Source organism: Mesoplodon densirostris, chromosome 17 (assembly GCF_025265405.1).
Source record: "Mesoplodon densirostris isolate mMesDen1 chromosome 17, mMesDen1 primary haplotype, whole genome shotgun sequence".
Lineage (NCBI taxonomy): Eukaryota > Metazoa > Chordata > Mammalia > Artiodactyla > Ziphiidae > Mesoplodon > Mesoplodon densirostris.
Window position 1 is genome coordinate 4,002,709 of NC_082677.1, and position 144,179 is coordinate 4,146,887.

A 144,179-nucleotide genomic window follows, 5' to 3' on the forward strand; every position below is an offset into this window, starting at 1 on the left:
GAGTTGTGCAGTCATCACCACAGTCTAATTTTGTAATATTTTCATCACCCCTAAAAGAAATCTCACACCCATTAGCAGTCATCCCATTCCTTCCCACCCCACTCCCAGCCCCTGGTAGTCACTAAGACACTTTCTGTCTCAGTGCATTTGCCTATAGGACATATCCTGTAGATGGAATCATGCAAGGGCAGCCTTTTACACCTGGCTTCTTTCACTTAGCACTGTTTTAAAGGGCCATCCACATTGCAGCCTGGGTCAGTGCTCCATTCCTAAAGAGAAACTTCTTAATAGCCTTTTTCTGCACATGAAAACCACTTTCAAGGACACCCCCTGTTATGGGTTGAATGTGCCCCTCCACTCATATTTTGAAACCCTAATCTCCCCCCGCCCCATCTCAGAATGTGACTTAATTTGGAGATAGGGCCTTAAAGTGTTAATTAAGTTAAAATGAGGCTATTAGGGTGAGTTCTAATCCTATCTGACCAGTGTCCTTCTATGAAGAGGAAATCTGGACACGTGAAAAGATACCAGGGATGTGTGTACACAGAGGAAAGGCCATGTACAGGCACAGCAAGGAGGCAGCCATCTGCAAGCTTAGGAGAGAGACCTCAGAAGAAACTAGACCTGCTGACAGCTTGATCTTGGACTTCCAACCTCCGGAACAGTGAGAAATAAATTTCTGTTGTTTAAGCCACTCAGTCTATGGTGTTTTGTTACGGCAGCCCTAGCAAACTAATGCAACCCCTACATCAATAGCTTAGAGTTTTACTCTATCAGAAATTCCTCCAGATAGAAGCATGTGCCCAGGGAAATGGAGCACTCAAGCTCCTAAACCTGTGTTCTAGAGATGTCCATCATTTCCTTTCAGAGAACCTGCCAGCTGCTTGGAAGGAGCCACTCTAGACCATGTGACCCCACCTCTCTGGCCATGGCTATTTGAGATAAGGTACATGTTCCAGATGTTCTGGGAATTTGGAATTGTCATGGAGATATTGTCGGTTAACTGTGAGTAAAAGAACTGAAAGGTCATAGAGATGAAAAGGCTAAGACCTCTCAGACGGCGGCCTTGAGCAAGTAAACAGGCATTAGAAAAGGAACCGAGAGCTTGCCAGTTCCCTAGGGGCTCCGTTACTTTGTCAGCAAATGGGTCTGTGTGATTCTCCTATGCCTTTACATCATTCTCTGTCTTTAATTAGGTTATTTTACTGGGGTTCTTGCAGCTAAAAATTCTTCCTCTGAATCAGCCAGGATTCAAGGCAGGATGCAAACACCACTTTACATTTTTAAAGCAGAAAGGTATTTAGTACAGGGAATTAGGCGCCTACAAAATCATTGCAATGGACAGGGGAGTGTGGGCCGTGGGTTGAGCCTCAGACCGACTCCCACATACGTTCAGGACCGACCTCAGAGGCGAGCTACCACTTCTGAGGTCGCCACTGGAGTCCCGGGTTCAGGAATGTCCGGCATCAGCTGCTGTAATCCAGCGATCTGGAAGCCAACAGCAGAAATCCTCTGTTCCCAGAGCCATGGGTTATCTCTTAACACCGTCAAAGCCGGGAACCACGCTGAATCACTACTGCAGAAAATCCTCACACTCCAGAGCCTTGCTTACCATCAGGAGAACAGCCCAAAGTGGGTAGAAATACAGCTTCTGCTTCAGCTCGGTTTTCCACATCTTGTTGAACACTTTTAGCTGGCAGCACCTGATTTGCATCCAGAACTGTGGGTGCAGGAAAGCCTGGGTCATGTCATTCCTCGTGTTCCAGGCTTTATACAAGATGGCACACCAGAAGAAGGGAAGAATGGAGGTTGAGCAAGGAGGTTGAAAGTACCCAGGGTCATTCTCACCCATCTCACCTATCCAGTGCGGCCAGAGGCTGTCTTGGGTCAGGTTCTCTAGAAACAGAGCCTGCAACAAGGATTCTTGTTCAAGTGATTTTATGAGGGGAGTGCTCTCTGGAAAAGGCGAGTGAAGGAAGCAGGACTGGCCAGGAAGACAAGGAAATAAGAATGAGCCTCAGCTGATCCCACACAATTCACCAGCAAGTCTTATCCAAGAAGGCCAGCTTTTTGTACCCCCATTACCCCTGGATGAGGTCTTCGATGCAGGAGGACAAGAGAAGGTGGCATCTGGAATGGTTATCCAGTGCTCACAGCAGCTGGGGTACAGATGCACTAGCTTATAAGTGGGTTTGGGCAGGGTGCTGTCTTCCACCTTTGCAATGTTCAGATTGCTTGCTTTTTGCATAAAGCTACTCCATCTAAGCACAGTTTCTCCAGAATTCTTACTAGCCACAATTTCTGGGAAATTTTATACGAGGAGGGTGATGGGCCAAACTACAGTCCCTGCTGCTGCAGCTGGTCTCAAGGCCATAACTGATACTATTAGACATGATGGTTTAGTTTCTAAGTTGTCCATAAAGCTTAAGTGGTAATTGATTGAAATTCATTTTTCATTTTATTTGATCCCTACTGTGCCTGACCTGTAGGTTTATCCTTTTCTTTTTTCAGTTCTTTGGTTATCTGTGTGACCTTTTGCGAATTACTTAATCTCTGCATGCCTCAATTTCCTGATCTGTAAAATGAGTATAACCATAGTACCTACCTAATTCTGAGGATTAAATGAGTTAATGCCTTGCATGTAGAAACTATTCTATAAATATTAGCTGCTATTACTATTATATTATCATCTGTCCTAATTTGGCTCCCTCCTACCCCCGAAAAAGCAGAACCTTAGGCAAGGATTCATGTGAAAATGATTTAGGAAGTGTTCCCAGGAAACACCAGTAAGGGAGTGAGGGAGTAGAATTGGGGAAAAAAGTAGCCTAAGTCAGGGTTTAATACCAGTTTGGACCTAAATTCAGCGGGACACAGGAGACAGTGCAGGTTACCCCAGTGTGGTCCCAATCAGGGGTCATGAGAGCTGGAGTATTCATACTTGCACTCACAGTCACTAAGGTGGGGGTGAGCTTAATTCCCAGAACTTCAGTTTTGTGTGTGAAAAGGCGTTCCAGTAGCCTAAGAGTGGTAGCTCCACAAAGAGAGAAAGAAATCTGAACAGATATGGTCAGAGCATTGACTTGGCATCTGCTACACCATCAATACTATCACCAACATCACCATCTCCATCTCCATCATCATCGTCACCACCACCATCATCATCATCATCACTGTCACCATCATCACCATCACCAACATCACCATCTCTATCATCAACATCACCACCACCATCATCACCACCATCATCATTATCATCATCACCATCACCATCTCCCATAAATCACACAATGGTACCTAGTTTGAAAGGCATTGTGATAGGTTCTGGGGACAAAAAGAGCTATAAAATGCAGGCCCTGTCCTTCTACACCTTAGAATCCCATTGAAGAGACAGGATAAACACACAAAAAGAAGTATACGCAAAGTGCCAAATAAGTGTAAACAGGGTATTGCTATGGGAATGTATTGGCACTGGGTGATAAGTTAAGATCCCAGAAGGACCTGAGTTGGATATCAAAGAGGGGGTAGGGTTTAGAGAAGTACAGAAGAAAGGGGGAATGTGGATAGGGAAGGAGGGGAATGACGAATGTTTCAGGGAGAATCGATAAACTCGTCCTAATGTAGCGGTTCTCAACCTTGAACGCTCATTAGGATCACCAAGGAGCTTTAAAAATCCCAACAGTAGGGGCTTCCCTGGTGGCGCAGTGGTTGAGAGTCCACCTGCCGATGCAGGGAATGCGGGTTCGTGCCCCGGTCTGGGAAGATCCCACATACCGCGGAGCGGCTGGGCCCGTGAGCCATGGCCGCTGAGCCTGTGCGTCCGGAGCCTGTGCTCTGCAACGGAAGAAGCCACAGCAGTGAGTAGGCCCGCGTACCTCTAAAACAAACAAACAAACAAAAAACCCAACACCCACCTGTAGCCCAGGTCAATTACACCAGAATTGCTAGGGTGATTCACCAGGTGTTTCCAGTGGACACCCAAGGTCGAGAACCACCGTTTTATTTGATGGGAAGCAGCACAGGGGAAACTGGCTAGAACCGCACTAGAGATAACAGAAGAGCTCAGATTGTGGGAAACTTAGCTATGTGGAGCTAATTAATCTAATTCTAACGTTGCTATTGCAAGCTGCCTTAAGATATTTTCATGTCAGGCTAAAGTAAATACAGAGGCTGGAATATTAGAGGAAGGAGTTTGAACTTTATGCTGTAGGTGATGAAAGGTCACACAGGGTCCTTGAAGATTTCTGAGCAGAGTAATGATGTAAATAAAACAGCATTTTAAAATTTAAACAGGATGTAGGGTTTCAGAGCAAGAAGGACAATATCTGATGGAACTTGACCTTGGCTGGTAAGGGGGAAGGGCTACTAAGGGTGAAAAAGTCCCAGAGGTTCTGGGCATGGAGTTGCACGGAAACAAATAAGCCCAGGTATCAAGTATCAGGTGGTTGCAGAGATGACCTAAGCGTGTTTATGTTGGGTAAAAAGAGAGCTCTGTGGCTCACAGGAGATCCAGTTTTGCGCAGAAACCAGCCAGAAAAGACTCAGCTTTTCTCGTGATTGGGTCTGAGTAATAGTCCAGCTACCTGGAAGGTGAAACATATTGGAATGAGAGGAGAACCCAGAGTAATGTTACACCTTGAAAAACTGAACACAAACCTAAACGGTGTTCTAGAGATTACTTGCTGCGCTGTTGTGTGGCAAAGTAGATTTTGAACTGAAAATTCAAGTCATATGCTTATTCAAGAAAAACAGGTGCCCAGCAGAGGAAAAAAGGACAAGATTAGAGTACTGAATATCAATTTAAAGAGGTAAACTTTCTTTAATACTTATAGAACATGAGAGCAGAATTCGTCGTCAGCAAATGGGAGAGGTTTTCGGTTTGGGATGGTCTTACCGGTCACTGGAATGGGAATCCCTTAGCTAAGAAAAGGAGAAATCATTTTTAACCTGTTATATTATTTTTTCAGCTGTCTGTTTTATTTAGTATGTATTTGATGGAAGGGTCTTGGCTCCATACACAGATATTAATGAAGCAAGGAATGAGGGTAGGTATTTATTTTAAAAATTAATTTGCAAAAAATTAAATGAAAAACTTCAAGCTCGTATTAGGCTATAAGAGGGGAAATCCCGTCTTCGTTTTCCTCCTTACCGAGCTTACTGTCATGGTCTGTTATTCTAACTACTCCACTGCTAATAATCCTCACTCCCCGCCCCTCATCTTCTTTTCATCATACCCAGCTGGCAGGGCCCTAACCCCGGATGAATCCAACATCTGTCTTTTCCCGGTCTCCACCTGGGCTGTTGAGTGCTGGTGATGAAAATCTCACAACAAGGCAGATGGATATGGATACAATGCATAGCTGCACCTGCAAACGGGCCCTTGACATTGGCTAGAAGTCCTACGATGATCTGCCAGCTATCTCTCTGATTCTGCCCAAAGATTGTTTTCAACCCACAGTCTTTTCAGATATGAAACCATTGCTTTCTCTCCTTCCACCCATCTGCTCATTCACAGCAGGTGAACTTTTCTTTTACCTTCGAGAGAAAACCAAAGCCATCTGAAAGGGAACTACTTACACCAGATCTACAGATTCATATGTACCTGTGCCTGGGTAGAGTGAAAGGCATGGATGATATCTTGCACTTCCTACTAACAAGAGGTGGAGTCCACTTGCCCACCCTTTGAATCTGGGCTGGTCTTGAGTCTTGCTTTCACCAGCAGAATGTGGTAGAAGTGATGCTGTGTGAGTTGTAGAGCTCAGGCTTCAAGAGACCTTACACGCTTTTACCTTTGCCCTTTGAGAGCCCTCCCAGGCAACGTAAGGAAGTGTGAGATTGACTGCTGAGAGGGGAAGTGGGTTAAAAGGCTCTACAACCTTGCGCCTGCCCACCTCTTTGTCCTTATCTCACACAACCTCCCCCCTCACTCATGACACTCCTATCGCACAAGCCTTCTTTCTGCTCCCTGGCCCCCAGCTCAAGGCCTTTGCGCCTGCTGTCCCTCTGATCCATCCACCTGGACCACTTTGCTCCCTCCCCTTAGCAGCTTTTGCTCCTCATCGCTCAGATCTCAGCTGAAGCCTCGTCTCAGAGCGTCTCTGGCCATCCGCCCAATTTAAGTAATCTCCTCCCGGACCCACTTTGCATCTCATTGCCCTGTTTTACTTCTTCGTGGTACTTCGAGCTTTCTCCCTCCTCCTGTGAGCTCCCCACCCCCTGCTTCCTCATCCCTCCAAGTGAAGGCGCTCTCATATTCTGATATGACCCTGCCTCTGTGGCCACACTTCACTGGGCCAGGATGCGCCCCTAACCTAGTTGATCCAGAGCCCTTCCTGGGATTTTCAGAACTGGAATTGAGAAGCAGAATCTATTATTCTCTAGTGACAGGCATCTTACATCAAATTCAGCAACTGTTGGTGGTCATGTGTCGAGTCATGTGGAGCGAATGACTCTGTGAGAACAAATGACACTCACATGATGAAGGGGAGAAAGGAAGTTATTTTTGAAAGTGTTTTTTTGGTTCTGACTGTTTCTAAGGTCTAAATTAAATGCTGGATGCTTATAGAGTTAGTTGAGAAACTTTTTGCATCAGTATTTTCTTTGAAAAATTATAGAAGACTAGAGCGTTGATTGATTTAGCTTGCTATTTCTTGTGTCTAACACTACACTCAAATATAGATGCTTAATATGTGCTTTTCAATAATAAAGGTGATGAGTATTCTATCTGCAGGATGGGAGAGTAGATATTTTCCGTTTAAATCACACTTTGATACTGAGTGAGAAAACGGAATGAAAAGTTGTAGAGACAGCAAGTGATCAACACTGAGAAGGCCCAGTAGGACTCTTACGTTCATATATCACGAAGCACCAAATCCTTCTGCATGCTGCAAAACAGTATGTGTTCAGAGGCAGGACTGAGGAAAAATGCCAAATGGTTTAAAATGACTGCCCCCCTTTTATTATTATTAAGGTCCATTTCAATCTTTATAGAAACCAAGCCAGTGACACACATTCTAATTCTAAATAATTCTGCAAACTATGTCCTGGGCACTGTGGGGAGACACAAGATAAGTTACAGACTCAGTCATTAAGGTGTTTATTAAAGGAAAGATATATTTTTTAAGTACATAAAATAAATGACTACAGTACAAGTTAGCTGTGATGTTTCTATGTGAGTTACAAATAAAGTGCAATGGTGCCAGGGCTGGGGTAGGAGTTCACGGTAGAGAAAGTTCATATTCAGTTGTAAGAACCAGAAAAGGCTGCATGACTAACTTAGGCATCTGAGCTGTATCTTGGAGGATGGGTAGGCATGCAAAGGTCAGAGATGGTATGAGGAAGCATCCAGCCTTTGAGGATTGGACAAAGGTATACTTGGCATGAGCATGAAGCACACTGAACAGCTAATGAAGGCCTGAGCTCGTAGGGTTGGCAGGAAAACAACAGAACGTCTGTCTACTGGCATCGCTGTGCTGGGGAATTGGGAGGTTCAGGACATGGTATGGTATGTCCAGTTTCAGAAATTTTATGTTTGCGATGACAGCACATTATCCCCTGAGGCTGAACAGGAGGCAGTGGAAATGTGGGGCTGGTGTCTGAGAGGCATGTTTAGACTGGAGATGTTAAATTTAGAATGAAAAGAACCGCATTTTAAGAAAAGAAGCATGAGCGTGATTTGCGCATTGTCTGGGACATGGACCAACGAGGGTCACAGACTCTACAGTGTCACTGGAGGTCATTGTGGAGCAAAGAGACATGATGTCAGGATGACCGGAGGCTGAAAATCAAACTGAAACTGCAGCTCTTAGTCCCTGATGTGTTCAATTCAGTCAAATAACAGTTAAGTCTGAACCTGATTCTTTGATCTATAGCAGGGTCCCCAACCTTTCTGGCACCAGAGACTGGTTTCATGGAAGACAAGTTTTCCACGGACGGGGGTGGGGATGGTTTCGGGATGATTCAAGTGCATTATGGTGAGTTGTGCACTTTATTTCTGTTATTATTACATTGTGATATATAATGAAATAATTATACAACTCACCATAATGCGGGATCAGTGGGAGCCCTGAGCTTGTTTTCCTGCAACTAGATGGTCCCATCTGGGGGTGACGGGAGACAGTGACACCTGAAGTGTGTTGCTTATGTTCAGTCTACTCCGTAAGATGCAGCTTAATTGTCACTTAATGGCCACTCACTGACATGAGTCTGCAAGCAATTGATTTATTATGGTCTCTGTGCAGTCAAACCTCTCTGCTAATGATAATCTGTAGTCGCAGCCGCTCCCCAGCACTAGCCTCACCGCCTCACCTCCACCTCAGGTCATCAGGCGTTGGATTCTCATAAGGAGCGCGCAACCTAGGTCCCTCGCATGCGCAGTTCACAGTAGGGTTCGTGCTCCTAAGAGAGTCTAAAGCCACTGCTGATCTGACAGGAGGCGGAGCTCAGGTGGGGAGCGGCTGTAAATACAGATGAAGCTTTGCTCACCTGCCCTGGTTCCTAACAGGCCACGGGGTTCCAGTCCATGGCCTGGGGGTTGGGGCCCCCTGATCTACAGGAACTCCTTTCCAAAACCAGGTTCCCTCCCTCCAGTGTTTGGAAGACAAGCATGTGCCCCAAGGGCTTCCCAGCCCATTGCTTTGGCTCTGCAGGCTGCTTCTTACCTCTCGTAACTGAGTCTCCAGCTGCTGCCCTTTCCTTTCCTCCAAGCCTGGACACAGGCTCCACAGGTAAGACCCAGCTGATATCTCGGGGATAACAGAAGGGAATTACCACACAGAAAAGAAAAACCTCAAGCTGGATATTAGATATGACTGCTCCTAACACATGAGCCAAGCTCCCCTTTAAGGGGCCCTCGTGGCTCTCTCTTCCTTTGCTCCCCATCGTGATGCTCCTTTAAGGGGCCAGCTTACCTCACACCACCGTGTGCCCCCGACCTGGAGTCCAGACCCCTAACTCACACCATAGCTGCAGAGAGCGAAGCAAGCCTTTCTCTTGCCTGGTCCGAGGCTGGCGTCCTTTGCTGCCCCGGGATTACTCATAGTAAGAACACTGTTAGTTAGCTTGACTATAGTAATCATTTCACTACGTATATGTGTATCAGAACGTCACGTCGTACTTCTTAAATCCATACAATTTTTATTTTTAAAAAACACTCCGTTTCTTCATGGGAAGGTCTTATCTTCATCCACAGGGTGGACAGAGTCAAAGCAGTAGTCAAAAGTACAGTTTAAGAAGGCAGAGACCTTCAGGGTTCAGGAATATCGTGTGCAGGGGCTGTGGGAGACAGGTGCAGGGGTGAGGTGGGGCAAGCCCAGTCTCATGCTTCTTCACAACCTTTTCTCTAGCGTGGTGGTTTGGTTTCTCAAGGTCTATGAGTAAATACTTGGACAAAAAGACACAGCACTGAAGAAATACAAAATATATATGTTTCAGGAAGAGTCTATTCTAAAACCATATTTAGGAGAAAAAATTGAATTCTGTAACTATGCAAAGGAGCAGTCCCGCTAGAGAATCACCCAACTGACATCACTGAGTGGAAACATATAACGCCCCATTCATGAAAGCTTAATTTTCTGGTGCACTTACTCTAAGCTGAGGTCTTTTATGTCTCCATTTTGCAAAGAAAGGAATTGAGGGTCCAGGGACACACTGCTAATAAATGGCACTTCAAGATTCAAACCCAGGCCCACCTAACCGGTCAGTGTGCTTAAACACCAAACAGTATTTGATGTACTAGGAAAAACAACTTCGTTTAAACCAGTGGTGAAGTCACTATTTCCTCCAGAGAAATCTGTATAAGAGCCCTTCTGAGGGTTTTTCATAAAATGGTATCATGGTCATCATTTGTACATAGATATTTTGGACAAAAACATCCTTACTCATTAATTCGACAAATGTTTACTGTGCACCAAAATCAAGCCGTGATACTAGGTGTTATGGAAGATGCAAATATTACTTCCTATAGGAATTTATAATCGAGCAAGGGAGAGGAAATAAAAGACAAAACAGAATTTGATGGGTACCACAGGAAAAGTGAAAAAAATGTGTGATGGAGGTTAAAAATGGGAGAGATTATATGTCCTTTGGGAGCTGGGGAGCTTTCGTGGAAACGATAGCAATTGGGAAAAGTAAAATAAATATAAATACAAAATTAATATAAAATCCAAAAATGAAAAACAGACGTCTAAATAAGGGGGATAAAACAACATGAGGGATTATTATCAAGATATCAGGACTCCTCCAGCTGACACCTTTCCTACCTTAAAATTATCCACGGTTTCCATGGATTTAGATCCATTGCTGTAATCATGGCTAAAAATTGCCGTTCGTATGGGCAGTGGTGCAGAGGTCATACTCAAAATAACGTCCCCTCTGAAAGGATGGGACGCACTGGGATGGTCGTCTGTCACAAGAGTGATACTTTTCAGGAGCAGCGTGGCCACACCTCGCTGAGTCACTTTTACTGATGTTTGTAATGTGTGTCAGCACATTGCTATCTTTGTGCAGCCCTTATCAGACTGTGAACGACAAGAATACACCAAGTAATAGTCTGTGACCTGTTGACCAATACTTCGACTTTTTTCGATAACGATAATGCCCTTTAAACTCTGGAGTTCGGAAGTGGCGCAAAATGTGATTCTAATGCAAACTAGCCTCCCTCACGCTTGAATTTCTTTGGTTAAGTTTCTAGCCCAAATCAGACTCTAAAGACATCGCTGTAAAAAAAAAAAAAAAAAAAAAAGACTCACCTCCCCTTGGACTACGAGTCCCATCACGCAACGCTGCCACAACCCCACCGCGGGGGGCGGAGCCGTAGGAGGGCCGGCCACGGCGGCGGCGCGTGCATTCTGGGCGTTGTAGTCTGGGGCCCCGGCCGCCGCCGGGACGCCCCACGTGGTGCGTGTGGCGGCCGCTCTGGGCAGCGGTCACTGCGCTCTGTCCGCGCAGCCCTCGGGGAGCGGGGCCCGGTGGGGGAGGCCGGCCGGCCGGCGCGGCGCGGGCCTCAGGGAGGGCCGAGCAGCCCGAGGCTTCGCGACGTTTTTGCGACAGCGCGGCCGTGTTCCGCGAGTCCCCTCCCTCCGCTCTCTGAGGAGGTACCGGCTGTTGTGCGGCGCTGCCTTTCTGTCTGAGTGGATGGGAGAGCAAGCGAGCGAGCGAGCGAGTGAGTGAGTGTGAACGTGTGTGAGCGCGGCGAGGCGCGAGCGCCCGAGGGGCAGTCCGCCGCGCCGTCCTGCCGCTGCCCGCCGCGGGGGCCGAGCGCGCGGCCGGAGCGCAGGGTCCGGCGCCCCGGAGCCCGCGGGGACAAGGGCAGCGACCGCGCTCCCCGCCCCCAGCCCTCGTCCCTCGCCCTCCTGCGCCCGGGGACCGCGCCGTCCCCACCGGCCGGCCCCCGCCCCGCCGCCCCCCTGGATGTCCCCGGCGCCCTCGCGGGGCCTCCTCCTGCCGCCGCGGCCGGGCCGGCGCTGCGGCCGCCGGGCGTAGAGCGGGCGGGTTCCCGGGGGCCGCGGCTGCCGGAGCCTCCCCGGTCCCCACCCCCGCCCCGCGGCGCCGCGACCCCGCTCCCCGGCCTCGCAGGCCGTGACAATGGACTATGACTTTAAAGTGAAGCTGAGCAGCGAGCGGGAGCGGGTCGAGGACCTGTTTGAATACGAGGGCTGCAAAGTTGGCCGAGGCACTTATGGTCACGTCTACAAAGCCAAGCGGAAGGATGGGTGAGTGTCGGCGTCGGGCGGGCGGCGGCGCCGGGCAGGTGGGCAGCCTCCCTCCGGCCTGGGTCCGGCCGGCCGGGCTCGTGGAGGAGCTGGTGCCGAGGGGGCCGGGCCCGCACGCGACCCCGCGAGCCGCTGCCTCAGTCTCTCCTGGCGCCGCTCGTCGGGCAAGGGAGCTGTGTACTTTTATTTCAGGGGGTTCGGTACAGATTTCTTTAAAATTTCATTATGAAACGTCAGTTTAAATGATCTTTAAGGGGGGTCGATTTATTATGGGAACCTTCTGGGGCTTTCCTCAACCGCCTCTGGACTGACATCCATCAGTCTGGAAGGAAAGCTGGGATCCTTTTCCCCCACCAGTTTGTGGTTGATTTACGATCAAATTCGGCTTTTATGTGGGGGAAAGAAATCAGCAAGTCAGTGTGGTTCTGAAGAGTTCCTGCTGGTGATCACCTGCCGCAGAAACGGAGTAGTTACTCTTTCGATATCATTAGCTGTGAGTTTTACCTAGAACAATGGGGGTTTGGTGCAGGGTGGGTGTTGAGGAAAAAGGCTGATGACAAATAGAGGAGTCTTGTTCAGGCCGTTCCCCCCAGATGTAGCAGCTGGCAATGAACTTTAAATAATCTCTTTGCTTCAGATATTCTTCCCTAGAAATATTAAGTCTGACTGGTAATGCTCCCGATTTAGTTGCCGAAACCGGCAGGTGAAGTGTTCACTTTTCCTTTGTCACTAGGTGAATAGCTTGTGATATTGACAAAAGAGAAGGCATTTCTTAGTTGAGAAAATATAATTTATTAACTCCTTGTTTTCCTCTTCTAAAAACGTATGTTGTCTTTATCGCCTTTGACACTGTAGGAAACTGCTGGAAAGAGAACGTCAAAGCTTGTTATATAATCTTTAGATTTTACTATAAACAAAGTAGGTTTACTTGAACATCACCGTTAGTTTGGTTAGCTGCTGTTTAACGTTTAAGATAATTGCTTTTTTCCCCCCAAATCACACAGGAGGGTATGTTCAGAACTATATTAGCACTACAAAAATGGAACCATCATAAAGCTGAAGTTACCTGGGCTGGGGGGGAAGCCACATTTATAAATACTTTAGTATTCTAAATATTGGCGAAAGAAGGGTCTACCTATTCAACATTTTTCTTGGATTTACTGAGATACCTTTCTAAAATAACTTCAAATGGACTCTAAGAGGAAGAAGATAGTAATTCTCCTTAATTTGGAATGTGCATTTCTGTGCTTATATGCAGCAGTAAAGCAGTACTGGTATATGCAAAAGGTAGGGATTTGAAAACTTGATACTGTGGGTGCTGCATGTCTTTAAAAGTACTCTTTAGCAGAATGGATAGTCTGGTGACACTTGAGAAATCAGCTTCTGGAGGTGTTGTTGACTCTGTTGTTTAATTGTATTTCTCATTGAAGTATTACTCTGTAATAACGTACATATTTAAAAAGTTATCCTTGTTAACTTCCCATACAATATTTTTTAAAGGCCTTACACCATCTCCCTGTCCCGCAATATTATGTAATTTGGGGCATATTTATAAAATCCCTGATCCCATGAGATTAGACATTGTAGTGCATTTGACCAGTCTGTCATCTTTTTAATAAAATTCTGGTGATCTTAAATTCTTTCTAATCTCTCTGTGAAAAACCAGTTCTATTTTCATAAATTACCAATTTAAGCTAATAAAACATAGAAATTTTATTAAATTTGATTTTACATTTTATGAAAAACTGTAATATTGTTTCCTAGCAAGAGGTACTTTTGACCACATTTTATATCATGGTCAAGTTTTAATTTAGGCTAAGAATAATTTTAGAAGAATTATACAATTTAAAATTAGCTGAATGTATAATATATGAACATTTCTTTGTCATTCATGATAACCAAAAAGTAGGTAGCATTGCATTTTGGAAAAATTAACTCTTTGTTTATAATTCTTTGGGCTTGTTTTCCAGTGGCCTCTAATGATTTTGTTTATAGGAAGAACTGTTTTTTTAAAAATGGATGAAATGTCTAGAGAGTTTTAAAATTACTTAAAACAGTTTTTGTGCTCTAGAGGGAATGTTTTTCGGCTTCTTATAACCTCACTCTGGTAAAATGAAGCATTGTATTTATGAAGCTCTTTTGATCTTAGGTCAGTGAAATGTAATTTAATGCATTTTAGTCCTGGTAAAATAAAATTTGTGGCTGTTTAATCTTTTATAAAAAGATGATGATCAAATAATTTGTTTCTAGTATTGATTTACTTTCAAATGAAATGATATATTTTGCAACTGAAATTTCAGAGAACTCTAGGAACCCAGACAATAACACCTTCAAAGAGAAGACTGAGATTTACAATAAAATGAAATAAATTTCATTTAGATGTATTTGGCTATTAAAATGAAGGTATCTAAATGTATCCTTTCAGTTGTCCAGTGAGCATCATAGACATGAATAATTAGTAATGGAATTTAGACCAGAGGAGTTAGCTGCTTAAATTATTGTTTTAGGAAATAAGACAGCTTGAAAGGTCATTTCTTTGATTTTAAGTATTGATAGTACTCTGCTGCTAGTAGACTACACTTTTGGTAAACTCAGAATTTTAAGGAATGTGGGGAAGGTGGAATACTTTATTTGAGGCATGATTATATACATGGAAAGGGGGCCTTTTATAGTTGTGTTATTTTCAGATTCTAATAGAGTTAAAACATAAATGCATAGTAAATCTTGGGAATAATTCACTCTCACTGTCACATAAATGAGATAGAGAGTGTCCTTTGTGTCTGAACACCAAAAGGGTCCTCAGTGGGAAGCAGGGGGATTCATTTTCTTTCTGAGTCAATTGCATTTCCTCTTTGCAGAATTTAGGCAACCAAACTTATCTTGTTTAAAGGAATGGAAAAGTGTGAGAACCAGAAAACAATCTGTGTTTTTAAATTCTAAATTCTCATTATTGGCACTGAACATTGTAGAATTTAAAAATTAAGTTGGGGTAAGAGTTTGATTTCCAAAAAAGAAAAGCAAAAAGACTTTTCTTGAATAGGGTTCTTAGGCTGCTGTACTCTATGTTCAAAAGAACAGATACTATATAATTGGGATTGTGTGTGTGTGAATGTGAGAGAGAGAGGGAGAGAGGGAAATATACAGAAAACTTTTGTTGGGGCACTTCTGTAGACAGCACAGAGATTAGTAGGCAGTGGTAATGATAATAATAGCTAAATTACTGAGTAAATCTTAGGACCTGGGCAGAGCCCTTTATAGCCATCATCTGTTGAATCCTCACAAGTACCATACAAGTCAGTTGTGTTTTTTCAGTTTTATAGTTGGGGAAACTGAAGTTTAAAAAGGTTAAGCAAATTTGTCCATGGTTACATGACTAATTAAATGTCAGAGCTGGAATTGGGGGATTACAGGCAGGTCTCTTACTCCACAGCCCAGGCTCTTAACCATTATGCTTCATATTAAGATAAATATAAACATAGACATGGGGATTTGGTGTTTTAGTGAGTCATTCAGAAAACATGAATGCCTTATCACAGGACTAGTCTTTTCGATTAACTGATACTTTTTTTTTTTTTTTTGCGGTACGCGGGCTTCTCACCGCTGTGGCCTCTCCCGTCGCGGAGCACAGGCTCCGGACGCGCAGGCCCAGCGGCCATGGCCCACGGGCCCAGCCGCTCCGCGGCACGTGGGATCCTCCCAGACTGGGGCACGAACCCGCGTCCCCTGCATTGGCAGGCGGACCCCCAACCACTGCGCCACCAGGGAAGCCCTGATACTTTTTTAGTATGTTCCTGAACAGCCCTAGTTTTTCTAGTGCTGCAAAAGTAAGTGTGTAGCTATGTGGTGTATACACACACACACATACGTGTATGTCTGTGTGTGTGTGTGTGTAGGACCAGACTCTAATAGGGCATGTTGGGATGTGAAAATTCTTCATCCAGTGCAAAGAGCTCTAAGCTGGGGAGACTGGAGAACTGAGTTCAGACTGCCTCTGATCACCAGTATGACCTTGGGCAAATCATTTGCCCTTGTAGACCTTTGTTTCCTTATTTCTAAAATTACGGGGTTTGAGTTGATCATTTTTAGGGCCTTCCTAGTATTATAGTTTGAGGAAGTAAAAATATAAAATACTTTTGCAAGATCAGGTAAGCAACCACTAAGACAAAAGTTTTACTTTAGACAGTAGTAGACATCCATGTTTCTTAGTCTCATGCTTTAATGTGGGTTCTCATCAACTGCCAACAAGAAAATAAGTAGGTTCCGAAGACTTGTCAGCTCCCTTACCTAACATGCCTTGTACCTGTGGCATTCCCTCCTGTTTACATCTTAAGGTGTAGGATTTATGTGGCTGCTCCCCTCCTGTGAACCATTCATTTGGTGGCTAGCACGAGGAGCGCTTCTGATTTGATCTGCACTAGAGCTTTTAAGTCAGCTCTAATTCCTTAGCTGTGATCGGAACTTGGTTGGAACCCTTTATTTCCCCTGAAGGATTCGAATAGTTTTTCTTCTGACTATTGCTGAACCGTGTATCTAGGTTCAGTTTAAGTATTTCTTTAGATGTCAGAAATGCCAAATACAACATGTAATAATCCCCATCGCTGGGGATTTTGCATGCCTAATAAGGAATATTCCTTATAACATTAAAAAAATGTGATGGAAAGGGACAAGCAGAATATTCACTATGGATTTCTTATCTACTTGCAGTTGAACTTATCTGCCTTAGATACTCAGTGCATTCAGATCCACCGGGTAGGCCACTTTGAGGTTTCATGCTTAGATCCCATTTTATTTTTTTTTTCCTTTTTAAAATAATTAATCAGGGCTTCCCTGGTGGCGCAGTGGTTGAGAGTCCGCCTGCCGATGCAGGGGACGCGGGTTCGTGCCCCGATCCCGGAAGATCCCACATGCCGCGGAGCGGCTGGGCCCGCGAGCCATGGCCGCGGAGCCTGTGTGTCCGGAGCCTGTGCTCCGCAACGGGAGAGGCCACAGCAGTGAGAGGCCCGCGTACAGCAAAAAAAAATAAAATAAAATAAATAAATAAAAAAATAAAATAATTAATCAATTAATTTTTGGCTGTGTTGGGTCTTCGTTGCTGTGCGTGGTCTTTCTCTAGTTGCGGCAGGCGGGGGCTACTCTTCATTGCGGTGCATAGGCTTCTCATTGCGGTGGCTTCTCTTGTTGCGGAGCATGGGCTCTAGGCATATGGGCTTCAGTAGTTGTGGCTCGCGGGCTCTAGAGCACAAGCTCAGTAGTTGTGACGCACGGGCTTAGTTGCTCCACGGCATGTGGGATCTTCCCAGACCAGGGATCGAACCCGTGTTCCCTGCATTGGCAGGTGGATTCTTAACCACTGCAACACCAAGGAGGTCCCAGAGCCCATTTTCTTAGTAGCAAGACTGGCAAATTAATCCATTTTGGATTTGCTTATTTGATTATTTTACTGTTTCTTCTAACATTGCAAGAAATCTATTCCCTTATTCACTCAGCAAATATTTACTGGACCCTTCTATCTGCCAAGCTCTGTATAAGGTATTGAGAATGCCAAGATGAATAAAATATTCCATTTTTGAGAAGACACCTACTGAGGAAACAAACTTAATTAACCAAAGCAATTTAATAAGCATTATGATAATTAATACAAGGTGCTGTTGGAACACAGACCTGGAAGCCCCCACCTGCTTAGGGCTTTCGGGATAAATCTCTCAGAGATGGCAGCACTTCGTTGACTCTTGAAGGACAAGGAAGATCTCATCAGAAAGTGCATTTCTTTTTTTTAACTTAGTTTCTTTCTTGTTTCCTTTTTTTAATTTTCATTTTCATTTTTTGGCCGTGCCGCAGGGCCTGTGAGATCTTAGTTCCCCAGCCAGAGATTGAACCCGTGTCCCCTGCATTGGAAGGGTGGAGTCTTAACCACTGAACTGCCAAGGAAGTCCCAGAAAGGGCATTTCAAAAGGAACAGGACAAAGGGGTTTTTTTTATTGGGCTCTTACAGACCCCAGCGAATTTTGTGGGTCTGAATTATGTCTTCCCACGCCTTTCCTTGCTTCACCTTTTCTGTTGCCGGCATCATTGAGCTCCTGCTGTTTGTGTAGTGCCACATGCATGTGCTACAAGTGTTCCATTGTACCCATTGGACATGATGACGTCTCTGTGATTCAATGTGAGGATACATTTATCAGCATGTTCTGAGCACCTTAATTGTCTCTGTGGCAGCTTCCCATCACAAGAACATTGGTGAATATCCAACTGTCTGATTTAGGAATATCTCTCATCTGTAAAACTGCCATGGCAGAACAATGGCCCTGGATAGCAGGTGACTCTCCTTTGGCCTCACCTCCCTGAGGAGTAGGGATCCAGAATTTTCTGTGCTGCTGAGATGGTGGTGGCCAACAGGTTGGAGGGGAATTCCTCTTGTTGGGACTCTCAGTTGTGTGAGAAGATGGTATGGAGGTGGCTTCTGGCAACCGAATTTCAGCTAGGAAAATAGAAATAATGACAAATTATTAGAAGTTACTGTAGGTCATTTGTAAGCTTATCTACTTTTTCAAAAATGAGTTCTCTTGGCAGTTGTGTTCAGAATTATGATTTACAAACATTTGAAATATGATCCATGTGTAAGTTGGGACTGTATATGCCAAATCAGTGTTGAGAAATAGATATTCTTCCCTGTGGCTGATGTCATCTTTTTTTTTTTTTTTTTTTTTGCGGTACCCGGGCCTCCCACTGATGTGGCCTCTCCCGTTGCGGAGCACAGGCTCCGGACGCGCAGGCTCAGCGGCCATGGCTCACGGGCCCAGCCGCTTCGTGGCATGTGGGATCCTCCCGGACCGGGGCACGAACCCGTGTCCCCTGCACCGGCAGGCGGACTCTCAACCACTGTGCCACCAGGGAAGCCCTGATGTCATCTTTTTGTAGTGCCTTGTATTGTTGCATCCAACCCTCATTGTCTCTTTATGTTTTTATTCTTTTTCTGTTCTTAGCTGCTGCTAGAGAATGAAAATCCTACTGTCCTTACCTCTTTCAGAACAATTTGTAAATCCTTTCCTTCACAGCAGCTTAACTAGGCCTTGGCCATCTCTTTGTTACTTAGAAACTACTGTGATTTTTTTTGTCTTTAAATATTTCTTTTGTCACCTCAAGGCAGTTCTTGAAGTTGTCACTAAAAAGTGACTTTCACCCGTTAGTTTGATCTTAATACTTGAAGACCCTTAAGTTATCATTCTCTCAAGATTCTGTAGTATAGTGATTGTCAAAGTCACAAAACCAGTCTCTGCTGTAGTAGGCTGCTTCTACTGATAGAGTTATGTCTTGTCCTTCAGGTGTGTTGTCACAGAAAAAATGCTGAGAATCCCCTTTTTAAAATTGAGATATATCACATACCATAAAATTCACCCTTTTAAAGTGTGCAGTCTACTGACTTTTAGTGTATCCACAAGGCTACGCAATCATCACCACTAATTCCAGAACATTTTTATCATGTCAGAAGAAACCCCGTATCAATTAGTAGTCACTCCACATTCCCTCTCTTCCCAGCCCCTGGCAACCACTAATCTATTTTCTTTCTCTGTGGATTTGCCTATTCTGAACATTTCATGTAAATAGAAATATATAGTATGTGGCCATTTGTCTTTTACTTAGCATAGTGTTTTCAGTGTTCATTCATGTTGTGCATGTGTCAGTGTTTCATTCCTTTTTATGGTTGAAAAATATTGCTTTGTATGGATAGACCACATTTTGTTTATCCATTTATCAGTTGGTGGACATCTAGGTTGTTTCTACTTGGCTATTATGAATAGTGCTGCTATGAACCTTCATGCGCAAATTGTTGTGTAGATATATGTTTTTGGTTCTCTTAGGCAAATAGCCAGAGTCATATGGCAACTCTATGTTTAGCTTTTTGAGAAACTGCCAAATTTTTGAAAGCAGCTGAGAACCACTTTTGAGTGGCTTTACCTTGACTTTGGTTTAGAACCAAGATTTGTCCTTTGTCCACAAGACCTGGACACCTTAATTCCCAGGACACCTTATTAATCAGTAGCCCACCTTATTCCCAGGAAGGTGTTCACACACTAGTCTTTTGTGGTGATTCTGAAATACAGACTAACACAGCTGCTCCTCCTCCATCAAATCAGACCGCCCTTCTGAACTTGTTCTCAGGCAGCACCTTGTGCTGGGAACAGTTTTCCCTCAGCTGAAATCGGTTCTAACATTTAGCTTCAGAAATCTTAACTGCTTTATCTTAACATACAACTCCAGTAATTCTCTCTTCACTCACCACCCCGCAAAACATAGTTAGTTCTTCATAGATATATTATGTAACTACATTAGTGTATATGTGGTTAATGTTTATATGTCCTTTGGGTCTTTCTGGTGAAGGTTTATGGGTTAGATATTATAGATTTCCTCTAGGGCAGTAATTGTGTGCCCCTTACTTCCTGGCATATTGCCAAATGTCAACAGGTATTTAATACTTTTTAATTTTTGGTGTACCTAAAATTCATATTTGAAATTTTTCCTTTTAAACTTGCTAAACTTAAAAACTTGAGCATATTTTGGAATAGAAAAGCAGCGCCTTGTGAAAATACCCTGAGGAGCAAAGTTTGATGGGCTGGCTAAATTGATACCAGGAACAGAATTGAACGAAACCAAAGGCCAAAGGCAGATGCAAGCTTTGTTAATTGACTGAACCAAATAGAAGTCCCAGGTATTTGAAAAATTGAGCCACTACAAAGAATAAAGTATTTTCTAAAGTATACCTTGTAAATGAATCAGTTTACAGGGGGATCAGACCTATATTTCTAACCTTAAGGAAAATATAATTAGTCTCTGAACCAGAGTTGACATTTAGTTTTGTTTAAACTCTGTGGTTGTTTCATATTTGAAGTTTCCTTTTGTTATGTGAATAAAAAATTATATAGTTTAACAACTACTCAAGGTAACTCAGTTACTCCTCTCTCTAGACAAGCTCTTTAAAATCCATAACTTTATTATAGCCCATGAATTCTAACAAATAATCATCCTAAGGAGAGGAATTCTTCACATCATGATGCCTACTCTGGGTGTTTCTGTACACCTGAATTTTATACCTTGTCTAGAGAACTAAGGGATTGAAAAAAAAAAACAAGCCCAAACTTGTCAAACAGTGGTATTATGGTTTATATTAAGCAAGTCATTATTTTAGGGGAAAGAGGAGGTAGGTATTGAAAAATTATTTTTATGAGGCTTCTGTTTTAAGGAAAGCCAATAAACCGTGCAAAATTTAAGCTCGTGTAGAATAAATACATTTGTTTGGAGTTTTTTCACTTTATGAAAGAAGCCCTTTAAGTAAGGGAGCTCTCCTAGCATACTTATCCTGTGACTCAGTTTGCCAAAAATTCAGTTTATACACATTTTCCAAGAAAATGTTAAGCACAGAGTAAGGAGTACTTACCTGTATTTGTTTTCTAGTGCTGATTTAACATTGAAGGTTCTTTTAAATGTAAACTTAAGTCATTTAAATATTTGATGTTCCATTATAGTTTCTCTTTAGCTGTAGTTTTAGGGGGGGACAAATATGTGTATTTACAATTTATTTGGTCGCTGTTCATTGAATGTCTAATGTGCCAGGTTCTGTGCCAGGTATAGGTGATTCAGCAGTGAACAGACCATAGTTGTAAGTCATTAGGGAACTTAAAGACTTTGAGGGGCACAGGCAAGTAAACAGGTAATTACAATACAGTGGGATACAGCTGTGATGGAGAAGATGATTAATGAAATCTACTGTGACCTTATTTTTTTTCATTCAAGAATATTATGCGGAACTTCCCTGGCAGTCCAGTGGTTAAGACTCGCGCTTCCAATGCAGGGGGCGTGGCTTCGATCCCTGGTTGGGAAACCAAGATCCCACATGCTGCGCAGCCAATAAATAAACAAACAAACAAACGGATGGAGAATGTTCTTTTTTTTTTTTTTTGCGTTACGCGGGCCTCTCACTGCTGTGGCCTCTCCCATTGCGAAGCACAGGCTCCGGACGCGCAGGCTCAGCGGCCATGGCTCACGGGCCCAGCCGCTCCGCGGCATGTGGGATCTTCCCGGACCGGGGCACGAACCCGTGTCCCCTGCATTGGCAGGCGGACTTTCCACCACTGCTCCACCAGGGAAGCCCGAGAATGTTGATATTAAAAAAAAAAAAAAAGCATATTATGCATCTTTCCATGTCAGTAAATATAGCTCTAAATCATCAGTTTTAATTATTGCTGGCATCACATTATACACACCCACACTCACACCCACACCGACACACACACACACACACACACACACACACACAGTAGATATGTATCCAGTTAACCAGTTCTCTAGTGATAGATGAAATTTAAGTAGTCTCTAAATTTTAGCCATTGCAGTTAGGGAAGTACCTCCTAGAATATGACTACAGTTCTTCAACATAGTATCAAGCTCTTGCAGTGGAATTTTAGGGTCAAAGATTGTATACTTTCGGGCCTCCCTGGTGGCGCAGTGGTTAAGAGTCCGCCTGCCGATGCAGGGGATACGGGTTCGTGCCCCGGTCTGGGAGGATCCCATATGCCGCGGAGCGGCTGGGCCCGTGAGCCATGGCTGCTGGGCCTGCGCATCCGGAGCCTGTGCTCCGCAACGGGAGAGGCCACAACAGTGAGAGGCCCGCATACAGCAAAAAGAAAAAAAAAAAAAAAAAAAGATTGTATACTTTCAACAGCTGTATTTCTGTTATAAAATAAGATTGGATTATACAATTAATAAACTCTCAGGATAAAAATTCAAACAGTGTGTAAGAGTAGGCAGGAAGATCATTGTCAGCCCCTCTTTGTATATATGCGTATGGGAGCAGATACATGTCTGGGTCGACTTTAAAATTTAATATTTCATTCATTTTGAGCAAATAATACATGCGTATGCAAAAAATGTGAATAAACTGAGGAAGTGAAAACTTAAGTCTTCTCACCTCTGTCTCCTCCAGGCACTCATTTCTCCTTTCACAGCCGTCCACTGATACGTTTCTTGTGTATGCTTTCCAGTTTGTGGACACAAACATCTTTGGACTTTATGGTATTATTTTTCATGCGTTAACTCTTTTATTTTTATAAAGTCACATTTATCAGTGGCTGCTGGGTTATGTGTAAGAATTAGTTAGAAAGGTCTGTATGTCATCATCTTTAAACACAAAATGTATGATGGCGTATACATATATTTTGTTCCTTGCTTTTCTCAGTTCATATGTTTTAGAGACTGGTAACAGCACATGTAACGTAATTCATTTCATCAGCTCGTCATTCTTTTTTATGAACATAATATACATATCCAGTTGAAGGACATTTAGGTTGCTTTCATTTTTTTTTATGCCCTTAAGCAGTACTGCAATAAATGTCCTTTATATCAGTCTTTCCACACAACATTCTCTCAGATGGAGACAGAACTTCGCAGGTATCCAGAAAGCTCCCCACAGGGATATTTGCTGTGGATGATACCACTGGCAAGGAGCAAAGTCTTCATGAAGCAAGAGAAGCTCCCTTGCTATATCCACAGGGAGTTTTATCCCTCCTGGCTTCTCTCCAAAGTTTTAGAGACTGATCATCATGCCCAAGCACAAGTTACTGGTAACGACCTAGTACATAACTGCTAGACTGCTGCAGTGCAGGTCAGTTTCCCAGGAATGTCTCTTTAACAGGCCTAGGCTTCAGGCTCTTTGGAGGTCCAATCTTATGCACCATTTATACTCCCATCAAAACTCCCAAAACAAAAACTTAATCTGGAAGGAAGAAATGGAAATAAATATAATAATGACATGCTTGAGTCCTGGGGGTAAATGCATTGTAAAGTTGGAATTGTTTATTCTTTTGGAAATTTTGCTTTAGGTTTTCTTTCCCCACATAGTCCTATATATTTTAGATTACTGGTTGGCATAAAAAAATTGAGTCTTGTGGATACTTAAGATTACAGTCATTATTAAGTTTACATGTTATTTTATGTTCACTTTCATCAGATGATCTTTCTCTCTGTTTCCTGTTGCTTGGCCTTGGTCATCCTTTCATTTCCTGACCAGCACTGACCTTCCTATACCCAGTCTTTTCCTTTTCGCCCCTTTTTGGCTGGCTTTTTCTGTTTGGTACTGATTTTGGCTTTGGCCTTGCTCCTTGTCACCATTGTCAGTAGCATTCCCCTCTGGGCTGGCCTCCCTTTTCTGCTGCCAATGGAATTTCTTGACTTTGTGTATTCAGCAGAGGGAATTATTTATGTAGGTAAGCAGGCAGCTGATTATCTACTAGACAGTTCTGATGTATTTTATTAATGTGGAAGAGACTTTTAAAAACAGTTTTAAGTACTACTAAACATAACTCTTTCTTCATAGACATAATTTCTCCTTAACAGAAGTTGGAAAGTACTTACTCCTTATAGATAGATAAGAAGCTGAAAAAGTACACAAACATTTAATCTTTTTATCTGAAAATCTATTTTAGTACACAAGAGTCCAGGGCTGCTTGAGAGTTTAAACCAGATACCCTGTAGCCAAAAGTTACTACTGTCCTGCTTTAGCCAAGACTAGCTGACCTGCAGAGCCCCTTTAGGCTTTTGACATGTGCTAGGCTTGGACATGCAGACGTGGAAAACATTAGGAAGTCTGTCAAAGTAGCACACACTTCACATATTTCATCTGTTTCTCTTCCGGATTTTTTTGTGTGGGGGTGGGATGGGACCGTTCAGTTTCGGAAGGTGATTCAGCCTGATCTTCTTTAAGTACTTGAAGTTTTCAATGCAAGCAAAAAACACTAACCAAGTATACCACTTTTTAACCTTTATTTGACTTGGATCATGTAGCATTTGCTCTATTTCTGTTGCACTTTGTAAGAACTGGACTCACTGAGTTTAAGTATGCTTGCTGGTTTTAAATCAGAATGCAGTACAATTACATTTTTCCTTAGTGAGATTCTGTACTATGATTACCCGTGAAATGTTTTGGAATATAAGATAACATTTGCCACTAGTCATTCAATATTTATTTTTAAGTGTTTAAAAAGTAGTTTTGATTTAGTTGCAGTGTACTAAGTAGGGAAATTAAATACCAGTTGTCTTCATGGAGAAAATATTAGTAAAACCTTTCAAGAAGTTATACATTTATACTTCATAAGGTTTTTTAATAGCTTTATTGAGATATAATTCACATACCATACAGTTTACCTGTTTTAAGTGTACAGTTCATCATCTTTTAGTGTATTCACAGAGTTGTGTGGCTGTCACCACAGTTTAATTTTAGAATACTTTTATCCCCCCTAAAAGAAAGCTGGTATCCATTAGCAGTCATTCCCCTTTCCCTCCAACCCTCCAGCCTTAAGCAACCACTAATCTGCTTTCTGCCTCTGGATTTGACTGTTCTGAACATTTCATTTAAATGAAATCATATGATATGTGGTCTTTAGTGATTGGCTTCTTTCACTTAATATAATGTTTTCAAGGCTTATCCATGATTTAACATGTATCACATTTCGTTTAGTCATTCATCAGTTGTTGGATATTTGGGTCATTTCCACTTTTTGGTTATTATGAATAATGCTGCTGTGAACATTGGTGTACAAGTATCTGAGTCCCTGCTTTCAGTTCCTTGGATATATACCTAGGAGTGGAATTGCTGGATCATATGGTAACTGAATGCTTAACTTTTGAGTAACCACCAAACTGTTTCCTCAGTGGCTGCACCATTTTACATTCCCACTAGCAATGCACAAGTGTTCCAATTTCTCCACATCTTTGCCAACACTGATTCCCCCCCCCCTTTTTTTAATATAGCTGTCCTTATGGCTATTAAGTGGTATTGATTTGCATTTCCCTAATGATGAATGGTACTTTTGTATCATTCAGTATCGGTAAATACTTCTCATGTACTTATTGATCACTTGATTATCTTCTTGGAAAAACATATTTATATCCTTTGCTCATTTAAAAGTTGAGTTATTTATGTTTTTTATTATTGAGTTATAGGAGTTCTTTCTATACTCTGGGTACTAGACCCTTATCGGATAGATGATTTGCAAATGGCCAATAAGCACATGAAAAGATGCATCATCAGGGAAATGCACATCAAAACTATGAGATATCACTTCATACCTGTTAGGATGGCTACTATTTAAAAAAAAAAAGTGTTGGCCACTTGTATATCTTCTTTGGAAAACTGTTCAGGTCCTTTACCCATTTTTTAATCTGGTTGTTTGGTTTTTTTGTTGAGTTTTAGTTCTCTGTGTATTCTGGATACTAATTCCTTATAAGATATACAATTTACGAATATTTTCTCCCATTCTGTAGGTTGCCTTTTACTCTGTGGATATTGTCTTTTGACACATCAATTTGAAAGATTTTCATGAAGTCTAATTTGTCTATTTTTTCTTTTATTTCCTGTGCCTTTGTTGTCATAATCCAAGGAATCATTGCTAAATCAAGGTTGTAAAGCCTGTAGTTTGTAGTTTTAGTTCTTTAGGCCATGGATCCATTTTGAGTTAGTTAGCCAGATTTTCTCCTAGAAAGTTTGAACTAATTCATACTCTCATTCATAATGAACAGGAGTAATGTTTGCCACTCCCTTGATCAGTGTTTTTATTATTTAATCTTTAAAATAATTTTCTTTTAATCTTTGTAAATTTGACAGGAAAGCTATGGAATCATGGTTTTATTTACATTTGTCTCATTAATATTTAAACTTACAGTTTCTTGTTTTTTCATTATTTAATTTCTTTGGTGAATTGCCTGATCATATTTTACCTATTTTCCTATAATATTTTTCTTAAATTTTTTTTTGTGAGGTACTTCGCTTATTGGAATATTAAATTCTTTTATTCATGTTGCAAGTATTTCCAATTTTTTATTTCTCTATGATATTTTAATATATAATCATCTGTCATTCTTTCTTTGCTTCTTTTTTTTCCCCATAATATTTTAATACTTTTCCACTTTTAAATACTGGTTTTAATTTTGTGATTGTAACATGGAAGATCCAACTTTATTATTTTTCTTTTAAATTTATTTATTTAATTAATTTATTTTTGGCTGTGTTGGGTCTTCATTGCTGCACCCGGGCTTTCTCTAGTTGCGGCGAGCGGGGGCTACTCTTCGTTGTGGTGCCGGCTTCTCGCTGCGGTGGCTTCTCCTTGCAGAGCACGGGCTCTAGGCATGCGAGCTTCAGTAGTTGTGGCACGTAGCCTCAATAGTTGTGGCTCACGGACTTTAGAGCGCGGGCTTCGTAGTTGTGGCGCACAAGCTCAGTTGCTCCGTGGCATGTGGGATCTTCCCGGACCAGGGCTCGAACCCGTTCCCCTGCATTGGCAGGCGGATTCTTAACCACTGCGTCACCAGGGAAGCCCCCCAACTTTATTATTTTTAAAAAATATCATCAGGATCATAAAGCTCTTTAGAATAGTTACCCTCTACACACTCCCAAGATACTTTAAAATGATTACGTTTTGAGTTTGTAGATGAACAATGACAATAATCCAAATACATTGTGTGTACAACTTGGATCAAATACTGGTGAAAGTGTTTAATTGGACAAACAACTGATAAGCTTAAAGATAACCAGCACAATTTCACAAGAGAACCAGCTCAGCCCAACTAAGATTTTCTTAATAGCAGTTGACACTGATGTTGTATAGGAGTACAAATTAGTTGATGAAACTGAGCAAATGGGGGCCCCATTCCTCCTTTCCCTTTTTTTGTATTCCTACATCCCTCCCAGTCATCCTCTTCCTTGGTCTGGCTACCCCTGTGGCGAACCCAAATCAAGAGTTGCTATGATCACCCTCCACCAGAAAATCAGGAGCCCTGAATTCCGAGTGAAACACTGTGCTCTCTTGAACTGTACAGTGGACACTCAGGGACAAAACCCCTCATCACCAATATTTTTGAAGTTTCTATCACAGTACAAAAGAGTAACTGAGTAGAAAAGAGAGGATGATGATTTATTTTTGCTTGGGGAAGAGAAGTGGGAAATAACTGTGGATGAGAAAACATCATGTATATTCAGTACGTAGGAATTAGCCATATGGAAATAATTCTAGAGGGCCTGAATGTTGTCTAAAGGGCTGGTACCTCTCCAAATTTTGATCTCTTTTAAACTCCTTTCATATTCCCCAACACATTTCTAAATCTGGTTGGGCAGGATTAACCCTAGTGAAGTACCAGTGCAATTATCTGAAGGTAAAATGTATCTTTTTTTTTCTTTTTTTAATACAAATATTTTTACTGTAATCATTTTATTTACAGAATAATTTGCAAAAGTATATCATTAACATATAGTGCAAATACAACTAATGTAGATTTAGACACTGCTTTGTAAACTTTCCATACCTTTGTAAAATAAAGCTATCCAATTTAGTCATGATAGTTACTCTGCGGCATGTGGGATCTTCCTGGACTGGGGCACGAACCCATGTCCCCTGCATCGGCAGGCGGACTCTCAACCACTGCGCCACCAGGGAAGCCCTAAACTTTTCTTTTTTGAACATCACAATATAAAATGTTAACTGGTGATGTAGTAAACTGATAATTTGTCTCATTTGCCTTAACTAGCGTTACCACCATATAGGCACTTTTCCTCATAGTCAAAGTATGAACAGCATTTTTCTGTAATAAGGCATATTCTGTGCACATCATTTAGAGAAAGGTAAATTAAAAAATAGAAAAGATTTATGGAGCATGAAATCTGTGTGCATGTAACGTAAGCATATATTTTATATGTATTCTCCTCTCTGTACAGAATAATAAATACCACTGTATCTGATGCAAGTAATTCACTTCCAGGATTGTGTATATTAAGTGATCAGACTAATCCCATCATTAAATTATCACCTTGCACTTACCATTAAGACTCCATTACCATGTAGGAAATATATACAGGACATGTTCCACGTGACATGACTTTCTGCTTTGCAAAATGGGTCTGGTTTCTGTGTTTCTGTAGAGGTGAACAAGTCAGCAAAGCGTCTACAAAATGCCTCTGATTTATGTAAGCACATTTGTGTATAAATACAATGAAGACTCTGAAGTGGGCAGTCATTTCTACCTCAGTGAGTACCGTTCCCTGCCCCTACTCCATGTTTCAAGGCTTTTCAAAGGGGCCTAAGACTAAAAAAGGTATTTTACATTTAACTTCTTACAGCAACTAAAGAAAGAATTTCAGTTTGAATCACATGGACTTCTTTACTGCCCTGCTGAAGTTTCTGATCCAAGAGTCAAACAGGAGCAGTGCCCACATTTTCTATGCATAATTTGCAACCTATCGTTTTTTAAAAATTATTTTATTTATTTATTTATTAGTTTTGGCTGTGTTGGGTCTTCGTTGCTGTGCGCGGGCTTTCTCTAGTTGCGGTGAGCGGGAGCTACTCTTCATCGTGGTGCACGGGCTTCTCATTGCAGTGGCTTCTCTTGTTGCGGAGCACGGCTCTAGGCGCGCGGGCTTCAGTAGCAGTGGCTCACAGACTTAGTTGTTCCACGGTACGTGGGATCTTCCTGGACCAGGGCTCGAACCCGTGTCCCCTGCATTGGCAGGTGGATTCTTAACCACTGTGCCACCAGGGAAGCCCGCAACATATCTTTTAAACTGACCCAAATTAGAAGAACTAACAAACACACGTGTTACTGAATACTAGAAATATTGAATCAGGTGTCAAACTCAAACAGCGAGATTTGCTGGAACAGGTAATACCGTATATCCTCTCACAAATTTCAGGAAGACGTGAGCTCATTTTATTCTGCTCATTTTACCAGAAAGTAGTTTATACCTATAAGGTTATACAGATGTTTCTCTTTGAAGGCAGGCAGAACCAATTTAGGAAATTACCAAATTGTGTCTGTAACAAACTGAAAAAAATCTGTAGCACACAGTACACAACTAAAAATACAATAGAACTATAAAGATATCTGGAGAAAAAAACTAAAGCTCTTCACTCTTTCTCCATCAGAACCGAAGTTCTCCATGGGAGTAAGACTAGAAAAGGTGACATCACAGGTTATTGACAGCCTTCAGTTATTAAGAGACATTTTGCATGACAACGTGAATTATGATAGAAATCAGTAGCAATGAATTCTATGATTATACAAAGCAAAAAAGTCAAATTCTGAACACAGACTTGACTGTATTTATGATATTTGACTCTATGTTATGTTAATATATAATCACCTGTCATTCTTTCATTGCTTCTGACTTTTCTTCACTGTAGACATTTTTTCTTACATTTCCTTCTAACATTTTTAAAGTTTAAAAAGTTTTGCAGTTAAATTATTTAATCTTAAATTTATTTAGTATAAGATGTTATTAGGGTTCTAACTGTAATTTTTCTAGTCTTGTTAATACTGTTGAATAATTCTTTTACGATTGATTTGAATTTGAAATGCCACCTTCACCATTACCCTAAGTTCTCTTAATTAATTAATTAATTTTTGGCTGCGTTGGGTCTTCGTAGCTGCGCGCGGGCTTTCTCTAGTTGCAGTGAGCGGGGGCTACTCTTCGTTGCGGTGCATGGGCTTCTCATTGCGGTGGCTTCTCTTGTTGCGGAGCACGGGCTCTAGGCTCACGGGCTTCAGTAGTTGTGGCACGTGTACTCAGTAGTTGTGGTGCACGGGCTTAGTTGCTCCGCGGCATGCGGGATCTTCCTGGACCAGGGCTGGAACCCGTGTCCCCTGAATTGGCAGGCGGATTCTTTTTTTTTTTTTTTTTTTGTGGTACGCGGGCCTCTCACTGTTGTGGCCTCTTCCTTTGGGGAGCACAGGCTCCGGACGTGCAGGCTCAGCGGCCATGGCTCACGGGCCTAGCCGCTCTGCGGCATGTGGGAGCTTCCCGGACCGGGGCACGAACCCGTGTCCTCTGCATCGGCAGGTGGACTCTCAACCACTGTGCCACCAGGGAAGCCCTGGCAGGCGGATTCTTAACCACTGTGCCGCCGGGGAAGTCCCGACTGTAACTTTTAAATAATGGTAGTGTTGCAGGTATTTTTGCCTTTTGATTTTAAATGGGAATGTTTCTAGTGTTTCTGTGTTAGGTAAGAACTCTTATTTTTCTTCTCATAACATTATTAGATATAAGATTGACGTATGCAGTATACCAGCTTGAACAATTCATTTAATCTCTTTGAACACTTTGGATTTCTTATCTGTAAAATAAATTCATCCCACAGAGATCCTTTGCATAGTATAATAAGATAAAACATGTAAAGAAAGTTTTCAAGCTCTCATAAGAGCTTGAAAAGTTACATGTAAGTTACATGTATTTTAATGTATTTATTAATCTCACTTGTTCAGTCATTTGTGATTCCCTATTTCTCCAGTACCCAATTATGTTAATTTATATTTTTCAAGAAGAATTTGTGATGTTTATTAGTAGTTAATTTTCCTAAATATGTCTTTTTGTAGATAGTAACTTATAGTGCTTCTGCCTACAATGTCATGGTTGTATTTCTGAGAAATCTCTTATGAAAAATCCCTTATAAAAACAGCTGTTTCACTGGGGTAAGGGGGCTAGAGGGTCTCTGTTGAACTTGCTGTGATATAAGTATTTTTATAGTTGTAATCTAAAAGGAATACATCTGTTGACTAAAAATGATAGAAATAAACTGAATGTTTCCTCCTTTACCATTTAGTCTACTCAGAAGGTTCTTAGATTCCCCTATCATCTTTGTCCTTGACTGTGCAGTCTTGCTTGTAGTACTGTTACCATTGCCAGTGGTAAAAGAATAAAAGAATGCTTGGGTAAACAAAACAGTTCCATTGCAGAAGAACACCCAGACAGTCAACAGTGCATCTGTATGTGGCTGTTCTTTGCATCCAGATATTATTTGTCCAGTTTACTCTGTGCTGATTCCAGTTTGCATCCTAATAATAATGCCTTTGTGTGGTGATTTTTTACCCCTAATTAATCAGTGATGTTATAACCATATTATGTTGTAAAAACTCACGCTATAAGAGACTTGCCTATATTTGCCAGTACAGGGTAAATAGTAAGTACTGTAAATATTTGTTGATTGCAAGTGACCAGATGACCCATTTTGTAGACTGAGATACTGTTAATGTTCTAGCTCAGTGCAGGTGTTGATGCTTGGCTCAGTCAACTGTGCTTATTGATAGGATCTAGTTGTACAAATACATTTGTTCTTGTTAAAGCACTTGAATGGGTGGAAAATTCCGGGGGGGGGTGTCTAGAAAAACATGTGTGGAGGTGGGAGTTGTGCAGATGAAGCAGTAGTCCCCGCTTATCCACATGGGATATGTTCCAGTACTCCTAGTGGATGTCTGAAACCACGGATAGTAATGTAACCCTATATTTACTATGTTTTTCCGTGTACTAACATACACAGTGTGGGTACACTGGACAAAGGGATCATTCTCATCCCTGGCAAGACTCAAGATTTCATCATGATACTCAGGATGGCACACAGTTTAAAACTTATGAATTGTTTATTTCTGGAATTTTCTGTTTAATCTTTTCGGACTGTGGTTGACCATGAGTAACTGAAACCACAGAAAGTAAAGCCATTGGTAAGGGGGGACTACTATATTCACTGTATCATTTAGATCATGTGTTGAAAACAAAGTAGAAAATGTAATCCTACCATTGTACAAAATCATAGTACCTTTTTACTTTTGACAAGTGTCGTCACGTTGTAGGAAGACGAGAACTAGAATAGGTTTGGAGAAAGGCAAATAAAATGATTGGAAGAAGGGTACCATTGCATATAATCTAAAAGGATTTGGTCTTTCAGCTTGGAAGTTACAGGGATGGATTTGAAGTATAGTTGGCCCTTGCTACAGGGGGGAGGGGGTCAGGGTCGTTTCTAGGACCCCTTGGATGTCGAAAATCGAGGATGCTCATCTCCTTTTTTTTGGGGGGGGGGGCGGTACGCAGGCCTCTCACTGTTGTGGCCTCTCCCGTTGCCGCTCCAGACGTGCAGGCTCAGCGGCCATGGCTCATGGGCCCAGCTGCTCCATGGCAAGTGGGGTCTTCCCGGACCGGGGCACGAACCCGTGTCCCCTGCATCGGCAGGCGGACTCTCAACCACTGCGCCACCAGGGAAGCCCTCATCTCCTTTTTGACTTCCCTGGTGGTCCAGTGGTTAAGACTTCGCCCTTTCACTGCAGGGGGTGTAGGTTCGATCCCTGGTCAGGGAACTAAGATCCCACATGCCACGCAGCATGTCCAAAAATTTTAAATAAACATAAATAAAGTGTAGTATTTGCACATAAACTATACATGTCCTCCCATATACTTTAAATTACCTGTAGATTACTTATAGTAATGAATACAATGTAAATCATATGTAAGTCATTGCCAGTGTGCAGCAAATTCAAGTTTTGCTTTTTGGAACTTTCTGGAATTTTTTTTCCTGAGTATTTTTCTATCCACTGTTGGTTGACTCCACAGATGCAGGGCCTGTGGATACTGAGGGCTGACTGTAGAGAAAACTGTGACTATGTAGATAGGCTGACTGTGGGCTTGTTTCTAGATCTCAGGCTTAGGACGTGTTGTTCCCTTCTGTCCCAGTCTTGAAGTATGACAGTGGGATAGACGCTCTGCAGTACTTCACTTTGCTGCTGAAAACATAATGAATATCTAGAAAAGTTTAGATGTATTCATGAATGATAGATCTATAATTAATTACTAAGTGGAATTTGGGGCTTTATCCCCAGTCTTCTGAGGTTTAAATCAAGGGGCATAAGCCTACTTTCAAACCATATGGGTGCTGTTTCAAATATGGGAAAGAGGAACACAACTTTGTGACCCAAGATGTAGAACTGTGACCAGTGACTGAAAACTAAAGAAGATACACTTTGTCACTGTGAACATGAGGAGCAGTTTTGTAACAAAGTTGTCCAAACATGGAATGAGAGGTAGGGAATTCTTTCTCTCTACACATGGCTTCAGTATATCCTGAATGACAGATTGATGGAGTTGTAGAGGAAACTCAAGTATAGTCCTGTCAGCTCTGAGTTTTTATAATAAAATATCAGGAACCGTGATCAGTTGGAGAACATTGGACCAAATGGGCTAAATCTACAAAAAGTACAGTAAGGTATGCTGAAACCTGCAGATGGTTGGGTTTTACCTTTAAAAGTTAATGAGCCACAAACTTGCTTTACATTTTTAAACAATACTTAAATTTAAAAAAAAAATAATGAAATGGTTATAGGAAAAGTATAAACAGTATATACGTAGTACACAGAAGGGCATGAAGTGGAAAGTAGTAGCTCTCCACTCCTCCAACCATCATGTTTCCTTCTCCAGCTAGTAGTAAGGGAAAGGGAGGGTGGAGAATCATTCCACGGTGTCCTGCCTGAACAACTGAGTCGATGATGGTGGTGCCATTAATGAAGAGATGAGGTAAAACTTGGAAGAACAAGAAGCTGTGTGGGGCAGTCTTATTAAATTGTCTTATATTGTTTGTCTGATTTAGTTCTTTATGTTTTGAATTCTGATTGGCCTCTGGTGACATCTTGTCTTCAAAGATGTCAAATTATTTCAAAAGGAATAGGAGCTGACTTGAAGAGGGTTTTTTTGGACAAATTTGGGTTGATTTGAGCATCAAAAAGAATAATAGATTATAATGTGTCATATAAAGAATCCATGAATCCCCCCCCATTGGTAGTAAAAAACGGAGGGAGAGGGAGTTCTTTACACAAGAATGCCAATTGATAAATGTAGAAGGAATGATAGAATCAGAAACTCCCAGTGTCATACTTGATTCAGGCAAGAATCATCTATGGATACTAAAGTCATTTGGTAAAAGTTCGTTGGGAAATAGAATACTCCTTTTGTCTCCAAATATCACCTCACGAATAATTTACTACTTGTAAAGGAGAAATGTACCTTTATTTACAGAGAGATCTGACAGTCACCAGCTTAACAAAATTATCAATCTCAGCATCACAGGTAGTGGGAGAGCCCATATCATGTATCTTCCGATGTGATGCAATAAGAAAAAAAATCACCTATGACGTATTCTCACCCAAATGTTTAACTTAAATCCATAGGTATTTATTATACGATTCCTTCAGTTCTTCATTAGGTTTAAAATTTTTCAAACAATAATTTTTTTGGAAGTGTTGACCTTAAAACAGCTGTTTTGCCAGCAAAAATCGGTTTATTTGGGAATAGTAGAGAAGTGCAGTTTGGGACAAGCAAGCCATAGCAAAAATCAGGCAAATCCGACAAAGGAGAGGAACGTTGTAGAGAAAAAGGAGGAAGTTGGGAGGGTTTGTTTTGAATGAAAGTCCATTGGAGAAAAGTGAGAGTTCAGGGTGATGACATTTCTTTATTGGCTGAAGTTGCTGGGGTAGTTGATTTGATGTAGGAGATGCAATGTACACTTTTCCTGTTGGAGCCTGTACTTGATTCTTCCCTGTTGATGAGTGTTCTTTTTTTTAACTTTTTGGTTGCACCGCATGGCATGTGGAACTTCCCGACCAGGGATCGAACCTGTGCTCCCTGCATTGGAAGCACAGAGGCTTAACCACTGGACCACCAGGGAAGTCCTGATGAGTATTCTTTTGGGGTCTGTAATTGACAGTTCTTCTCTATTTGAAGTCAAGTGGCACTGCTTAAAAGCTTCCCCTTCTGGCTTCTGACTCCATTTTAGTGAGGTTTCCCTTTATTAATTTTCACAAAAGCATGATTTTTAATGACTGCATCATAATTCTATATAGCTGTATATGACAGTTTGTTAAATGTAAATCTTTCAGTGAGATTATTTTTATAAATATTTTTATAAATTATTTTATAATAATTTTGTAGGGATGATTTTTATAAATGGTGGTTTTAAACTTGCAAATATTCCTTTGAAACCTATAATATAACAAAAGTAGCGCTAAAAGTAACTTTGAGGGCTTCCCTGGTGGCGCAGTGGTTGGGAGTCCGCCTGCCGATGCAGGGGACACGGGTTCGTGCCCCGGTCCGGGAAGATCCCACATGCTGCGGAGCGGCTGGGCCCGTGAGCCATGGCCACTGAGGCTGCGTGTCCGGAGTCTGTGCTCCGCAACGGGAGAGGCCACAACAGTGAGAGGCCCGCGTACCGCAAAAAAAAAAAAAAAAATAACCTTGAATGACTGTGTTACTTTATGAATATTTCACCTGTTTCTCCTTGGAGCTCCTGTTCTCATTAGCAGCTGAGCCCTGAGTGCCTCAGAAGACTGCACTGATAGAGCTTTGGTAACAGTAAGATGGGGGCGCTAGCAACTATACAGGTCCCATGGTTCTGTAAGAGTGAGTAGTTAAAAGTGGTTCCTGTAGGAACCTGGTGTTATCTGTCTGTAAGTTAAGCCATTACGCCACTGGTGGCATGTAGTGGTACCTCAGTGTGATTTTTTTTTTTTAACTGATAACTGGTGAATGTGAGCACCTTTTCATATGCTTAATGGCCACTTGAATATCTTCTTTTGTGAAATCTCATTCAGATCTTTTACTTGTTTTTCTACTGGTTTGTCTACCTTTTCCTTACTGACTTGTAGGAATTCCTGACCTTTGTTGAATATTTATGTATTGCAAAAAATTTTCACAGGTTCCATTTGAGGACCTCTGATGCCACAGACTGTCCTGAGAGCCTCAGAGGTTGACTTGGGTAATTTGCACCCAGGCTTCTCCCAGTACCCCTTCCTTTTCCAACTTTGGAGATAACCACTGGCATTCTGTACTAGCCTCTTTGAACCTCTTTAAAGATTTAGTCTTATCCTGTCATGAGGGCTAGGATCCTAGTGAGGGGTGCCTGTCTGCCATAATGATCAGCCGGGACATTTTCTTCTACCTTTGTGTTATCTCTCTTTGTTTAATGGGCTTCTATCTTTATAATAGTTATCGTTTTAGGAAGCATTAATGTCTAAATCAAGAATCCTCATTGTTTCCAAGGCATTACAAAATTATGGATTACCCAAAAGCATATCCACTCTCAATTTATATATATTAATCCTTTTATCTCTGGCTAACCAGCTAGCTAACTGGCAAATTCTGGTGAATGCATTGACTTCTGTCATCTGGACATATCTTGCCTGTAGCAAGGGGTCACATTCTAGGCAGTGAGATGAGATCTGTCCCAGCATATTCTGCCTCATATTTTCTTGTTTCATTCATAATATGTGACCCATCAACAATGAAGATTAAGTCTGAATTTTCTAGAAGAGTTTCTGTTAAGTCTATTTGGGGCACAGTTTGCCAACAGAGACTAATTTCCCCTTTTTTATGGAATGGAGGAGTAGCAAGGATCAACAAACTTTTTCTGCCAGACCGTAAATGTTTTAGGCTTTGTGGGCCACATAACAGTCTCTGTTGTGTATTCTTTATTTTTTTTAAAGAATCCTTTAACAATATAAAAAAACATTCTTAGCTCATGGGCAGTGTGAAAACAGGCTTTGGGGCTGAATTTGGCCCATGGACCATAGTTTGCTGACCCTTGAAGTATTACAACAATGAATGGAAATGTGTGAGGGATAAAGTAATAGGATTTTATATGAGCTTAGCCTCTTGCTGAGACGTACTCTGTCTTTCCAGTGAGCAGTAAAGATTGTGCAGCAGGAGGACCTTGGAGTTGAAAGGAGATCCTCAAACAAAGTGGACAGAAGACTTTGACTACTGTGGCTATTCTTAGACAGATTGGGTAGTCTTTTGCCACTGGGTCAAGAGAAATTTTAGTAACCTCTTGATCTCTTATGACCCCCATGAAGTTAAGTCAGTACACTGAGGGCTTGTTCAGATCTCTCATGGATGAATTGGTAGAAAAGTTTATGATGGTTAGGTAATCTCAGAGTAGAAAGTTGCTGAAGTGCTCATTTTAAATTGCAAAAGATCTGTTCATGTTTAGGTTTCCAGGGAAGAGCTGTAATCATTGAGGACTTGGTTAAATCATTTAATAATCATACAATTATAGGAAAATGGGAACCCATTGCCTGCAGTAGTCAGTGAGATCTAGGAGTCTTTGTAATTGTCTCTTAGTTACATGCCTTGGAAAGTTTTGAACAATTTGTAATTTGTCAATAGTAAGGGATCTACCTTTGTAGGCTATATCGTGTATTAGTTAGTATACTTTAATAACGTCATAACTTCTCTTTGGAAATCTTATGTCCTTTCTGAGCTAAAATAGAAAAATGTAATCAATCTTAGATCTTACCTCACCTTTTTTTTTTTTTTTAATATTTATTTCTTTAGGCTGCACCGGGTCTTAGTTGCGGCACACGGGATCTTTGTTGTGGCATGCGGGATCTTTAGTTGTGGCATGTGAACTCTTAGTTGCAGCACGCATGTGGGATCTAGTTCCCTGACCAGGGATCGAACCCAGGCCCCCTGCATTGCGAGTGCAGAGTCCACCAGGGAAGTCCCCTACCTCACTTTTTGAACACAACGAAAGATCAGTCACATATTAGACTAGAGTAGAAGCCCATGCAAATTTAAGAACCTTGAGGTACTGGTTGAGGACTTGCTGAAAAATTGGAGGATGCCTCTGTGAACTCTTGGGGTGTAACTATCCAGGTGTATTGTTGATTTTCCCAAGGCAAACAAATGTTGACTATTTTGATCTAAAGGAACACTATAGAAAGACACAGATCTACAAGTGTGAAATATACAGCTTCAGGAGGCAGTGAAGATAATATTTTGGTTTGGTTCTGTAGGAAAGTGAGAGGGGAGGGGAAATGAATTATCCTATTTGTGGCCCTGAGATCCTGAATAAATTTATATCCCTTTCCATTGTGTTTTTGTTTTTGTTCTAAATCACGAAGATGGGAGTAATACAAGGATTAGTGTGAGGTATTAGTTCTTTGTAAGGTTTTCAGTTGTTGATGTTAGTCCTTTTAGCTTCTGCTTTTAGAGAGTATTGTCTAAATTTGGGTAGATGTTTGGAAGGGGTAATCCAGGCCTTGATGGGTTTAGCCCTAATAAAGCTGCCAATATCAGTAGACTTTTTTTTTTCCCCCACAAAAAGTCAAACTCCTAACAGTGTTCAATTTGGGCTTGGTTTTAATAAGGAGACACCAGTAAGTTAGCTATGACCTGATTAGTGGTCAGGAAGACCTCGAGGATTTCAAGGAATGGGCCATTAGGAGAACATTTAATCAGGTAATGCCTTTCACCAGTAGATTTCTCCCTGTTAAATTCCCTGGAGTGGTATCATGTAGGAGAAAAAAAGTGTTCCTGTTAAAAGCCTGCCAGTGCGTTGAGGGCAGTACGTGGGAATGTCTGAAGGTTATTAGAGGAGCCACCACTGAAGTTGGTTGTCAGCTCCAAGGGGGAGGCTCCGTAACAGTGGTGGGGTTTAATTAAGATTGTTACAGCGCTAGCAGTAATACGGATTTTGCAAGGTAGCCCTTTAATATTTAGAGAAATTTCTCCTTGTGAGTTTAAGGGTAAAATGGGACATTATCCATCATACCCCTTCCTTGATCACCCACTTTTTTTTTAATCCTTCACTTTCTTAACAATGGCAGAACTATGGGTTTTCCATTGTCCTTTCTAATTATAGTATCTACAAGTGTCTTTATCAAGAGACTCATTTATTAATGTGGAAGTTCTAACCCCCTGCTATTCCTTGGATGGTTATTCTAGATATTAAAAGATGCATCTTTGACTTAACCATGTGTAATATTAATTGGTGCATTTACTCTTTTCCCAAATAGTACAAGAATATTAGAGCACTTCAACCCCATTTACTCCCTCCATCCCTGACTTAATATGACAGTGTTGTATCTTATAATTCTGTAAGTTTATACTCTACAAGATATTACCATTGTTGTATACAGTTAATATTCCTTTAGAATTACAACCATTTTTTCCATTTCTTATTCCTTCCTGCATTATTGTGCTTCCTTTTTGGATCATTTTCTTTCTACCTGAAGAATACTCCGTAGTATTTTGTTTACTGTGGTACTCTTAACAAATTCTCTCTTTTAGTTTGTCTGAAAATGCCACCATTTTACTGGGTGTAGAATTCTAGATTAGCAATTTTTTGCTTTCAGTATTTTAAGATATTGTTACTCTTCTGTTTTGTGTTGATTCTGTCAAGAAATCAGCTGTTAGTCTAATGAACTGTTCCTTTGCAGGTAATGTGTCTGCATTATCATGCTTCCTTTTGGATCATTTTCTCTACCTGAAGGTCACCCTTTTTACTTAGGCTGCTATGATTCGTAATGCTTCTTGAATCTGTAATTTGTTGTCATTAGTTTTGAAAAATTCTCAGCCATTGTCTTTTTAACTATTGATTGTGCCCTCTGTCTCTCTTTTGTTTCTTTCTCCTTTCTTGACGGGATCCAATTATATGCATGCTAGCCCTTCTCATCTGTATTACTTATGTCTCTTATTTTCTTCTTCATGGTTTTCATCATTTTGTCATTCTATTCTTTATTTTGAATATTTTCTTATGATATAGCTTCCAGTACGTTAATAATCCCTTCTGCTGTACTTCTTCTGTTTTTAAGTTCATCCATTGTCTTATTAAATGCAGTTATTTTTTCAGTTTTAGAATTTTTTTTTTCTCCTCAAAAATCTGTTGTGTCCTTTTCTTGGGTATTTGAAACTGTCAGAATTCTCAGTGTTTTATCATCTTGAATATTATATGCTTAGTTAGCCCTTACGAGTCTATTTCTATTGTTTGTTTACAGTTTCTGCTACTTGTTTTGTCTCCTCGTGTGCTTGGTTTTTTTTTTTTTTTTTTTTTTTTTTTTGCGGTATGCGGGCCTCTCACTGTTGTGGCCTCCCCCGCTGCGGAGCACAGGCTCCGGACGCGCAGGCTCAGCGGCCATGGCTCACGGGCCCAGCCGCTCCGCGGCACATGGGATCCTCCTAGACCGGGGCACGAACCCGTATCCCCTGCATCGGCAGGCGGACTCTCAACCACTTGCGCCACCAGGGAGGCCCTGCTTGGTTATTTTTAATTGTGTTTTAGACATTGTGTTTGAAACTTTTCTGTCGAAATAACTTTATGCCTAGGAGATAGTATCTTCTAACAATGAGCACCTTTATCTGGTGCCTGAAAGAGCTAGCAATCTGGGACTACATTAATCTGTTTTCAAGCTTTGATATTTGAAGCTGAGCTGCAGTCCTCATGAGAGTCAGTAAAGTTCTTGTTTCTTAGAGTACTGCTCTTTAGGGTGTCAATCAAAAGTGCATGGGCTTCCCTGGTGGCGCAGTGGTTGAGAGTCCGCCTGCCGATGCGGGAGACACGGGTTCGTGCCCCGGTCCGGGAAGATCCCATATGCTGCGGAGCGGCTGGGCCTGTGAGCCATGGCCTCTAAGCCTGCGCGTCCGGAGCCTGTGCTCTGCAACGGGAGAGGCCACAACAGTGAGAGGCCCGCGTACCGCAAAAAAAAAAAAAAAAAAAAAAAAAAAAAAAAGAGGATCTGTTCAGGTTGAAGCCGGGCCAAGGCCTTGATTCTTCTGTACTTCCTTCCCTTTTCCCCTTACTGCTCCTGAGATCTCATTAAGATTTTAAGGCTCTATGAAAGTTTGAAAAATTTGTCTTGAAAGAAAACCTCACATCAGAAGCCTTTAAACATATTTGAGGCATACAAAGAGACATAATAAAAAACATAATGAACACCTTTATTTTTCTACTTAAGGAATAAAACATTAGAAAATTAAAGCTCCTTGTGTGCCCTTTGTAGGAGGGAGAGTAATGCTTACCCCCACAGAAGATGTCCATGTCCTAAGCCCCAGAGCCTTTGAATATGTTCTGTTAACTGGCAGAGGGAAATTAAATTTGCAGATGGCATTAAGGTTTCTTATCAGTTGACCTTAAAATAGGAAGATTATTCTGGATTAACTGAGTGGGCCCAGTGTAATCACAAGGATACTTAAAAGTGGAAGAGGGAAATAGAAGTGTTAGAGAGAAGAGGTGTGACAGCAGAAGCCAGGTCAGAGTGGCGTGATATGAGAAGGACTTCACCCATTGTTTCTTGCTTTGAAGATGGAGGAAGAAGCCCGTGAGCAAAGGCATGTGGTGGTTGCCTCTATAAGTTGGAAAGGGCAGGAAACTGATTCTCACCCAGGGCCTCCAAAAAAGAGTGCAGCCTGCTGGCACTCTTCATCTTAGCTCACTGAGACCCATGTTGGACTTGCAACCTACCGCTCTGTAATATAATACATTTGTGTTATTTTAAGCCAAGTTTGCAGTAACTTGTTAGAGCAGCAATAAGAAGCTAATACACCCTCCCTGATCAAATTTACATCTCTCACCCTAGAAGTAACCAACATGCTGCTGTTAAAATTGCTATGGATGCCTTTATCCCTCCATACCACATGTATGTTAAGTAGTGCTGTGCATGTGTTTAAACTTCATGTAAAGGGTATTGAATGGTACTTACCCTGTATCTGTCCAAATAATTCTTTTCATCTTGCAAAAACTGAAACTCTGTCCCCATTAAGCACTAAGGCCCCATTCCCCCTCCCCCAGCCCCTGAAGACCACCGTTTCATGTTTTGTCTCTAGTACCTCATGTAAGTGGACTTACAGTATTTGTGAGCCATAGGTTTTTAACCTGTTCTGTCCATGATATTTCCCTCATTTTCAGTTTTCCCCACAGAACAGCTGGTGTGATCTTCTTAAAATGTCACTTTGATCATGTCTCTTCATTGGCTTCTCATTGCATTTTGTGATGACTCACAGTCTTCCACATGCCCTCCCTGTCCTGGGTGATTGGGCTTCACCTCCATTGTCACCTCTCATCATTCCCTTCCCTGTTCCTGACGAATTTCAGCCCCTCCTAAGCACCAAGTTCCTTCTTGCCTCAGGGAACCTGGTGCCTTGTGGACTGCTGATGTTAACATCTGGAATAGGATCTAGCAAATAATAGGTATGCATTAAAACAGTTGAATAATTGAAAACAAACTTTCTATCTATATTTTATTGGAAAAAAGGGGGCCACCCAGCAGAGATTTTCTCATCCTGCCTTCTTTTCACCTTAGACCTTGTTAAAGAGCTACCTCACATTTTTTTTGTTCTTTACTGTGGCTTTCTGTTCTTGTTCTCCTCTTTGCCCTTTCTTCTATTACAATTCATTTGGCTTCAAATAATAGAAAATTCTATCTCAAAATGATTTTTAAGTAAGGAAGTTTCGATATCTTACAAAGCCCTTAAATCAAGATTTAAGGCAGCCTCCAGCCACTCTTCTGCAGGCACAGCACCTCATTGTTGTCATTGAGATGCTAGGCTCCTTCCCTCTCTGTCCTGTCGTCTTCAGCATTAGCTTCATCCTGAGGCAGATCCTCTCATGCAGGTAAAATAGTTACCACAGGCACGTGGGGCTCTGCTTCCTAAGAGAGAGATTCTCTCTTCCAGAGGCTCTTTGATGATCAAGTCACGCCCCGGCCCCTCCCTCTCAGGGAAGCCACCCAGCAGTCTTCACATGACTCATTGGCCAGAATTGGTTTATAACCTGTCTCTGAACTAATCATAGGCAAGGGAAGTAAAATCACTTTTGGACCATTCTGGCCCACCTGGGGGCTAGGGAGGGCTCATCTTTTTTCTTTTTTCTTTTTTTTTTTAGTATAGTGCACCAATCCTGTCTTCCTCCTTTAAAAAAAAATGTTTTGTTTAGTTGTTTTTGGCTGCGTTGGGTCTTCGGTGCTGTGCACAGGCTTTCTTCTAGTTGCGCCGAGCAGGGGCTGCTCTTCTTGGCAGTGCGTGGGCTTCTCACTGTGGTGGCTTCTCTTGTTGCGGAGCATGGGATCTAGGCGCATGGGCTTCAGTAGCTGTGGCGCACGGGCTCTAGAGCGCAGGCTCAGTAGTTGTGGCGCACGGGCTTAGTTGCTCCACGGCATGTGGAATCTTCCCGGACCAGGGATCAAACCTGTGTTGCCTGCATTGGCAGGCGGATTCTTAACCACTGCGCTAGCAGGGAATCCCCAGGGCTCATCTTCTTTTGAGGCACATAGTTACATTAAGGAAAAGTAAATAAACCTGAACAAAACAGCATTCTGTAAGAAGGAATCAGGAGGAATGGATACTGGGTAAGTAACCAACAGTGTCAACTGCATATATGCTGTTCCAGGTCCTGTGACAGCAAGTATTTGTCACTTTTCCCTGAAGGTGTCCCTTCTCCTTTCTAACCTCTAACCCTCTTTGTATGCTCTGGTTCTTCTGTGTTCATCTTGTTTTGATCCTTCTTACCTTTTGTAGACATGGGCATATTACTTTCAATTTGTATGCAATTGAAGTTATCAGCATAAAGTAGACAGTTATATCTCTAAGATCTTTGTTATAATCCTCATGGTAACCACAAAGCAAAAACCTACAGCTGATACACAAAAGGTAAAGAGAAGGGAATCAACACATGCCACTGCAGAAAATCATTGATTCATTAAGGAAGTCAGCAAGAGAGGTTGAAAGGAATATGGGAATTACCAATAAGCCAGAAAACAGTTATTAAGGCGACATTAGTGAGTCCTTATCTATCAATAATTACTCTAAATGTGAGTGGGTTAAAATCTCCAATCAAAAGACACAGAGTAACTGAATAAATTAAAAAACAAGACCCAACTATATGTTGCCTATGAGAAACTCCCTTTAGTGTCAAGGGACACACATAGGCCCAAAGTGAAAGGACGAAGGGCTTCCCTGGTGGCGCAGTAGTTGAGAGTCCACCTGCCGATGCAGGGGACACGGGTTCGTGCCCTGGTTCGGGAAGATCCCACATGCCACGGAGCGGCTGGGCCTGTGAGCCATGGCCACTGAGCCTGCGCGTCCGGAGCCTGTGCTCCGCAACGGGAGAGGCCACAACAGTGAGAGGCCCACGTACTGCAAAAAAAAAAAAAGTGAAAGGATGGGAAAAGATACTCCGTGCAAGTGGAAACCAAAAGAGAGCAGGAGTAGCTATACTTATGTCAGATAAGACAGACTTTAACTCGAAACATGTAGCAAGAGGTTCTTTAAACGCCAATGATAAAGGGATTATTTCACCAAGAGAATAATATAACAATCATAAATATATACCCCCCAACGTTGGAGTACCCAAATATATTAAGTGTAAACTAACAGATACAAAGGGGGAAATATACAATATGGTAAGGGACTTCAGTAACCCACTTTCAACAATGACTAGATCATCCAGGCAGAAATCAGTAAGGAATGATTGGACCTGAACCATACTTTAGACCAAATGGACCTAACAGACATATATATATATATATAACATTCCATCAAACAGCAGCAGAATATACATTCTTCTCAAGCACACATGGGACATTCTCCAGGATAGATCATATGTTAAGCTACAAAACAGGTATTAGCAACTACCACAGGGCGTGACTCCCTCTCTGAACCTGCCTGTGTGTCTATCCACAGGTATTGTACTCTTTTTCCTCCCAATAAACACTTTACTTGCTTCACTACAAAAAAAAAAAAAAAGGTTTTAGCAAATTTAAGAAGATTGAAATCGTATCACCTGACTTTTCTGACCACAGTGGTATGAAACTAGAAATCAGTAACGGGAAGAAACGCGCAGAATTCACAGAATGTGGAAATTAACACACTCTTGAATAACCAATGGGTCAGAGAAGAAACTGAAAAGGAGATAAGAAAATACGTTGAAACAAACAAAACTGGAAATACAACATATCAAAACTTATGGGATGTATTAAAAACAGCTCTATGAAGGAAGTTTATAGTGATGCACACCTACAGTAAGAAACAAGAAAGATCTGAAATAAACAACTTCGCTTTACACCTCAAGGAACTAGGAAAAGAACAAACTAAGCCCAAAGTTAGCATAAAGAAGGAAATACCAAAGATCAATGCAGAAATAAATGAAATAGAGACTAGAAAGACGATAGAAAAGGTCAGTGAAACTAAGAGCTGTTTTTTGAAATGTAAACAAAAATGACAAACCTTTAGCTAGACTAAGGAAAAAAAGAGATGGGATTATTCAAATAATGTCAGGAATGAAAGAGGAGATATTACAAATGGTACCATGGAAATACAAAGGATCATACGAGACTACTATGAACAGTTACAAGCCAACAAATTGGATAACTTAGAAGAATGGACGAATTCTTAGAAACATACAACCTACCAAGACTGAATCATGAAGAAATAGAAAATCTGAAGAGGCCAAAACGAGTAAGGAGATTGAGTCGGTAATTGAAAACCTCCCAACAAAGAAAAGCCCAGGACCAGATGGTTTCCTTATGGAATTCTGCTAAACATGTGAAGAAGAATTAACACCAATTCTTCTCAGACTCTTTCAAAAAATTGAAGAGAAGAGGATCACTGCTAAATTTATTTTTTGAGGCCAACGTACCCTGGTACTAAAGCTAGATAAGGCCACTACAAGAAAGGAAAACTACAGTTCAATGTTTGATGAACATAGATGCAAAAATTTTCAACAAAATATTTGCAAACCCAAGTCAGCATTACATTAAAAGGTTTATGCATCATGATCAAATGGAATATATCCCTGGCATGCAAAGATGCTTCATCATACACAAATCAGTAAGTATGATACACCACGTTAATAGAATGAAAGATAAAAATCATATGATCATCTTAATAGATGCAGAAAAAGCATTAGACAAAATATAGCCTTTTTTTCATGATAAAAACTCTCAACAAAGTGGGTATAGAGGGAAAGTACCTCAAAATAATAAGAGTCATATATAACAAGCCCACAGCTAACATCATACTCAATGGTGAAAAGCTCCAAGCTGTTTTTTTCCCAAAGTGGGAAATTACCTTTACATTTTGGGATTAGTCTAGTTCTGATAATTATGGGTACTTCCCTCCTTTCCTGCAGTCTTATTGTGCCTTTTCTCTTGGCTTCAAACCACTCAGAATGTTAATTTGTTAAATCATAGGTTTTATACACAATTAAAATTTTTTCACCTCTTTGCTCTCTTTCAGTTTTATACAATTGAAAGATTATAGATATGTGAATGCTACAAATAAAACTTGAACGTTCAGGTGGCCTTTTGTTTTAAGGTATCAGACCTATTTTTTTGTTGTTCATAGAATATATGACAACAGCTTTAAATGAAAAGTTTTTGATAGCTTATATCTGCTCATTGCCAGATAAATTGTTAGGTAGACACTGACAGGAGCAGTTTGAGTGTGTGTGTGTGTTTTAATGACAAGCAAAATAGTCTGTTAGCTCATGTAGATAGAGGAGGTGTGTTCATTCACACGTGACCCATTTGCACTGTGGTGAAGCTGCCTGACAGTATTTTAAATGGAAGCAATTTGTAAACGAGTTGGTAGCCACACTTTCAGAACAAACTGATATAGCCTTGTGGGGAGATGTTTTCTGGAATGACTGCCTGTGTTTGAGGTCTAGGTTTGCTGCTCTCTAGCCTTGTGACTTTGGATTCTCTGTCCTCGTATGTAAGATAGGATAATGATTGTAAGTTGTTGTGAGTCATTATTAAACACAACTCTTGCTGTATAAGGGATAATCTGTCATAGCTGTGTAAACTATATAATAACCATGGTACATTTTTTCTTCATGAAACACCTGTATAATTATTCTCATGTCTATTTGAGTTAAAGTAGTACTATGGGGCTTCCCTGGTGGCGCAGTGGTTGAGAATCTGCCTGCTAATGCAGGGGACACGGGTTCGAGCCCTGGTCTGGGAAGATCCCACATGCCGCGGAATAGCTGGGTCTGTGAGCCACAGCTACTGAGCCTGCGCATCTGGAGCCTGTGCTCCAGCAACAAAAGAGGCCTCGATAGTGAGAGGCCCGCGCACCGCGATGAAGAGTGACCCCCCGCTTGCCACAACTAGAGAAAGCCCTCGCACAGAAGTGAAGAACCAACATAGCCAAAAATAAATAAATAAACAAAATGTGGGTTTAAAAAAAAAAAAAAAAAAAAAAGTAGTACTATGGCCAGTTAGTAACTTAACTATACTAAAAAAGTATTTTCTTCTTCCTCTTTGTATACATATACACACGTATATTTGGATGTATATCTGTATATATCTCTCTGTATATATGTGTAAGTATACATGTATATATGTATACACGTATATATGTAGACATGTGCACACATTTACACATGTATTTTAAATATATTTATGTACGTGCATAAATATTTATACAGAAAGCATGTATGCATCCTCTCTATACATAACTACATACGTGCAAAACACATTTTATGTAAATTGTTCCAGATCATGTGAGGCATGGACTTTAACATGCATTTATCTTAAGTGCTTAGTGTAGTACTTGGTATGTGGAAAGTGCTTGTTACACAGTCATCATCTCCTGGGAGTCCCACTCCTTGTCTCCCTGTCTGGAAGTCACATTTGTTGAATATCCACTTGTGGAGAAATAGACTTCCTGGTATTTGGGGAAGTTGGGGGCAGAGGTATGCTCCCCACTCCTGGGAAATGTCTCTGCTTCCTCCCCACAGGTGACCTTGCTCCCGGAATTAGGAGAACACAGGGCTTATAAATCTACTAGTAGAGCGATTTTTTTGCAGAATGGTATGAAAGTGCCAAATACAAAAGATTACTATTGATATTGCTGCAAGACTTAAGCTTCTCTAATCTGACCCGACCCTGGCTGGCGGCCAGTGCCCCCCAACCCTGCCCACTTGGAGATATACTGCATCTTTTCTTACTCTGTGCAGCCATCTCGTTTCTGGTGAGATGTTACATCCTTAGCTAATTACAGTGAGTCCCTGGCCAATTTTACCTTATGTGTGATTGAGGTCGGGCGGGGCTGGAAGGAAATGGGAGAAAGAGACAGGTTTCTTGCCTGTGAAGCCCAGCACCTGTATCTGGGATTGTTCTTAGGCAGCCGGCTTGAGTTTATCAGTCTTTAATTCCACTGCTGTTTACTTATGTATTGAAAATAGAAAAATTTATAGTTTGGGTACTTGTTATTTGACTTTTGGATTATTGACAATAGCTTCCTAATTAACATTCTTGCCTCCAACTTTTTTTTTTCTTTTTTTGGATTTTGAGATTAAGTCTGATTGAGGTTGACAATTCTTATTCATTATGGTATTCAACAAATATAAAGTATAACTGCATGGAGTTAATACACTTTATAAAAAATTGAAATATAGTTGATATACAATATTATGTTAGTTTCAGGCGTATAACAGTGATTCAACTTTTTTTTTCAACACCTTTATTGGAGTATAATTGCTTTACAATGGTGTGTTAGTTTCTGCTTTATAACAAAGTGAATCAGTTATACATATACATATGTTCCCATATCTCTTCCCTCTTGTGTCTCCATCCCTCCCACCCTCCCTATCCCACCCCTCTAGGTAGTCACAAACCACCTAGCTGATCTCCCTGTGCTATGTGCTTGCCTCCAATCTTGATCCTACTAGTGTGTGCTGATGTTGTGTGATTTTTAAGTGTAATCTAATCAGATCTTAATTTTATTGCGTTGAACATTGTCAAATATCTATGTAATTCTGTTGAAATTTTCATAAATTTTACATATCTTTGGCATTTGCCAAATTTAACTCTCCTCCCACCATAATTTTTTCCCTGTAATTTTAGGAAGTTTTATTTTTGTACTTGAGTAGTGATAGTTCCATTTAACTGATTGTTTTTGCTGTTTTTTGTACATAGAACTGAGTTGAAAATACTGCTCGATACATGGCATCCTGGCATTGTCAGTCTGTACAAGGCCCTACGTTTTTCTTTATTTTTCATCCTCTCATCTCTGTCCCATTCTCTTCTTCCATTATAATAGTCTCCCATTCTTACGAATTTAAAAGGCAGATTAAGGGAAAAACATTTATAGGGTATCTTAATAGCACAATAATCTTGAGTACTTATTCACAATAATACTTGGAGTACGTTAATATTTAAGAAATGTTCAGGTGTATTCACATGCCCGATGTAATGCTACTTTTAAGAAGAAAATGGGGCCAAGTAGAGATAAATTAGGCGGATATGCGAAATAGCAGGAAAGACCAGTTACTAGGGAGGAAAATATTACACATTAATTTCTGTTTTCAGTGTTGCTCATTTCTTCTAGCATGAATATTATGGAGAGAAAGAATGATTATATGACCAGTGTCAAAATATAGTTCTTGAAGTCAGGATGCCTGATTATATAACTTTACTCTTTGTAGAGTTATGTTCAGAAAAATGACACTGGGAAGGTGATCTAAGAAAGATAGGTTGGTAGTTGTCTTTGATGGAAACCCCCTACATTTAGTGATATCTGATCATGTTACTGTAATCTTGTAACTAAACAGACAGAAAGGACCAGGAGTTTCTTTCTAGTTTCCAAGGTTAGAAATACTTTTTAAGCTCTGCATAGCTTTTTTTTCCAAACAAGGTAAAGATGTGTTTGAAGTATGAGAGCTAACAAATGGAGCTTAAATCCCACAAGATAATGCAGAGGAGAGAGATTCATAGCTAGGTTTACAAGAAGCTTTGTAACTTCTTGGAGTTTGGCCTCTGGAGTTGCCAAGAGACGTGAAAGACCTCCTGTTGTGTCTGTCTTGCTCACTGGTGTATCTCAGGGGCTATAGCCCTGCCGACCACAGGAATGCCCCCAAATCAAGAATTAGTAGGTCTAATAATCTTTTAAATAAGCTTATGTGATTAACCAGCAAGTTAACTTGTGGATTTCATTTGTCAGAATGCTCAAAAGAGCAAAACATGTTAACTACCACAAGGAATTTTAAGCAAAGTATAGCATAGCTAGTTAGAATGTGTTCTCTGAGAGCTGACCCAATGTAAACTAAAGGGACTGTTGTTTCAATTTGCTTTAATGCATTGTGACTTCATGTAAGGTAATTGGGCATCATGAATGTTACAGGCCACCGGAATGCACCTGTAGGAAAGTTTACTTGCCTGCTGCAGCAAGGGCAAGTGCACACCTGGGAACCAGAGCAAGTGGGGCTTCGTCGGTAGGTTTGGGCTGAATGATTCTAAGGAGAGACTGGGAAGTAGACCAGCTCTGCACTGGATACTGTTGTGAGGTGGGGTCAGTTTGGTAATTGGGTACCTGAGTATTCTGTTCAGGGGTAGGCGGAATGCAGCAGAGCTGGGGACTCATTGGTAAGAGAGCAGTAATTACTCAAAAAAGGGCCATTTTAGTCATTTTGCCATTCTGGTGTGGCCTTGGGCAAAACTTTATTTCCTGTTTGCCTTTCCTACTGGCCTTGCCACTAATCTGTTAGGGATAGCACAATCTGATTTTCAGTGGGGTTTATTTTCGCTTTCTCAGTCCCTCTTTTTGGCCAGATCCAGCCATTGAGGACATTGTTCTGTGAAATCCAGATCTTCTCTGTGCTGGAATTCTGTTGATCAGGAGACTTCAGAGCGTCTCATCTACTGTTGGACTGAAGTCAGTTCTTTGTGACTACTTTTTGTTGTTGTGAGGTCAGTTGTTGAATCATGCAAAGCAAAAATGGCTGTGCACATACAGCACTCTGGAGATCCCATCTGAGCTCTCGAACACTGACAGATGCTGAGAGATTAGGGACAGTTTGTAGTCTGCTGCAAAGCCAAGAGCCAAGGCCCCAAGTATGGTTTTGGTGTAGACAGAAACTTTCCTAGGTTTGACATCAGAGGGGCTGTCTGTCTCGTTTACTATTTTAGTTTACCATTTTATGGACTTCCCTGGTGGTGCAGTGGTTAAGAATCCGCCTGGCAATGCAGGGGACGTGGGTTCGAGCCCTGGTCCAGGAAGATCCCACATGCTGCAGAACAGCTAAGCCCGTGTGCCACAACTACTGAGCCTGTGCTCTAGAGCCTTCAAGCCACACTGCCGAAGCCCGCGCACCACAACTACTGAAGCCCGCGCACCTAGAGCCCGTGCACTGAAGAGTAGCCCCTGCTCGCCACAACTAGAGAAAGTCTGCGCGCAGCAACTAAGACCCGATGCGGCCAAAAAGAAATAAAAAACAAAACAAAACAAAATAAAGAGTTGCTTAGTAGTTGAGTGTAATTGCCCAAGAACTAGAGTGAGCTGATTTGCATCCAAAAGAAAGTGGCTACAATCTCAACAGTTGGCTTGTTTGCATATTTTAGTGAAATCCTGAGCAAATTGCAGCCAGGTATGAGACTCCCCAGGAGTGACTGGGGATGCAAAGAACGGTGTTATAGGTATCATTGTTAGAGATAACAAGTATCTGTTAACAATTCAGAAATTTAAAGCAGCAGAGAGGAAGGGAAGAGCTGGCGGTGGGGGGAGGTGGGGAAAGCATGCAGATTAAAGCCTGACCGTCTTTGGTTCTGGCTATTTAGATTTTGTTCCATAAGCCCTGGGGGTGGAAGCTCTCTCTCTCATGCTGCTTGATCCAAAGGTCTTGGGTATAAGCTTTCTCATTCTAAGACCATCTTCTGGACGATTCTTAGCAATCCTCAGTTTGGGGTCTCTGCCTGGACAGTCTTCCAGTGACTTGAGGAAGTGTTGTGTTGTTGTAATTGAGAGGTATGGATCCAAGGAGTTTTACTGCAGAATATGGCAAGGTCATTTCCATGGGGGTTCAAGTACAGTCTTTCCCTAATGATGCTTCAAAAATAGCCAAACACCTAATCCGAGAGCATGTAGAGCTGATTAAGTATCTGGCAAGGGAAGATAGTTGTTTACATCAGTGATAAGGTTGAACAGTTCTGGAAAATTATTTTGTTAACCAGAATTATTATGTCACATAATTATCATTTCTTTTCTGTGATGGAAATAATTTATAGTCTCTTAGCAACTTTGAAGTTTGTAATACGGTATTATTGTATATAATCACTGTGCTGTGCGTAGATCTCCGGGATTAGAGCTCCAGGATTTTTTGTCTTCTGGTTGCAAGTTTTACCCTTAAACAACATCTCCCCAGTCCCCCAGCCCCCAGCCCCTGGTAACCACTATTCTACTTTCTGTATTTACGAGAGACTGCACATGTAAGTGATATGCATGCAGTATTTGTCCTTCTCTGTCTGACTCGTCTCACCTAGCATAATGCCTTCAAGGTCTACCCATGATCCATGTTACCACACATGGCAGGATTTCCTTCTTTCTCGTGGCTGAATGATATCCTTTTTAAGTGGCCCATTACCCATCTTCACTGGAAGGTTGTAAAATCTACTCCTTGTCTCCACTTTTCTGAAATGCCTAAATATTGTCTTGATGTGCATCTGTTTTAATTCATTTGTGATAGGAACTCACTGAACCCTTCCAGGTTTACAAATCCTGTCCTTCAGTTTGGGAGTTTCCTTGAATTACTTTGTAAGTTTTCTTCCTCTCTTTTCTCTGTTCTTTTTTTCTGAAACTCCTAATTATTTGTGTGTTGGATTTCAGGGACTGGTTCTCTCATTTCCCTAGTTTTATTTCACGTTTCTCTAGCTTTGTTTTATTGCTCTGTTTTCTAGGCTCTCTCTTCAGTTTATCTTCTAAACCCAGCCAGTTCTGCTTCCAGATGGATCTTGTCCTCTCGAGTCTCTACTTTGGAGGATCTGGCTCTGCAAACCTAATTGGTTCTCAGCTTTCTTCGCTATCAGCTTCTTATTTGGTTTTCTTGGATCCTTGTCATCAGCTACTGTTCTACTGTTTGTCCACTTACATTCTAGTTTCCAAATTTTTATGCTGTCTTCTCTCTCATTTTTCATCCTTATGGGTTTATGTCTTTAAAATTTTTTCTTTACCATAGTTTTAGTAGGGTGTTAGGAGGGGAGTGAAGTTTGATATGTGTTCAGTACTCTATTTTACCAAAACACTACTCATTTTTTTTTAACCACTCCTTTATAGCCACTTTTTTTTTTTACATCTTTATTGGAGTATAATTGCTTTGCAATGGTGTGTTAGTTTCTGCTTTATAACAAAGTGAATCAGCTATACATATACATATGTTCCCATATCTCTTCCCTCCCTTTATAGCCATTTTATATATTTGACTTCCCCTCCCATCTGTTAAAGGCAAGTGTTCGTCATGGCTGCACCCTCTTCTTTCTGGTCTTCTCACGTGACACACTTTCTCTCAACTTTGTTTATTTATTTTTAAATGTGATGTTTTCTTGTCATACTCATTTGTTTTGTACACTCCTTGAAGTGAAGTATACATACTCTGCACCCTTTGGAGACAGCTGGCATGGAAGTCCCCCTCCCACCCTACCTCTGTCTGTTTCTAAGGTAGGCAAACCTCAGGGCTGTCCATGTGTTTCCATGATTTTAAGCTGCTGCCTGTCTTTGCTATTCTCTGAGCATGCCAGATCCTGTCTGTGCTTCTGTATTTTTGTACATGCTTTCCCCCTTCCTGGGATGCCTCATATAACTACTGATTTCTTTTCCCAGCCCCTCCTTCCTTTCCTGACAGACTTCTTAAGTTTTAAGAATCTCTGCTTAAGTAGACTCTTTCTGAAGCTTTCTTTCATCTTCCTTCAACCCTTCACGGTATAGTTAGTTGATCACTCCCTCTGTCTACAGTACTATTCTACGGAGCACTGTACTGCAGTAATTACTGATCCAGTCTGACGACTTCCACTGGATCATGACTGAACGTAGGGGACGAACCTTTTTCCTCTCCAGGGTGCCCTTTTACAAAAAAGTGTTGTGTGGATGGCTAGATAAATAAGTGTGCTCTGTGAAGCACAAAGCACTATTATGTTATCATGGTAATTATTATTAGGTGATTTTTAAGAGGCAGTTGCCTTTTTGATAATCACACATCTTTTCAAAGTTTTTTATGTTCTCCCATTTTACCTTTCTTTCTGATAACTTACTTTTATAAAATATAAAACATTAACTACTTGGGATGGGGGAGAGAACTGATTGCAGATTAGAATTTTTTTTTAGCTCATTTTGAAGAAATTTTCACATGGCTGTCTTTAATGAAGAGAAAGTCCAGGGGCTGTTGTCAGGGAGGTGAGTTAGTCTCTGGTTTAATTTATTTCCTTCCCCACCGCTCTCTCTCTCTCTCTCTCTCTCTCTCTCTCTCCTTAGAAGGCTCAAGTCTAGGAAGTTGTCCTCAACAGTAGATATAACAGAACCTGTTACACTCCTGGGTTGACCATCTGGTTAAATCAGTACCATGCACATGAACTGTCTAATCTCTAATAGATTTATTCTGATCCCAATTTCATTTTATTTTTGTGTCACCCTCTTTAATGTCTCCTTTAAGTCTTTCAGAAATCATTCAGACCTGGTGAACATTAAGTACAGATATTCTTAGTGTATTTTTAATATAATGTGTGCCCATGGTGCTTTACTAGAAAGTACTTGTAAATCTGATTGTCGTAAAACAAATCTTTTTTCAGAAAAATAATGTAATTGTGATTTGTTTTTACAACTAAGGATATGGTGTAAATATGTTATAAAAGGAAAGATAAAGTTACATAAGCTTTATTGATAATTTAAAATGATAAAGTACTAAACTTATTGATCTTATAAGGAGTTACTCATCTGTTCAGTCAAACCTTAACTCCGGCTCTATCACGATGCCCTTACTTTTAGTATTTTTTTTTTTTTTTTTTTTTTTTTTTGCGGTACACGGCCCTCTCACTGTTGTGGCCTGTCCCGTTGCGGAGCACAGGCTCCGGACGCGCAGGCCCAGCGGCCATGGCTCACGGGCCCAGCCGCTCCGCGGCACGTGGGATCTTCCCGGACCAGGGCACGAACCCGTGTCCCCTGCATCGTCAGGTGGACTCTCAACCGCTGCGCCACCAGGGAAGCCCCCTTACTTTTAGTATTTGACCTCATTTCCAACATCAGAAAAATAATGGAAGCCATCAAAATGAGAACTACCCTGGCTTTTTGCCTCTGAACCAACTTCTTTGCACCTGTATCTATCCTTTCCTCCCTCCTTTGTCTTCCTGTTAACAATGGAAGACACGTTTCTCCTTCTCGCTCTGAATCTAATCTCTCCCCCAGCATTTCAGTCTTTGCTCTTCTCGTTTTTCCCTCTCATCTCCTTTTCTCTGGGTTCTTCCTTTCAGTACTTAACATAATCAAGTCTCTTACATCTTAAAAAAAATTCTTTAACCTTGTGTATTACTCCAGCTGCTGCCTTATTTTATCACCTTCAAATAATCACCTACTTTTATTGTCTCGGTTGACTTATGCCCCATTCATTCCCCAGCCTTCTGCAGTATAAACTGCCAGTACGTCACTGCGACTATTTTTGCCTAGTCCAGTATCCCCTGGTGACTTCATCATTGCTAAATTCAGTGGACACTGCTCACTCCTCACCTTACTAGACTTCTCGGCAGCTTTGGATACTGTTGACTATTCTGCCCTTTTTTGAAAACCTTTTTCTTACCAGTCCTGCTCTTTGGTCTCCCCTCATGTACTCTCCTGGCTTGGTTGACGGTATGTATACGCCGATATCTTCAGCTTTCTCTTGAGCTTTAGACGTGCTTATTCAGCTTGCCATCCCCACGTAGGTGTCTCACAGGTACCAGACTCAGCCTGCACACAGCGGAACCATCATCTTCCTGTTCCCTCGGACCTTTTCCTCCTGCTGTGTTCCCTGTTCCAGGGGATGATGTTGTGTTGGCCTGTTCCCTGGGGCAGGAGTCATTATGTCTGACCCCATCTCCTTCCTCATCCCCAGGGTTCTGTCCTTTGTGCTGCTGGTCTGCCTTCCGTCACTCCAGGCTGTCCCCTTGGCAGCAGCCAGCATCATCTCCCACCTGAGTAGTTTGGACACTGTGGACTTAGCTGGTCTCTCGGTTTCCTGTCTTTATTTACTGCCCCCCAACATTTAAAAGGCCGCCAAAGCAGAGGAGGATTGATATTCTCCTGTTTAAAAAGTGTTAACGGAGCGTCTCCTCTTGTTCTTGGAGTATAAAAAGACTTCTATGATCTGGTTCCTAACTGTATCCCCAGCCTCATCTCCCCGTTGTTTAATGTATGTTCTTCAAGTGCTTTTCCCTCACCTCATGTGCCTTCACACTTTGTTCCCCTCTTAACACACACACACACAAACACACACACACAGCACAGTTTTCAAAGTGTGATCTGGGAAGCTCTAGGTGTCCTCAAAATCCTTCGAGAGGGTCTGCAAGGTCAACACTGTTTTCATAACAGTGCTGTGTTATATGCCTTTCTTCACGCTGATTCTCGCGAGTGTACAGTGGGTTTTTCTCAAAGGTGACGTGACACGTGACGATGCCATTGCTCTGGTGGGTAATGGATATGTGCTTTCGTAGGTTGTGTTTTTTAAGAGTTCCCATTTTTCAACTCTAAGAGGGTTAATATTGATAGAACAAACAGAACTTCTTCAGGGTCCTCGGTGACATCTAAGAGAGTAAAAGGGTCCTGAGTCCAGAATGTCTGAGGACTGCCGTTCGGGCCTCAGTGAGATGGGATTTCCTCTGAGAAGGCTTTGCCTGGGTCTCCAGGCAAAAGAGTGACTTTTGGGTAGCTCTGCGGTTCGTACTTGGTCTGTCACAGCATTATCATACTGTCTTGTGGTGGGTTAGTTATCTCTCACCACCAGTAGCCACAGAAAGCTCCATAAAGGAAGGAATTCCCTTGTATCCCCAGGACTCAGCACAGTTCTGGAGACACAGTAAGTGCTCAGTAAACGTATGTCGAGTGAATCCCTTTGAAGCTATTTGGGGATATGAACTATATAACATGTTTTAAATCATAACCATTTTGTACTTTATGAATGATGCATTCATTTCTTAATTTTTTTGACACCCCGATATCCAAATGGGCTTTAAGAGACCAAGTTTTATATATGCACGCAGATGCACACACACACACACACACACACACAGGAAGTGTATACATATTAGAGCAGAAAGAACCTATTATTGGAAGTCAGGAGCTTCATTTCTGAATCTTTCTCTTCTGCAAATAACCATAGAGCCTTGGACAAGTCTTTTTATTCCTTGGAATCTAACTTCCCTCATCAAGTTTTGGGATTGGAATAGATTACCTAAAGTTTCTCCCATATGAAATTATGTGATTATATGTGAAAGGTATCAAAGTGTATGTGATTTATATTTATTTTTATTCTATTTTATTAAAAATGCACACACATTTAGATTTATCTGTATATTAAAATAACTTTGTTTTTACAGGAAAGATGATAAAGACTATGCTTTAAAACAAATAGAAGGAACCGGGATCTCTATGTCGGCATGTAGAGAAATAGCAGTAAGTGAAGCTCTTTTTATCATCATTATTGTCAGCTGATTTATGGGTGTCACCTATATAGGTCTCTGAATTGTATTTGTCACATATACACATTAATTGAAAGTTGAGAAATATTTTTCATATCTACTATCTATAGCAAAATATATTTGTTTTTTAAAGAGAAGTAAAGGTGGCATATAGTTCTAGTAAAAATTTCTATGTAAATTCACTTATTTGGGGTTAAGTAAATCTCAGTTGTTTATGTAACTATATATTTTTCCAAAAAATGTCACTCAATAGTTAAGGATCCAGTATTCTTATTATTTCATCGAGTGCAATAAAAGTGTTTATTATGTTATATGTTAATTCATATAAAATTAATATTTCTATTTTAATAAGATGAGATTAATGTCATTACTTATGAACTTAAAATGAGATTGTTATTTGATTTTCATTGTATCTGTCTGTTCATTTGAATAAGTAAAATTATATACCCCCCCCCTTTTTGGAGGCATCCCATTGCCGTATGGTAATTAGAATCTCATTTTGATTCTGAAGGAAAATGTTCTTCATGTTAATGCATTATTAAATAATTATTCTTACATTTAAAATGAGTATTCTCTGAGACTTTACTTCAGCTTTTACTATTGTGAAACTATGGGTCCAAACTTGTCTTTTCTGTCTTTAATCAGAATATTCTAGAAAATGTATTGTAATAATTTTATTTTTATTGCTTTCAGCCCTCTGTCTACACAGATATAGGCTGTTGTGACCTGGAGGTATTAATTTAAATAATATTACTCGTTTAACAGATTCTATACTACTGGGTTTTCAACTAAAAGTCATTTATTGTGTATCATGTTGACAGGAACTAGACCAAGAAGAAGTAAACATAGAACACATAGAGCAAGTCAGGATCCCTGGCCTTAAGTGTTTGCACACTGATGAGGAAAGGCTTATAATTCTTCTAATAATAGGAATGGTGTGCCGAGCACTATGGTAGGAGGGAATAGAGAATGGGAAAAGGGTGTATGTATCTAAACCAGAGAATCAAGGAAGGTTTCAGATTTTGGAGGACATGTAAGAATTACCTCCATGAGGGAAGAATAGGAGTGAGATGGAGGGCATTCTTAACCAAAGGTATGCTGTATTGGAAATTATGTTTCATTTCATTGATAAAATTCTTATACTCTTGTATCTTGAGGCAAGATATCTGTACATTAACTGTCAGTTCTGCAGCATCTACTATTCTCTATATTCTAGTCGGTTTTAAAGAATTAAAATCTGTTGAACTGTGGTCAGTGATGTTGGTCATCATGATAGGGATGACCTTCAGAGGGACAGGGAGGGACCAGAGGGGAGACAAGGGGGAGCTTTCAGGATGCTGTTCTGTTTCTTGGTTTTGCTCTGGGTCTGGTCATGTGGGTTTCCCATGTGAAAACTCACTGAGCTGTGCACTTAACGTTCATGTGCTTTCCTCTGTCTTTATTATTCTTCAACAGAAAGTTTTAAAATCAAACAAAACTCCATTCATTTCAGGAACAGACATTCTTAGCTTTATATCTATGTTGATAACTGTAAATGCAGTTAAGCACAATAGGAGTATGAAAGCTTATTTTTAACCTACTTGATTGTGGTTCTTCAGCCTAAGCTGAGCAGAAATTGTTAATTTTGATGAAGTCTCATTTGCTAGTTTTTTCCTTTTATGACTGTTGTTTTCTGTGTCTGGCTGAAGAAATCTTTATCTACTCACTAATTGTGAAGATGTTTCCCTTTGTTTTCTTCTAAAGCCTTACAATTTTAGCTTTACTTCTAAGTCTGTGATCTGTTCACTTCATTTGTGTTTTTAGTCTGATGTAATGTTTGAGCATCTCCTCCCCTCACCCCATGTGAATGTACAATTGTAGCATCATTGTTTGAAAAGATTCTTTCCCATTGAATTCCTTTGGCATCTTTGTAAAAAATTAAATGACTGTAAGTGTTGGACTATTTCTGGGCTCTATTCTGTTCCATTGATCGCTTTGTCTATCCTCAGCCAATACCAGATAACTCTACTTTACATACAGCAAGACTTGAAGTGAAGTGGTATAATGCCACCAGCTTTATTTTTTATTGCAGGATTGTTTGGGCTATTTTAGGTCCTTTGCATTAGCATGTACATTGTTGAATTGGCTAGTAATTTTTATTTCTAAAAAAATGCCTGCTAACATTATGGTTTGCATCAATTCAGGGAGAATTGAATCTTAATAATATTGAAACTTCTAAGCCATGAAAGTATGTCTTTCTTTCATGGCTTAGAAAGACATACTTTTCCATTTTTTAAGGTTTTTAAAAAATTTCTCCCAACAATGTTTATAGTTTTTTAGTGTGGAGGCTTTACACGCTTGTTAAATTCATTCCTAAGGATTTTATGTTTTCTGACATTATTATACATGGGATTATTTTTTAAATTTTGTTTTCCACTTGTTTGCTTCTGTATTTGCTTCTGTATTCAGAATTGATTTTAAAAAAATATTTTATATTATATAAATTATATTTCTAAATTCACTGGTAGGTTTGGTGATGTCTTTGGGATTTCCTACATAAGTAATTATGTCATCTATGAATAGGAATAGCTTTACTTCTTTCTCTCTTTATGCTTTTGATTTTTTTCTTTTGCGTTGGCTAGAGCCTCTCAGAAGATGTTGAATGGTGGTGAGAGCAGGCATCTTACTTGTTCCGAGTCTTGGGGGAAAGTGTTTTCAGTGTTTCACCATCAAGTTAAATGCTAGCTATAAGTTTTTTATAGATACCATCAGACAGGCTTAGGAAGTTCCCTTCTATTTTTTTGTAAATGGTAATGAATTTTATCAAATGCTTTTTTTCTACATGTCCTGAAATGACTATATAGTTCTTCTCTTATTCTGTTATATTGGTAGACTACATTGATTAATTTTCTAACATTTATCCAGTTTTGCAGCTTTGAAATAATCCCTGCTTTGTTATATATCAGTTGATTTGATTTACTAATGTGTTGCTGAGGAGCTGTAGGTCTTTTGAAGAATGTTAGCCTATGATTATTGTTCTTGTAATGTTTTTGTCTTTGGTATCGAAGTTGTGCTGTCCTCACAGAACAAGTTAGGCAGCCTTTCTTCATCCTTTGCATTCTGACAGAGTTTCTGTATGAATGGCAGTTATTCTTCCTTGAATGTTGGACAGAATTCACCGACCAATATTATTTCCTTAATAGATATAGAGCTCTTCACATTTAATATTTGGTCTTGTGTATGATAAGTCCTATTTTTTATGTAATATTTTCATTTTGTTTGTTACTGAATTTATTGGCACAAAGTTGATAATAATATTCTTATTATCTTTTCACAAATGTGGCTTCTATAGTGGCGTCCCTATTTCATTGTGGACTTGGTAATTTGTGTTCTCTGTCTGTATCATTGATTTTTGCTCTTATCTTTATTATTTCTTCTATTTACTTTTGGCCTGCATTTCTTTTTTATCTTCTTCTTCCTTTTTTAAATATTTATTTATTTATTTAGACTGCACCAGGTCTTAGTGGCGGCACGTGGGATCTTCGCTGTGGCATGTTTAGCTGCGTCATGCAGACTCTTAGTTGCGACATGTGGACTTCATAGTTGTGGCATGCGTACTTCTCAGATGCGGCATGCAGACTCTTAGTTGTGGCATGAATGTGGGATCTAGTTCCCTGACCAGGGATCGAACCCAGGCCCCCTGCATTGGGAGCGTGGATTCTTACCCACTGGACCACCAGGGAAGTCCCTCTTTTTTATCTTCTTAAGGTGGACCATTAGGTCATTGTTTTTTTTTTTAAACAGTTCTTTTCTAATATAAGCAATTAAAACTATAAATTTGCTTCCAAGTAGTGTTTTACTTGCATTCCACAAATTTTGTCACATTGTATTATTATTATCATTTAGTACAAAATAATTTCCATTTTCTTTGTGATTTTTTTTCTTTTATTCATGGATTAGTTAGAAATATATTGTTTAATTTTTAAATATGTGAGGCTTTCCAGATAATTTATTGTTGTCAACTACTAATTTTTTCCTGTTGCGGTCAGAGAAGAGAGACTATATTTTAGCAATATATACTGAAATATTTATAGGTGAAATCATATGTCTGAGATTTACTTCAAAATAATTCAGGGTGGGGTGGGAGGAGTGGATATGAATATCGATAAAATGAGATAGGCTGTGAGTGGATGATGATACATGGGGGTTGTTCTATTTTACTATTCTATTTACTTCTGAAAATTTTTCTGTAATAAAAATTCAGAAGGAGGGCTTCCCTGATGGCGCAATGATTGAGAGTCCGCCTGCCGATGCAGGGGACGTGGGTTCGTGCCCCGGTCCGGGAAGATCCCACATGCCGTGGAGCGGCTGGGCCCGTGAGCCATGGCCGCTGAGCCTGCGCGTCCAGAGCCTGTGCTCCGCAACGGGAGAGGCCACAACAGTGAGAGGCCCGCATACCGCCAAAAAAAAAAAAAAAAATCAAAAGGAAAAAGGATCCCATCTGTCTGACAAGTCTGCTCAGACCTTGCATTTATTATGGAAGTCCATTGTCTGAGAAGTCCAGTTTCTCCAACACTCACCTCCATTATTCTCTTACGATCTACACCCAGTTTGTTCCTTTCATAGCATTTATTATAAATTATAATTATAAGGAGTTTCTTTTTATTTTTTGTTAACTTATTTTCTGTTTGTGGTCCCTAACTCTGCCTGACTGGAATGCATTTCTTCACCAGTGTGTGCTAGTTCTCACACATAGTCTTTTGTTTAGTAAATAATTGTAAAAGGGAGGGAAGAAGGAAAGAACTCTGAGAATTTCTACTGAAGCGAAGAGCATTGCATGTCTTCATCCTCACGGTATTCTAAGTGGCTTGCTGTGTATTTCCAGAGCTTCCTGTGAGTCATGATCCCTTTAGCTTAGTGGTGTTCAGACTTCTTCAGTGGACTATCAATGGACCAAGGGGCCGCCTTGTAGTTCAGCTACTGTTAAAGCTTACATCTGCTTTAACCTAGGCTCCTCAGGTTTTTTAAATTTTTCTTTAATTAATTTGCAGGAATTCAATTGAAGAAAAGTTTCCACAGCTTAAAAAAAAACAAATAATTTTGGAATAATTTTACTGATGCTTTTATAGTAATTTCAACTCAACTGTCATACTTAGGGTGTACATTTAGAATTTATTATTTTTGCTATATTGTAAAATTTTAATATTAGAAATCAATGTTATTTTGAGAATATTAGAGGTTTTCTTACCTATTTCTCACTCACCATGTAAGTGGTATTTATTGACAAGATAGTTTTAAATGCTATTTGTTTTTTATTTATTTGTACTTTTAGAGTTCAGATTAAGTGTGATATTGTTTGGCATAGTTAGAATGAATTAAGTTTATGACGAATGATGTTTTAAAACATTTGTATTTTTAGCAGTGATCTTAGTACTCAGGAAATTATAAGATTTTATTCCCAGTAGAATTAGGAAAACTTAGGTGGTTTCTGTGATGAAACCATTGTATAAGTTTATTTAAACCTTTTTCCATTAAACATTTTTGGACATAAAATTTTCAAAAAGGCAAAAACATCTTATACAGTGCTAAGAATAGCATCTGCACGCCATGGGCTCTGTGTGGGGTGGTGAAGTCCATCAGGTGTGAAAACTGCTTACCACCCCCAGTGCCTGAGCACCTGCCTCACGGGGTTCCATGGAGCACTTAAGACCCACCCCAGGTTACCTGAGCTCTCATTCTGGCTTTACCACTTAACTGGCTTGTAGGACCCAAAGCAGGTGACGTAATTTCCCCGTGTTGTAGTTTCCTCTTTGTAAAATGAGAATAATAGTTGTCTCATAGGGTTTTAGTGCGTGAGGAGCGTAGGTCACTTCTGGGACACAGTAAACTCTGGGTGCACGTTAGTTCCTCAGTCAATTGCAGTTATCACTGCTGCAGCCACAGCACGCGAACTGCCTGCTCACTGGAACGTGTCTGCTGCCAGAGGACTTCAGCGGACGGTCTCGGCACATTTTATATCCCGGGACCTAGTGCAGCATCTGCCGCAGGGCCTGGCATGTGGCAGGCATTAGCTCTGCTAAATGTAGCCCAGCTTCCTGGTCTTTTGGAAGTGCTTCAGTGTAAATATTTACTTAGAGGCATTTCCCCACTGAGACTCTCAGCTCCATCTCCAGTCCCGCAGTGACCCATCTCCCAGCATAGCGTGTTGTACTTCTCAGTAGTAATAGCTATTTACTGTACTAGTTTGCCAAGGCTGCCATAACAAAATACTGCAGACTGGGTGGCTTAAACAACAGGAACTTATTTTCTTACTGGTGGAGGCTATTGATCCAAGATCAGGGCACCTGCAGACTTGTTTCCTGTGAGGCGTTTCTCCTTGGTTTGCAAGTGGCCACCCTCTTGTGGCCTCTTCATGTGGTCATCTCTCTGTGAGTCTAATCTCCTTTTCTTGTAAACTCACCATTCAGATTGGATTAGGGCTCATCCTACTGACCTGTTTTTAACTTAATTGCCTCTTTAAAGGCCTTATCTCCAAATAGAATCATTCTGAAGTTCTGGGGGTTAGGGCTTCAACACAAGAATTTTGGGAGGACAGTCCATAACACTTACCATTACTTACTACCATAGCAATAGTGCTTACTATTAAAATCATTGCTCTCAAAGACTTAATATTTGACTAATCAGATTTTTAAAAAATAAAAGTGGATTGATTTTTTGATGAAAGCATTGATCTTAGTCCACAGTTTAGAAGCCAAAGGGTGTGTTGTATGATGCCCTTTACTTGGTGTATTTTCTTTTTTTCTTTTTTTAAAATATTTATTTATTTATTTATTTTTGCTGTGTTGGGTCTTCGTTTCTGTGCGAGGGCTTTCTCTAGTTGTGGCAAGCGGGGGCCACTCTTCATCACGGTGCGCGGGCCTCTCACTGTCACGGCCTCTCTTGTTGCAGAGCACAGGCTCCAGATGCGCAGGCTCAGTAGTTGTGGCTCACGGGCCCAGTTGCTCCGGGGCATGTGGGATCTTCCCAGACCAGGGCTCGAACTCGTGTCCCCTGCATTGGCAGGCAGATTCTCAAAGTTGGTGTATTTTCTTTATTCGTGAACTCAGTTATTCATGTCTTTACCAGGTATTTAATGAGCACGTACCAGGCAGTGTGCTAGACACTAGCAGTGCAGTGCTGAGCTAGACACAGTGCCTACCATTGTCCAGTTCATAACCTAGTATATATTTAAAATATCTGTGTCTCTGGATGATAAGGAGAATTACTCCCCCTGGGTGTTAGGTCTTGGGATATGTTGTTGTTAGACTAAATTACTGGCTTTGTATTTTAGAAATTAATTAATTAATTTTAAAAGCATTTGAATCCTGATTCTAACCACTACCTAGGAATGTGACCTTGAGCAAATTAGTTAATCCCCTTACACCATCATTTCCTCTTTGTAAAGTAAGAGCAGTATAAATATTTCATAGGGTAATTCATGATTAAGTGAGATAGTGCATGTCATGTGCTTAGCCCCATACTTGGCACCTAGGAAGAGCTTAATAAAATGGTTGCTGCTGTTTCCTTTTTAATACAAGAGCTAAACCTCATCTTGGAGGTGAGATGGAGGTGACATCTAAGAATAGCTTTATATGTAGGTTTCTAATCATTGGAGAGAGCTTTTGCCACAGCTTTGGAGTTTGTTTGTTATAATTTCTACCCTGCTGATTTCCAGAAAGGATTTGAAATAGCTGCCCAGCTGAGAAGTGTGTTCCAGTTGTGAGGTAATGGAGAAAACCCTGACCCAGAACTGGCATGCACTTAGGGCTAGGTCCACTCTTCCAGCCAGCTGGCTGATCTTGGGCGACCCTGAAGTCCAGGCTTTCCCGTATCAGATTCTTTGCCTTGTCTATTAATTAGCAAATGGTCAGTTTCAGATACTGACCTTAAGTCTCTGAGAATTCATGTATATCTCTGGAGTTTCATAAGTTTTAAATTATCTTCTAAAAGCAGAAATATATGACTTGAATTTAATCTTGCTCCTGAATAAAATAATCATCCCTTTCCAGAGAATAATCATTAATATAAGTGACTTAATATGTAGTCCATTCATAGTCTTTCCTTTGCTGAATTCATTTCAGAGCCCCTAATATATTGTTAACATTACATTTACCTTGATACTTGTTTTGGTGAAAAGTGTTCTTAGAAAAGGTACTGAAGTCCTAAGTTCTAAAACCTTGACTTTCTCACATGTCTGTCATGTATTTGGAACACATTTGCAAGGCACTAAGTTATTTCTAACTGATAGAGACAGAATATCAGGCTTCATGAGAAGTTTTTTCTTGTCATTGTTGCTGTTGTATTTGTTTTTGCATGGTGGGATGGGAATGCTTTTTTTGGTTTTTTTTTTTTTTGGAATGCTTTTTAACTTACGGATCATTAGGGCCACTTGGGTTATTAAATGGAGATAAAATAAGGATATAAAAGATTTTAAATAGAAGAATGTCTTTCTAGGAGATGAGAAAGGTTAATAAACCCATGCAAATGTGTTCTACTTGCAAGTTTCTGTCTATATAAGCTCTTTATTATTTTGTGAAAAGTTAACAAAATTTTGTTCAGCTTTCCTTTGTAATTTACAGAAAAAATAGGTACTGTATCTCACAGAGTTACAGATCTTAGTTCTTATCTGATATTTGGTGGCGATGAATGTTGTATTTTCTATTGTTGCTGTTACAGTTGTCCCTTCGCATCCATGGATTCAACCAACCATGAATAGGAAATATTGGGGGGGGTGGATTTCCAGAACGTTCCAAAAAGCAAAATTTGAATTTACCATGCTCCAGCAACTATTTACATAGCATTTACATTGTAAGAGATATTATAAGTGTAAAAGGGAAAAAAACAAAAAAGAAAAAGAAAGAGATATTATAAGTAATCTGAAGATGATTTAAAGTTTAGGGGCTTCCCTGGTGGCGCAGTGGTTGAGAGTCCGCCTGCCGATGCAGGGGACACGGGTTCGTGCCCCGATCCCGGAAGATCCCACGTGCCGCGGAGCGGATGGGCCCGCGAGCCATGGCCGCGGAGCCTGTGTGTCCGGAGCCTGTGCTCCGCAACGGGAGAGGCCACGGCAGTGAGAGGCCCGCGTACAGCAAAAAAAAAAAAAAAAAAAAAAATAGGCGGAGAAGGCTTCCCTGGTGGCACAGTGGTTAAGAATCCACCTGCCAGTGCAAGGGACACGGTCTGAGCCCTGGTCTGGGAAGATCCCACACGCCATGTGCAACTAAGCCTGTGAGCCACAACTACTGAGCCTACACTCTAGAGCCCACATATTAGATATTAGGCAGAAGATTTGAATAGACATTTCTCGAAAGAAGATATACTTGTAAGCACATGAAAAGATGCTTACCATTAGTCATTAGGGAATTGCATATCAAAAGCACAGCAGGATACCACATCATACCTATTAGGATGTGACTATTACAAAAAGAAAATTTTTAAAGGTAAATAAAAGTTGGTGAGGGTGTGGAGAAATTGGAATTCTCATGCATTGCCGATGGGAATGTAAATGGTAGAACTGCTGTGAAAACCAGTTTGGTGGTTCCTCGAAAAGTTAAACATAGAATTATCATATGATATAGCAATTCCACTCCTAGGTATTTACCCAGAGAATTGAAAGCAGGGACTCGGGTACCTGTACACCAATGTTCATAGCAGCATTATTCACAGTAGCCAAAACGGGGAAACAACCAGTGCCCATTAGCTGATGAATGAATAAACAAAATGTGGTGTATAAATGGAATGGAATGTATTGGGTTGGCCTAAAAGTTTGTTCAGTTTTCCCGTAAGACAGCTCTAGTAACAGTGAGTTGTCTTTAACTTCATTAGAAACAATTTTGTCAGATTGTATTGTGATAGCTGTCGTATCAGTGTGCATTTTTTAAAAAACATCAAAATTGGTGAGTTTTTGTGTAGCCATTTTAATATTGAAGATGGAAGAAAAAAGCAACATTTTTGGCACATTATGCTTTATCATTTCAAGAAAGGTAAAAACGCAACTGAAACGAAGAAAAGATTTGTGCAGTGTATGGAGAAGGTTCTGTGACTGATCAAACATGTCAAATGTGGTTTGCGAAGTTTTGTGCTGGAGGTTTCTTACTGGACAGTGCTTCACGGTCGGGTAGACCAGTTAAAGTTGATAGCGGCCAAATCGAGACATTAGTTGAGAACAGTCAACATTACAGCATTTGGGAGATAGCTGACATACTCAAAATATCCAAATCAAGCGTTGAAAATCATTTGCACCAGCTTGGTTGTGTGAATCGCTTTGATGTTTGGGTCCTGCATAAGTTAAAGAGAATAAAACCTTCTTGAAGGTATTTCTGCATGCAATTCTCTACCCACATGTAACAAAAATGTTCCATTTTTCAAACAAATGGTGACGGGTGATTAAAAGTGGATACTGTACAATAATGTGGAATGGAAGAGATTGTGGGGCAAGCAAAATGAACCACCACCAACCACACCAAAGGCTGGTCTTCATCCAAAGAAGGTTGTGTATATGGTGGGATTGCAAAGGAGTCCTCTGTTATGAGTTCCTTCTGGAAAACCCAATGATTAATTCCAACAAGTACTGCTCCTAGTTAGACCAACTGAAAGCAGCACTTGACGAAAAGTGTCCAGAATTAGTCAACAGAAAATGCATGATCTTCCATCACGATAACGTGAGACCACGTGTTTCTTTGATGACCAGGCAAAAACTGTTACAGCTTAGCTGGGAAGTTCTGATTCATCCGCTGTATTCACCAGACATTACGCCTTCGGATTTCCATTTATTTTGGTCTTTACAAAATTCTCTTAATGGAAAAAATTTCCATTCCTTGGAAGACTGTAAAAGGCACCTGGAATAGTTCTTTGCTCAAAAAGATAAAAAGTTTTGGGAAGATGGAATTATGAAGTTGCCTGAAAAATGGCAGAAGTACTAGAGCAAAACGGTGAATACGTTGTTCAGTAAAGTTCTTGGTGAAAATGAAAAATGTGTCTTTAATTTTTACTTAAAAACCAAAGGAACTTTTTGGCCAACCCAATATTTGGCCATTAAAAAGCTATGAAATTTTGATGCATGCTACAACATGGATAAACCTTAAAGACGTTATGCTAAGTGAAATAAACCAGACACAAAAGGACAAATACTGTATGATTCGACTTATATAAGGTACCTAGAATAGGCAAATTCATAGAGACAGAAAGTAGAATAGAGGTTACCAGGGGCTGAAGGGGAGAGGAAAGTGGGGAGTTATTGTAATTTAATGGGTACCGAGTTTCTGTTTAGGATAATGAAACAGTTCTAAAATGGATAGTGGTGATGGTTGCACAACATAGTGAGTGTACTTATGCTTCTGAATTGAAAATGGTTAAAATGGTAATTTTTTTATTATGTATATATTTTACCATAATAAAAACATTAAAACAAAACAAAAAAAGAAACCAACTAAACAATAGCAACCATACAGACAGATTTACGCAGATATCTTTTCAGTATCTTTTCTCCACTGATTTTTACTCATTTGTATGGGTATCTCAAAATTGTATAGGTACTTATTAGAATTTTAGGATTGATTGCCATTAAGTTTGTATTGCCTTTGAATTACAAATGGTATGGGGTTTTTAATGCTATTTTTATGGCAGAGATTTTTAATGAATCTCCTTTGTTTTGCAGTTACTTCGAGAGCTTAAGCATCCAAATGTCATCTCTCTTCAGAAGGTGTTTCTGTCTCATGCTGATAGGAAAGTATGGCTGCTGTTTGACTACGCTGAGCATGACCTCTGGGTAAGGTGAATGGTTGGTGGACGTGGAGCCATGGTTTCAGTTGGGGATTAAGAGGGACTGACTGAAAACAATTTTGGGAGCTCATCTTCGTATGAGATTTACATTTTGTTTGTTTGTTTGTTTGTTTTTGCGGTACGCGGGCCTCTCACTGTCGTGGCCTCTCCCGCTGCGGAGCACAGGCTCTGGATGCGCAGGCCCAGCGGCCATGGCTCACGGGCCCAGCCGCTCTGCGGCACGTGGGATCTTCCCAGACCGGGGCACAAACCCGTGTCCCCCGCATCGGCAGGCGGACTCTCAACCACTGCGCCACCAGGGAAGCCCGAGATTTACATTTTTAAAATAAAAGTAACTTCCTAGAATGTGGTTGAGGAGTTACCAATGCTAGAGTATTGCTTTGTATTTTTACTTTTGGTCATATCAGTTTGACCTTTGTAACGTACTACAGAAAACAAACAACTCTTCAATATTGTTTCCTAGCTTTAGATTTTTGATAAAATAGAAAAATTAACAGTAATAACTATTTTCTTATAAAATTTAAAAGCAGCATCTTTCCTTTTATTCTGTAATGTAAAGAAATGTAAGATGAGAAGGTGATAGGGAAATGAATATGTTATGTTTGAAGGACTAGATTGAGATCTAATGGGCCTGTCTGTCATTTATCATGTGACTGTCATTTGTCATGTGACCTTAGACAAATCTCTTAATGGCTCTGAAGCTATAGTTTCCCCCATCTGTAAAATATAATACTTCTACTGCTCTTTTTTACAGGATTTTCTTGGAGAACAATTTTATATTCAAAAAGCCTTGTAAACTAAGTGTTCTATACAAGTACAGTAGAAAACTTGTTAATCATTTATTGGATATCATTCACAATTGATATTCAGTATTCTAATGTATTTCTTATTTCATTGGCAGAAATTCAATATTGTATACACTTGAATTTGGCATACTCTTATATAGGAAGAATTCTTCGTAGAAGAGAGGTCTAACTACAAAATGAGATTGTCATGGAAATAGAGTCTGTTGTGGCTTTTATTTTGTTGTGGCTTTTATTTTATGATAAGAATATTTTTAGGTCACCAGACCCAATTAAACAGTTGATTCTCAAAGTCAAGTAATTATATTTATTGGTTTAGCTAATATAATGAAAATATGATTCTGTATTGATAAACATTATTATAAGCTAAGAATTTAAATTTATCCTGTCTAAATAGGTAAAATACAAACAGCTGACTCAGTATCTTGCATTTACTTAGCAGATTATTTTTAAAATAGGATTTACAGAAGCCTTAAGTAACTATAAAATTTACTCCTTTATTAAATATAACAGCTACATTTTTTTTAAAAAAACCTGAAAGGCCATCTTGGGGATAAGATTAATGATATACATAGATGAAAATCTATAATAGGATAGCCCAAATAATTTTGAAACATACAAAACTTATATCCTGATCAGTCTTGGGTGAAGAACATGTTAACACAGATTTCCGTTTAGGAAACAAAACAAGTAAACAAAACCCAGTATTATGTCAAGTTAATTCATTAGCAACTACTTCAGTACTGTGAGATATATTTTTCTGATATTTACTAAGTAATAAGGTCTTTAAATATTTCACTGTGTTTTGCATCCTATCTATTTACTAAATTAGCATGGCTGTGCATTTATTGAGCTAAATAAAAGAGAAAACATATGCAAGGGATTATAGTATCCTGGCTCAATCTCAAAATCTTCAAAATAATTTATTCTTTCATTCAGCTGTAGTTCGTAAATGCAAATACAAAATTTTGAAATAAAACTAGCACAAATCCTAGTAAAACTGTTTAAAAGTAAATTCACCTTCTGGAAATAGTTTTAAACTCTTTTGCTAATTTCCAGAAGTATCCTCATTTACATAATTTTAACTTTAACAGACTTCAGAAACTGAAACTTATTTTGGTGTCATATGCTTTCAGATTTATAAAAAAATATTTTCATACTGTTTGTAGATTCCTGTTTTCCATGACTAAATTTGGTTTGATTCAAATTATTTTTGTAAGTTATCTGGAAAGAACTGTTTTCAAACAGAAAATAGACACATGAAATTTTCTCTCTGTTTTATGAAACTATTGTCCAAGGTTCATACTGGTTGTAAATATTTTTTTCTTTTTTTGTTGGCTTCTGTTCTTTTAAAAGAGATCTAATCTAATCAAATTAGGATTCTGTTAATAAAAATTCATTAAATCAGGGTGGCCAATATTGAATTGAACATTCATCATACTGAAATCCAACATAAAATCAAATTATATAATCCAAATTTATGAGAAAATTTCCAGGCTGGTTTATAAACGTGATTTGTAATAAAACATAGTTGAGCATAGGAGATAGCATTGTATTCACAGTGGTTTCTCACAAACTGGTATGTAATATTTAATTTTATATGTAGGTATAATTATGCTTTCACAAATTATACTGCATGTAATGTTGTGCATATAGTCACCATTGGCTTTATCATCATCTTATTAAATACTCATTTAAGCCAAATAAGTACTTTTAATGCTCATTTTAATAAAAACCAGATGGTGATTCAATTTTATTAAAACCTATTCTTTATCCATTTTATTTTCTTATTTTAATTTGAATATTGAAATGAATTAGATGGGGTAAGGCAGCAGAGGGTTAGAAAACAGTTGCAGTGGGGCTTCCCTGGTGGTGCAGTGGTTGAGAGTCCGCCTGCCGATGCAGGGGACGCGGGTTCGTGCCCTGGTCTGGGAGGATCCCGCGTGCCGCGGAGCGGCTGGGCCCGTGAGCCATGGCCGTTGAGCCTGCGCGTCCGGAGCCTGTGCTCCGCAACGGGAGAGGCCACGACAGTGAGAGGCCCACATACCGAAAAAAAAAAAAAAAAAAGAAAAAAAAAAAGAAAACAGTTGCAGTAAAAAGAGTCATTTAAAAAAATCACTTAGGGGCCTCCCTGGTGGCGCAGTGGTTAAGAGTCCGCCTGCCGATGCAGGGGATACGGGTTCGTGCCCCGGTCTGGGAGGATCCCATATGCCGCGGAGCGGCTGGGCCCGTGAGCCATGGCCGCTGGGCCTGCGCATCCGGAGCCTGTGCTCCGCAACGGGAGAGGCCACAACGGTGAGAGGCCCGCATACCGCAAAAAGAAAAAAAAAAAAAAAAAAAAATCACTTAGGTGTTGGTGAAATCTTATGGTATACATATTGCATATTTGTTATATTGCACTGGAATAAAAATGAAGGTAAAAAATTCTCCCACTATAGTTTTTTGTAGTTATAAAATATTGGTAAAAAATATGTAATACCCTAATGAAAATATAACTAAAGAAGCGGTATATGGCATCAGTTGATTATCTTACCTCCCTAAATATTTGTTCCTTTCATTCTTACTCTGGCAGGTTTTAATTTTTTTTAATGTATTTTAATCTTTTTTTTTTTAAGCTCTGAGAGCCACTGGTTCTTCTTAAGGTGAACAGACTTGATTGTCACATCATTTCTTAAGATAGGTGACAAACAGTCTAGATTATTAAGAGTTATTGTAGCTCTGTTTTGTTTGCCTTTTCTTAAATACTTTAAAAAAGTTACTGAGAAGAAAGTTAACAATGTAATGCTGCTACTAAAGTATAGATTAGTCATACTACATATGTACTGACTGATACCCCTTACCTTCTGAAATATACCTTTGCTTTTTATTTTTTCTTTGGAAGATAAAACTCCGTCACTCATTAGTCATTAGTTATTTCTTACCCATTTTCTACCTCTATATCATAAGAAAGTAGAAATGAAAAGATTAATGTATAATATTAAATATCTCACTCCTCTTTTAATTATTTTTATTAAGTTCAAGAATACGCCTGATATTCCCTCACAAATACTGGTCAGGAGTCTGCTCTTGTGCATATTAGATGCAGGCATGGGCACAGTGGTGCACACAGCAGAGTTGGCTGCAGCTGACTTGTAGATTTTCTTGCAGTTTAAGAGTGCTTTAATTAAAATGAAACCTGTCAAAAGTTTGAAACATTGGATCTTGTTTCTGTTGAGGTACATTTATTTGTAAAATGATTTTCTGTTTATAAAGTGGTATTGTGTTTACCAGATGTCCACTAACATTATATTGATACCTAGAAAGCTTTGATGGATGTTACAAGGCTGTTTTTTTTTCCTCGTCTGAAGAAGCTTTCATATTTCTAATTATGTCCAGTGTGAATTGGTCATTTACATGTTATTCCTTTGTGTTTGTGTGTACTTAATTGAAATATTTTCCCGTTTGCTTTCTTTATAACTCATGTATTGTAAATAGGTACCACATCTATGCTATGTCAACCAGCCAGAGCTCTCTCTGTTCTTTTTTTTTTTTTTTTCATTTAATCACTGCAGAATAAAAAATACTCTTTTCTTGAAAATTTTCACCAGATAAACAGGGGTCAAGTAACTCTGAAAGTAATTTTTAATTATACTTTAAAAATAAAATCACATTACTTCTCTGTTGTCATCATTTATTTTCTGAGACCGTATCATATGCTTAGGAAATGACATTTTAGCTCTAGTTATTTGGAAAATTTAAGGTTATTTATGTTATCCAGCAGAACGTGAAATTATATTTTCAAATCTTTGGAAATCCCTGAGTGTTTCTTTTTCTGTTAGGAAAATATTATATATCAAACTATCTTTCCTTTTTTAAGCTTCTGGTGATATTTTTCTTTCTTTCAGCATATAATCAAGTTTCACAGAGCTTCTAAAGCAAACAAGAAGCCAGTACAGTTACCTCGGGGAATGGTGAAGTCACTATTGTATCAGATCCTAGATGGGATTCACTACCTGCATGCTAACTGGGTGTTGCACAGGGATCTGGTAAGTTGAAATGTAGTTAGGTTTAAGCCAGAAAGATGCATTTGGAGTTGGATGATTTTCTATTTGTCTCTAGATATCAGTGCTATACAGGCCTGCAAACCTTATAGAGGAAGTGGGAATGCTAGTCTCAAAACTAGGCTAGCCTTGTGCTTTTGTGTAATGCATCCTGCTTCTTGACATACGTTAAGCTGTTGCTTAAGAGGTGAAAGAGGGCACATTTGTTTTGCTAAGCTTTCGGGGTTTTTTTTCAAGTCTGTAAATAACGTATCGGCCCACTTTAATTGAATATTATATGCCAGACAAACTCTAGAAGTTGATATATTTATGAGTAACTTGAAAATAACCCTTTGGAGCCTGCTGTATCCTAGGTTGTATATTAGAAGAGGAGCATTCATCTGCTTATTTTTAAACCCACTATGTTAGTAGCAGTCTCTCCGCCAACAGCCTTTAATAATCATGATTGAGTACATTATTGAGTGCCTTGCCATGTTAAGCTGCAATAAATTTTTACGAATTTAGAAACTTCAGAAACTGACTTTATTTTTATTTCACATGGCAGAATAGTTTATGCCCTTTTTTAAAAAAAAACCCATATAGCATTAAATTGGTGATTAAATTGTGCATTGTTCATTAAATCTTCATAGATTTAAATTATGTAACTCTCAAATTCCCCCTTTCCCCTTTCATATTGTGTAATGTAGTAACTCTAGTAAGGTGTGCCTTCATTTCAAACAATTATAACCACAATGCTGGAAGTGATGACTTGGTCTCTAGTCACATGTGTACGTTAGGAAAAACCCCGTCGCCAACTCGGAGGTGGAGCTGCTGTGCCCCTCACGCAGAGATTCTCTCCAGGCTGCTCTGTGTTTAATGCAGTCAGTCTCTGGCCTTCAGTCAGGTGTTTTAGTTTCTAGTTCTTTCATCTGTCTTCAGTAAATCTCCTTGAAATAAGTTTAGTGGTAGTTATTTATCTCCAGTTGTCAAATCTAGAAACCATTTAGAGTAGGATCAATAACACATCAGAAATTTGGTTGAAATAACTTTTTCCCTTATGCAAAAAATTTTCCTTTATTTTTAATAGAATTAGGTTATTTTATTTATAAACAATGAATTTATAGAATATAAATATGAAAAATCCTTTGTCGCTTTATGAAGCTGAAAATAAATTTCAGCTTTTAGGGGTAGAGTCCACTTAGGGAAAAACTATTACTGCTTTTGAGTTACTGACCTTTTTTAGGATTCTAAAAGAATAGAATCTGGTTTTTCCCCATAGAGTTAATTATGCTACAATAACGCTCCATTTTCTTTCTAATGTAAGTATTTTCTCATCACTAAAATATGTATGTTCATTCGATGAATACAAACTGATTTTTAAACCAGTATTTAATTTTTATGTTAATGTATAATATACCTGAACTACTCACATTAGTATTAACTACAGTGGTGAAAATAATTTCAAAGTCTGATTTCTTTTGTGTCTCTCTTGGGAGAGCTCTTTCTGTTGATACGGCCAGAACAAGTTGTCTTTGGCCCAGAGACAGTGTAGAGCAGGTCACCTCAGAGGTCTCTGTTGGTGGTGTACCAGGAGACAGATGCAGTGGGGCAGTGCACTTGGGTGCAGGTGACAGAGGGATGCACTGTCTGCAGCTGATTTAAAAATAATAATGAAACAGATGAAAAGTAGTTACTTTTTAAATTTTTATTTATTTATTATTCTTGGCTGTGTTGGTTCTTTGTTGCTGCCCACGGGCTTCCTCTAGTTGCCATGAGCGGGGGCTACTCTTCGTTGCTCTGCGCGGGCTTCTCATTGCAGTGGCTTCTCTTGTTGCAGAACATGGGCTCTAGGCGTGCGGGCTTCAGTAGTCGTGGCGCACCGGCTCAGTAGTTGCGGCTTGCGGACTCTAGAGCGCAGGCTCAGTAGTCGTGGCGCACGGGCTTAGTTGCTCCGCGGCATGTGGGATCTTCCCAGACCAGGGCTCGAACCCGTGTCCCCTGCATTGGCAGGCGGATTCTTAACCACTGCGCCACCAGGGAGGCCCATTACTTTTTATTGTTGCCGTATGCTGGCAATTGTGAACAGTACCAGTGATAAACTATTCCTGTTCACTGAGGCAAACCGCTCCTACTCGTGTGCCCCTCTTGGTACGGCACTGCTCTCTGTTTAAAAGTGTGCTCATGCAGACTAGTTTGTAAACTGTAAGCGGTGGTGTTTCCGCCGCTGCCCCCTTTGGCTTTCCCATCTGAAGTGCGGTTTCCTGTACTGTCTGTGCGTGACTTCTTAGTGATCTTTCCAAACGCCTGACCCTTCTGTGCATTACAGGCACACTGCACCATCGTCTCCTTAAAACGCTAACCTCTGTCCCAGGCTGGATCTTACTGTTTCAGGTACCTGCCTCTTGAATTATTCTTCAGTTCTTGAAGGAAAGATTCATTATCATAGTTTTTAAAAAAAATATGTGCCCACCTTCCTGCCAACTGAAAATTAAATTTTGGAGTTTGATATTATATAGTTTTTCAACAATAGCTACATAAGATATTCATATATGGAGTAATCAGGTATTTACTCTGAAGAACATTCTTTACAAGCTGTATGATATGCCTTTTCTTAACCCCTTCTCAAATAGTTGTTATGATTTGCGGATGAGATATTTACCCTATGAGAATGAATATACTTCCGAGTTAATTATATTCTTTGCTCCTTTCAGTCAGGTTTAGATGAAATGAGGCAATACCAACCTTAATAGATCTACGTAGATATTTATTTGTTTGTTTGTTTGTTTATTTATTGGCCATGCCACATGGCTTTCAGGATCTTAGTTACCCAAGCAGGGATCAGACCTGTGCCCCCTGCAGTGGAAATGTGGAGTCCTAACCACTGGGACCACCAGGGAATTCCCTACACAGATTTATAATGTTAATAATCGAAGCAATTGGTTAAGTTGCTGACTTGCCACAAGAAACTTCATATTAAGGTGGATAATTGGCATAGACAGCCTAAAAACACCATTTGAAAATAGCCCAGAATGTTACTGAAGCTTTTGCTTAATAACATTGGCTTTATTATTAATAGAAATACTGATTTGAGATGATAGAGTTATGAAGTTCTTTGATATATATAGTTGTTATTTAATAAATAAAGATTAATTTTGTCACTACTAATGATTATGTAGTAGCAGATCAGTAACTGGGATCTGTCATCCTTGGTAGGAAATAGAGATCTAATAGTTCTGGAACTCTTGTTGGGCTGAAGGTGGTAATGTGTACACATGTGTGGATGTTTTAAGAAAAATGGACTAGAAAGGAAAAACATTCAGTGTTTATTTTGTGAGATAATTTATGAATCCACAGTAAACTTTTTAGTTTTAGAGCATTAAAGTATGTATGTATAAGTTGGTTTGCTTATACGCTTAATCTGTTTGCTGTAAGTAGAGAGAAATAAAAACAGAGGTGTGTGTAAGTTAGCTATGTCGTTTCCTTTGACTACACCCTTCTCCTTTCTTCTTTATTCTCCTCTCCTTGGAAATTAAAATCGTTTGACTAATAGTCTGTAGTCCTGGTTCTGGCATTACCATCTTGTATTAATCAGCATTCTCCAGAGAGACAGAATGTGTATGTACAGAGAGAGTGAGATTTCTTTTAAGCAGTTCCCTCAGGCAGTTGTGGAGGCCTGGTTAGTCAGAATCTGCCGGGTAGGCTGGCAGGTTTGACAGACCCAAGGGAAGAGGTGTAGTTGAGTCCAAAGTCAGTCTGCTGGCAGAATTCCTTCTTGTTCAGGGAGGTCAGTTTGTTTTAGTAAGGCCTTCACCTGGTGGATGAGACCCACCCACATTATGGAGGGTAATCCCCTTGACTCAAAGTCCACCCATTTAAATGTTAATCTCATCCAAAACCACCTTGACAGAAACATCCAGAATACTGTTTGACCAGATATGCAGGCACTGTGGTCCAGCCAAGGTGACAGATAGAATAAGCAGTCTATACAAGTTGGTTAGCCAAGACGCCCGTTAAGGTGATGTGAGAAAAGGCATTGCTGGGTCACGAAGTCCATCCACCCCACCCCACCCCACCCCCGTTATCTGCTGTTTATATAAAATAGGAGTGTTCTGTTGGCTTAAGGAATATTAAGATTTTTTTGCCAGATACCATAAAGAGAAGCTAAGTGTGACATATTATGAAAGCTTCAAATAAAGATATGTTTAAGTGACTCAAAATAAGGAAAGGTTTAAAGTCTGTTAGCCTGAGTGTATTGAGTTTGGTGATTTTTTTCTGAGCCCAGTCTAGTAAAAAACTTGAAGCACCAAAATCATATTCGATACTTTTTGTGTAGAAGCTGAGTTTGATTTGGCAGTAGTGACTGAGCTCTTTCCTGTGAGAGGCAGTCCTCCTGGCTGAGTTAAAGCACACGGACAGAGTGTGAGAAGTTCTCACTAACAGTGACTCCACTGTGACCTGTGTGAGGACAGCCAGCCAGTTTACGCTATCTGGCCTCTTTCAGTAGCACTGATGGGTTTTTTTGTTTGTTTGTTTGTTTGTTTGGCGGTACACCGGCCTCTCGCTGCTGTGGCCTCTCCCGTTGCGGAGCACAGGCTCCAGACGAGCAGGCCCAGCGGCCATGGCTCACGGGCCCAGCCGCTCCGCGGCATGTGGGATCTTCCCGGACTGGGGCACGAACCCACGTCCCCTGCATCGGCAGGCGGACTCTCAACCACTGCGCCACCAGGGAAGCCCAGAACCGATTACTTTTTATAAAACTTTCTAAATTTAGGAATGGTTTTCTTGTGCAATCGTGAAATTTCAAACTCAGTTAATTTTTCTTTTCCTAGGAAAGTTCTGTGATAGATGAAGAATTTGACAAACACTTGTCAACGTATGCATGCTGGAGTTAGTGAACTGCAGACTAAAATCACCACTACAGTCTGGCTCCAGTCTCCTTTTCTTCTTTTCTCTCTTTCTTGATAGTTACTTTCCAGCCCACCCAGAGGTTGCCCTGCCTTCCTGAATCCCTGCTCCCTTCATCTCCAGCATCTGAAATTCTATTCATCCTTGTCAGTAAAGTGCGCCCCTCCTGCGCCTCCACTCCCCCACTCCCACCGCAGTCACACTCGCTGGGAGGGAGAATGTTTACTTCTACACCCTGTAGCAGTTACTTTGAACTACCCCTGGGGCACTTGCTAGTTTTGGTAATTGTATGTCCTCTGTTTGATGGTAAGTTCCTGAGGGCAAAGACTGTGACTTATTATATGTTTGTATCCTGCCCAGTGCTTAGCAAAATACACATCAATGTATACAGTATTGCTTATATTTGTTGAATGAATGAACTAGCCCATTTGTAACAGAAGCAAAGTGGCCTCCAAGGTTATTCTCCATAGCTTATCTCTGATATTACCTGATGCTGGTCCGTATCTACAGACACACAGAGACTCTGCTGCGTTTCTTCCTTTTACTCCCTCTTATCTCTGCTGTGATTCCGTGCAGTGGAACAGTGCAGAAAAAGTTCTTTTCTATTCATACTACATTTTAAGTCCTTTCAGTGGCCTTCCTCTTTCCACCTAAAAGAGCTCAGCTCTTAGCAGTCAGTTCAGAGACCATTCAGCTAATGATACTGATCTATTGACCTTTTCCATTGCACTCTTCCTCTACCCCATATTTTTGTTCCTCCCACTGAGACCTATTTCCTGGCCCTTTGTCTGTTCTGATGTTCTTCTCTTCATGTCATTTATTTTTTCCAATTTTTTTCCTTTAATCTTAAGGGTCGAACATTTCCATCATAGTTCGTTTACATCCCTCACTTACTTTCAAGAATGTCTTAAAGTACCTTCTGTGTGAATTATTCTTTAATTGTAGGTGAGGGGGCCATATGTCCCTTCTCCTATACATCCCAGCTGTTCTGAACTTGCAGCTCTCATGTTTCACTTTAATACTACATTTAACTGACCAGTTCATTACTAATCACAATGTAAATATTTTAATTTCTAGCTAATAGTTTTTCATTTAAAATTTTCTAGTGAACTCAGTGTTGGCTGAATTTTGTGCTTTTTGTTGAAAATATTCATTCAGTTTATCAGATATACCATAGAAATGATTTACACTCAAATCAGACTTGTATTTAAGTAAGTATTAAAGACTTGGGCTTTTGACATGTTTCCTAAGGAACTTAATAGAAAGTAGAGAAGTAGTTATGATGGCTGGCCTATTTACCATTAATTTTCGTTAAGTATGTATCAGTATATATATATATAAGTATATATCTCATATGGTCATTAATGTGTTCCACTTAAAAAAAAATCTAATGTCCAAAATTTCATCTGAATTATTACCTTAATGGTTTTATCATAGTGGTAATTAACTTGGAACTACCAGACACATAGGGTTGTATTTTTGTCCCGTGGCACTAAGTGGATAATATAACATAGCATATTATATTATATACTGTAATATAGTATTAAGTGAGATATACTGTAATATAACTTTTCACCGTGTTGTTTCCTTTTTTCATTTAAGCAGAATTACAAGGCTGTATACAAAATTCGGTGTGTTCTGGAGTATTACAACTATCTGCTAGTTAGTCACTCCTGCCCTAAACCAATTCAAAATAGTTTTTTGGGAGGGGCGGTAGTATAGCTCAGTGGCAGAGCATTTGACCACAAAATAGGCTCTTTGTTGTTTTGTGTGGTTTTTTGCCATAGTCAAATTTCCTAGAAAATACATCTTTGTAGAGATTTCCTTTGGAGTATCCCAGTGGGGATATGCTATCATGTGTAGTATGTAATGTGACATAGCCCAGTGGGCCATTGCATAAACGTATTTAAAAGATGCTGGAGCTATTTCAGAGCTTTTATCTGACTTATTAAAAAAAATCTGATAGTGCCACCGCCATGCAGTTTATTTTAATTATCCTGGGTAACTTGGAATCACTTGGTGAGGTTTTGGCTGTTTGGTGAAGGATGAGTTGGTTTCCTGTTCAGTACAGTCAGAATCTTGGAGTGAGCCATTGACTCAAATGCAGTTTCATAGGGCCTACTTTATGAAGGCACCTGATGATGTATGGATGGTAACATGATGAATTATTGGGGTGTTTTGGATCTGATTCTTCTTGAGTGAGTTGCCTGGTTTATTAGTTTTGCTTACTAATACTAAAGTTTGCCCACAATGATAGGGTTAGTTGGTTGGTTTGGGTTTTTTAGATGCATTTTCTTTCTTTCTTTCTTTTTTTCACATCTTTATTGGAGTATAATTGCTTTACAGTGTTGTGTTAGTTTCTGCTGTATAACAAAGTGAATCAGCTCTACGTGTATGTATGTATGTATGTATGTGTGTGTATATATATATATATATATATATATATATATATATATATATCCCCATATCCACTCCCTCTTGCGTCTTCCTCCCACCCTCCCTTATCCCACCCCTCTAGGTTGACACAAAGCACCGAGCTGATCTCCCTAAATGCATTTTCTTATTGACTGTTGAGCTCTGTACAATAAGTGGAAAATTCAGAAGGAAAGAGATTAAGTGACCTGATTCTGGTTACTTAAGAGAACTGTTTTCAAAGCTGGGTCACTGAATTTAGGGAATTTTCCCTCTAGATCAATGATTTTTAAATTGCAGGTTGTAAAAACCATAAGTGAGTTGGGAAATCACACAACACAACCAGCCTTTTTATTTTCTTAATGGAGTCGAATAGAATAGAGAAACTATCAGAGTGCGTCATATGTCTTGAGGGAAAGTACTGTTTCATGAAACTTTTGTTTCAGTTCTACATGGGTATATGTGACTATGGTCACACAATATTAAGTGATTTTCTTCCTGTGGGTTGTGTTCAAAAAGGTTTGAAAGCCGCTGCACTAGACTGTTTCCCAGAAGGTACTTGATATGGTTAGGAAAAGAGAACATCAAGGAGAAGAAAGTAGTAAAATCTTTAGAAAACACTTTGTCCCAAATTATAAGTACTTTAATGTTTTATGCAAATTTCTTGACATTGATAATAAAATAATTTTGAATAGCCGTAGCCCTGTAGGAAATATGTTTTTCTAAGTAGGGTTTATTTACGAGTAGGAGAATTTCAGGCAAATTTCACCTTCCTCCTTTAATACCTTTCTAAATTGTCTGAATAGTTTGCAGTTAACATATATTATTGTTATATAGAAGGAAACAGAGGAAGATTCTATTTAGTCTTTATTAAAAGTTCACACATAATATTCAGTGTGGTTTAGTGTATTTATTTTATGGTAGAGGATGATTGCTATTAAGAAAAAAAAAAGCCATGCATACACTTTTTTTTCTGCCTAAAAAAAAAGAGGACAATACCTTCTTCAGGGTAAAAAAAAGAAAAAAGGAAAAAAAAAAAAAGAAAGAAAAAGGCAGAAAGGACCCTGCCACTGTCCAAATGCTGAAAGAGGCAAAGCAACAAAATAATTGACCAGCTGGGAAGAAAGGAGCCTGCGTTTGTGGCCTCTGTTCTAACTGCCGTTGCCCCTTCTCTGTGCTTAGCTTCCTTGAAATGAGTGTTGGGAATATATTAAGCATGTTTCTTTACAACAGAGCTTTTTTGAAGAAAAATGCTTTGTGACTGTCAGGTTTAATCACTGCTTATTACTTGGGATTTGCTTCATTTACTGGGAGTAAATGAAAATAAATAAATCTCCAAGGATTTACTCTAATTTTCTTATTTGTCTAATTGTATAACTAGTAAAACATAGAAAATTGCGGTCATAAAATTTAGGCTTGAAGATAAAGCATAGGTTTTATTGATAAGAATGGGTTAAGACAAACTTAAATGAGGTTTGCATTAATTTTAGTTAACATAATGAATTGTGTTTATTCTATAGTATATTTACTTAAATGACCAATTGGGCAGTTTTCTTTCTTGGAAGTATTTGCTTGTAAACAGTCTGTTTGATTTCTTGATATGTGCCACGTTTGTGTAATTTTGATACTGATGTTGAGCATACACAGTGAACTGCGTTCTATTGTTTGTAAATAATGAAAAAGTGGCCTACTTAATTTTACTGTATAGCACAGCTGCAAATATCGTACCTGCCTATATGGGCAGATTACAAGTTGATTATGAAAATATTATGTTATTTAGTTTGCATATTGCTTCTAATCTACTTTCCTGAGAGTCTGAGTCTTTTCAGACACTTTATCAGCACAATGGTAGAATCTTTTAAGTCAGATTTCTCACCAATCAAGAACAGATATTCTAAATAATTTGATTGAGCCTTTAAAAAAATGGAGTGTAAGATAATATCTTTGAGTAATCCTGAAAATTGACTGGAAGTAGAGGATTATCTGAGTTTTAAGTCACATACATTGGTATCTTTTCTCTTTTTTTAACATAAGATGGAGCCAGACCCGTCTTTTCATCTCTTTGATAGAGAGTCATCTGAAGTATTAGGACTGTCTGGCACATAATAAATGTTCAGTAAGTGCATTTTACTTCAGTCCATCATCACGTTGCCTTAGAACTATGAATAAGTACCTTAGGGGCGGGAACTTTATCCATTTCATTTACTGCTGTATCATTATTACCCAGAGTAGCACATATTAGCTGCACAATAAATATTTATTGAGTGAAATACTGGATTCTTATCAATGCTACCTTCAAAACATATCTCAGATTGAACTACAGTAAGACCGTCCTATAACTGAAATTTGAATGTGGCGCAGTTGGCATTGGTCCCAGTCATCTGACCAGTGTCTTTTCTCAAATAAGAGTGACCTGTAGTGCTTGTTTTCAGGGAGAAACAGCTGTGGGAAGAGACAGCCATGAAGGGAAGAGCAAATTAGCAGGGGTTCTGGAGTCTTCCTAGCTCAGTGTCTTTGGGTCAGTCCAATGAACAGGTGCTGACTAACAGGGAGATTCCAAAACCCCTCACTGCCAGGATATGGATTTGGATTTTCCAGGTGGACTTCCAGGTGTGCTGATTCGTGACTTCCTGTTCATTAACCCTACAGTAACCTGACCTCCCAGTTCACACAGCGGAGTTTTTTGCAGTCCAGTTACTGCCTCTTGACTTTGCTTCTTATCATTTCTGTCACTACTGTTCTAATCCATGGTACCTGGATTACTGAAAAAATGTCCAAGTGAATCTTCCCTACTTGCAGTCTTATGTTCCTATGGTCCAGTATCTACATAGCAATCAGAATGATCGCTCTAAAAAGCAAAATCACACCATGTCATTCCCCTCCCTAAAGTTCCTCAGTAGCCTCCTACTTGTGAGACAGGTATACTCAAAATCTATCCTAAACATTTATTATGTCTTCTTGCTGCAAAGACTGGAGAGCTGAAAGCTGCAGCATTGTTTTATGTATCAGTAAGATAGAAAACATGCTGGCAACTTGACTGTCATACCATGGAAGTTATAAGACATAACCCAGTTACAGAAATATTAAAATTTTAAAAGGAAAGTAAAAAATGCATGAAGTGACTTTTTCCCTTGACATTTGGTAATGGTAAGTAGCTAGGACTTAATTACTAGTGCAGTGGCAAATGACTGAGGTAACTGTTTTTCTGTCCTTAATAAGAATTGTTAAGTTTCATCATTATGTGTGATGTTTGTTCTAGGGTTTTGGTAGATACCTTTTATCAGGTTAAAAATGTTCCCTTCTATATCCAATTAAGTTGTTTGTTTCTAAATCAAGAATTGATTTTATTAAATGCTTTTCTTGCATCTTTTGAGATGGTCATATGGCTATTTCCTTTAATCTGTTAGTATGGTAGCTTACATTTATAAGGTTTTATTTCATTTTTAATGTTGAACCATCCTTGTCTTAGTGGGATCAGCCCTACTTGGTTTTGATTTTTTTTTCTCCAGTTGCTGTTAGAGTCCCTTTGCCAATACTTTATTGTGTCTATATTCTCAAGTGAAGTTGGTCAGTGATCTTCTGTTTGTACACTATTTTTTGTTATCATGATTATACTAGCTTCAGAAAATGATTTTAGTCTCTGGAATAGCTTATATAATATAGGAATTACTTATTCTTGAAAGGTTGGTAAAAGTCATCTGTAAAACTGATTCTGGTGCATTGAAATTAGGATGGATGATTTTTGACTCCCATTTAAATTTCTTTAATAGTTGTTAAATTATTCTGGTGTTCTACAAAACCCTGGATAGAATAAACATTTTAAAATAAATAAAATTACCATAATTGATCCTGGAAAAGGTAGAAAAACTAGATAGACTAGCAACTAGGGAAGACTTAAAGACATTTGTCACAGGGCTACCTCTAAAAAAATGTAACAAATGCACATTTTTTCACAGTTGCTTCAACCATGAAGCAACAGTTAATCCTGCATTATATAAACTGTTCCAGAAAGAAAGTTTCCTTAATAACTTTGTGGGAAGAAAGCATAACACTGACACAAACCTAATAAAGATAGTAGATCAGTGTCATGTATAAATATTTATGCATATATCCTATATAAAATATTAGCAAATAGTATCCAGAGGAATGTTAAAAGAATACTACTATGCTCCAAGTAAATGAAGTTCATTTCAAGAACGTGAAGATGATTCAGTCTTTGGAAACCTATTAACAGAATTCATATTAATAATGCTAAGAGAATAACACTGTGGTTATCTCAATAGTTATAAATATAAAACTTTTGCAAAATTCAATGTTTGACAAAGTTAAATACTCAATTCTGATTGAAATTCTTTATAAAAATAAGGAAAGAAGGAAACTTCTAAGCACGAAAAGTGTACATACCAAATCAACAGCCATTATCTTTTCTGTTACCTTTTCTGTTGTCTTCTCTGTTCTAACCTTTCTGTTACCACTATTATTTAACAATGTCCTGGAACTTTTCTGGTCTAAAAGTAACCTAAGTAACTATGATAGGGGAGGCTAAATAAAATAGGATCAATACAATAGTACTATGCATTTATTTATTATTTGTTCACGGTTGAGTGAACAAATACAGGAATCAAAAGAGCCTTTCTGGGCTTCCCTGGTGGCGCAGTGGTTGAGAGTCTGCCTGCCGATGCAGGGGACACGGGTTCGTGCCCCGGTCCGGGAAGATCCCACATGCCGCGGAGCGGCTGGGCCCGTGAGCCATGGCCACTGAGCCTGCGCGTCCGGAGCCTGTGCTCCGCAACGGGAGAGGCCACAACAGTGAGAGGCCCACGTACCGCAAAAAAAAAAAAAAAAAAGAAAAGAAAAAAAAGAGCCTTTCTAAGATATTTATATAAATGTAAATAATATAGAGAAATCTGGAATTATGTCCACCAAAATACTTGTAATGACCTAACTCTGTGAGGTGAGGTTTCAGGTAAATTTTACTTTCTTTGTACTTTTCTGTATTTTAATTTTCTACAAGAATGTGTATTTTTATTACTTTAATTCTTAAAAAGCTGTTGCTAGTAATAAACAGTTTTTTAATCAATAAAAGGCATAAATAACTAGAAGCTAGAAAGGTGATCAAAAACAATTAGGGGCATCTCATAGGGTGATGTAGAGAAATCATCTTGGGGGTATTATCCAATCATGCGTGGTTACCTCGCCCCCCAGAAGTCTTCAGTTAAGAATCACTTCAGTTGTGAGTCACTATTAACAGATTATAGTGTTAGCTGTCATTATAATATATTTTGGACTTTTAACATAACAAGCATCGTATTAAGTCTTCTTAATATGTGCATTAGTAACATTTATCTTTGCAACACTAACTTGTCATTATTTTTATCCATATTTTATAAATGAGAAAATGGAGGTGAAGGTCACAGAACTAATAGCTGATAGCATCCTTGATTTTCTTTTAGCCAGTTCTTAACCATTTAACCATGCTTCCTCATCTTCTGAAGAAGTCTGTTATGTTCCTCAAATGTTTAGGGGAAGAAGAAAGTTGAGAACTATTGGTCTAAAGTCTGTGTCTATTCAAATATAGAAAAAATTATAGTATCAGATAAAGTATATTTTATTTCAAAAGACTGAAACATATTTTGTAACAGCAGAATGATTAAAATAATGGATGTACACCAAAGAACTTATGGTTTGTTCAATTTGGCAGTTGTACAAAAGGAAATAGAAATATATAATTATGTACTTTGACATTCTTTAAATCAGATTTTGACAAAATTTTTTAAATAAGGAATGAGCAGAAATTACAGAATGAAGCAATGTGATATAATAGAATTGCTTGGCATTTAGGGCTATATAAAAGAACATATTTTAAAATAAACATTCACTGGGAATTCCTTGGTGGTCCAGTGGCTAGGGCTCCAAGCATTGACTGCCAAGGGCCCAGGTTCAGTCTCTGGTTGGGGAACTAAGAATCCCACAAGTTGTGTGGCACAGCCAAAAAATAAAAAGAATAGAAAAAAAAAGAAAACCATTCGCTAAAAATGCATGTCTAGAAAAGTTCAGTGTGTACTAGAAGATGAAGATATTCATGGTAAGTATTCACAAAGACACAAATTCTACATTAATCTCTCAGAGCACAATAAAACAACAACAACAAGTAAAAGCAGAATTATATTTTCTTAGCTATTAGACATCAATTGAAAATGTGCCATTTGAGATGCAGATCAGTATGTGTTGTAGTACAAAATGATTAACAACCAAACTGAAACAAAGCCACTGAGTGTCCGGAAAGTGTGCCACCAGGTTGTGTTGTTTATAGTGTGGAAGTTTCGTTTCTTGTTGACTCAGAGTCTCCATTTTGCCTTGATAACGTTAAGTGAGTATGAAGACTCTGGTTTTACTCCTAGAACAGCACGTTGTTAACTTGACGGAGATGCCAGTGCTCTGTGCTTCCGTACCTGTGTGAGGCGCCTCCACTTGGCGATGGAAGCTTCCAGACCAGCCCAATTCCTGTCTGTCTCAAGATGCAGCTCCCTGCGGTCCTTAGTCTTCTACCAGAGGTGGCCCCTTAAATGAAACGACTTTGCCATCCCTGCTGTATGCCAGAACCATCAGTGTGCTGTTTCCCATCGTGACAGAGCCTGGAGAACAGAAAGCCTCTACAGGGATGGTTATCTCTGTAACACAGACATCTTGCTTTAGGAAATATCAGTGGGGTTTTTTCTTGGAGCACAACAACATAAAACAAGAAGAAAAGCCATGAGAGTGTAAAACAAGGGCATGTTCTTTTAATTACAAACAGTTTTTTTCTGGGAGAAATAAAGCAAGAGAAGGCTATCGTAGTTTCAAACAATCAAATAATTATACTTCAAACAAGTATCTCATTGATCTATTTCATTGTTCAGCAGGCAGTAAAGGGTGTTCTGTAATCATTTCTGTGCATAAGATAACTGTTCTCGAAGGTGTTATCATGATGTTATAATACCTTTAAGTCATGTTGGACCTCTGCTCTCTATAGCAACAAATAGTTTAACAGAGTATGTGCCTCATCAAAATGTCACCCGCAAAGTATGTTTTTTAAGGTGATTATGTCTGATGGCACATGAAAGATCACAGACTATTTACCAAAGTCATGGTTATTACTGATTGTTTCATGAATTATCACCAGTTATTTGGATGCTTTGGTTGTAGAGCTTAAAACTGCTACCAAATTCTCCCACTGAAAAAAGAAAGAAAAGAAATTAGCTTTTTGGAGAATATAATATTGTTTCAATGTGGCATTAAGTATGAAAACAAAAATTATCCATCAAGTCTTTTGAAGCCTTCCTTAAAACTGATTAAGCAACAAAACAAATGCTGACAAGAGTATTCATGATTTCTGTGGCTTTTCTGCCAATTTCTCTTGAGATTTCCATTAGATCACATTCACAAAAGAAATTTAGTGTGAGATTTGTCTACTAAATCAGAGTATCACGCCCTGAGGCATATGGATACCACCATGGGAGACACCATGAGGAGGCCCCTCATTGTTCATAAACAGTTTTATTAAAACAGCACTTAAAAGCATTCTCTTTTGTTTATGACTACATAGCGTGCCCAGACTGAACTGAAATCCACGAATTTAAGTGTGAGTGGTGACTCTCGGCCCCAAGATCGACTTCAGATCATGCAATAGGCAGTGAGTTGTCTTGCAAAGCAAGTTTTAATTATTAGCTGGAACTTTGGCCCCAAACCCTAATACTAGGCAAGACTTCGACAGAGAAACTCTTCCCCACCAATGCTCAAACCCAGGCTTGGGACTTGGCCAGTCCAGTGAGTCTATAATAAAGTGAAGACCAAGAGAGGGAGTTTTTCCCCCTTGCCTAGTAGCAGGCTGACCAGTACCACCCATCCCAGGGCTTCTCAGATCTAGGTCCGGCTGCTGAATGAGTAAGAAAGCAAAAGAGAGAGAGAGAGCTTTTCCACTCCATCTAAAATAGAAGGAGGAAAGTGATGCCCACGTGTGCTTGTGCTTTTGCCAGATATGGACGTAATCTTTTAGGAGCACTTAAGTGCTAGAAAAATCCATCACAGCAAGCCAGTTAATCAGCTTGTAACTCTGGAGGAGGGAGTGGAATTTGGGATGTGGTGGAGGAGTGATGGGTGGTAAAAGAGCCTTTAACTCTTAACTGTATGTGGCCTCGTAGTTTGAATTGTTTATAATCAGAGTGTATTCATGTATTACTTACATCATTAGAGGGTAGGTGTGGAGAATCAGGTTTTCCCAAGTAATGCAGAGGAAAGTTCTTATGGCAGAAATAACGGGCTAGCACTGACATAGTTGTGTAAGGTCTAGTCACAGAAGGCTGCAAACACACGTGTGGCAGGAGGGTGGTGGAAGGCGGGGCTGGAGAGGTCAGTGGGTAAGAGCTTGCAGGCGCCTGGCATTCCACCATAAAGACTTCTACCTCATTCACAGGCGGTGAGGGGCCACGTAAAGGTGAAATACTTTAGTTATAAAACACAACAACAGCATCAAAGAAATTGTGAAAAGGTCGTCCCTACCTCTGTCACTCTAACCTTTTTTGTTCTTCTAGTCCTTACTCAACACTTTTTATTTTTAACCCAGTTGTAATCATAGTCTATATATAATTTTCTGTTCCACTGTTTTCCTAATAATTTCCTCTGTTACTGTGGAAGATTTTAAACAAGGGAGTGATGATGTGATCAGCTTTGTCTGTTAGGAAGGTAACCCTGGCAATAGTACAGAAGACTGAATTGATGGGAGGAGAATCAAAATGGGGTTCAAGAGATGTCTAGGGAGTCCTGCCCTGATGAGCCCAAATATCCAGTCCCCTCCTGAGCCACACTGTGACTGAGAGCAGGCCTTTCCCTCAGCCAGACAGACGGGCTGCCTCTTCTCTTGGAGCCCCCCCCCCCCACACACACACCGACGCTGTCGGCATTTCACACAGGTCTCTGAGACCTGGTTTCCTCGGAAGCAGGCTGAGCTCTGCGGTGTCCCTGATGAGCAGCTCCACGTGGCGCACAGGGAATATTGTTAGCGCTGCGCTTCCTTTTGGTGCTTCCCCAGCTATCTCAGTGGGCAGGAGCGTGTGTGACGATAGAGATCCTGAAAACATTTTCTTGAACAAAACATTATAGTTATGGTAATACACGTCCACTTAAAGCTTGCTGCATGAATTACCTTCAGAAGGGTCTGTTAGGAAGGGGCGCTGCACTGCTCAGAGACGGGCACATCCTGCTGCTGCCCACCGCCCCCCCCCCGCCCCATCTCCGTGCTCGTACTTGGGGCAAGTCATGCACTCGCTCCGTTGTCTAGTTTCCTCATCTTAAAAATGGTAGGAATTTTCAGCCTTTGAGATGTATGTGCTGCCATGTCAGCAGTGTTTTTTCACTGAGGATGAAAAAATAATTTTGATCTTTGGTAGTTGGTAGAATAATGTACTGTAAGTTACATTTTATCAGTAATAGCATAGGGGCTGTCGTTAAATATGGTCAGGGAAGCCTGTGAATTGGGTACCACTGTAAACAGCCTTCATTAAAATCCTTAACCTGATTTCAAGATTGCTTTGATGGGTATTTGAAAGGCGTCGTGATCTGGTTTCACTTTTATTCAGCAGACAGGTAGACCAGCAGTCAGACCAGGCGGACCGCAGGGAGGCAGCCTGAGAGACGTCTGGGGACTGCCTCTTCCTCCTTTCCCCCTCTCCTCCTCCTTGAAGGACAGCCCTTCTATGTTAGTATAGTAGATACCACTGTGACAGATTTTAGATGGCAGTTAATCTTGTTATTTTTAGAGGCTTAAGAACTGTTTGAAATATTACTTTTGTAAAATCTCACTTTAAATGTTAGCTTCCTTTTTTATTTAAAAATGAAAACCTCAAAGATGTTCAGGTCATGGAAAATTCCTTTTACTCTGCCAACTAATTTAGAAAAGACTTTATTAAATTGATTTCTCTATAATTTATTTGAAACATAGGTACATATTATGTGGTTTCCAAAAAAGGGTATCAGGTGGTCCCTTCCCTATAATTAACTTGCTGCTTAGTGTTAAATTATATTTGAAGATACATTTTCCCTTGAAGTTGCAGGACATTTTATGTAACTGAAAGAGTTAGAAGGAAGCACAGCATTTTAACTTTCTGCCAGCTGTTCCGCAGTAGTGAAAGCAGACTGATAACAGGGCCAAGAAAAGCCTTAGCTGTGCCTGGAGAAAAGCACTGCCATATTTGGCCTTCATGAAGTTGCATATTGCTTTGCATATATACACATAAAGTTTCTTTGGTGACTTCCTGTGTTTGATTTTAATTTTTGAGTAAATGTGGTTTTTTTAAAGGTGGATTTATGTTATATTGGCATATTGTCTATTTAAAAGAAACCACTATTGTCTACTGAAAAAAAACACTATTTTGTTTCCACAGAAACCTGCTAATATTTTAGTTATGGGTGAAGGTCCTGAGCGAGGAAGAGTAAAAATTGGTATGTTATATCTTTGCTAAGTCACAGTGTAGCACTCTTTTAAAACTTGTGCAGGCAGCTTTATCACTTCTAATTTTTGCTGTAATAATATGCATTTATTCATATAGTTCCATGTGATCGAAGCCATTTCTAAAGAGTATACGTTAAAAGTGAAAAATGTTTCACACTCTTGAAAGGTGTCAGACAATCTTTAGAGACTGAAGTGTTCTAATTATAAAATAAGCCATGCAAGTTTCTTAGAAATTTTGCTTTCATTAAAAATAGCCTATAGAGGTGAGTGGCTTCTATCCATGTTAGAAGCCAGCCTCACCTTCAGTCACAAGGGCATACAGTGTACTAGTAATTATACCATCGGTTCTGTTTACCTGAGCCACATTAGATCAGAACATATGCCTCTGTTAGCCTCATCTAGAATAGGAATTACAAACTAAGGATACCACTGAGGCTGGGTAGGTTCTAATGAGCCTTTGCCTGAAGGGAAAAAATTAACAAGCGTTCTCTACCTCGGCATGTTTTCCAATAGCTCTGTTTTCTTTATATCAATGCAAATTTTTACCCATTCCTGGTCTGATAACCTATAAGGATAGAACTAGATTTATTTTTCCTAACTGGTTATTTTTTCATTGTCTTTTCCGAGTTGTGTTTGTCACATTTATTTAGTTTGTTTTGTGTGTGGATAGAAGAAATGTAGTAACTAAATTATATTAATTTAAAAGCAGCAAGCAGGCTTATGGGAGTATATAACAAAGTAAATAGGAATTTCTGATTGTAAGATTTAATATGAATTAGAATTATCAGCTGATTTGTACCAACAAAGAAAAACCCAGGTATTCTTAACCCTTCTTCCCTCCCCTCCCCTATAAATTCCCCAAATCTCATTTTCTACTTCTAATTAGACTCTCGAAATACTCTTGATATAAATTTTGCAAGTGTTTTAGTAGTGCGAACATTTGACACACCTCGAAATGCTCCTAGTCATTGACTTGCTTTGAGAACCAGGCCCTGTCAGTGCTTACGATAGTATTAAATGCCTGTTAAGTCCTTACATGTGCTTTTAAAGGATTTCATCCAATCCACCTTGGTGGCATCAAAGTCAAATGTAAGTTCAGAGATGCAAAATCTAAAAGACCCAGCCAAACAGTATTTACAGATGTGTTCTTTACTGTAAGACTTAGGGGAATTCTATATGTTAAAAATAATCTAGTTTGGAATTATACTTCTGTGTAACATGTATGATGTTGGCAGGTTTGGGGGACACTAACGGCTTAAAGTATTCACATTTAAGAAGAAATATTAGTTCTTCTGTAAACCAGTATTTAGTAATCTGACTCATGGTTTTAATTCTTTGCCAAATTTCTGTGGGTTTTTTTTTTAACCTCTGTAATTAAGTAGATTAGATTGGGGCCTACTTCATTAAAATGTATATTAGGAGAGCAAAATTAAACAAATGGTGGATGAATCTTGAAATTTTCGAATAGGTGGTATGAATAGTGATTGTTCATTCAGCGTGTGTTTGGCAAAAGCAATGTGTAATGACACTGTACTTGATGCTAAAAGGGGGAGAGAGATGAAAAAGACACAGTTTTTGCCTATAAGAAGGTGGCAGTTTATTAGGATAAATGTCCATGCCCGAATTACCACACTCTATATTAAACCGTGTGAAATGCCGTGAACTGTATCTCATTACAGCTCCAGCTCTGAGATACGAGTTTATGACATTTGTCAAATCACTTAATTTCTTCTAACCTCAGTTTCCTCATTTGAAAAAGGAGGTGATTGAATTATATGATCTTTAAAGTCTTTTCCAGCTTAAAAAACAAACATGATTCTTTAAAGAAAAAACTCCACCCAAATAAATGGGGGGAAATAGTGGTATTATTATACTGTACAGTCAGCTTCTGATTATACCAGTGAACGTGCTTATTGATGCAAATAATGGAAAGCCTCACCCTAACTGATCTAGTGTCTTGGTGCTTGTGACCAATAAAAAGAAAGGGAATGCAGCTTCACAGCCCTGTCCCAGTGGTGGTAAGACATATGGAAAGAAATCTGCCCGGAGGGGTAGGGTCACCCTTGACCTCTGGCAGCAGAGGGTGTCTGTAACCCAGTGGAAGAGTGAGTGACAAGAGTTGGCAATGAATGAAGATCTCAGACTTGTTTTATATTTAGACTTCTGAAAGGGGTGAGATGTTGTGTTGGTTTTGTTGGTTTTCTCCCCCCAGAATTCACATTTTTCGTATCTTACTAAATAATAATAGTAAAATTAGAGTAATCAATAAAATTTGTAAAAATCTGTGTCCTTAACATTGCTGTTATTTTTTTACAGCTGATATGGGCTTTGCCCGATTATTTAATTCACCTTTGAAGCCTTTAGCAGATTTGGATCCAGTAGTCGTAACATTCTGGTACCGAGCCCCAGAATTACTTCTTGGAGCAAGACATTATACCAAAGCTATTGGTGAGTAGAACTAATTAAAATTCCATGACTTTTAAAAAGTGGCTTTGTTGTTGTAAAGTATACATATTTCTGTATATTTTTAAATCAAGTAATATAGAAAATTATAAAAGTAAGAGCAAAAACTGACATAAAATTCTACTCTCTAGAAATACCATCATTAGCATTAGGGGTGTACCATTCCAGACATCCCTTTCTGATAGATAAATAGATGCTAAAATAGTTTTTAAATATATGGGACTATACTATGAATTCTAAGTAAAAAGTATTTTAATTTTACTTGAAAAGAGAAATAAATACAGTAAAATTTCTTAATTATTGAACTTCAGACAAATGTTTCTTTCACCAGAAGAAATACTAGCTTCTAAAAGATCCCCTTAAAGTTAAGGAAAAGAGATTATGAACATAAGTAGGCATTTAGAACATCTGAACTCACTTTTCCGTTTTTGATGGTATTGATTATCTCCCTGTTTTGAAGAATTAGGAAATCAGTGCTCTCCTACTTCTGTCCCCACCCACCTCTCAGTTCATAATACCATCGTCATCATTATTGGTATTACCACGTTGTTGATGCTTACAGCATTTATTTTCTGTTTGCAAACCATAATGCCCACTGTTGTTTATACCTAGGCTACATATTGTAATGGATTTGATGTTCAACTACCACAATCCTTTTATCACAACTTTTCCATTAATGACATCTTTATTCTGCTTCATTTCATTCGGTAGAATGTTATCATCATGTAGTTTTTTCTTATGTGTTTTGCCTTTCTTTTTTCCTTTTTTGTGTGCCTTTATTGCTTACTTAACTTGTTCTATGTTCTCCAGGATGGTGTTAAACCCATTTTAATTTTTTTTGGATAACTCCACCCACAAGTCTTCTATATTTCGCTCTATTCTGGATTGGTTTTCATCCCTATTTTTCCTTTTTTTATTCCTCTGGGTGGGATCTATTTCTTTCTGGATTTCATTTTTCATCCCTTACTTTGCTACAGCATATTCTTTTTTTTTTTTTTTTTTTTTTTTTTTTTTTTGCTGTACGCGGGCCTCTCACTGCTGTGGCCTCTCCCGTTGCGGAGCACAGGCTCCGGACACACAGGCTCCGCGGCCGTGGCTCGCGGGCCCAGCCGCTCCGCGGCATGTGGGATCTTCCGGGATCGGGGCACGAACCCGTGTCCCCTGCATCGGCAGGCGGACTCTCAACCACTGCGCCACCAGGGAAGCCCCAGCATATTCTTAAGTAACCTATCTTAGAGGTAAATTTTCTAGTTCTTGTATTTCTGAAAAAAAAATGCCTTCATGATACTTTCCAGTTTGGTAGGGATTAAAATTATAGGTACAAAATGATTTTGCCTCAGAATTTGGTGATGCTCATCCATTGTCTTCTAGCATCAGTGTTACTAATGGAAAGTCTCACATTGATCTTGTTCTCATTCAGTGGTGAATTACCTGGGGTTTTGTCCTTTCTGAAAACAAATAGGATTTCTCACCCTTGTATTTCACAGTGGTGTGCTGGCCACTTGGTAGGCACATTCAGTTCGAAGTTTATGTCCCATGTCTGTGGGAAATCCTCTTGAGCTAGTCTTGATTGCCTCCTCTGTGTTTTTATTTCTCTTTCCTAAACTGAGTATAGGCAGATGTTGGATTTCTTGGATTGATCCTTTATACCACTTTTCTTCTCATGCTTTTCTGCCTTTGTCTTTTTTATTTCTAAGAACCCCTTCTTATTCTCTGATTATTAATTTTTTAACATATTGTATTGCTTTATGGAAAAAAAAAAAGCTTCTTAAATACCTGTGAGGACAGTGATAAAGATGCTTTTTAATCGTTTGTAATTTCTGGAATAATCATCTGTGTTTTCTTTGTAGTCACTTTTTTTACTGATATGTCTTGGTCTTTCCCTTTCATGTGGCTGGTGTTCTTGAACTGTTTGTTGACCCTTGATGTCTCTTTGCATTTGAGAATCAGGTTACAAAAAGCTGCTTGGGAGCTTAGTGTACATGGATCAGAGGGCTCACAGATTGGCAGGCTTTACTTCAGGGTGATCCAGCAGAGAACTACCATTAACTGGGGAATCCTAAATGCCAGTATGCACAAGTCTTTGCACTGAGGACGTTCAGATTCTTTAAGGGAAGAATCTCCAACTTTTGGCCCAAGCTTTGTGTACCTGGTAGCCCCAGGGCAGTAGTGGGTGGGGAGGGATCAAGTGTTCAAAATACAGACTTTGTAGCTGATTCTCCAAGCACAGAATCTCCCCCAGAGCAGTGCCGGGCAAGTCTGCTTCCCACTCAGCAGTAATACTGTGGGCTGGGGCCTTCTCTGAACTGTTTGCAGAAATGTTTTTATTTGTATCTCTGCTAGATCAGGTCTGCATATGTCCAGTCTCTTTTCATCCATATCGTAGTCAAAATACTCCCCCTTCAGAGAGAACTTCCTTGGTCACACCATCAGCCTTACCCATCACACTTCTGTCTTCCTGTCTGAAATCCCCTAAATGGGTAAGTCTTGACCAGCTGTTCATCACTGGAGGCCATTGCCTGCATGGTGAGAACTGAGTACTCTGCTGAGTGAGTGACTGGGTCTTGTCCCTGATGGTCTCCTCCGGTTCTATTACTGTGGATTTGGATCTTTATTTCTTTGCTGTCATTTCAATATATACTCAAGAAGAGGAAAGGAAAAATACTTGTAATCATTCCCCCTTATTAATCTTGAATACAGCATGTCTTTTTTCACAAAATCTTTTATGTTCACTAATCTTTATACCTGCTTTGAGATCACATTTTATTGTATAGAAAAATAAAAGTAGATTAAGTTAGTCAGATATAAGACTTTTCTGTACTATACCGTTGCAACTTTTCTAAAAATCTAAAATTATTCCAAAATAAAATATTTATTTTTTTTAAAGTCAATTAGGAGGAAAAATAAAAGTTATTGAAGCTAGCCCTGTTTTTGAATGTATATTACTACCTAAGCACACACTTGGTTATCTTTTTTACAAAGGTATTCTAAATGGTTAAGCATGAAAACTAATATGATACATAGGTATTTTTTCCACCTAGAAAATGAATATTTAAAAGCATTGTTACTTTTGGTAAGACATATTAAGAGGCTATACAAATAAGGAAATAATTACCTAATCTCAGCTGCTGTTAACAGAAAACTCAACACTGAATTGATTTAAATTGAGTAAAAAATAAACTATAGCATAGGTTTGTGACTGGCTCATCATTTATTACTTTTTTCTTTTTTCTTAAGAAATCTATATTTTATTGTGAGCATTGAGAGTTGTATAAGCTGTTATTCACCAGGACAGTCTGCAGTCTAGCAGTTTCAGGTCAGGGCTGTTTGTCACAAAGCTAAACTACCAGCTGTTAGATAGATTCCTTTGTTCAAATGCCTTTATAATTTAGCAAAGAGAAGGCCTTCTTCCTTCTCATCAACATCAAAATTTATTGGATAACTGTTAGACTTTTTAAAACTTAAGAGAAACCAAAATGAACGCAAATTATGTCGTTTACCCTTAGGGGATCTCCATCCAGTTGAGAAAACAGTATGACTGTGTGCATAAACTGTGTTGTCCTCTTTGAACAACAGAAGTAACCAAGACTAGCGCTCTGACTTGTAGCCTTAGCTCTGCCACTCGGGGAGGGGGACGGTGTTTAGGCAAGGCGTTTAGTCCTGTATGGCCTCATTTTTTGAAGATGAGAATTTAGCCTAAATCATCTCTTAGATCCCCTTCAACTCTGAAAGTTCTGTGACGTTGGATAGAAACCACTGCCTTCTGAGGTAGCCAGAGCACAGAGGGAACTGACTTGAGGGCAGATGACTTGAGACCAAGGTCAGTCCCAGTCCCTGCGCATATGCCCGGCCCGGCCCAGAGCAATCCTGGAAAATGCTTTCTTCTGTCAAAATGTTTGCTCAAAAAAGTGATAATGTAGATATCTTACAAATTCCTTTTTTGTTTGAGAGAGAGACAGAAATCATATATAAGCCATTTTTAATATAAATTAAAAAAAAATAGAATCCAGGAGTAGAAAATGAAACTTCTTCCTTGCTTCCAGTCTCTCTCACATGGTTCGTTCCTCCCGCTCCACAGGTGGGTAACCTAAGGGTGCAGTAAAGCACTCAGCACATCCCCCACCACCACCCTGAAGGCACTTGCCTAGCGTTTTGACTTCCTTGTCAGGTAGTTGTAGTAGGCTCAGCAGATAGAAGAACCTTTGTGGTGAATTTACCTATTATTTGCTGGATATGTTCATACATGCATTTTAGTGGTCTCATTTAGAAGGGTTAAATCTGCCAGTGGAGTTTGCTGGGTTATGTTAGACTGAAGGTGCTAAGAAGAAGCAAGAGAGCATAGGGGAAATCTGAGCACGTCAGCCGGCATGTTCCCACCCTCATGGCGAATAGATCTTAGTGCTGTGCTCATTCACTCCATTGTATGGAACTGCAAGCTGAGTCATTAAACCCAAGAAAGAAAATGATAGCTTAGTCAACACTGTACTCCTGGGGACAAAGTTTAATTCAGTTTTGAGTGTTGGGGGTTTTGTTTGATTGACCTTGTGGAGAAGGCTGAAAGAGGGGTATCAATCTTTAACTAATAGTCAACTAGGGCAGTCTTAAAAGTTTTACTAAAGTCTGAACTTCAATAAAACCGAGAGGATGTGAGTTTACTCTTTCATTGAGATAGAGGCTAACTGTTAGTACACTTGTTGATTAAAACAAATTTAACACATTTTTCCTCCCCCCATTTGGTTCTGTGTAGCCCCCAGTTGTGGTCCACTTTGCCTGGTTAGCTCAGTAGCTACACATGAACATCACATACTTTGAGAAGTAGATGGGATTTGTATGTTTTTAATTTGGAAAGTCTTTCTAGAAGGAGTTTGACAGGTAGGTGAGCAGGAAGGGACTTTCCCTTGTCACAATCTGAAAAAATAGGCAAGATAGGAGACACTTGTTTACAAAGATTTAGAAATTTATCTGAAGTAATAGCCTGATCAGCTAACTCAAATTCGTGATTAATATCTGGATTTGAAGAAGGGAAGGATGGTGAAATTGATAGAAGGTGAAAGATAATAGAAAAGATAGGAAGAGAGAGGTTATTTAGGGTAAAGTTAAGCAAGGTTCAGTAAAGTAATTTTCCTACTTTCCTGACCTTTTTTTTTAAAGCAACATAGGATAGCTAAACTATTTACTTACCTCTCATCTTCCTTTACATGTTTTATTTTTTTGTTCGAGTTTTCATAACCACACTGAGTTGTTACAGCGTCTCTTGGGTGCTATGAGTAGCGTTTTACAGGTGCAGACTGACCCCCCGGCCCTCTTGGTGACCCCACTCAGCTTGCCTATCTTCCCTTGGATTGAGATGATGAAAGGTCAGCTTCCTATTGGATAACCATGCAAAAAGAATAATCACAAAATAATTTTCCCGCTTACTCTCTGACGGTAAAACGAAAATAGCTTGGCTTTTATTTCTTTTCTTTTTTTTTTTTTTTTTTGCGGTATGCGGGCCGCCTCTCACTGTTGTGGCCTCTCCCCTTGCGGAGCACAGGCTCCGGCCGCGCAGGCCCAGCGGCCATGGCTCACGGGCCCAGCCGCTCCGCGGCATGTGGGATCTTCCCGGACCGGGGCACGAACCCGTGTCCCCTGCATCGGCAGGTGGACTCTCAACCACTGCGCCACCAGGGAAGCCCCGGCTTTTATTTCTTGATGAGACTTTTCTGTATGGTGGTGTTGGCCAGACTTGGTTCTCTGATGGGCAGACAGTGTCATTTTTAAAATCACTTGCTTGTAGTCTCGTTTGTCATCTTAAAGTAAATAGATGTTTAACTTGTTACTTTGAAATGTAAGTGTGATCATTTTACATTAAATTAAATTTCTACTTTCCAGTTTTAGATTTTAGGAATTTTCAGTTATTTATAAATTGACATTTTTTCCCACTTTTATTTAAGTGACCATTATTAACATAACTGAATAATCGGCCTTAATGAAATAGTGATTTTACTTTGTCCTTCTATAGTTATTTATGTTTACCACAGGTATTGGTTAGGTCAGTGAGAAACCACTTATTGAGTGCCTTCTGTGTGCACAGCCTTGTGCTGAGTGTAGGGAAGTTACCATGGTCGGTTTAGGGATTTGTTGAGTAGAAATGGAGTGCTTTCAGCTTCAAATTCCAAGTTGGCATATATATCTTTCCAATGCTAATAGTTCTCTTAGTAAGAATTTAATATGAATGAAAGTTAGCCTGTATCTTAAAGTGAGTGAAGGAAATTTGTTGTATAAAGAGGAATCCATTTGCCTGGCTTTTAAATAATTCTTATGAATTTGTCACCTCTGTGCCTATTTAAAGGTAGTATTTTGCCCCATATTTTCTTGTCTTTATAAAACACTTAAACTTGCAAAGTCTGACTCTGCTATAGCATGGAGAAACACTTGAACAAAAAGCTCTTCCAATATAAATGCTGTTTCATTAGAATATTTGAGGCTAGGCATTGTCTTTTTCTTGTTGGAACAGTACCTTGCTAACTAGTGCTAACATGGCAGAATAATTGTTAAGCTTCACAAATTAATAAGCACATAAACTTAGATAGGAATAAAAAATATTTTTACCTCAAAAAATGGTGCTGATTTTTTTTTTGCAAGTATGCACAATTTCACAGGCTGTTTGGGTTTTCTGTTTGTTTATTTTTTTGTTTCGCTTTATTTGTTTATGGTTCCCATGTTCCATCTGCAGCTTTGTATGTATTTCACAGATAAGGTAATGTTTGAAGCACTTAAACTCACCAAAATTTTTAGGTAATAAATTTGATTAAACTTGAACTGAAACCACTGGGTGGGATGGAGGTTTAACAGGGAATGAAACACTGGAGTGGGTGGGGTGGGAATATGTATGTACATTCAATATTCCTTGATATTTATAATTGCTAGGAATTAATATGGCTTATTAGGGGAGAAAAAGAACTAAAAAACACTCCCTGCCAACATAAATATGCATTTTCTTTTGGAAAGAACCACTTTATTTTCCTCCTTTCTTTTTCTTTTTTCCTTTCCTTTTTTTTCTTTTCCTTTTTTTTTTCTTTCTTTTTGTTTTAAAGATATTTGGGCTATAGGGTGTATATTTGCAGAACTACTAACGTCAGAACCAATATTTCACTGTCGACAAGAGGACATCAAAACTAGTAATCCTTATCACCATGACCAGCTGGACAGAATATTCAATGTAATGGGATTTCCTGCAGGTACACATTATGTTTTTGTTTTTGTTTTTAAATCACTGTTGTTTGAACTTAGATATCTTCATTGGAAAGGTGTATATTTTTAGCTGATGAAAGCTACTCTTACTCAATTCTCTGTGTTGATGACTTGCCTTAAAGACCCATAGAAATAGCAAAATTTGTAGAGTTCACAAATTAGCATAAAATATTTAGGGGTTTCTTGAATTTGTGGGGTGTATTTTTGTTTCACTTTGGTTTTTGGTTTTGTTTTGTTTCATATTTAAAATGGTTGCAATATCTGTATTTAAAAGGTGCCTTTAGTTCTCACGATTGGAGATGAAATAAAATTCAGTAGTATGTATTTTTGTCTGGCAGTATATATAATAATGTCATTACTTGGTATTTGATTACAAATTTTGAACAGTATTTCTATTTAGGGCACTGTGCAGTACATTGTATTGAATAATAGCATTTTTTAGTGTATAGCTGTTGTCAGTAAGAACATTCTTTGAAGTTAGAACAGTCAGGATGTGAGTGAAGGGCTCGCATTGCACAGCGACCGTGCCTGCACTGATTGCAGCAGGGAGGGAGTTGTTGGGTGTCCCGTCACAGGCTTTAGATCTCTAGCTGCATCCCAGTCCCTTGTGCCACAAGACAGCCCTTCATCACCCACCAGAAACTCTGCCCAGAGGTCCAGAATAAAGAAAATTTGTTTAAAACCCCTACATAGTTCTGGCTAGTCAAGTACTTATTAGAAGTTGTTTCTTATTATGAATTTTTCTTAGGTCAGTAACTCAAAACTAATACAGAAATATCTGGGAGTTATAATTCCACATCCCTTGTAAGTGTTAATTATCAGTAAATGCAGAATAACTACCTTTCTCCAAAATTGACTGACATTTCTACAAAGATTGCTTTGTTGTGATGGGAATTTCATTTATTCACTAAATATTTATTTATTGAGCACCTGCCATGTTTCAGGCACTGTGTTAAATATGAAATATTGTCCATATAACAGACATGACTCTTGCCCTCTTGGAGCTGACATTGAACTGCTCTAAGGAGAATGTTGAGAGAATGGGAGTAGTTTGAGTAGGTGGGGAGATTGGCCTTTTCTTCCCACCTCTGAATGTACCCATCATTTCAGAGGCCCCAGGGGAAGGAGCATGGCTTACAGGGGTGGAGTTGGGGGCAGCCTCCATTGTGATGGTTCTAAAATGGTTCTTAGTATGTGGTTCCACAGTTAGGGTAGACTTAGCTTATAAGGAACCTAAAAGGAAGGCAGCAGAATTTAGACTTGTGCTAAAGAACGAGACTCTATGATAAGTTCTTGAGAGCTAGTGACATGGTTTATGTTCAATTTTAGACAGATTAGTATGGCAGGGGTATGTAAAAATCAATTTAAGAAAGGTAACTCAAGTCAGGAAACCAGCTGCTTACCTGTAGCAGTACTCCAGGTATAAAGTGATTTGGATGGAGAAGAAAGAATAAAGGTATAATTTTTGACAGGAAGCATGTAATTGAGGAAAGAATAAAAGATTATCTCAGGATTTCTAGCTTGAGAAATTGACAAAAATAGAGAAATTGAACAAGGAAGTAAGTTAAGGAGAAAATGCCATTTAGGAATTTAAAGTATGTGTTTAGTTTACAATATGTGATATCTGTGGAGGTTAGGTAGCAAATATTTTTATAAGTCAGTTGAAAGAAAAGCAAACCTCTGAAGGTCATTTAAAAGCTGAAGTGCTGTGAAGCTACCTGGTAGAGTGCGGGCACCTGTGGGCTCACAGTGACGTGCCCTGAGGATGACAGCAAGCTTCTAAAAAAGCATGTGGTGTCTGAGTAGCTCTAATGCCAGCAAGACTGATTGAGGCATTTCCCACCTAATGGATCCAGTAGCTGGAAACTAGCCAAGGCACCAGCTGACTTGTTAATATGCTAGTTACATCCTATTCTGTTCCATTTCAAAGAGCTGCTACTGCTTACCTTGATGACCACATAAACCAGTGTACTTAATGAGGGAAAGTGAGGAGGGCCATAGGAAAAGAAGTACAGCTAAAGCTACTGAGGGGGAAGATAGTGCCTTTATTGTTGAGGAGATTGGGTGCTGATTTAACCAAGAAATTTGGGGGGACAAAAGTGGTTTTACAAATAGAAATAGAACTATTAAATAACAGAAATATTTATTTATAACTTGTTCCTCTGTTGTTACAGAAATTGAGGTAACTTATAGTAAAACATATAGAAAGTAAGCATTCAAAAAATAAAGTTAAAAGATAGATTGAACTCAGTACAAGGTATGGGGAATTGCATTTACATGTTTAAGATGTTTGCTATAGCTGACCATTTATTTGAAGTCTGTGCTTTCATGGAAGTTAAAAGTATAAGACAGGTAATGAAAAGTGAAGTAACCTTTATTAAAATTCCTGAGAATAGGAACCTAGACAACCTAAAATTGTATCAATGTATTTCACAGATAAAGATTGGGAAGATATAAAAAAGATGCCTGAACATTCAACATTAATGAAAGATTTCAGAAGAACTACGTAAGTTGGAAAGAAAATAGACCTTTTATTGATTTTTGCTTTTCTGGAATTCTCAGTATAAGATTGAATACTCAACATGGTAGAATACTCAACACAAGATTATTCTATTAAAGAATTTTACTTATTTACTCTAATAAATATTTTTGCATTATGATAGTCTTCATTTCTTAAGATGTTTGGTGATAGAAGGTGAATATCTCATATTAGCAGCTGATTTGGATATGAGAAAAAAAGTCAGTTCATTTCTTTCCATATTTATTACTTTCTGGAAGCTGTGCATCCATGGAAAGTATCATAGCTGAAGCAGTAAGAGACTGAAATAAACAAACCTTGCTGATAGCCACCTGCCTACCCACCCAGGTTGGTTGTAAATTTAAGTAAGTTTGAATGGAGAAGAAGGAATATTTCATTTATTCTCAATGTAAGATCAAGGGGATTGGGAGAGGGAGTTTATAGACCTGTGAGAAATTTTTTAAAATTTGTATTTATTTTAAACTTACTAGTAAGGCTGAGTTAAACTCGACCCATATGTTATTTAAGAGAACTGTTGAGATAGCATTCATGTGAACAAAGCCAAACAGTGTGTATATTATTCATGAAATTATCTTGCATTTAATCCATAGTATCCATTCAGAAGTGACTAGTGTGAATACTGAATGAAATATAAAATTGATTGAATACCATTTTCAATATATGTTCTGTGTTGGTTATCATTAAAATAATTCTGTTTGGAAAAACTTCAGCCAATGTAAAATTAACCTCATATCTAATATAGCTATTTCATAGTATTTCTCTTTCAGGTATACCAACTGCAGCCTTATCAAGTATATGGAAAAACATAAAGTTAAACCAGATAGTAAAGCATTCCACTTGGTAAGCATTAGAGAAAAGTACTAAACAGTACTAATGCATTTTTCCCCCTGTTAAGCCCAACCTGAGGCCTTTTTGAGTCAATTTCTGTGGTTACTCAGTACTCTTAGAGTTCTTTAATAGTAAAACTAATGCAGAGATCTTGTTGGTACATATAGTAAAGATATCAAATACTTGTTTTTCTAAACCCATTAATTAGAAAAATTAATTAGATTTTCTAATTAATTAGAAAAATTAATACTAATTTTTCTAAACATTAATTCACAGACTTAATATTTGATTACATTAGATTTTCTTTTTTTTTTTTTTTTTGCGGTATGCGGGCCTCCCACTGCTGTGGCCTCCCCCGCCGCGGAGCACAGGCTCCGGACGCGCAGGCTCCGGACGCGCAGGCTCAGCGGCCATGGCTCACGGGCCCAGCCGCTCCGCGGCATATGGGATCCTCCCAGACCGGGGCACGAACCCGCATCCCCTGCATCGGCAGGCGGACTCTCAACCACTTGCGCCACCAGGGAGGCCCTAGATTTTCTAAAGAGAGTCAGTGTACCAAGTCTGTCAAGTCATTTTAAAAATTCCATTTATTGGTTTTCATCAGTTATTTTAAAATTTCAAAGAAGAATCAAGATGAAAACAATCCCACTGTTCAGAAATAAGTTTTACAGATTTTACCTCTTTATAAGTTTACCTCTTAGAGACTTGGCTGTTAAAGGTCCTTCAGGGACCTTTATGTGCTTTTTCTGGAAGAACATGAGAAATGTAGTATATAGATAGTATATAATGGAAAAATGATTTGACCTAAAATCTAAATGAATCTGCACTGTCAAGGTAATTTGTGACATTATATTCAACTATTGTCAGTTTAAACTTGTTTACAATAAACTTTCCATTTTTACATCATAACAATTAAAAATGTTTTTCAGTTTTATGGTTTTCAAAAAAAGTAGTATAAAGGGGGAATTTGGGGAAGCGGGTTATATTTTGCTTGGCTTTAAATTCTTTTAATCCTTTATTCCCAGTATTTTTAAATGAGTTCATTAAATGGGAATTTTTTTACTTTGAAAGGATTAAGCTTTCCTTTATTACAGTACCAGGCCCCTTGGCAAATATTTCTTGTATTTCTGCTTTTTCTTCTCCTTCTCCTCTTCTGCTTCTGCATCTTCTTCAGTAATTTTTTATCATGTTGTGTATCATACATTTCATATGTAATCAGCAATTTAAAAAGCAGTGCTGGGCCTCCCTGGTGGCGCAAGTGGTTGAGAGTCCACCTGCCGATGCAGGGGATACGGGTTCGTGCCCCGGTCTGGGAGGATCCCATATGCCACGGAGCGGCTGGGCCCGTGAGCCATGGCCGCTGAGCCTGCGCGTCCGGAGCCTGTGCTCCGCAACGGGGGAGGCCACAACAGTGAGAGGCCCGCATACCGCAAAAAAAAAAAAAAAAGCAGTGCTTAACTGACCATATTACCATACAGTGTATTATTATCCAAATCATGGCTTCTTATAATGCTTCTCATACTACTTAAAATAGTACCCAAATTGGAAGGTAAGTTAGACCCTTGAAAGTTATGGCCTTATTTATTCTAACAAAATAATGATAATAGTGGTAGAACAAAAGTCACAATTTAGGGGAATTATCTTACGTCCCCCCAGTTCACTGCTACTCAGTCTAGTCTGAGGAGACTGTCGCTACCACCACCAAAACTGTAGAGAGACAGGCTTCCTTTACAGCTTACTTGCTTGTTTTTACTAGGGTGACCTATCTTGGGTGGTTCCATCTGAAAGCTCTAATACAATTCCATTAAAACTGTTGAGTATTTTAAGTAGCAAATGCATGCTTTTCCTTTCAATCTCAAAATAAATTGTGCTTCCACTGAAATATCAGCTCATTAAAATTAAAGTCTCAGCATCCCAGCATTTCATCTGCATTTAAAAATATTTTCTGTCCGTTTGTTCTCTGATTGTGTCATCTCCCACTGTCTCCACATGTCTGCTAGTTGCTTGGTTTTTATGGTCATAGGTTAGCGGCACCAGAGACACCTGGGAGTTGTTAGGAGGTGCTCCAGGGATGACTCTGGTGTACTCTAAAGCCTGGAACACACTGCATCAAATCAGAGATCATAAGCTAAGAGACTGCTGTTTAGATCATCTCTTAAATCACATATTAGCATCAAATACTCTAGTTCATAGAGCCTTCAGTAAATTATATTTCAGCCGAAAGATACTGAGTTTTCACATTAGTGTGACATTGCTTTATGTAATAATAATAATAATAATGGCTAACACTTATATAGTGCTTTCTTTGTGCCCGGCACTGTTATAATTGCTTTACACATATTAACTCATTTAATTCTGAAAATAAACTTACGATAAAAGGTACTGTTTTTAATCTCCATTTGAGAAATGGGGTTACAAAGTGGTTAAGTAACTTGTTCAGAATCTCTCAACTAATAAATTCATAGCCACACCTCTGCATTTCACGAGCTCTGTGCCAGCCACCACATTTATTCAGACCAGCGCAGCGCTGTCAGGAGGACTCGGACGGCCACGCTGTCTGGTAGGGCAGCTCCAGCCACATGTGCTTGCTGGCATGACTGAGAAACTGATTGCTTAATTGGTTATTAATTAATTTTTAATTTGGTTTAATTTGGTTATAATTCATTTAGATTTAAATCTAAATAGCCACATGCGGCTGGTGTATTATTTGTGTTATAATAAGTTTTCCCGGGGCTTCCCTGGTGGCGCGGTGGTTGGGGGTCCGCCTGCCGATGCAGGGGACGCGGGTTCATGCCCCGGTCTGGGAGGATCCCACGTGCCGCGGAGCGGCTGGGCCCGTGAGCCATGGCCGCTGAGCCTGCGCATCTGGAGCCTGTGCTCCGCAACGGGGGAGGCCACAGCAGTGAGAGGCCCATGTACCGCAAAAAAAAATAAAAATAAGTTTTCCCCTTAACAGAAAATACAAGAATTTTAGTCCCGTTTTAAATTGGATATAGCAATTTAGGGAAAAGGTCACTGGTTTAGAGTAAGAAGACATAAGTTTAGTTACTTCTTGTAGGAGAACCAAGTGAGATAATAAGTCTTAGAATGACTAAAATGTGAATTATTACATTAAATGGAACAATTGGGAGATTTTCTTTTGTTAGTTTGGGGGAATAAATACCCTCCAAATTCTGGTGTTATTCATCAAAAAACATATGCCTCCCAAAATTGTGCCAAAGGGTGTAAAACTAAGAGAAGTAATGCAGTGATGTGTTTATGATTTGTGGTTTCAGCTTCAGAAGTTGCTTACCATGGACCCAATAAAGCGAATTACCTCAGAGCAGGCTATGCAGGACCCCTATTTCCTAGAAGACCCACTTCCTACATCAGAGTAAGTGATCAATTTATGAACTCACTAGCACGATCGACTGTTTTGGTGCTTTTGCTTTTGGTTGTCAGCTCCAAGTTGCCATAGCTCTTACATGGGGACCCAAGGAAATCCTTACGAGAAGTGAAAAATGAGCTCTGATGACTGAAGTGTCGTCAGGGGTTTTACAGCTGTCGCTCCCTCAGACTCCCTGAGCTGGCTCACTGCTTGCAGTTACAGTATTGTGTTCCAGTTGCAAACTCCATTCCCAGATATATTTGTTTCCATACTCTCATTTTAAATGCAGTTTGGAGAGTAAAATAATGACATTCCAGCTGGAATCTATCTTTTGATCGTGGTGATAAAAAAGGAGCCTGGGATCAAAGAAGAAAGCTGAGTCCTATCAGATGATTATTGATTATTTTTATACAATGAAAAGCTCTCCCCTGGCCTGCTGTGACGTCACTGCTTAGAAGAAGAGATTCATTGTGTCACAGCGGCATGAAAGGTGCTTATATCACAAATAAGCAGGCAGAGTCCATCTTAAAAGATGAAAACAAAAACCACTTAAATGCAGCATTTGAAATATTGATGAGTATACCCGAAATCACTTTTCTTTTTTCTTATGATCAGCGTTTTTGCCGGTTGTCAAATCCCTTACCCCAAGCGAGAATTTTTAACAGAAGAGGAACCTGATGACAAAGGAGACAAAGTAAGTATTAAAGTGCGCTTGGCCACTTCTTGTTTAATTCGGTGCCACTCTGCCATTTCCTGGCTTGGACATGTTTTGTTCTCCTCCTGAGCTGAACTTTATTTTTGTGTTTAACCACTTGAGAAGAACCAGCAGCAGCAGCAGGGCAATAACCACACGAATGGGACCGGCCACCCAGGGAATCAAGACAGCAGTCACACCCAGGGACCCCCATTGAAGAAAGTGAGAGTCGTCCCTCCTACCACTACCTCAGGTGGACTGATCATGACCTCAGACTATCAGGTACCTCTCTTCTGTTTCGCATTGACCTGCCTTGTCAGTATTGCATGTGGGCTTGTGACCACTGGAAACTGCGACGTCGTTAAGAAAATACCAACCTTTACATGCCTGGGAAACACGTTGACATGAAGAGTTATTGGCATTGAAAGCACTTGGTACAGTAGAGGGGGCTTAGCCAGACTTGACATGATCAGACTTAAATTATGCCATTCATTAACTCTGTGACCTTGGACAAGGCTTTAGTTTCTCATCTGTAACATGAGAGGGGCGAAGCCTAACCTGCCGTTGCCGTGGGAACAGCTGTGGTGAACTTCAGCACCCAGCGTACAGTGGGCACTCGGGAAGTGATGTCTCTGTCCTTTCTGAAACCACAGTGATGAAGGACTCAGGCTTCCAAATCCCAGCCCCGCCACTGACTTCTGGGCAAGTGGTGGTTCAGATGTTGGTTCAGATGTTCTCGGTTTCCTCATTTGTCGGATGGATGTGGATAATGGTCAGCGTGAGGCTGTGGTCAGGATCACGTGAGCGGATGTGAGCTAAGGACAGTGGCCGGCCCGACTGACGGGCATTTAATACATGACACCACTCACCTTATTCATTCTTATTATCGTCGTCGTCATTAGAATTCTTAGTAGCGTTCACAGCGCACAGGACACACTTCCTGAGTTCTGGTGGTGGTGCTGGTGGTGACTGTAATCATGGGAAGAGCTTGCCGAGTACTTACCATGTACCCGCTCTTCTACTAAGCATGAAACAGACATCATTTCCTCCAAGCGTTACAACTCTGTGAGGTCAGCATTATTGTCATTTCAGAAAACTGAGGCTCTAGAGGTGAAACCCCTTTCCCACGTTCAGCCCACAAGCTGGAGGTGGACTCAGGACGCAGACTCAGACCTGCTGGGGGTGGCTCCGATGCCACTTGTTGATCCTCTCAAGTGACAGGGTCAGGTCCTTTTCCGACAGACCCATTTTGAACATCGTGTACCACCTCCCTGCTGGTTCTAATCCTGTTCTCGACTGATCTGGATTTCAGTGTGGAAGCATACTGAAAACTTGACCAATTAGAGTTACTTCCCTACTAAAAGAGAGAAAGAGGTCTTAGTAAACTAGTACGGCTCCCAGAGCCTGCGGCGACTACACCTCAAGAACTAGATATGAACTCTTTGCTATGGTTAGCGGGAGGTCCAGCCCACCAAACCCTGGTAATCATTGTCTGCCTGAGTAGTAAGTGTCCTCCAGTGAGCTCACAAACAGGCGTCTTGCGGGTTGACGTTTGCTCCAGTACCTTTTCCTCCCCACCTGGAGGGAAAGAACGCACCTCTCGGCACAAGGGTTGTTTGCACACTCAGGTGGTGCGTCCTGAGCATGAAAATGAAGCAGGGTGGAGCATGTTGCTGTGCTTCTGTTTGTTGAAGTTATTATTGTGGTGGTTTTTGTGGGTGGTTTCAAAAATAGCATTTCTGACTACAATTTCACATGTCCACTCTTTTTAAAATGTTATTTTTGCTAGGGTTGGCAGAATTTCAAATTATGTGATTTATTAAACATGCTTTGAAAGAAGAAAGTATTAAATGATGGTTAATCTTTCGTAGTGTTTGTCTTGGGGAACTAACAGTATGAGAGAGAGGTGCAGGAGTGGGAATAGGAATATAAGAGATCAAAACTAGAGGACTCTGAATGCGGCCCCTTGCGCTGTTTTTAGAATTGAGAATACCACTCTTCCTACATTTTAATAATTGTAACTTTACTTTTGTATGTCACTTGTAGCAGAAAGTAAGATTCATTAATGTAAAGGGCATAAAAATATCTAATGCTGAAGAAATGATTCTGCGGTACCCTTTTTTGTCATATTCATTTTTGTTCTTTAGTCACGCGTGTGTGTTGAGAGTTTTCTACTGAAGAAACAAGCATGTAGGTTAGCTTTGAATTTCTTAATGTACACATCATTAAGTTCCAGAGTAACCATCCCAGGCAAGTTAGTTATTATTTATCAGGTAGATATAAAACAGCATAAAAGGGAGTTCCTGTTATAGAAAAAAAAAAATGAACTGCACAGCACAGTAGTAAGACTCAGCTTAGTGTTATTTTACCAGCAATACTTCTGACCTTCATAAAGAAAAGCTGATATTAAAAGATTTGGGGGTTTTGTCATTTTAATTCTAAAGCCACTACATAGCACAAGACTTTTAAAATTCTTACTGCCGTAAAATAGAAGACATTTCAAACACACATAAGCCTTACTGGCTCAGGATACCGCCAGCGCGTAGAACACCTGAGTCACATCTGCCCTCCCTCTCCTTTTCCAGCGTTCCAATCCACATGCTGCCTATCCCAACCCTGGACCAAGCACATCACAGCCACAGAGCAGCATGGGATACTCAACTACCTCCCAGCAGCCTCCACAGTACTCTCATCAGACACACCGGTACTGAGCTGCGTCGGATACTGTCCATGCACTGTCGCTGTGCTGCAGGGCTGCCTGCGGCTCTCGGCGGGAACCTGGAATGGGCCATGAGAATGTACTGTGCAGCCACGTAGTCAAATGTCCGGTAGCCGAGTTCCACCACTTTTCACAGATTGGGGTAGTGGCTTCCAAGTTGTACCTTTTTGGAGTTAGACTTGAGAAGAAAGTGCTAGCACCGTTTGTGTTGTGGGTTTGCTACTTCCATAGTTTACTTGACATGGTTCAGACTGACCAATGCATTTTTTTCAGTGACAGTCTGTAGCAGTTGAAGCTGTGAAATGTGCTAGGGGCGAGCATTTGTCGTTGTATGTGGTGAATTCTTCCAGTGTAACAACATTATCTGACCAATAGTACACACACACACAAAAGTTTAACTGGTACTTGAAACATACAGTATATGTTAACAAAGTAACCAAGACTCAAAATGAGATTATTTCGGTACACCGTTCATTTTAGTGTCTTAACAGTGGGTTGATTCATTTTCTACATTAATCAGTGTTTTTTGACCAAGAATATTGCTTGGAATTTTTTGAAAGTACAAGAAGCCACATAGTTTTTCCAGGAAGGTTTCAAAACTCCCAAAGATTGATTTCCAACTTATGAGTTTGTTTTTACTTTTAATCTATGACTTGACTGGTATTAAAGCTGCTATTGATAGTAAATAAATATGTTGTCATTGATATAAACCTGTTTGGTTCAGCAAACAAACTAAAATGATTGTCATAGACAGTGTTTTATTTTTCCTGTTGGTGTTGCTGATTTGTGAGCATGCTTTAAAGATGAAAAAAGCATGAATGATAACTTCCTTAAAAAGGTGCGGCATCCAATTCAGATATTTTGTCCTGATTTTAAAGCTGGTTGGTGTAGTGCTACTAAAATTTTGTTCAGTTCATTTTCTTTTTTAAAACTTGTTCGCACGTTGTTTAGGGTGCCCTTACTTCAGCAAAGGAGAAGGAGTAGGAGAGCCTTAGAATTTTTGAGGAAAAAGAAAACCTATAACATACAATGTACTGTATCAAACTATTTTACATGAATGACACAAGTATTCTGAATTTAAAGAAATTGAACATTGTTAAAAACAGGTGTTATGTAATAAATTTATTTTTCATAAATCAAAATGTGGAGTCAATTGTATTTTTATATACACAAAGGTGTTTTCTTTTAAAATGTGCCTTAGCAGGTGGCCTCCAAATAAATCTCTTCAGTTGTTTTCATTAATAATATCTATATCTTCTGCCTCCATAATGAAGTAATGACTTATGGTTTAGATACGGATTCTTTTCTCTGTTCCACTTAGTGCTATAATACAAGATGTGAAATAGACACCTTTCTAATGGAAAGAAATCATAATGAGCCTTCCATTTCTAGAATAATGCCGAATTCTGTGATGTGCTGAGCCCACTTTGACTCTTTTATCCCAAATAATTATTTTTACTCCCTCCTTTGACACAAAATACAGAAGATTAAGAAACTACCATACTCCTTTTCTTAAAAATTCAACTCATTCATATAAAACTATTCTAAAACATGTTAAGAACTGAGGAATTCTGATAGCGCATGGCCTGACCCTAACGGTAACGGTGATCTTTAGGAGCTGAACCCGTGTTTCCGTGTTGAGTCCTCCCGCCCCAGTTCACGCGCATGATGCCCAGATCTGGCTACAGAGTTCCCCCGCTGCGTCACCGCCCTCAGTCTTACCTGGATTTCCCTTCCGCTCTGATTGTCTTCCGCTTTTTTCTCCCTGCCTTTAATGAAGTGCTTTTAAGCTTAGTGTGTATGAGAATCATCTGGAGTTTTCTGTCTTCTCGGGGTTTGGCCCCCGAGGTTGTTTCGGTAGGGTTGGGGTGGAACATGGAATCCTCGATTTCAACAAGGTCCCCAGTTGGTTCTGATGCAGTAGTCGAGGTACACGCACGAGGAACGCTCCCAGGCTGGTCTAAAGCTTGAGCAAACGGTAGCAGTTAAGTGGCTTGGAGAGAGGGCTGCTCTGTTGACAGCCATCTTCTCCTGCATGAATTTCAAAAAGCAAAACCCACAGTAACAAATTCCACTTGAAGTGTTGGAAATTTCTCGGGCACGGTCCTCAGATTTCTTTATTCCTTTATCAACCCCCATTTGCTGAGCAGCCCTGCCCAGTCTTGCTGGTGACCATCAAATTCACAAGTCCAGCCTCTTTTCCTCCCTGAGCTGCAGACTCATGTATTTAACTGCGTCTGTGCAGACGACAGACCCCCACGCCTGCCGTGGTTCTCTAGCCTGCTCCCTGGCTCTGCTGCTCCACGAAGCACCTCTCGTCCACACCTGACTGCTTTGTGTCCCTTCCCTCTTCCATCCCAGTCCTCTCCTCTTCACACTTGCTCCCTGGCTGCCGAGTTCCAGATTCCCAGCCCAGACCTGCCTGGCACATCTGACCCATGACTCAGATTCTCTCTAGACTGAACGTATCCAAACTTGACTCCTTCCTCGACCGTCCAGCCTGCTGTCCTACAGACTTACCCGCCTTCCCAGTTGTCCGAGCCACGGGGAGACCTTGGCTCCATACACGCGCACGCCCACAACGCCCTCCACCCCACACCCGCCTTTTCCTTCAGCGGCTCCCAGCTGCCGTCTCCTCCCCCTTCCCTGCACCTGTCTTCTGCATCACAGCAGCCTGGGCGGTCCTCCTGCTGTTCCTCCTCTTACCCCCATCCGTGGCAGCCAGACCCCTTGCTGTGCCCAGCAAGGCCCTGCGTGTCCTGCCGTGTCTTTCCCACCCCGTCACCTGCTTGCTCCAGCTCCAGCGCTGTCCTCCCTGTTCCTGGAACCTGCCACGCGCTTGTGGTCTCGAGACTTCTGCACTTCCTATTCCATCCGCGTCTTTCTCTCCCCAGCTTCTCGGCTTCCTCCCTCACCTCTTTCAGGTCCGCTCAGATCTTACCTTATTAGAGGCTCCCCCTTGCACTGTGTATAAGACTGCAGCCTGCCCCCGTCTCCCCACACCAGCCAGCATCCTGCCCCCTTGGCCCGGCTTTATTTTCCTACACGGCACTGACCATCACTAACATACACTTGCTTCTTGTTTTTCCTCGCCCCGCCCCAGGAGGTAAACTCCACAAAGGCAGGTTTTTGTTTTTGTTTTTAAAATGGAAATATTATTGACATACAACACTATGTAAGTTTAAAGTGTACAGTGTGTTGATTTGATACACATGGTTCCACCTATATGACATTCTGGAAAAGGCAAAACCATGAGGTCGGAAAACAGAACAGTGGCTGCCGGGGGGCAAGAGTGAGATAGGGATTGGCTGCAAAAGGACGTGTGGGAATTTCTCTGAGTGATGCAGCCATTCTGTTATCTTGACTTCAGCTGCGCAAGTGAATGCAGAAATCCTCAGAACGGTGTAGGTGAGTCTTAGTGGTTTTAAATTCAGCCTTAATAAAAAACAAATAGAAGAAAAAAAAAAAGCCAACAAAATCTAGTGTTGGCAACTGGAATGCTCATACATTACTGGTGGGAATATAAAAAACAGCCATTTTGGGAAACAATTTGATGGTTCCTTATAAAGTTAAATGTATACTTACCATATGACCCTGCAATCACACTCCAGGGTATTTACCCAGTGGAAATGAATGCATGTCCACACAATAGTCTGTACGTGCATGTTCAAAATACCTTTATATTATAGCCTGCAAATGGATGTCTATTAACAGATGAATAGATAAATTGTGAGATATCCATGCAGTGAAATAAATTATTCAGCAATAAAAATGAAAGTTTGGTAGAATCTTGATTGTAATGGTGGTTACACGTGCACATATATACGTTTTTCAAAACTCATCAAACTGTACACTTTAAATTGGTGATTTGTATGTAAATTGCGCTTTAAACTTGATTTAAAATCTAGTATTTGTAAAGCTTTTTAGCACATGCCTAGCTTTTAAGCGCACATAAATGTTAGCTATTATTAGTGTTTTCTCCAAATGGAAATATGACTTTTTTCTTAAGACTTATAGTATGACCTAGTTCTAGCAGGTAAGTTAAACTTGGAGTCATTTCATGACCAAACGTTTCCTAGCCTCTCATGAACCAGCTTAAGAGTGTTTAAATGAGCGAAACGGAAAGCTAGTGCATTGATAATCCCAAGGCTGGAATATTCAAAGGTCCCCCTGAATTCAGTAGTCTTCATTAAGATTTTGTTTTTTAATTCTGCAAGGGTTTGGGGCTCCTGCTTTTCTAAAGTGTTACTAAACAATTAATACAATCTTCATCTCACTTACGAATTTGCTCATAACCTGAATGTTCTTTGAGCGAGCAAGAGAGTTGAATTCACTAGATATTTACTGAGCATTTGGTATGTGTTTGATAGTCCGTTAGGACTTGTAGCCCAACAGAACTGAAACAAACCTCAATCGCTATCCTCAAACCCTCAAGGAACTACATTTACATTTAATCGAGGAGTCAGGATACACACAGGAAACAAAATACAGTGGACGCCATTACGGGATCAAGCACTAAACAAAAGGCTGGGAACCATGACTCTCCTGTCTTGAGAGGAAGCGGCACCGTGGGAAGGGTTCTGGGGTGGGGAGGATTGGTGTGGAGCATCCGAAGAACACGGGGCTCGGGGTCAGAAGACCTGGGTCTTGGCCCTGCCACTTACTTAATGTCAGCCTTGGTCAAGTCATTCACCTTTTCCAAGCCCCTGTCAATAATAAGAATTGTAATAGTAACTATTGTAATAGTAACAGTGTTGTTTTCACTGTCACAGAAGTGCCAAAAGGCATTGTGTAAAGCAAACTATGCATCACACTTCAAAGTTGCATAATTAGCTTTATTAGCTCAGCTGGACCCTAAAGTAACAGCGAATGCCTACCATGTGATAGGCACTGCGTGAAGCATTTTACACGTAGAATTACTCCTCATGAAAGCTTGGTGAGTTAAGTATTATTTCCCCCCATTCTGCAAATGAGAATAATGAAGTTCTGAGAGACCGTTCCCTGCTCAAACTTACTCAGCTATGTGACCAAGTCAGATTTGCTTTACCTCAGCTTCCAGGACTCAGAGGAAGGAATAAGCCATGTCATACAGGGTGAAGTGTGCATCTGTCCAGAGCACAGAACACGTCCTGGGCAGCAGTAGCCAGAGATGAAATAAATAAGCTTGTGGGCTGCCAGCGAGGGCTGTTTTATTTTCAAATGAAGTCATTTCTTGGTGTGCTTTCCCATTTAAATTACAAAGTACAAAAAGAATTTGTATTTTACTAGTTACTGATAATGTCTGTTGAAAGCATACTCAACAATATAAGGGATTTTAAAATCTGATGCTTGTTCAGTAGGCCCTAAAATCAGCTTGATTAATATGCGGTAATTGCTTTTCCAGTTGAATTTCTGCACTGGCAGAAAATATGCTTTACATAGGCAAAAACAGACAGCTAAAATTTTTCTCTGATGTCGTCAGAGACTTTCACTGTGCCAAGTTACGCAGGAGTCCTGTGCATGTCAGAGTCCTCCGGGCCCCTTCATCCTCCAGCTGCTGTTACGGTGACTGTGTCCACATGGGCTGCAGCCATGTTCGGGCAGGTGCTTTGCCGGGGCCCACGACAGTGGAGCTTCTCTGATGCCTCATCCGTGAAGAATGCTCGTAGGACCCACTCTGAACTCAGGATACGAGGGGCAACTGATGCCCAGGGGGTTACCCTTGCCCAGTGGATTAAAAGAAGCAACGGCAGACTTCCCTGGTGGTGCAGTGGTTAAGAATCCGCCTGCCAATGCAGGGGACACAGGTTCGAGCCCTCGTCCAGGAAGATCCCACATGCCGCGGAGCAACTAAGGCCGTGCGCCATAACTACTGAGCCTGCACTCTAGAGCCTGTGAGGCACAACTACTGAGCCCATGTGCCACAACTACTGAAGCCCACGTGCCTAGAGCCTGTGCTCCCCAACAAGAGAAGCCACCGCAATGAGAAGCCCGCGCAACGCAACGAAGAGTAGCCCCCCGCTCGCCACAGCTAGAGAAAGGCCGCGTGCAGCAACGAAGACCCAACACAGCCAAAAATAAATAAATTTATAAAATTAAATTGAAAAATAAAATAGAGTTAAAAAATTTAAAAAAAGAAAAAGCATCAGTATGTAGATGCTTCCTCCTTTGATTTCCCAAAGCAGAACAGTTTGGAGAGGCATTTTGTAAGGCACTTTAGAAGGTCTTGACAGAATTGAGCACCAGTCACCCACGGTGGCAGCCAACCGAATAATGCCTTCTTGAATTGGTTTTCCTTTCTTGTTCCCTCCCTCACCTCACACTACTGCTTCCTGAGATCACATTCACACGTAAATCAACTGCGCACAATGCTTTGTCTTGGCTTCTGCACTGGGGTAGCATGGAATCCAGGCTAAAAAAGTGCGTTCGAAAGATGTCAGCCGTGAGGAAGCCGTTGTTGGTCAAGTAGGTCGTGCTAGGCTGTGCTTCGCAGTAGTGTCAATTTACTGAGATTTTCCCTGTGGTAGTTTGAATGAGCTACAGGTGGATCGTTGGACTGGATTATGAAGAAGTTGGGGCCCTTGAACAGTATGGGAACAATGTGTGTGTGTGTATACAAAGAAGATGTGTGTGTATGTATATTTTTACGTATATATACACACACTCATCTTCTTTATCCATTCATTCATTGATGGACACTTAGGTTCTTTCCATACCTTGGCTATTGTGAACAATGCTGCAATAAACACGAGGATGCAAATATCTCTTTGAGATACTGATTTCATTTCCTTTAAATAGATACCCAGAAGTGAGATTTCTGGAACATACAGTAGTTGTATTTTTAATTTTTTGAGGAACCTCCATACTGTTTTCCATAGTGGCCATACCAATTATTGGGCTGGCCAGAAAGTTCGGGTTTTTCCATAAGATAATGTAACAGAAAAACCCAAACCAACTTTTTGGCCAACCCACTACACTCCCACCAGCAGGTGCACAGAGGCTCCCTTTCTCCACATCCTCACCAACACTTGTTATCTCTTGTCTTTTTGATAATAACCATTCTAACAGATGTGAGGTGATGTCTCACCGTGGCTCTGGTTTGCATTTTCCAGATGAGTAGTGATGTTGAGCACCGTTTAATATACCTCTTGGTATATTGGCCAAGGTATATACCTCTTGGCCATTTGTATGCCATCTTTAGAAAAATGTCTCGGTTCTTCTCTCCACTTTAAAGTTGGATTCTTTGGGTTTTTGCTGTTGAGTTGTGTGAGTTCTTTAAATATTTTGAATATAAAACCCTTTCCAGAGATACGATTTGCAGATATTTTCTCCTATTCTGTAGGTTGCTTTTACATTTTATTAATGGCTTTCTTTACTGTGCAGAAGCTTCTTAGCGTGGTGTATTGGGTTGGCCAGAATCTTATGGAGAAACCCAAATGAACATTTTGGCCAACCCGATACTTCCACTTTTATTTTGCTTTTGTTGCCTTTTCTTTTGGTTAGTGTCAAATCCAAATAATCATTGCCACGACCAATGTCAAGGAACTTACCCTCTCTGTTTTCTTCTAGGAGTTTTATGATTTCAGGTCTTAAATTTAAGTCTTCAATCCATTTTGAGTTGATTTTTGTGCGTGGTATAAGATTGGGGTCCAGTTTCATTCTTATGCTTGTGGCTGTCCGGTTTTCTGGACACCGTTTATTGATGAGACTGTCCTTTCCCCATTCATTCTGTACTATTGGCCCCCATGTGGTAGATTAGTTGACCGTATATGCACGGGTTTATTTCTGGGTTCTCTATTCTGTTCCATTGATCTATATGTCTTTTTTCATGCCCGTACCATATTGTTGTGATTGCTATAGCTTTGTAATATATTTTGAAATCAGGATGTGTGATATCTTTAGCTTTGCTCTTCTATCTCAAGATTGCTTTGGCAATTGGGTCTTCCATGGTTCCATACAAATTTTAGGGTTATTTTTTCTGTTTCTGTGAAAAATGCCTTTGGTATTTTGATAGGGATTGCATTGAATCTGTAGATTACTTAGGTAGTATGGACATTTTAACAGTATTAATTCTTTCAAAAAAATGAGCAAAGTATCTTTCCATTTATTTGTGTCTCACTATCCTTCATCAAATCATATAGTTTTCAGTGTACAGATCTTTCACTTCCTTGGTTAACTTTATCCCTAGGTATTTTATACTTTTTAATGCCTTGTTATGGGATTATCTTCTTAGTTTCTCAACCTAGTAATTTTTTTAATTGGATGCTGGATATTTTGAATTTTGCTTTGTTGGTTGCTAGACCTCGTTATATTTGTTTAGTGTTGAATTTTGTTTTGGCACACTGTTAAATTAACTGGATCCTTTTGATACTTGTTTCTAAGCTTATATATCAAGTCTAGAACTGCCTTTAAGTCTAGGGCTAATTAGTCCCCACTACTAAAGAAATGTCCTTCTGGGCTCCCCTGGTGGCGCAGTGGTTGAGAGTCCGCCTGCCGATGCAAGGGACACGGGTTCGTGCCCCGGTCCAGGAAGATCCCACATGCTGCAGAGCGGCTGGGCCCGTGAGCCATGGCCGCTGAGCCTGCGCGTCCGGAGCCTGTGCTCCGCAACGGGAGAGGCCGCAACAGTGAGAGGCCCGCGTACGGCAAAAAAAAAAAAAAAAGAAAGAAAGAAATGTCCTTCTGAGAATTCTGCCAGAAGCCCCAGCTACCACTCTGACTGGTAGGAACCCAGACTATTCTCAGCCCTGTGTGAACTCCAGGAAATGGTTCTCAACCTCTGGCAGAGGCCTCTCATGCATTCCTTAGACCTGAGGGGACCCTTTTGCAGATCTCCAAAGCTCACTCTCCGCGTAGCTCTCACTCTCCAAAACATTGCCCTTAAATTCCAGCCACCTTAGCTTCCATGCAGTGCAACTTCCATCTGCTCAAAACACCAAGCACACTGGACTTGGTTCAGATTCTTCTTTCCTGTACTGGGAACTGCTTTCAAGCAGTAAAACTCACTTTGTTTCTCGGGGAAACAGTACTTGTGCTGTCCATTGCCTGATGTCTGAAAACCAGTTTTGAAATATACTTTGTCCAATTTTTGAGTTGTTTAAGGGGGAAGGGTAAACCTGGTCCCATTACTCCATCTTGGCTGGAAGCAGGGGTCACACCTGGAAACAGTTTGTTAGGTGGGTAAAACGTTAGGCAGATTCACAAGATTTATTAGCATCGTGATATAAGTGAGTTTGAGCTTGATAAGACAGTCCGTACATTTTCCTAAAATCTGTGTACTCTACGTCATACATGACCAAACATAAGGCAGTCTGGTATATCATGTGATCCTCTAGTTTCCCAATGAGAAGATTAAAAAAGGAAAAGCTTACATGGATAGATAGATGATATACAGATGGATGATAGCGATTTAGACATTGATATAGATATCCTTTAAGAGATGGAGATGGAATGCTTAAATATCTACTTTCAGTTATAAGTATATAAAATTACACATTAGATAAACCAACATGATTTTAGAATATTGCTTTTTCCTTCTCTCACTTAACATGAAATAATTTTATTCAATCTCTTATATGTGTCTTTGACTTTAGTAATTTTGTCATTGCTATTACCTCTTTTTGAGTTTCCTAAAAGATCATTTTATATCATCAAAGTTGTATGAAGCACAGCCCTTTTTGACTCTTAATATATGTTGCTGTCTTTGGAAATTTTACCCAGGCCACAAGGAAATGGCTTGCCTTCCTGTGCTTGTCTTTTTGTTTGTTTGTTTTCACTTAGTGATCACCACATGTAAAACACTCACTTTGTGGCTTTTGTAAGTGATTTTTATAAGCCTTGTTAACAATATAAACAATTGTAACCGAGTGTCACAGCCCCAAGAATAATTACTAAGTACTAAACCTCTTCAGTTTTTTTGTCTCTGTTTTTAAAAACCCATGCCATCAAATGACCTCTATAATCGTCCAAAACTAGTGTTTTAAGTTCATTTTAGACTCAGCTTGCAAGATAAAATATAGGGTGTCCACTTAAACTTGAATTTCAGATAACCAATAAATACATTTTAGTGTAAAAACGCCCCAAATATTGTTTGGAACGTACTTATACTAAAAAAAATGTTGTGTATCTGAAATTCAGATTTAACTGGGCATACAGAATGCCCAACTACAGATCTTTCTTTGTTAAATCAGACAACCCTATTTTAGACCAGTGCCTACCTACCTCAGTTAATCTTTCTAAGATATTGCTTATCAGATGATTCCTTCTATTTTGACTGATAATATTGAGAGACCTCACTTTATATTTAGGCATGAACAGTAATTTCCTCCATCATTTTCTTCCTAAGTATGTAATACCATAAGCACTCTTAAATATATTTCCAAGCATTTTCCCTTGCTGGAAGGTGGAAATTAATTCAGAGAATAAAATATTAGAAAACTCAGTTCACCAATTTTCTGAATATGCCACCAGAACCCGTATTACTAATTAAAGCATGATGTCCTTAACACGGGTTTGGACTGGATGAGCATGCTCATTTTTCTTTTCATATTTTCAGCTTTATTTTCCCTGAGCCTTTCGGCACACCGACAGTTTTCAAAGGCAAATGTCATCTTTCTCACCACCATCCTGACTGCACAAAGTGTAGGTATTTCCTAAGCCACACATGCTTGCGAGGCAATTAAATAGCAAGTCGTAGGATCTAGGAAGAAATCTAGGATTAAAGGATCTCTTTAATCCAATTGACTGTTTTTTCTTTGTTTGTTTGTTTTACAAAAACAGAAGTCTTGAGGACTGAGTTTCTTCATAAAACTAAACACGTTTTCTTCATTTATTCTTGCGCCTGGTCACAATAATGCTTTCATTTCCCCCTGCTATATCATTTAGAAAGAGTAATTCAGTTTACCCCAGTACTGCGGAATCCCGGTGGGGTGTCAGATCTTTAATAACTTAACTCGTTCTGTCACTTTATTGAATTAGAAGGAAAAAATAATGTTTGCCACTTTGAATCCCATTTTAGAATCTGTGAAAAACCGCTAAGTTCATCTGTGGCTCCTGAATATCCTCAGTTAATATCAAATTGTACCCAGCTTGAATCATTTCCTATGATTCAGAAAATCATTTTTGTTCCATCCCCAAGGATACAAATTGGAAGTAAAGTGATGAAACTTGGAAGTAACACAATAAAACATCCCTGGGAAGCATGAGAATCTTAGATTAACCACTTGGAGGGTTTAAGTTCTTGCCCAGATGTGCTGGAAATATCCTTTCCACACAGTGAAAATATTCACTGCCTTCTTTAATTCAGTGATTTTCTCTTGCTTGCTTGCTTGTTTGCTTTCTTCTCCTCCTCCTCCTCCTTCTTTTTACTTAGAAAAGCAGCTGCTGTTCTTGCTGGCAGATAGCACCGCTGGTTCTGAGGAAACTTCGAGAGCTCCCCACCTTGGAGGCTGATGCAAGGTGGTAGGGGGAGCTCGGTGCTTGGGCCAGAAACTTCTTCATGCCCTGGCTTAAAAGGCATTGCTTCCAACACATTCCTATCCCTAAAGAACGCCCCTGCTTTCCTTTCCAGCACAGTTCTTCCCCTACCAGCCAGACAACTGACATTAACCAGAGCTCTGCAGCCCTGTCGCCCTCTCCCACACCAGTGACTCATTTTATACGACTGATTTCGTGTATGCTAAGCCGAGCATTCTTAAAGAAAGACTTTTTTAAACTATCATTTAACAAATGACGTCTCCTCGGAGCTCTGGTGTTTCCATTCTTCAGGGCAAGTGCGCCCGGGGCCAATGTGTTCACAGCATCCCCTCTCATCCCGTAACCATCAAGTCAACTTGAAAAGATGCCCGGCGGTCTTTGCTTTATAACTTGATTTCTTTCACAGTAGTTTATACTGAATGATGACCTGTGGTCCGGAGTGAGACTGAAAATGGGCCGTCTGCTCCTTGCCCAAGGGCGTGGCAAGTTCTGGAGGAGGAAATGTGGAACTGTGTTCCGACTTGTGCTGGTCTCCTGGGGCAGCACCGGGGCAAATCAGCCTGCTGCTCTGGGGCTCGGGTTTTCCTGCATGAAACAGGGAGCGTGGAGCGTAACAGGTCCGAACAGGAGGACTCCAGGGCTGCTCGGTGAATTCCAAGCTGCGGCTGGCGTCTCGACAAGAGTCCCAGTACCCGCGTGCATGGGCGAGCTGAGCCTCCCAGAGGGTCTGGGTCAGGAATCCCCTGAGCTCACAGCACCCCCTGTCTGCACGGACTGCCCACCCTCTGCGAGCTTCACAGGAGCAGTACCCAGCCTGATGTGCTTCCCCGAGGACTCTGGTACCCAGGGGTGGCACCCGGCATGGCGGCACTTGATGGTTAAACATCAGTTTAACTAGTTCTTCTACAAAGATGATGTTTACAGCTGCAGTTTCTAGTCGACGTTTCCCCCCGCACTGAGCAGAACTCAGGATGGGGGGTATCCGGCAGCAGGGAGAAGGGAGCAGTAGATGCAACTACAAACTCTAAGAGGTCAAATGTCTTCATTTCTATGGTTATTTTAAATAGATTTTCATTGCTTTTTCTCTTCCTGGGGGGAGTTGCTTAAATATCAAAAATTTTGATTTTTGTTATCTACTAAAAGCATGGAACATCTCCAAGCACAGTTAAGTACTTGCCTAACATGGTCCAGAATAAATAACCAGGGACACAATTTCCCTGCGCCTGTTACCTTGCACGGCTCTGCGCCACGCAGGTTCTCCGGGCTTGAGCAGGGTGTGGTTGCTTTTGTCTCTGATCCTAGAAAATGTTGTGTTCCTTTGTGTTGGGATTTAAAAAAAAAAAAGGGTATTCTGGTCCCTTTGAGTCAAGAAAATACTTTCTTGCTTTTTAAAAAAATTTTATCTTATTTTTTTTAATTGAAGTATAATTGATTTACAATGTTGTGTTAGTTTCGGGTATACAGCAAAGTAATTCAGTTATGCATATGTATATATATATTCTTTGTCAAGTTCTTTTCCATTTTAAGTTATTACAGATATTGAGCAGAGTTCCCTGTGCTCTACAGTAGGCTCTTGTTGTTTATCTATTTTATAATAGAGTAGTGTGTGTATGTTAATCCCAGACTCCTAATTTATCCCTCTCCTGCACCCCTTTCCCCTTCGGTAACCATAAGATTGTGTTCTATGTCTGTGAGTCAGTTTCTGTTTTGTAAATAAGTTTGTTTTATCATTTTTTTAGAGTCCACAAATAAGTGATATCATATGATATTGGTCTTTCTCGGTCTGACCTGCTTCGCTTAGTATGATAATCTCTAGCTCCATCCATGTTGCTGCAAATGGCATATTTCACTCTTTTTTTTAGGCTGAACGATATTCCACTGTGTGTGTGTGTGTGTGTGTGTGTGTGTGTGTGTGTGTGTACACACACACATATATACCACATCTTCTTTATCCATTCCTCTGTCAGTGGACATTTAGGTTGCTTCCACCTCTTGGCTATTGTAAATAGTGCTGCTGTGAACATTGGGGTGCATGTATGTTTTCAAATTAGAGTGTTCATCTTTTCCGGGTATATGCCCAGGAGTGGGATGGCTGGATCCTATGGTAATTCTATTTTTGGTTTTTTAAGGAAACTCCATTCTGTTCTCCATAGTGGCTGCATTTACATTTGGCTACATTTACATTCCCAACAACAGTGTAGGAGGGTTTCGCTTTTCTAATTTCACGATACCGGTACAGGCGGACCTTGTTTTATTGCACTTTGCTTTAATGGGTTTGGCAGATACTACGTTTTTTACAAACTGAAGGTTTGTGGCGACCTCGTGTTCGTCAGGTCTGTCAGAGCCATTTTTCCAACAGCATTTGCTCCTGTCTTCCTGTCTCTGGGTCCCATTTTGGCAATTCTCACACTATTTCAAACTTTTTCATTACTGTTACGTCTGATTATGGTGATCTGTGATCAGGAATCTTTGATGTTACCACTGTGGCTCACTGAAGGCTCAGACGATGGTAAGCATTTTTCAGCAGTAAATTATTTTTAATTAAGGCATGTCCATTTTTTAGACATAGTGCTATTTGACTGCACACTTCATAGACTACAGTATGGTGTGCACATTAACCCACATGCGCTGAGAAGCCCCACATTCACGTGCTTCGCTCTGTTGTGATCTTCCCTTTCTTGGTGGTTTGGAGCAGAACCCATGCTCTCGCCGAGGTCTGGCTGTATTTGGTTTGTCTGTGCTGAACATAAAGGAGCCCAAAAGCCTGAAAGCAGCCCTGGAGGCCAGTGTCGCCTCCCCCGCTGCTTCCCTGCTTCTCTGTCCATTGTTCACCAGGTGCCGGCAGGTCCCCACTCTTGCTTCTGTCTTGGGGGTGAGGGGATCAAGGGTAGGGCACCTGCCACACTGTATCCTAACAGCCTACTTCCTCCCCTGTGTTCTCCCTGGCTCTTGTCTCCGTAGGCCAGCACGATGCCCCACGCTCTGTGAGCATTGAATACGTTCCGTTAAGACACCGTGGGCGCTGACATTTATAAGTGCCTTGCTCGTGTCAGCCACCACCTCACCATCTCATTTAATGCTCACAGCCATCCTAGGCCACAGGCCCTATTATTATTCCCATTTTCCAGATGAGGAAGCTGGTGCTTAGGAGGTTCACATTTTACCCAGGATGCACAGCTCCGGCAGAGCCAGGATTCCAGTGAGGCCCAGCTGCCTCTGGAGCTGCCGTCTTTACCTCCACAGTGAATCAGTGATGTCATCTTGTCCCATTAAGTCAGTGGAGGCGGGGGGCAGCAGTCTTGGGACAAAGCTGACCCCGAGGATGGCAGAGCAGAGGCCACAGGAAGCCGGGGGCCTGGAGGTGGGTCTGCCACCCTGGAAGGCGGTCCCCTCGCTGGACTCGCAAATTCCATAACAAATAGCCTTTCTCTTGAAGCCATGTTAAGTTGGTGTTCGGCTGTGTGCAATGGAAAGCACTCATCCTGATACACACTGGGCGAGCGGGGTCTGCGGTCCTTCACTGCTGCTGCGTCTTCCACTTACTAATTATTTACAGAGGCGCTTCTTTTCTGCAGGAACGTATTCATTAATGAAATGTTAGCAAATGTTTATCATATACCAATTGGAAATCAAACTACACCAATAGATGATTTAAAATGTGTTCACATGCTTTTGTTCTCGTGAATATTTTTTTTTTTCCTGTTTTAACTTCTGTGTTTATTTCATGCCCCTAAGAGTTTATGAAACTGTCCGGCTCTACATGGAAAAAGAGGTAACATTTATTTCTTGGTGGCACATCACAAGCATGCTGTCTGGGCAGAAAGCCCTTTTACACGCACTTCCAGACTGATTTATTTCTTTGCGAGCTGCACAATTGCAGCCTTGTGGGAAGAGTCCTCCATGTTCAGACCGCAGTGACAGGTTTAGAAATGGTCTTTGTCCAAGCCGAAGTCTCTTCTGCATCCTTGATTACGTCTAAATGACGCTCTTATCCTTACACAGAACCCACCTTCTCAGTCCACCAGGAAGCACTTGATTTGTTTCCCAGCCCCGAGGATGGGAGAAAGCAGCAGTCTAAAGGGTAATCACACAGCCAGGTGAGCTGTGGCTTGGGGGAAGACGGGTTTGAATGCTGAAGGAGTTTGGTATTATGCGAAACTATTTGCTAACGAGTCTGCTCAGCCCTGCCTGGGAAATTGGATGGGCAGGCAGGAAAGGATTCCAGACACTTCCAAATGGGGACACTCCAGGTGGCTCTAACTGGTTGGGGAGAGGGGACAGTCATGAGCGGGCAGTGCCCATGATGCGTGTGACCTGGAGAAGACAGACCTACAGATGTGGGTGGATGAAGGTCTTCACAGCAACCCCAGCTCTTGGAGGTGGAGCACCTTGGGCTCCAGTGCCCACAGAGGACTGATTTCCCTAGTGCTGTGGCTCAGGTTTCCTTAAGTGACAAGGACAGCCAGCAAACAGGACAACAGGACCAGGTGTTTCCGGGAGGACAGGCACCCTGATGGAGTCTTGACCAGGCGAGATGACCCTGGCCCATGGTCCTGACATGCCTGCACCCCTCTGTGGGTTTAGGAGGGCCCTGTCCCCGCAGAGTCGGCAAGGTGAAGACTGAAGACAGACAGCGGCTGTGATGTCAGTCTCCTAGGGCTGCCCTTAAAACTTCATTCATTCCTTGAGGCCAGCCAGACATCGTGTTAGGTTCCAAGGATGAAGGAGAATAAGTGTGTGTGTTTGTTGGGTGGGTGAGGGGAAGGTGGTCTGTGTTGCGAGTCGAATAATATTTTGCATGTGCTAAACTAGCTTCTTATTCACAGAAACGTTGTCCTAGTCCGTTCCTAAAATGAGGAATTTTATAACACAAAGTCATTCTATTTGTAAACACCAGGGGCTTGAGAAACAGGCCCACGGAGGGGCTGGGAAGCCTTAGAGCAGCTGGATTCAGCTTCTGAAATCATCCTCCAGATGTGCGCGAGACCCCGCCCAGCCCCTGGAGAGTGCCTGCCACATGGCCTCCAGGCCCCCTCCCGGAGGTTTCCAAGTGAATCTCTCCCACTTGCTGTGACATGGCTTGCAATGTCCAGCTGAGGCCAGAGTCAGCCAACACCTCTGCGGATGAAAGAGGGTCGGGACTTCCTGGAGGAAGTAGACATGGCTTGTGACAATCTTTTGGAAAGAGAGGGTCCCCAAACCAGGACCAGGACAACCGCAGCCCCGCTGGAAAGGCCAGGCCTCTGGTCTCCGAGCCTCGCTCACCAGGTGTGTGCCAGGATCCTGCAGGACCGCTGGGCCCCCTGGTGCCTGAGGAGCCTCCAGACCCTTCGACACTATTTCCCAATGAAGTTACACACTCAGCCCCAGAGAAAACTGACAAGAGTGGAAGCTGCTCATCTCACAACCTTAACATTGCATCCCATCCCCACTTCTCACACCCACCGGGCCCTTAGGAATTAATCTGTTTTTTTTTAGCGCAGTAATTATTTTGTGACAGGCACAATTATATGCATTGTATCTGTGCAGGCGTGACAAATCTGTTGATTTGTTAAACTGTGAACTGTTAAAATACGCCAATAGTTTTGTAACTGCTTTGGCATTCTTCATTTTAAAAAATATATCAGGTGATTCAATAAAAAATAAAAAAGGAATCGGGCCTGGCCTTTTTGAGCCTCAAAGAGGTCCTGCCTGGCCTGGGTGGCAAGGTTCACCCAGATGGAGAGAGGCCTTGCTCAGAGTGTGGTCCCTGGGCCAGTAGGTCTGCCTCGCCTAGAACTTCTTCAGAACACAGAACACGGACTGCGCCTTTGCATAAGATCACCCGGTGATTGCTGACAGCCGCAGGGAGGGAGCACAGGAGAAGATGTGTCCAGCGCTCCGTCCCCCAGCGCTGAGCCCCTCGCTGTTTGGGGTGAAGGGGTGAGCCCCCTCCAGGGCAGGTGAAGGTCATGGAGACCTGGGCTCCCAGATCCAGCCACTCATTCACAAAAAGTTATACTGTTACCACTTACTGACTTTTATTTGTCAATAAAAGCTCTATGGCAGTTTGCTTTCTTTCTTGTTTTAGAAGTCAGATTCCTGGAGACAGAAAGTAGAGTGGTGGTTCCCAGGAGAGCAGTGGAGATGGGGCCTTCGTGCTGAATGGGGCAGAGTTGCAGTTTTGCCAGACGGAAAGCGTTGTGGAGACGGAGGGGGTGGCGGTTACACAGCAAGGAGCATATCCTCAGTGCCACTGAGCTGTGCACCTAAACGTGGTTAAGGTGGTAACTTTTATGTTACGTGTATTTTACCGCATTAAAAAGAGGCATTAAGGAGGTACAGTCAGTGGGACGCAGTGGCTGGTTCCTGGACAGGAGGAGGGAGAAGCAGCTGTGCTGCCCGGCTCCTCCGGCTGTCCTGACTCACGGTTACACCCTCCACTTTCTCTTCCCAAAGCTGAACACTCTCACGGTCACCAACAAAGCACCTACAGAGGCTGCACCCGGGACCAACGAGGGCCCGGGACCTGATGGAGAGGACAGTGCGGGGCGCGGCTCAGCGGAGCCCGCCGCCGCGGGAAGGCTGCTGCCGCCGCGCGCGCGGAGGATGGGGGCTGCGGCGGCGGCGGGGCGGCTGGGTTCCCGGCGGCCGAGGCCCGGGCAGAGGCGTGAGGGCTGTGGTTTGGCGCCACCACTTCCAGGCCAGGGCCCCGCGTCCTGTCTCCCCGCTTTGTGCTCGCGGGCTACAACAGCCGCCCTCAAGTGGGAGCTGGAGGGAAGGGGGCCCCTGGTCCCCAGGGCGGCGTGGGGTCGGGGGAGGGGCTACTGAGGCCTGAGGGGCGGGGCTGGGGAGGGATGGAGAAGGGGGCGGGGAGGAGGGGCCCTGGGAGTGGCCGGGAATGGGGTTGGGGGGTGAAGGGCCCCTGAGGAGCGGGGAGAGCCCCGGAGAGGCGTGGGCCAGAGGACCAAGGTGGGAGTCCGTCGCTTAGAGGCCGGGACGGCTATTGGACCTTGGCCTCCAGGAGGGTCAGACACAGACGCTGCCCTACAGGGCTTCTGAGGGGAGTAAAGGAAGGAGATGTGGCCCTAGCTGAGGCTCTGCGCTCGGAATCCGGCCGCGAGAGGAGGAGGCAGTGCAGAATCAGGCAAAGACAGCGAGGGTTTTGCCAGCTGCTCGGAATCTAGATGGCCTTCCCTTAGGCTAATGTGGTTGTCGAGAGAACCCTTTCCTGTAACCCTTGGGGTCCCAGGGCAAGATCCAGCTCCACAAATCAAAGAACAGATCACAGAGCTCCTACGCTGTCACAGGCCCTCGGCCCGCGCTCCCCTCCGCGTCCCCAGCCGTCTCCCAGCCAGTGTTCCCCGGGCCGTGTGGCTCCCACTGAACAGTTACCTGCCTGCTTTGCGGAGGAAACGGGAGCACGCCACCCTCCTGGTGCCGCCCACTCGCCAGCGGCCCTTGTTGGGTCCGGTGGAGCCTGGGCAAAGCCAAACCTCCTGTTCAGCATTTTCTGGCTCTGCCCTCTGCTACGTTCCTCCTATAGTCTCTCCTACTTCCGTTACAGCAATGATCTTGTCACAGTAGAATTCCTTGCTGTGATATTGTGATTTATAAGAAATCTACATTTGGTCATTCAGATGACCACAATATATTTCTCATCTAGACTGTGGTTTTCTTCCGTGGTTCCTGGCTCACAGCTCTGACAGCCTTGGAATTTCCTGATCAATGAGAGCCATGCGAGCATCTTTTGTTATAATCTTTGGTCTCCTGTCCTCAGTCCCTGAAATTGCTTCAGAGCCATCAAGGTGAAATGGGTATCTTGTTATTCATAATAAGCCCCTTGCCACCACAACTGGGTTTAGGTTGATGAGGTGACTTTTGGAAGGTACTTAGGATGGGGGCTGGTTGCCAGGGGAACCAACCAGGAAAGGGGTGGAACTTTCAGCCCCACCCCCTGATTTCCAGGGAGAGGAGAGGGGCTGGAGATTGAATCCGTTGCTGATAATTTAATCATGGTTTGAGCAATCATGCCTATAAAATGAAGATTCCACATAAACCCAAAAGGATGGGGTTCGGAGAGCTTCTCGGTTGGGGAACCCAAACCCTTCCATGTGCCACCTTGTTGGGGACTTCACCCTCCTGTATCCCTTCATTTGGCTGGTGGCTTGTATCCTTTAATATCCCTTTTAATAAACTGGTAATCTAGCAAGTAACAGGTTTCCTGAGTTCTGTGAGCCACTCTAGCAAACTAGTTGAACCCAAAGAGGGGGTCGTGGGAACCTCTGATCTATAGCCAGTCGGTCAGAAGCACAGGTAACAACCCAGACATCTCCGGGCAGATAGGGTCAGAATTTAGTTGAATTATAGGACACTCGGCTGTTGTCCAGAGAATTGCTTGGTGGTGTCGGGGGAAACCTCCCATCCACACATTGGAATTGGGTCCAGAACGTCATTACTTGCGTATCTCTTAACTAGACTGTAAACTTTTGAAGTTGAGGACTGTCTTTTCATGCTGTATCCCTAGCTCTTGGAACAATGATAGGTTCTTAGTAACTTGATGAATGAATGAGTGAATAAATGAATGACCGCATGAATAAGAGAATGAACAGCGGAGAGAGAGACCCAGGATTCTGACCCAGTGGGCCAGCACCTGCCCAGTATCTGATGAACAAGGCATTCTGTGAGTGTCGTTTCATTTAATCCTCACAGTAACTTCGAGGTCAATACCACTAGCTTATTAGTTAGTCCTCACTTTACAAGCAAGGGAACCGAGGCTTAGAAAAGAAAAGTGATTGTCCAAGGTTATACGGAATCTCATTTGCAGAGTGGGGCTCTGAACTCTGGCCTGTGAAGGTCTCTGTCTATTCTGCATCTTTACATCCGGCTCTTTTGAGCCTCACGGTCTCAGTAAGTGATTACGTGCTTGGATTTTTGAGCCAAATAAACCCCGGACTCAAATCCCAGCTGTGCCACTTAGGAGCTTCTGTCCTTAGGCAAGTTCCTCAACCTCTTAAAGCCTCAACGTTATCTGTACATGGGGGTGATGAGATGATGGTGGAAGTAGTGGAGGAAGCAGCAGCGCTGCCCTGAAGTGTGAGACCGTGTGTTCAGAGCTCTTTGCACAGTGCCTGGCACGGGGTGAAGTCTCCGTACATATTAACCATCGCTTTTATTGCTTTTAAAGGGAAATAGATTCAGAAATTTTCTTACAACCTAGCTCTATTCAAATCCTGGTGAACAGACTCACACCCCTTTATAAACCAGGGTAGCAAATTATTAGTTCACGATAAGAATGCCAAGCAGATCAGACACCAAGTCACCCTCCCTTTCTCCCCCCTGGGGACAGTGGCTCGGACACACTGAAAAACTCTTATTATCCACTTCTCGGTTTTTCAGGTTCTGTTATGACTATTATTCCTTTCTTTGAAATGTCATCCTGGCTTCTTTTCACAGAGTGTCTTGTTTCCGAGTTCATTCACGTTGAGCTGGTCGTGAAAGTCTCCTTAATTTAAACCTTCAATCAAAGAGGATGACCCGTCCCTTTTGAGCCCAAGATCTTGGGCTCTGTCTTACTTTGAGAACGGAAGTCCCTCCCCCGTCCAAGGACGACACTGTTTATCCTCAAAGGAGAGAAAAGCAGGTTTTCATTTATGGGCCAGATGATGTATCATATAGAGTTGGGAAGACTTCCCCGCTGGAGATCTCAGCAGCAGAGGGCCAGGTGTGCTAGTCAAAAGACACCAGTGATGGGACGGGAACAGAAGCCAGTGTCCTCAGCTGCCCTGAGGATGTCTTTCTGGAGATGCTTGTCTGGTCTGACATTTCTGACATTTGCAAGGGAGCCAGTGGGACCACCGTCTTGAGTAGCTCTCTCCTCCAGTCGGCCCCGAAATGGTGTGAAATCCCTTTGTTTCCAACAGCCCACAAGGGGACCCGAGAGATGTGGTGTCCTCACAGGAAGGTCTTTTTTTTTTTCTGGCCATGCAGTGCAGCATGCGAGATCTTAGTTCCCCGACCAGGGATTGAACCCATGCCCCCTGCAGTGGAAGTGTAGAGTCCTAACCACTGGACCGCCAAGGAAGTCCCACAGAAAACTCTTAAATCACAGCTGGGTCCTGGCCTGAGAGCTGCCAAGTGTGTTCTCTTCTGTCCTTCTCTCTGTCTCTCTGTTTTTGTCTTTCTCTGCACCCCCCTTGTACTGTGTGTGTGTGTGTGTGTGTGTGTGTGTGTGTGTGTGTGTGAACCTGCGCTTTAATAAAACCTACCATGTAGGTTAAATATATTTAGGATAAAATGTACTTTTATCGTAACTCCTTTTAAAATTAAATAAAAGTTCGGAAAGGTCAAGGAATGTGTCATAGGAGTATCAGGAACGAGCAAATCTCAAACACTGTATCTGAGCAAAGATGCTTCCAATCTGGATTTAGGGGTCCAGTCTGCACAGAACCAAGTTTCCCATCTTAGCCTCACATTCTGATGATTTTTGGGCTGTTCATTTTCCCCTAAGTAAGAAAACGCAGAGCGTGTTATATGTAGGGTCATGTTCTCTCAGACCGTAATGTGCCTTCCCGTCCAGTTCTTCTGGGTTGGGATGACTGAGCTACTCTCCTGGTGATGGGACTGAGGGGTCCTATAAGCTCAGAGATTCCACCACAAGCCTTCACATTGACAGTGATGGCATTTCTAAGGCATTAGACACAACAGCCCAAGGATATACCACACCATAGTGAAGGCGTGGCTTTCCAACTTCAGGTAAAGGTATTTTTCCTTCAAGCATAATTTTTTTTTTCAGTTTGACCTAATTTCTTTCTTGGCTGAGCTATGGAGTTGAAGCTTACTAGCCCACCAGCTGGGTCAGGTGGGTTAGGGGATATATTCACTCCTTCATCCAAGTCCATGAGATGATGCTTCCAGCATCCTGTCCTCACAATCCCACATCCCCCGTAACCGCCGTATCCCCACCTGCCCTAGTGACACCTGGGGCCTCACGAGACCTTGGAAGTGCTTCCCCTCCCTTGGCCCACCTCCTATCCTTCTACCTTGACCTACTTTCCAAGCTCTTCCTGCATCATATTCGTCCACCCAGTAGAAACATGCTCGCCTTCCCCATCTTAACAATTGGCGGTGGGGGGCAGGGGGGCGGGGGTGAGGGGGCGTGGCTGATTTGTAGTCTTTGCCAATTTCTGTAGTGTAAACACTCCTATAGTGAGTCTGTTTCAAGCCAGTGGTAACAAGATGCTCATGGAATTCCTGAAAATTTAATAATCAGCTGTCCCCAAAGTAGGGGGGTTCTGGGACATCACTGCGGCCTTCCCTTGGCTCTGCCTTACTTGACCCATCTTTCTCTTCCTCTTGGTGACGAAACGTCTCAAAGAGCCATCTACAGCCATCACTTATACTTCCTAACTTTGTGCTATCCCAAGGCCTTTACAATTGGAGAGGTGTTAACCTGGTCAAGATCATTAGTAATTTTTGTTGTTATTACGAAAGCTATCCATGCAAAATCCAAAAGCAAAAAAATAATTTCATCCACAAAAATGGAGTTTGAAAGAATTACTGCCGATGAGCTTCGAATCGCAAGCCTACCTTCTTGTTCCCCATTTTCTTGAGCGTCTCTGCACCGTCGGTCACTAGTGCCAGGGACTCTCCTTTCTGTGGCCTCCCCGAGGCTGCACTGTCCCTTGCTTCTTCCTCCCCCACTCCCACGATGACCTCGTCCCAGAGCTCTGTCCTCTGCCCTCTTTTCCCTTCATTAGCTCCATCGACCTTGACGTTGGTAACTCAAAAGCCCCTACTTCTACGCGGGACTTCTCCTGAGCTCCAGTGCCGTGGCTCAGCCGCCTGCAGGTCCTTTCTGAATAGTCCAGGATAGAATCCGCCAGCTTGACGTCCTCATCTTCTCCGCTGTCTGCATTTCCTCTTTTGTTCACGGGGCTCTGTCCTTCCAGCCTCTCAGGCTCCAGTGTCATAGGGCTCCTCTGTGCTCTTCACCCACGCATCCTGCTTGTGGAATCTCCCAGCTACCTTCTATTCAGTTTCACCTCCACATCAGTACCTACTGGCATACCTTCTGGCCTCTAGAACTGGTAAGATTCCTCGCCAGTTGATAAGAAACCCAGCTATAAGATTCATAATTGGTAAAGCATAGCTCTGACCAATCTCACCTTCCTGCTCAAATACCTTTGATTACACCTGAGGTTTAGCCTCACATCAAGGCCCTCAATGGATGACCCCGGTTACGTCCCAACGTTATCTCCCATGCCAGCATTCACCTGCCCCTGGACTTGGTCCACGTTGGTCCCTCTGCCTGGAGCTCCTCGTCCCCTGCTTCTCCATTTCTAAATCTACCCACCTTCAAGTTCAAAGGCCACCTCTTCCGTGAACTCTTTTCTGAGCTCCCCCAGCTGTAAGTAATTGCACCTCCATTCTCTGAGCTCTCAGAACACTTTTCTTTTGTGACACATCACTTTCTGCCTTGCATTAGAGACGTTTGTGAAAGGAAGGAGGAAAACTTAACATTTATTAGATCATTCATCGCATTAAGACTTTGTATTAGGGCTTCCCTGGTGGCGCAGTGGTTGAGAGTCTGCCTGCCGATGCAGGGGACGCAGGTTCGTGCCCCGGTCCGGGAGGATCCCACATGCCATGGGGCGGCTGGGCCCGTGAGCCATGGCTGCTGAGCCTGAGCATCCGGAGCCTGTGCTCCGCAGCAGGAGAGGCCACAGTGGTGAGAGGCCCACGTACCACAAAAAAAAAAAAAAAAAAAAAGACTTTGTATTAGCTCCTTCAAGGTTTCCACAACCCTTGGAAGGTTATTACTATTACTCCTTGTTACAGAAGACAAAACAGTTGCTCAGAGTGGCACTATGAAATTGAATTCTGATGGCAGCCTTCATATCTCTGCTGTTTCCAGTCCATCGCGTGTTATGTCTAACCTCCTCTGGATAGTAACCTCCTTGAGAGTGAGGACCGTGTCTTTTTCATCTTTACACACCTCAAGACTCCTGGCGCTGGGCTCGGCCCCCGGCCGGCACTCTGAAGGCTGCGGGACTGGATGAAGGCTGAGCTGACTGACTGGTCCGTGCACTGCTCTTTCCCAGCTGTGCTGTGCATTGCAGCTGTGCATTCCAGAGTTACACGTGCTGTAATGACCTCATAGGCCATCCAGTTTAAGTGTTTTTCCCTGCTCTCTGTGTCCTGCTTATGTGTCTCTCTTTGATTGGCAAGTTTTGAACGAGGCAGACATGGAATCTGCAGTACTCTTTTGTCCAGATCCTGAGCATAACAATCAACAGATGATTCCTGGGGATGGAAACAAGTTGTTTTTCAACTTGATGATGATTTTGTGCTGCTTTTTGGACCAAGTCTGCTTGCATTTCCTCCACCTCATTTTTAAAATTATTGATTGATTTTGGCTGTGCTGGGTCTTAGTTGTGGCATGTGGACTCTTAGTTGCGGCATGTGGACTCTTAGTTGCGGCATGTGGACTCTTAGTTGTGGCATGTGGACTCTTAGTTGTGGCATGCATGCGCTAGGGGATCTAGAGCCTCCATCTCATTTTAACAACAGAAATTGTGGGTAGAGTCCTCTGTGACATCACTTTTGTATGAAAATTATTAATGCTTAAGACCCCCAGCCTATTACGACCTATTTTTACTCCTCCCACCCTCCCCCGCTCTCCCCCCTCCCCGTTCTCCCCCCTTCCCCTCCCCCCACCCCCAGTGGCCCAGAGCCCTCCCTCGGTCTCTGCGCTCTGAGCAGGTGCAGGGGGAGGCGCCCTGCCAGCCACACAAGTGGTCCTGACTTCCTCCGCCGAAGCTCCCCTGCCCTTCCTCTCTGCTGCTTAACTCACCCTACAAGCTAACTGGGACTAGACGACTGTTCACGGAATTGCTGCATTGACTCCTAACTCCTTCCAGTTGGGCAGTAGCTTTATGGTGTAATTCAATTGAAAAAGTAACTATAATGGCGGGAACTCAGGCACCACGGTGTCCTGTTGAGAAAGGTGTTTTAGGACAAGGGGACTCTCCTGAGGGCCCTGCCGGGGCACCGGCTGCCTGACTGGCTGGTCCCGTCCACACACCGTCCTCCGCCTCCACCCTGCTGCGCTTGATTTGCGGCAGGAAGTGGCGACAAGCCAAGGTCCCATTGCTGCCCTCTTACCCATCTGATGCACAGTGACTCACACATCAGGCTGATAACACCGCTGACAAACAGAAAGGTGATTCCCCCAAGAGCAAGAGCGATCCACGGCCCCGTGGGGCTGCGAACTCCCCCGGCCTCAGGGCGTGCTGTCCGAGCCGACCAAGGGGCCTCCAAGACCAGGGGGACAGGGCTCCTGCTTGGCTGACTTCTCTACCAGCGACGCCCCTGACAGAGTGACATGCTGCCCTGTCCTGCAGCCCCCGCCCCCAGTGCTCTCTGAGGCCCACGACGGGGCCCCCCAGAGATGCCAGGGCCCGTGGGTGGGGCCAGAGGGGGAGGGGGGCCCATGCTTCCCTGTCCTGCCCAGGGTGGGTGAGCAGGATCCTGCAGGTGCTTTTGCTTTTCCAAGAGCGCCAAAGAGTCTCTGACTCCCTGGGTGTGTTGCTTTGATATTAGAAAATCCTTGTCTTGCCTCCAAATTCCTGCATAAATCCCACCAAGGCCCCGGGTTGATGGAGGGTGGATTTCATGGGCATCAGTGGCCCTGAGCAGCTGTCATGGGATTTCTGGCTTCTGAACGCACGTTCATTCCCACGGAGAGCTCCAAGGACATCTAAGCCCTTGGATGTTCCTCCTCGCCTGTCCTCTTTCTGTCTCCAGTATGCAGGCTGTCACGGATATTGTTGCATCTGTTAGGGGCTCGTTCAATGAAAGGTTGTCCTTTTTAATCCAAGGTTAATGCAGTGTGTTCTTGTTTATTTGTATATATTTATCTGAATCTCAGTGTATCGTGGGATGCAATGAAACCCTAAGAAGTAAAATTGGTCTGCGGTGACTATGGATAATGCTGTGTCTAGCCTCTTTTTGGATATGAGAAAATTTTTATTTGTGTCAGGTGACATACTGAAAAAAAGTGGATGTTCCTGATGGAAGGGTTAGGAACTGGCCAGATAATTGTTAGACGTTATAGACAGAGAGGTAGATAAATAGATAGAAATATATATACATTACACTTACATTTTATGTGCCTGTTGTATCTATGTAATTATAGAGAGATGCTAATTTCAAGTAGTAAATGATGGCAGTTCTAAATTTCTTTTTCTGTAAGGAGAAGCAAACCCAGGCCAGGCTGTGAGACAAAGGAGTGTGGGCTGTTCTCCCCGTGGAGGTGGGGTCTGACCTCCTGCACGATAAGGAACAGTTGTCGCGTGCTGGCTCCTGGCCCTGGCACCGAGGATTCCCCCACAGGCTCACGAGTTCAGGAGGGAAGTGGATATTCAGGGCTGCCTCCAGCGCTGGCAGAGGCCTGCCCTGGCCAGGGGTGTGCTCACAAGGCAAGGTCATGCCAATGCCCCAGGGGAATTCCCCCAGCCTCTGGCAGGGCAGCCTTCGCCAAGGTGTGGCATTCGTGCACTTGACCTTTCAGGTGTATGTGAGCAGGAAGTAATCCCAGCAGCCGCATCCCTGAACAGGCAGAACGGCCGTGCTGATTCTGCCGGCAGCGTCAAGGGGCAAGCAGGTCTGAGACGTAGCCTTTGGAGCCCTAACGTTCTGAGCAGTATCTCGATCTCTCAGAGGCGTCATTATGAAAAAGCATAAGTGTGGTCTTCAGAGGCAAGATCATCTAATTCAGATGCCAGTCTCAGGACCAGCTGCATCAAATAACCTGGCAAACTTGCTGAGAATACAGATTCCTACCTCCCGTGCTGGATTCTGACATGGTAGGTCCGGAGCAGGCCCTGGGATCTGCGTTTCGGTAAGCTGCTGTACAGCCAGATTTGGGGACACTGGACTGGTCTAACTCCCCCCATAGAATCATAGAAATCCCTTCCACGATATTCCTGAGCCAACGGCATTGTTTCTCTTACTGAGCTGAAATCTGCCACAGAGAACTGTTTACCCATCTGCCCTGGTTTACCCCTTGGCACAATAAGTGAAAACCTTCTGAATGTGAGGGTTTGGGAAAACAGCCCAGGGCAGGGGAGTCGGTCAGTCGTGCGTAGGAGTGTGTGTGCGTGTATGTGTGTGTGTGTACACAAGGATGCACCCTTGCATGTGTTGGGGGATTGGCCAGAGCAGGCATGAGGCGGAAGGGAAGCTGACATTTGGAGATCAAATGGGGGCTTGGTACATCCAGGTCCAGCAGCCACTGAGGTTGGGGAGGATGGACAGGACAGGTGTGCACAAGCCGAGCAGCGCCGACACCAGACCAGCTTATCCAGGAGACTCCATCTGGTGGGGAGAGCCTGATCTTCAGAAATGGGGGCTGGAAGAGAGAGGCAGGCAGCCAGCACTGGGTACCAAATGAAGTTAAGGAAACCGGTATGGGGAAACCTCAAAATACCCAGGAGACCTGAGCAGAAAGAAGTCAGCCGTCCCTCCATGTAGGGAAAGAAAAGGAGCTACTGGCTTACAGTGTCAGAATAGTATCAGAATAGCTTTCAGCGCAGAGCTGTAAAAACAACTTCTAGATCCCATTCACTCGTGGGGCAAGGGCGGTCATCAGCACGGGCCGGGGCAGGCAGGGACTACACAGAGGGTTGGGTCTCACTGGGGGCTTCTGTGCTTCCAGGATGGGGCCGGCACCACGTCCTCGGGTCTCCAGCTACCTCTCAGTTTTCAAGGACTCTTTGCCACCTTGGTTGAGTACCTTCAGTTAGTAACACAATATTCCAGAAGCTGTCTAATCAGTACAGAGCAGAGTGGAACCAGTACCTTCTTGTTCTGGACACCACTGCTAGCTTTGTAGCCCCCAAATCTCCCAGTCAACGTAGCAGACCTATAATCAGACTGGTTTACGCTGACCTTGTAGATGTCTAAACCCTCTAGAACATTTTCACAGAACTTCTTTTAAAATCACATCTGAATGCAAGTAGAGACTTCACATTTTTCCTTTTTCAATTTCATCTTTTAGTTTTGACATAGCTTTTCTAGGCTTTGGCGGTTTCTCTGAGTCCCGGTCCACTGCCGACATCTTTGCTGTTCCCCACAAGTTGATGTCACCGGCAAACTGGATCAGAATGACTGCAGTGTCCTCCTGTAAATTCTTAAAAAGAGTTTGGACAATGTAGAATTGATATAAGTCTTTGTGGTGAAGCAGTATAGAGACCTCCCTCCACTTTGATGTTGAAAATGTAATGTTCTTCCACCAGCTACAAAGTTACCCACTTGGACTGTGGAGCAGGGCCCTTTGTAACTGACTCCGTTACAGCATTTATCAAGCTGTATCATCATCACTTCTTCACACAGCTGTCTCACTCACCAGGCTGAGTTTCTCCAAGGCGAGGACCGTGTTTGATCCGTTTTCGTGATTTCAGTGTCTAGCTCCGCGCAGTAGGTGTGAGGGGTACGTGGTGTGGATAACTCTTCTGGCTGACATTTCCCCAACTTGTCTAGAGATAAGAGGAAGCCTAAATCATCCTCTTGTCCAAATGAAGACACTCTTTCATCCCGCAGCCTTTCGATCTAGCAAGAAATATCATGAAGTATGAGGTTAGCTGGACACAAGTGAATTCCCCAGAATCATTCATTCTTCTCCTTAATGTACATGAAACATTGGCTTAGTAACATGACATTGGTTTGTTCATCTAACCTCGACGTATGTTAGTGCTCAAGGTCACACTTACTGTCTGTGGTTTGGTGTCCCCCTTGTTCTTGCCCCCCGACCCCGCCAGTATCCTTAGTCCTTTGCCTCTCACCATCCCTGTGATTTCTCAAAGACTCCTGTGTCTCTGTGCTGCCAATAAGCCTCCCCCTGGCTGCCCAGAAGGTCCTCACTTGGACCTGCCTCTCTGACTTGGTGGAAAGCCCTCAGTGCCAGGTGCCTATTTCCTCTCCTTTCTTGGACCCCACTTCCCTGTTCGCCAGGACTGGAAGTGGGTCTCTTGGGGCCAGGTCTGGAAGCAGTGGGTGGGGATGTTGCCTGGGGGCCTACACCCTCTCATGCGTGGCCTGGGGCAGGGCCAGGAGACACGGAGAGGGGCCCGCAGGGCACTTTTAAACACCCCCCACCAGGACTCCTGAATGACCCTGTGGGGAAGAGGCCTCCACAAAATCACGGAGACTGGGTTTCCTGCTCACGCTGGGAGGGGGTGGGAGGAAGCTTGATGTGATGGAGAAAACGTGAAGAAAGTGGCTTGTCTCCCCTCACGATTGTCTCAGAGCTAACTTACACCATCTCGTAAGGCCTCCCCTCCCCTTCCGGCTTTAAGGTCATTTTCACTGAGAGAGAAGGAGACAAAGGGAGAAAACTAGGATTGAGTATTTCTGTCTTCTCCAAGCTCTCTTCTGCCCTCAGGCCACTGGCCAAGCACAGCGTCAAAGATTCCAGGCTTAGGCTTCCTGAATCCAGTCTCACAATTTGCATTACTCCGTCCCGCAGGTCCATTCTCAACTGTATGCTTTGACCTCACACATTCACTTAACAAAGATTTACCGAGCGCCTGCGGTATATGCTGGTGGTTCAGCCCTGAACAAAATGGGGGAAAAAAACCCAGAAACCTAATCTCATCTAATGGATAAACAAGGCAAACAAGTAAATACTTGACGTGTTGGGGGCGATAAGTCGGTGCAGGAGAGCACAGCAGAGGGGGGACCGGGTGCTGGATCTCGAGGCGCAGGGCCGTGGAGATTGGAAATAGCCCATCTGGGAACATCTCACGGGGAGGTATTAAGTCACCTCACAGGTAGGGGAGGTGGGGGGCAGGCCATGCAGGTGCCTGGGGGGAACCACAGACCTGGGGTATGACACACTTGCTTGTTCAAGAAGGCCAGAGTGACTGAAGTAGAGAATTGAACACGTCCCAGTCAAGTTAGACTTCCCCAGAGACCCTGCTGGCATCTCCTTCTCTGTGTCAGAAGAGACTACCCTGAGCTCTGGCACAGGAGTGCTTCAGGGGCCGTGGAGGTAAGTGGCTAGGGCTCCGTCCCACTCTAGGCGGCCCCAGATGGCTTTCTGAGTTCTTTTTTTTTTTAAATAAATTTATTTATTTTATTCTTTTTTTTTTTTTTTTTGGCTGCGTTGGGTCTTCGTTGCTGTGTGCAGGCTTTCTCCGGTTGCAGTGAGCAGGGGCTACTCTTTGTTGTGGTGCATGGGCTTCTCATTGCGGTGGCTTCTCTTGTTGCAGAGCACAGGCTCTAAGCATGCAGGCTTCAGTAGTTGTGGAGCACAGGCTCAGTAGTTGTGGCTCGCGGGCTCTAGAGCACAGGCTCAGTGGCACACGGGCTTAGTTGCTCCACGGCATGTGGGATCTTCCCGGACCAGGGCTCAAACCCGTGTCCCCTGCATTGGCAGGCAGATTCTTAACCACTGCACCACCGGGGAAGTCCCGGCTTTCTGAGTTCTTGATGGCAGGCCATCCACCGTCATTTCATTCATTGATTACACACTTAACTACTGAGTGCCCATTGTACAGCCACGAACAAACATTCCCAGCCCTGACCTGACGTGCTTGAGAATGCCAAAAATACGAAGAATTGTTCTGATGGAGGCCATAAGGCGTGAGGTGGCACACAGAGAGGTCTAGGTGGCTTCTGGCGGGAAGAGATGCCCAAACCCCATCTTGAAAAATGGACAGGAAGGAGTGGGCCAGGCAAAGGGGTGGGGAAGAGACTTCGGTGGATCATGCCCAGGGCACCAGGGGTCCTACACATATTCAAGGCACTGTCCGAATTGTACCGGATGTCCGGAGGGGGTGATGGTGTGGGGTTGCTGGAGGTGGGGGGATGGCAGGGGGATGAGAGTGGCCTGGTCGTGTCTGGTCCTATCACAGAAGACTGCAATATGAATAAAGTGGATGTCACCCAGCAGTGTGACGAGAGGAGGGGCACAGCAGGGGAGAGGTGTGGCCCAATGTGCCCTCTCTGATGACACGAGGGGAACAGAGTGGAGAGAAGCACAATAGGCAGCAGCAAGACCCGTGGGAAACGAAGGTGTCCTGAGCGGTGGTGTCCCAGGGCACAGACAAGTGGACAGACTCAAGATGAGGCGCCCGATTGGGGGGGGGAGGGGCAAAGATGGCACCCAGGTGTCTGACTTGGAAACAGCGGGAGGTGGAGGTGCCATTTCTGCTAACGGCACATCTCTTCCAAGCTCTCACTTGTAGCTCAGGTTTCCTGGAAGCACAGTCAGAGGATTCTGACGCCCAAGACGTGCGGAGGGCGTGTGCTCTCAGGAGAAGGCAGTGAAGGGAGGAGGGCCGGGTTGGTGAGAGCTAGGAAGGCTGTGGTCTCGGCTGGGAGCCCTGGGGCAGAACCGCACTGAATTGTTTGCACCTGGAGGCAAAGGGTACCCCTCTGTCAGTCGGTCATTGGCTGTGGGCTGCCTGGGGGAGGGACGGTGGATGCTTCTAATCCCCCGGGGTGAGTTGGATCTGGTTCTGCTAAAGACAAGTCTCCCAAGAAGGGGACACCTGTGAGTCCCTAGCAGCCAATATTCCTGGGGGCTGGGGGGCGCAGTGTAGGGAGCCGGGTGCCCCGGTCCAATAAGAGGGGCCTGGGAGGGGCGTCCACTGCGCTCCCAGGCTGTTCTGCTCTTCCATTGGCTGGGAAACCAGATGACCAAACTGACTTGGG

General features: G+C 41.4%; 1 protein-coding gene across 3 annotated transcripts; it reads left to right on the plus strand.

Annotated features, from left to right (window-relative positions):
• Positions 1 to 10,948: 10,948 nt before the first annotated feature.
• On the plus strand, positions 10,949 to 113,167 carry CDK8 (cyclin dependent kinase 8). Of its 3 annotated transcripts, none has more exons than XM_060079740.1 (13): positions 10,949 to 11,708; positions 57,657 to 57,732; positions 69,433 to 69,543; positions 74,245 to 74,385; positions 92,115 to 92,172; positions 94,499 to 94,630; positions 101,752 to 101,865; positions 104,315 to 104,384; positions 105,185 to 105,257; positions 108,521 to 108,618; positions 109,228 to 109,306; positions 109,430 to 109,588; positions 111,892 to 113,167. In XM_060079740.1, exons 1-13 carry the CDS (start codon positions 11,581 to 11,583, stop codon positions 112,015 to 112,017), a joined length of 1,365 nt encoding a protein of 454 aa, XP_059935723.1. In that variant the 5' UTR covers positions 10,949 to 11,580; the 3' UTR covers positions 112,018 to 113,167. The 3 variants fall into 3 exon arrangements, with proteins under 3 accessions (XP_059935723.1, XP_059935721.1, XP_059935722.1); XM_060079738.1 differs by having other exon boundaries at positions 10,950 to 11,708; positions 101,722 to 101,865; XM_060079739.1 differs by having other exon boundaries at positions 10,950 to 11,708; positions 101,722 to 101,865; positions 109,433 to 109,588.
• The last annotated feature ends 31,012 nt before the right edge of the window (positions 113,168 to 144,179 follow it).

Coding starts and splice junctions, on each gene's coding strand:
- CDK8 (XM_060079738.1), top strand. CDS start 11,581: ATGGACTATGACTTTAAAGTGAAGCTGAGCAGCGAGCGGGAGCGGGTC. Junction 57,733..69,432: donor CGGCATGTAGAGAAATAGCA/GTAAGTGAAGCT, acceptor TTTGTTTTGCAG/TTACTTCGAGAGCTTAAGCA. Junction 92,173..94,498: donor GCGAGGAAGAGTAAAAATTG/GTATGTTATATC, acceptor ATTTTTTTACAG/CTGATATGGGCTTTGCCCGA.